The sequence below is a fragment of the Sylvia atricapilla genome, chromosome 14 (assembly GCF_009819655.1).
Source record: "Sylvia atricapilla isolate bSylAtr1 chromosome 14, bSylAtr1.pri, whole genome shotgun sequence".
Classification (NCBI taxonomy): Eukaryota; Metazoa; Chordata; class Aves; order Passeriformes; family Sylviidae; genus Sylvia; species Sylvia atricapilla.
The window spans coordinates 18,200,440-18,340,844 of NC_089153.1; the positions used below are offsets into that span (position 1 = coordinate 18,200,440).

The 140,405-nt window shown below is 56.9% G+C and overlaps 2 protein-coding genes across 4 annotated transcripts; one reads left to right on the top strand and one right to left on the bottom strand.

Moving 5' to 3' along the window:
- Positions 1-11,659: 11,659 nt before the first annotated feature.
- On the bottom strand, positions 11,660-18,961 carry YIPF5 (Yip1 domain family member 5). Of its 3 annotated transcripts, XM_066329446.1 has the most exons (6): positions 18,876-18,956; positions 18,565-18,673; positions 17,227-17,399; positions 16,180-16,325; positions 14,354-14,535; positions 11,660-12,699 (listed from the first exon to the last, which is right to left on the bottom strand). In XM_066329446.1, the coding sequence occupies exons 2-6, from the start codon at positions 18,663-18,665 to the stop codon at positions 12,537-12,539; spliced, it is 765 nt and encodes a 254-aa protein (XP_066185543.1). In that variant the 5' UTR covers positions 18,666-18,673; positions 18,876-18,956; the 3' UTR covers positions 11,660-12,536. The 3 variants fall into 3 exon arrangements, with proteins under 3 accessions (XP_066185543.1, XP_066185544.1, XP_066185545.1); XM_066329447.1 differs by lacking the exon at positions 18,565-18,673 and having other exon boundaries at positions 18,876-18,961; XM_066329448.1 differs by lacking the exons at positions 18,565-18,673; positions 18,876-18,956 and adding an exon at positions 18,161-18,378.
- A 7,626-nt stretch (positions 18,962-26,587) lies between these two features.
- Positions 26,588-83,976, top strand: KCTD16 (potassium channel tetramerization domain containing 16). Its single transcript, XM_066329440.1, is given in 8 exon segments — positions 26,588-26,884; positions 26,887-26,966; positions 26,968-27,031; positions 27,034-27,138; positions 27,141-27,311; positions 27,314-27,352; positions 27,355-27,510; positions 83,269-83,976. Coding segments are annotated over 8 exon segments (1,269 nt in total). The 5' UTR covers positions 26,588-26,682; the 3' UTR covers positions 83,721-83,976.
- Positions 83,977-140,405: the final 56,429 nt, after the last annotated feature.

Sequence of the window (140,405 nt, forward strand, 5' to 3'; positions counted from 1 at the left end):
GGTGGTACCCCTCTGCCAGAGACAGCTCGGGCCGGGTTTGCCGGGGGTTTGCCGGGGGTTTGCCGTGGGTTTGCCGTGGGTTTGCCGGGGTTTGCTGTGGTTTGCTGTGGGTTTGCCGTGGGTTTGCCGTGGGTTTGCCGGGGGTTTGCTGTGGGGTTTGCCGGGGGTTTGCCGTGGGTTTGCCGGGGGTTTGCTGTGGTTTGCTGTGGGTTTGCCGTGGGTTTGCCGTGGGTTTGCCGTGGGTTTGCCGGGGGTTTGCCGGGGGTTTGCCGTGGGTTTGCCGGGGGTTTGCCGGGGGTTTGCCGTGGGGTTTGCCGTGGGTTTGCCGGGGGTTTGCCGGGGGTTTGCCGGGGGTTTGCCGTGGGGTTTGCCGGGGGTTTGCCGTGGGGTTTGCCGGGGGTTTGCCGTGGGTTTGCCGGGGGTTTGCCGTGGGGTTTGCCGGGGGTTTGCCGTGGGTTTGCCGGGGGTTTGCCGGGGGTTTGCCGGGGGTTTGCCGGGGGTTTGCCAGGGGTTTGCTGTGGGGTTTGCTGTGGGGTTTGCCGTGGGTTTGCCGGGGGTTTGCCGTGGGTTTGCCGGGGGTTTGCCGGGGGTTTGCTGTGGTTTGCTGTGGGTTTGCCGTGGGTTTGCCGTGGGTTTGCCGTGGGTTTGCCGGGGGTTTGCCGGGGGTTTGCCGTGGGTTTGCCGTGGGTTTGCCGGGGGTTTTGCCGGGGGTTTGCCGTGGGTTTGCCGGGGGTTTGCCGGGGGTTTGCCGGGGGTTTGCCGTGGGTTTGCTGGGGGTTTGCTGTGGGGTTTGCTGTGGGGTTTGCCGGGGGTTTGCCGGGGGTTTGCCGGGTGTCTGTAGCTGTCCAGGAGAAGTGACAAGCAGCAGTGGGGCAGGGCTGTGTGACACCCCTGAGGGGCTTTGCCCTGTCACACACGGGCTCTGTGCGCTCAGCAGGGCAGGGATTCCCTGCAGAGCTGTCCCTCGGCCACAGGGCAGCATCCCAGCATTGCTGAGGCTGGAAAACAGCTCCAGGAGCACCCAACCCCCGTGCCCCATCCCCACCTCATCCCCAGCCCAGAGCCCCGAGTGCCACCTCCAGGTGCCACCTCCAGGGATGGACAGCCCAAACCTCCCTGGGCACTGCCAAGGCCTGAGCGCCCTTTCCATGGGGAAATTCCTGCTGCTGTCCCCCCTGAGCCTCCCCTGGGCCAGTTCCCTCTCCTCCTGCCCCTGTGGCCAAGACCCACCTGACTGCAACCAACTCAGGTTCCTTAATCCAGCAAATGGAGAAGCTCAGTGCGGGGTGGAGGGAATTTTATCTTTGTTTGGTTTTCATTTCTGCGTTTCCTTCTGGCTTTCTGCAGAACTCCAGTTCCCTTTCAGACACAAACCGTCCCGAGCAGCCCCGGGGGCAGGTGTCTGTCACCGACTCCTGGCGCCCTGCTCCTGCTGCCAGAGCTCAGCCGGCAGCCACAGAACCCCCCAAACTGGCCCGAGGATTAGCTGAGGTGACATTGAGCTCCAGCAGCACCTCAGCACCATCTGTCCCCTGCCAACCCCCGGGGAGCTCAGGGCCAGCTCTGCCCTTGGGGCTTCACTCCCACCTCCGCTGCTGGGGGGTCCCGAGCTGAGCCCTGGGGACCTCCGGCCTCCAGATGGGACCTGGGGCCTCCCAAAGGGGGAAGGAGAACCCTCAGCCGGGCTGCTGGGGCTGTGCCAGGGCTGCTGCTGCTCTTTGGGGCGTTGGGTGCCCATGAGCAGCGCTGGGGCTGGAGCAGAGAGGTGCCATTACCAGAATTTCAGTGATTAGCTGAGCTCAGGAGATGCAGCCACCTCTGAGTGACTATGAATATTCAGGTAAATATGTTTAGCTGAAATATTGAGTCAACAGCACACGCTACATGCACAAAATGTACTGCTGCCTATTTGTCCCTAATTTCAGCACCGTGCTGGCCAGCACTGCTGGCAGCTGCAGAGCTGCACCCACAGCCAGCCTGCCTTTCCCTGGCCTCCACAGGGCACCGGGGGGACCAGCTCCACACAGCACCTAAACCTGCCTCTCCAGAGAGATTTACAGCTCCAAAGTGGGGCTTGGGGCCCAAGGAAAGGAAGAAAGAGTCTCACAGAGGATGGTTCCATCCCAGGGGCACAACGTCACCCCAGGCTGTCCCTTCCCTGGATGCCCAGGGGCACAGCCCATCCCAGGGGCACAGCCCATCCCAGGGGGACAGCACATCCCAGGGGACAGCACATCCCAGGGGACAACTCCATCCCAGGGGACAACTCCATCCCAGGGGCACAACTCCATCCCAGGGCACAGCCCATCGCAGGGGAAAACTCCATCCCAGGGAACAGCACATCCCAGGCCATCCCTTCCCTGGATTCCCAGGGCCTCCTGCTAGGAGCAGCCTCTCTGCTCCGGATTTGGCATTTTTCACGCTGCTGCAATATAAACAGCCCCTGCTCTGGGTAAATGTTAGCTCTCCCTGCACATATAGATTGCATACAGTTTACTCTGCCTGTTTTGGTTAGAAGGTCACAGGAGTGCTCAAATATTTGGAAGAGGCACGAAATTTCTAGCAGCCGAGGAATTCCAGCACACGGTAAACACACCTCCACCTATTTATGTGTCCCTACCTACAGAGAGAAAGGGCTCAGGCCGGGCAGGGAGTTTGTTCCTGCTGGCAGCAGGAGCCAGGCAGGGAACTCCTGCTCCTTGGCAGCTCCTTCCCTCTGTGGCACACAGCGAGCCGATGCAGATTTCTATTTACATGATCTTTATTTAATTAAATGCTGCCTTTCATACACACAGCCCATGCAGCTGACGCTCACAGCTCTCCCTGTGGGCCGGGGAAAGTTTCCTCTCTGCGGCCCCTTCTCCAGATGTTTGTCCTTCAGAGGATGCAGGAGTGCCCCAGCTGTGCAGGGTGACAGGGCTGCCCTCGGTGTCCCCTGCGCTGCCCCAGGGACGGGCAGGGACAGCCCCGGGCACTGGGATGGGGAGGGCAGCCCGTCCTGCCCCGGGAATGGCACCGCTGGCAGCACCAGCCCAGGGCAGTGCCAGTCCAGCCCCAGCAGCTCCAGGAAACTCGCTATGATCCATGAAAGGATCCAGGGAACCCGGCTGTGATCCATGAAAGGATCCAGGGAACTCGCTGTGATCCATGAAAGGATCCAGGGAACCTGGCTGTGATCCATGAAAGGATCCAGGGAACCCAGCTGTGATCCATGAAAGGATCCAGGGAACTCGCTGTGATCCATGAAAGGATCAGGGAACCCGGCTGTGATCCATGAAAGGATCCAGGGAACTCGCTGTGATCCATGAAAGGATCCAGGGAACCCGGCTGTGATCCATGAAAGGATCCAGGAAACTTGGCTGTGATCCATGAAAGGATCCAGGGAACCCGGCTGTGATCCATGAAAGGATCCAGGAAACTTGGCTGTGATCCATGAAAGGATCCAGGGAACTCGCTGTGATCCATGAAAGGATCCAGGGAACTCGGCTGTGATCCATGAAAGGATCAGGGAACCCGGCTGTGATCCATGAAAGGATCCAGGGAACCCGGCTGTGATCCATGAAAGGATCCAGGGAACTCGCTGTGATCCATGAAAGGATCCAGGGAACTCGCTGTGATCCATGAAAGGATCCAGGGAACTCGCTGTGATCCATGAAAGGATGGCAGGGGGCTGGGCTCTGACACACAGCCCTCTCTGCCCGGTGTTCCAAGAGTGGCTGAAGGTCACTGTCCCAGTGACAGCCCCGGTGACACCCAGCACAGCCCCAGCAGCTGCCCCCGGGGAGTGCAGGAGCTGCGCTGGGTTGTTACTGCTGTTGGTGTTGGTATCAACAGAGTCCCTTTGGAGAATCGCCTTTCACACCACAGAACGAGTGGGAAAAGCAAAGGAGGCAAAGCTCCTGGCCTGGGTGACGAGGACAGCAGGGCAGCCAGGTCTGCACACCACAGCAGTGCAGATTCCCTGCAAAGCCACGGCTGTAGTGCCAAAATGGGATTAATTGTCACCCTTTGCCTGCACAAGCACCAGCCCACAGCCAAGTCCTGCCCCAGCACTTGCGGATCACAGAATCACGGAATGGTTTGGGTGGGGAGGGACCTTAAAGCCCACCCAGTGCCACCCCAGCAGTGGCAGGGACACCTCCCACTGCCCCAGGTGCTCCAGTCCCTGTCCAGCCTGGCCTTGGGCACTGCCAGGGATCCAGGGCAGCCACAGCTGCTCTGGGCAACAGAAACCAAAACCTGGGACAGCTTCTGCTGCTCTGCTTGGTCCCAGGGTTTGCTCAGGAAGATTTTTAACTTAACCCAAAAACGAAGTTTTTCCCTCAGATGGAGTTTAGGACTGGGACATCCAGTCTCTGAGCAGGAACCCCCAGAGTGAGCTTCTCCCCAGGTTCTGGAACTGCCTGGGGTTCTGGAATCATCCCTGCAGTGCCCGACCCTTCCAGGCTCACAGGTACAGACACAGCAAAACTCACACAGAAACTTTAGTTCACACAGAAAGCATTTGAAACCCCTCGTAATTAAAGTAAAACGTGGTCATTTTAATGTACATCATCTTTTTCTCCCCGGTCTATTTTTAGAATTTGAGTTGCCATAACAACATATTTTACCATATAGCAGGCCCTGAAGTGGGTCTGGTTCTCCTGGTGGTATGCAGCAGAGCCCTGAGCCCCCCACAGCCCGAGGGGCACAGCCCTGTCCCAGGGCACCCCAGAGCAGGGCCAGGAGCCCAGACACTGCCCCAGCACCCCAAAACAGGGGGAGCACAGCCAGGGAACGGCTCCAGCAGCACGGAGCCGCTCTGTCCTGCTCAGTGCCCTCTGCACTGCCCGAGGAGCCCCAGCACACCCCAACAGCCCCGAAAAGCCTCAGCCGCACCCAGCGCCCAAAGACACCCTCCGAGGGAAAGGCAGAGCCCTCCGGCTGCAGGGAGAAACAGCAAAGGGTGCGTGGGGACAGCGGGGTGTCACCTGTGGGCTGTCACCTGTGACACCTGTGGGCGTGGGGACATGGGTACAAGGGACATCTGTGGGCATGGGGACACCTGTGGGCATGGAGACATGGGAACAAGGAACACATGTGGGCATAGGGGACACCTGAGGGTGTGGGACGTGGGGACACCTGTGGGCATGGGGCAAGCGACCCCTGTGGGCATAGGGGACAAGGGCTCTCTGTGCCACCCAGCTCCAGGCCCTCAGCCCCATTTCCCTGGCACCTTTAGGCTGAAAACCTTCCCTGGTGAGCGCTGGTGCTGCTGGGGCACACTGGGGGGTGACCGAGGGGTGACCGAGGGGTGACCGAGGGGTGACTGAGGGGTGACCGAGGGGTGACTGGGGGGTGACTGGGGGGTGACTGGGGGGTGACTGAGGGGTGACCAAGGGGTGACTGGGGGGTGACTGAGGTGTGACCGAGGGGTGACCGAGGGGTGACTGGGGGGTGACTGGGGGGTGACCGAGGGGTGACCGAGGAGTGACTGAGGGGTGACTGCAGGGATGGGACAGCCTTGGAGCTCCTGCTGCCAGGCTGCAGCACCCCTGGGAGCCTCCTTGGAGCTCCTGTCCAGGGGCTGTTCGCTGCTTCACACGTGTGTGATCTGAAATGCTTTTCTTGTGCTCCAAGAGGACTCTGGTCCCCAGGAGCCGCCTGTCCCAGGGCACCGAGGGCAGGGAGCTCCAGGGCTGGGCCCAGCCATCACTGACACGGGCTTTGAACATTTCCAAGTGTTTCTTCTCTCCCGCACTCCCCTCTTTGCAGGGCAAAGGCAGTGCTCTCCTCCAACCAAGGCAGCCGGGGGCAGCAGGTGAGCCCCCTGCTCCCGGATCCCTGTGGAAAAGCTCTGCCCGGAGCAGCTCCTCAGCCCCTGGGGAAGGACGTGCTCAGACCAGCACAGGGCTGGGGGAAGCACGTTCCGTGTTTGAGCAGCTGAAGGGCTTTAATGAAAACCAGGGGAAAGAGTTTTAAGTATAGAAAACACTATTTTTTTTCCAAAATTATTTGCTCTGCTTGAAAGCTAATGCTGTGTTTAAAGTCTGGTTTTATATGTCTCTTGGACTTGAGCTACGGCACATTAATTATGGCCAGAGGCAATGAAGAAGTGTTATTTCTTTACAAAGGAGATGGAGAAATTCAGTTAAAAATAGATTATAAGGCAGTGCTGTCAGGCACAGGCGTTTTCCTGCTCCGCTGGATTTCTGCTTTCCATCGACCAAGGAGGAATCTGCTCACAGAATACAGGGAATTTTTCATATTACTCAGCATAATTAAGTGTAGCTGGTTAAATGACTGTGGAGGTCACTAGAACAGCCAGTAACTTTTCCCTGCTAAGGGAAGTGGCAGTTGGCCAGGACCCGTTCTCCTCTCCAGCCCTCTGTGGGATTTTAGCACTGTTTGCAGGGCTTTGGAGCCTCTGTCGGGAGGAGGAGGAGGAGCAGGGAGCACACACGGCCCGGGGTGGCACAGAGCTGCAATTTGGACTCTGTGTCAGATCCAAGGGATGCTCTGGGCTCCTGCAGGGCCTGGAGCCATCGCTGGCCTGGGGCAGCAGGCACAGAGCCTGGGGACAGAAATGCCCAGCACTTCTTCATTTCCTTTAAAAATGCAACCCCTGCATGGGGGAAACTTGGGGTAATTCACAGAGGAAAGGGGGAAACCTTGGATAACTCACGGATAAAAGGGGAAACTTGGGATAATTCACAGATCCAGGAGGGAAACCTTGGATAACTCACGGATCAAAGGGGAAACTTGGGATAATTCACAGATCCAAGAGGGAAACCTTGGATAACTCACAGAACAACGCCAGGGTTTCTGTGCTTGTGCTCTGACCTTCTGAGTGTCTCAAACACGGCCCCAGTGAGTGTCCAGAAGCAGCCCCAGCTCTGTGTTCGCTGGGCTGTGCCCCAGCCCTGTCTGCCTCTGTGCCCTGTCCCCTCCTGTCCCCTCCTGTCCCCTCCTGCGGCTCCCCGGCCCTGCCGGAGTCTGAGAGCAGGGATCGGATTCCGCTGGGAGCGAACGCAGCGAGGGCAAAGCAGAGCCGGGGGCTGCAGGACCAGCTCCGGGACCGGCTCCTGGGCCACCTCCGGGACCAGCTCCGGGATCAGCTCCAGGAGCAGCTCCGGGACCAGCTCCGGGACCAGCTCTGGGGCCGGCTCCGAGCCCCGGATCCTGTGCCAGCTCCTGCCCGACCCCGGGCGGCGCTGGCCGCGGGCACAGGGCACAGGGGACAGGGCACAGGGGACAGGGCACAGGGGACAGGCACAGGGCACAGGGGACAGGGGACAGGCACAGGGCACAGGGCACAGGGCACAGGGCACAGGGGACAGGCACAGGGCACAGGGGACAGGGCACAGGGGACAGGCACAGAACACAGGGGACAGGGCACAGGGCACAGGGCAGTGGTGGGCACAGGGCACAGGCACAGGCACAGGACACAGGGGACAGGGCACAGGGCACAGGGGACAGGGCAGGGCACAGGGCACAGGGCAGTGGCGGGCACAGGGCACGGGGCACAGGGCACAGGGCACAGGGCACAGGGCACAGGGGACAGGGCAGTGGCGGCAGCACGCCGCTCCCCGAGCGCTCCCGGAGCCGCTCCCCAATGGCAAGGCGCCGATTGCCATCTAGCGGCACAGAGCTGGGGACACGGGTCTGTGCCCGGCACGGCTGCCCTGAGCCCGGCCCTCGGAGAGGTGACCCCGCCACTGCAGGGGATGGACAGGGATGGACATGGGATGGGCAGGGGTGGACACGGGATGGACAGGGATGGACAGGGATGGGCAGGGATGGACAGGGATGGGCAGGGGTGGACTGGGATGGGCAGGGGTGGACTGGGATGGACAGGGATGGACAGGGATGGACAGGGGTGGACTGGGATGATCAGGGGTGGACAGGGATGGGCAGGGGATGGACAGGGTTTGGACAGGGGATGGACAGAGTTTGGACAGGGGTAGACAGGGGATGGACTGGGATGGACAGGGATGGACAGGGATGATCAGGGGTGGACAGGGATGGGCAGGGATGGGCAGGAAATGGACAGGGATGGACAGGGGATGGACAGGGATGGACAGGGATGGACAGGGATGGACAGGGATGGACATGGGATGGGCAGGGATGGACAGGGATGGACAGGGATCGGCAGGGTTCCAGCCCCTCCAGGCGCCCCTGGCCGGCTCTTTCCCCTCGGGACGGGCACACCCGGGCCCGGCTCCCTGCGGGGCTCCATCAGACGGCTCTGCAGAGAGAACGGGGCCATGGCAACCGAGCCAACAGAGCTGGGTGGGATCTAAACACGAGCCCGGCCGCGGCACAGAGCAGGGAGTTGTTTGGGGGATCACACTGCAGGTTTCCATGGAAAAAGCTCCCTTAGAACAGCCTTCCAGACAAATTACTGGGTAAACTGCAGAGGTTTCAGAGCTCCAGCCTGATGGTTTTAATGGGTGTTATCTCGCTGCTGCCAGCACTTTACAGGTCCAAAATTCAGCTTCGCTGCCTTTCCTCCGGGGTCCAGAACCGCGCCTGTGTTTGCTCTGAAAATAACGAAGGCTCAAGAAGGGGCCTCTGTGGTTGTTCCATCACCTGCTCAGCAATGCGGGGAGCAAACAGGGAACAGAGGCAGGGCAGAGCTGAAGGCAGTCCCTGCTGTCCCCCGCCAGGGGCCTGGCTCTGTGCTCCGGGTGACCCACAGCTCCCCGAGTTTGCTGCGGGCTCCCCCAGCCCCTGGACCAGCCCTGGGCTTTATTGCCCCCAGCGCCCCGGAGACAAAGCCTGTGTCCTGGAGCTGAGGAGCAGGGGGATGCGATCCCAGCCCATTCCAGCAGCTCCATCCCAGCACAGACACCCCACACCTCCCCAGCCCCGGGAATGGGGCCCTTGGTGCGAGCACCGACCGAGTGGGAAACCTAATCCCAGCTGATCAGCTTCAAACTCCAGCTCTACATCCAGCTCCGAAACAACACTAAGAATAGATTTGAGGCAGAATTAGGCCTTTTAAGCTCAATTAAAGCTCAGGCAGAACATGAAGATCATCAGCACATGAGCGAAGATCTCTTGATTGCTGCAAATTTATTCTGAATTAACAGTGGTGGGAAGGATTAATCCAATGATGTGGGCTTACAGTGATCAATCATCTGTAATTATTATCTTCTCTTTTGTCAATATGCACACTGGAAACTTAATTCTGCTGGTGTATCCAGCAGTGACAGGGAAACCACCAGGGATGAAGAAGTGAAATGAGGAGAGGCCCATGCAACAAAACCCCCACACAGACCTTGATATTTAAAGCAGATAATTAAACAAATGAACAGAAATAAACTAGCCCGTGGTGTCAGAATTGTCATCTTGGCTGTGCAGACGTGTGAATACATCGATGTGTTCTGACTGAAGATGCTGAAATCCCCTCAGAACTCATCCCTGACCCAAGGAACGAGACACAGCCAAGGTTCCCCATTCCCGGGAGGGATCCCGGGCGCTGCTGGAGGATCCATCACGGCTGGAGAGGATCCCTTCCCCTGCCGGGGACACAGACCCCGCTGGATCAGGGCTGTGACCACAGGGAACGTCGCTGCTGTGGCTGGGGGACCCCAGCAGGGAGGGCAGGAGGAGGGAAAGGTTTCCCAAGCCCTGCTCCAGCCCGGTGCAGCTCTGAGCGCAGCACTGAGACCGTGGCACTCAGGTGTTGTAGCACATCCCTGCACTGACGTGGGTCCAGCAGGAATTTCTGCCCGGAAAAGGTGGTTAAACACTGCCAGGGGCTGCCCGGGGACGTTGGGATCCCCAGCCCCGGAGGTGCCTGGGGAAGGGCTGCGGTGGCACTCGGTGCTGGGGACAAGGTGGGGCTGGGGCACAGCTGGGGTTTGGTGTGCTGGGGGGATTCACCCCTCAGCCAGAACGGGATTCCGTGCCCGACTCCCCGGGGCAATGGGAGTCCTGGGGAAGGATTCTGTGTCCAATTCCCCGGGGCAATGGGAGTCCTGGGGAAGGATTCTGTGCCCAATTCCCCGGGGCAGTGGGAGTCCTGGGGAAGGATTCTGTGCCCAATTCCCCGGGGCAATGGGAGTCCTGGGGAAGGATTCTGTGTCCAATTCCCCGGGGCAATGGAGTCCTGAGGGAGGATTCTGTGCCCAATTCCCCGGGGCAGTGGGAGTCCTGGGGAAGGATTCTGTGCCCAATTCCCCGGGGCAGTGGGAGTCCTGCAAACCCGGGATTCTGTGCCCAGCTCCCCGGGGCAATGGGAGTCCTGAGGGAGGATTCTGTGCCCGACTCCCCGGGGCAATGGGAGTCGTGCAGACCCACCCAGCGGAGGAGCCGCAAACAGCAGAGCGCGGCGGCAGCAGCACCAGGAGCAGCAGCAGCAGCAGCAGCAGGAGCAGGAGAGCAGCAGCAGCAGCAGGAGCAGGAGAGCAGCAGCAGCAGCAGGAGCAGCGCACCGGGGCATCCCGCACCGCCCGGAGCATCCCGCGGGCACGGGAAAACGGGACCATGGACAGACCGGGAAAGGTAAATTACCGCTCTGGCAGGGCAGGATGTGATCTCGAGACTGGGGGAAATAACAAAAGTGGGTTTGAAAAAGCACCTCCAGCATTGGTTTGAGTGCTTTAAGGCGAGCAGCACAAAAAGAGGCGAGGCAGGAGGAAGGAGTGGTGCTGGCACTGCCCTGACACCAGCGGAGAAGGGTGGGGAACAGCCTGTGGGGGAGTTCAGGTGTGGAAAGAAAAGTCCCACTGGTGCTGAAAGGCGAATGTGGGGGTACAGAACTACAGCCCCCGACTGACACTCCACGGGAGGGGGAGATGGAATCTGAAATGTAACCAAAACTGAGGCCAGAACTAGGACAAACCTTCAATACAGAAAATCGATGGGATTGATTTTGGCAAGGCAATAAAAAGTCAATGCAATCACATTAATTACTGTACCAGAAGTTTGGGATATTTCAGACAACCTCCCTAGACATAACACTGGTTTTTATCAAGTCCTCCACTGAAGTCAAGTGCTTGACCTCCTGCTCTCATCTGCTTCTCTCTGCTCCCCAGAGGCCACTTAGAAATTCCGTTACAAACTGCTAAACTCTGCACAAAATGCTCCTGGAAACTCCTGGGTCAACCCTCGGTGCTGGAGTAGAGCGTGCAGTGTCCTCCACTGCTGACTTTGTGAGCATTTCAATCTAAACACATCCTTTTTCCTACGGTTTCTCCAAACTCAGCAGCTCTGTTGCCAGGGCAGCCCTGAGTTGTTTTTCCTGTGCACTGAAGTTTGCTCATGCAGTGGTGAAAGAAAACGTTATTTAGACTTTAATATGCAGGGGATCACCCTGGAAGGTACCTGTGGAATCACTGCAAAGCTTTGAGAACTTCCCCCCAGGAATGAGTGCAGGATAAGCTGAATTAGCTGCTCCCAAAGTACAGGATTAGTGTTAGAACCTGACTGGCTCAGGCAGCTGAGGGAGCCCTTCTATGTCCCAGAACTGTTTAATTAGGCTCATTGGCAATCAGTGCCATTGATCTGCACAGACACAGGACAGGGGCTCCCTCCTGCTCCTCACTCACTGAAGCAACCCCCAAATCCACCCAATGAATTCAATTTTAAACGGGATTTTGTTTCAACACCAAAGTTTCTATTACAGTCAGTGAACATCAAAAATAAAAATCAGGAAAAAAAATCAAACACCTTTTTCAAAATTTAAGGAAAATTTAATCAATATGCCTTAAATTATTTTACAATAACTACAATACTGACAAGCATAACGTTTTCCAAATGGTGTTTTCCTTGGAAGTCCTGCGAGAGAGATTCCTCTTCCTCCAGCAGGGTGTGCACCACGAGGGAAGGAACCTCTGCTGACGTCCTTCAGAAAGCCCCGTGAAACATAAAGCTACAGACACCCCAATGTGGTCATGTTTCAAGTGTCACAGAATTACAGATCCCTTTCACTCTTAAGCATCTGTTTTCTACTTCATAGTTTAAGTATTTTAATCCTGGAATACTCTCACAGCAAACGAACAAATAATTGAGACTGGAGAGCTTAGGAGGATATTGGTTAAAATACAGGAAATACTCTAATTGCTTTTGTTCATCTGTGCATTTTTGGTGGGAGGGGTCAGGAAACAGGTTCCTCTTTCCTGCAGATTTATCCAAAATCTCCCAAATCCACAGCAGCTCCTTTAACTGTTTTGGATAAAAATCTACCAATTTATAACTGCAACCCTTCGCCCTCCCCTACAAAACAAAACAAAATGAACGAAAAATCACAACCCTCAAGTAAACAACCGAAAGTTACGTTTTCTAAAGATCTAGGAATGGGAAAGAAATCACAGGGACTTGATAAGCATGAACACGTATTAAAGCTCTGGACTCCCCAGGTCATTGAAAACAGTATCCAAAGTCCTAAAAAAGTGAACACGAGACGTTTTCCATTGTTCCGGGTGATTCAAACAGGTCTAAGTTTCATGATAGCAACACGAGACAGTTGTTTGAAGCTGTTTCTGGTCCAAGTCCATGTTCCACGCTGGGATTTTCCTTTTGGCCCCCTGGAGTCCCCCAGAGTCTGCTCAGAAGACGGAGATGAGGGCGAAGACTCCGTAGAGCAGGGCGCAGGGATAGGCCACCAGCAGCTGCTGGCCCTCCATGGCTAAGGCAGAGATAAAGATCTTGGAAGCAGAAAAGCTGCACCAGCCAATAATTCCAGCCGTGAGAATAATCCCCATCACCCCCCTGTGAAGGCAGAAAGAAGAGAATTCCTGTGAGACCTGTGTAAATCCATCTGTGGGAGTCACACCTGGACACATCCAACAGCTTGTGCACGGTCTGGGATTTCAGCACTTGGCATTAAATGAAATATTCCCATTAAAAGCACTGGGAAAGAGCAGCTGTGGCTGCCCCTGGATCCCTGGCAGTGTCCAAGGGCAGGATGGATGGGGTTTGGAGCAGCCTGGGGCAGGGGAAGGTGTCCCTGCCATGGCAGGGGTGGGGCTGGATGAGCTTTTCCAATCCAAACCATTCTGGGATGCCAGAATTTTAGAACACTCCCAGTCAATTATGGCAGTAGAAAGCCCCCTCCAAATGAACTCTGGGCATAAGAAATCTCAAAGCAGTGAGTAAAAGAACTGTGGCAAGCTGTTTCTTTTCAGTCCCTAAATTCGCAGAGCCAAGAGGAATGATTCTTATTTTCTTGTATTTGTAAAATCCTTATTTGCATATTCAATAATAATTACTTTCAGACTTTACTGGTGCTGAGAATTGTCAGAATCAGAGCTGGCTGAAAACAAACCTGAGACTGCTCTTGGAGTCTGTGTATCCAAAAGCTGTTAATTGCCTTAGAGGTAAAGCCAGGATTCACCCCCTTTCCCCCAGTAAAGCCCCAAAGCCATTGATAATTCATTCCTACCCTTACTAAAGATTCCTGTCAGATTCCAATCACACACAGCTCCAGCAACAAAGGTGAGAACTCCTCTCAACTCAGTGAGAATCCAGTGGTTCCCCTGCCCCAGCTCACTCCAACTCAGTGATTCCCCTGCCCCAAATTCACTCCAACTCAGTGATGCCCCTCTCCCAGTTCACTCCAGCTCAGTGATGTCCCTGCCCTAAATCACTCCAATCAGTGATGTCCCTGCCCTAAATCACTCCAATCAGTGATGTCCCTCCCCAGTTCACTCCAATCAGTGATGTCCCTGCCCCAAATCACTCCAATCAGTGATGTCCCTGCCCAGTTCACTCCAATCAGTGATGTCCCTCCCCAGTTCACTCCAACACAGTGATGCCCCTCTCCCAGTTCATTCCAGCTCAGTGATGTCCCTCCCCAGTTCACTCCAATCAGTGATGTCCCTCCCCAGTTCACTCCAATCAGTGATGTCCCTCTCCCAGTTCACTCCAATCAGTGATGTCCCTGCCCAGTTCACTCCAATCAGTGATGTCCCTCCCCAGTTCACTCCAATCAGTGATGTCCCTCCCCAGTTCACTCCAATCAGTGATGTCCCTCCCCAGTTCACTCCAATCAGTGATGTCCCTCTCCCAGTTCACTCCAGCTCAGTGATGTCCCTCTCCCAGTTCACTCCAATCAGTGATGTCCCTCCCCAGTTCACTCCAGCTCAGTGATGTCCCTCTCCCAGTTCACTCCAATCAGTGATGTCCCTCTCCCAGTTCACTCCAGCTCAGTGATGTCCCTCTCCCAGTTCACTCCAATCAGTGATGTCCCTCTCCCAGTTCACTCCAGCTCAGTGATGTCCCTCCCCAGTTCACTCCAATCAGTGAAGCCCCTCTCCCAGTTCACTCCAATCAGTGAAGCCCCTCTCCCAGTTCACTCCAATCAGTGATGTCCCTCCCCAGCTCCCGCCAGCGCAGTGGTGCCCAGGCGCGGGGCAGCACTCACTGCAGGGAGAAGACGATGGCGAAGGAGGAGAGCAGGATCATGGGCAGCAGGCAGTAGCCCAGCACGCTGGCCACGCAGCCGAAGGACACGCCGGTCATGCTCATCAGGTTGAGCAGGCAGAACATGCCCAGGCAGCCGATGGCGCTGATCCCGTACACGTACCCAAACTGGATCTTGCCGGCCTGCAGGGACACGGGACACGGCTGTCAGGGGACAGCACTGAGGGGACAGCACGGGATGGGCTCAGGGGACAGCATGGGATGGGCTCAGGGGACAGCACGGAGGGGACAGCACGGGATGGGCTCAGGGGACAGCACGGGATGGGCTCAGGGGGACAGCACTGAGGGGACAGCATGGGATGGGCTCAGGATGGAACCAGCATGGGATGGAACCAGCACACGATGGGGTCAGGATGGGGGTCAGGAGAGAACCAGCACAGGATAGGGGTCAGGATGGATCCAGCACAGGAGGGATCCAGAACAGGATGGGGTCAGGATGGGGGTCAGGACAGAACCAGCATGGGATATGGGATGGGGTCAGGATGGAAGAGAACAGGATGGGGGACAGGAGGGATCCAGCATAGGATGGAGTCAGGATGGAACCAGCATGGGATGGAACCAGCACACGATGGGGTCAGGATGGGGGTCAGGACAGAACCAGCACAGGATAGGGGTCAGGATGGAACAGAACAGGATGGGGTCAGGATGGATCCAGCACAGGAGGGATCCAGCACAGGATGGGGTCAGGATGGAACAGAAAAGGATGGGGCCAGGATGGAACAGCACGGGATGGGGTCAGGAGGGATCCAGCACAGGATGGAAGCAGCACAGGGAGCAGATCTAGCCACCCTGGAGCACAGCAGGGGTGGGCACAGCCATTGTCCCCCAGCTCCCCCACTCCCATCTCCCCCAGGGAGTGTTTCCCCTCCAGAGTCCCCCCAGGACACCTCATGCTCCAGGAGCCTGGGACTCCTCCTAACTCAGTGGATCTTAATGAACAGGTTCTGATCTGATTGTTGCTCTCTGATCTCAGCCCAGGAACTGTTTAGGGTGTCCCCTCTCCAACAACTCCCACAGTGGATGTGCTCAGACCCAGCTCCCTCCTTCCCAAGCAGCACAGGAAACAATCCCACCTGCTGCCACCTCTGTGCCAGGCTCAGCCCACCCCCTTTCACCACACTCCATGGCTCTTTTTAAAAAGCACACAGGAGAAATAAATTTTTAGGAAAAGAAAATCCAAAGGTGTCTATTACAAACATGCTCATTAATTTGACTGGCCTACTTTCCATAAATAAAAGTTACTTATTAAAGTAGGCTTGAAGTCCCCTTGGTACCAAAGTGTGTTTTAAGTGTCAGGGCAGCGTGAAATTTTAGGCAGAAATGAAAAGCAGTGCCTGAAGGATTTACAGCTAAAACAGATGAAAACTCCTGAAGCTTTCCACGCCAAGGAACCTGTTTGCTGTCATCTCATCACTGACACTCAGGAGTCATTAAAGCACAGTCTTATTCCAATTAAGCTCAATTAGAAAAAGTGACCAGGCTCCAGCAGTGCCAGGCCCATTGAGGATTACAAAGAGTGTGACAGCAGGTTTGCTGCAGTGAGCTGACACAGAGGAGTGATGTGGCACATCCATCCCACAGTGAGAGGCCCCAGTGCCTCCTCCACTCTCACACAAACCTCTGTCTGTGCAGCCTGAGGGACTCTGAGGATCCCTGGGGGTCCCTTCCCACTCCATGAAGTGATGAGCCCCCCCCGGGCTGCACACCCAGAGCTGCAGTGACCCTGCAGCCCTCCCGTGTCCCCAGCAGCCCCTGGCAGGGCCTCACCAGCAGCAGGGTGGCCCCAAAGGCCAGGCAGAACACCATGGGCCCGGCCAGGTCCGTCTCGTTCATGATGTTGCCGTCAGCCACCTTCAGGGGGTGCAGCACCGTTAGTGTTTTCTGCCAGATGTGGTCGAAATTGATCCCCAGCTCTGCAAGGGAACAGAACATGGATTTCAGGTCTTCCCTCCCTGCTCTGGCCTTTGTCTGCTCTACTGCTCCACCTCCCATCTCCCCCAGATCCCCCAGGGCACCAGGGAATTGAGCCCTCCCCCTTCCCTCCTGCTGCCTCCACACATCCCAGGGCTGGGGAGTGCCCAGGTGGCTCCTGAAGGACCAGGGAAGAGCCCAGGCACAGAGCTCTGGGTTCACAGAGGTCCCTTCGGCCAGTTCCCTGATCCTGGTTCATTTATGTAAATAAAGTGACATTTTTAATAAAACAGTCCAGGGAGTGGAAGGTATCAGGCCTGAGGACAGGTGACTGGTGTGACAGATGCCCATCTCTCCACCACTAACAGTGAGGGTTTATCCAGTTTGGAACTGAAAAATCACAGAAATAAGCTGGAAACTGATCCCAGGGAGCCAGACTTAGGTGAATCTCCAGCCTGGCACTCAGCACAGGCTGAACTCCACACAGGCATTTCTGCAGAGTTTAGCATTCCTGCTCAGCAATGAAACATTCCTGTTACAACCAAGAATCAACTCAAAGGACCTGCAGGCACTTATTTTACAAAAGTGGGCAGTCACAATTACTATTTGCAACAAGAGGAGTATTAAGTGTTTTGTCACAGAGGCAGGTCTCCCAGTTAACTGATTTAATCTGCCACAGAGCAGCTGGTGTGAAGCAAGAAAGCACAAATTTCCAACTGCAGAGGTTCACACAGGAACAAGGATTTCCCATGCCAAAACACAGGTTCAAAACAAAAACAAAAAAAAAATCAATGAGTATTTCAAACCCACTGAGCACTACCAGCAGCAGGGAATCCACACACTGCTACCAACTCATCCCCAAACTAGGAGGAGTTCTGGATTCAGGCCACAGCAAAGTTGTACCTTCTAATAGCGGAGGCTCATCCTCAAAGTTGCTTCCATAAAAAGACTGTGCTGAGGCTGGAGTGTAGCCCTGGGTGGGCTGGTAGATCTGCCCCGTGTAGGGCTGCTGCTGCTGCATCATGTCAGGGGGCACAAAGCCCCCCTGCTGGGGGTACTCGTAGCCTCCATAGGGCCTGCAAAGCACAACCCCCCGTTAGGGCACAGCCAGAGCTGCTGCTCAGACACCTCCTGCAAGGCAAAGCTGGTTCCAGTCACTGCATCACAGCAAACCCCTCCTTCTGTCTCCAAAAGTCTCACTGCGTGGTCCCACAGGTCCTCCACAAAAATCCCCAATCAAAGCCTCCCTCTGCTCTAGACAAACTCTTCAGGCATTGCTGCCACTAATCCATCCCAAGTCTAACCACAGAGATATCCAGCAGCTTTTCCAAAACCTTTAACTGTGGAAACAGAAGGAAGGAAAAGGCAGAACTCCTGGTGTGAGCAGAGTCCAGAGATCCTGTCCAGGGGCTGGCACTGACCTGCTCCATCCACCTCAGGGTCACACGGAGGGCCCAAAGCCCTCAGCCCGAGGCTGGATGTCCACCCCGGGCTGCCAGGGGCCCCCTGGCCCAGGAACACCCACCACACCTCCTGCTGCAGCCTGGGACTCAGCAGGACACTGCAGGCTCACTTAGGTGACACTGATTTCTAGTTCCCGAGTGAGTGACTGGAGGTGGAGCTGCATAAGAACAATATTTCTTCTCCCAAGAACATGCAGATCACTCATATAATTAAAATCATCCACACAACTTGTCCCTCAATCCTCTAACACTTGCTCTGAGATCTACCAGATATTCTATGTCATAAGGCATAGAATCCAACACAAAACTCCTTCGGATCTCCATTTACAGACAGTGAGTTCAGCTCTCCATCAAACAGAGCAACCAGGACTCACTTCCAGAAACCAGCAGCTGGCTGAAGCACCAAACCTTTCCTGGAGACACAGACTGTCCCACAAGTGTCCTAAGGCAGCCCAGAGGAGAGCTGCAGAGGGACTTTGAACAAGGGCCTGGTGTGCCAGGACAAGGGGAACGGCTTTCCCCTGCCAGAGGCAGGGCTGGCTGGGCTCTGGGGCAGGAATTGTTCCCTGGCAGGGTGGGCAGGGCTGGCACAGGGTGCCCAGAGCAGCTGTGGCTGTCCCTGGATCCCTGGCAGTGCCCAAGGCCAGGCTGGACACTGGGGTTTGGAGCAGCCTGGGGCAGAGGAAGGTGCCCTGCCATGGCAGGGGTGGGACGGGCTAAGATTGGGGTCCCCCCAGCCGAGTCCCGGGGTGTCGTGACCCCGGGCCGCACGAGTTACTTGCTGTACGGCCGCCCGCTGTAGTCGTAGGGCTGCGCCTGGTCCTCGATGCTGTAACTGGTCTGGAAGAACTCTGTGTTGAAGCCGTCGAACCCGGACATCGCCCCCTCTGCAAGAGAACAGCGAGGCGGGTCCCGACGGCTCCCGAACCTGCCCGCGGCCCCTCCCGCCGCTCGGCCCCGGGACCTCGCGCTGCGCCGGGAGCCCGGCCGCCGCTCCGCCCCGCTCCCCGGGCTCAGGCCGTCCGTGCCCCGCGCTGCCGGCCGCTCCGCTCCCCGAGATCCCGCTCCCTGCCCGGGCTCCGGCCCTACCTGCGGCCCCGGCCCGGCCCCGCTCCCGCCGCCGCGGCCCCTGCGACGTGTCACGGCCGCGCCTCCACTTCCGGGACAGCGCGCGCCGCTCTGCGCAAGCGCGGGACGGGACAGCCGCGGCCCCGCCCTCTGCCGGCCCCGCCCACCGCCTCAGCCCCGCCCTCTGCCGGCCCCGCCCCGGCTCCGGCCCCGCCCTCTGCCGGCCCCGCCCACCGCCTCAGCCCCGCCCTCTGCCAGGCCCGCCCCGGCTCCGGCCCCGCCCTCTGTCGGCCCCGCCCACCGGCCTCAGCCCCGCCCCGGCCCGGCCAGCCCCGCCCCGCCCTCTGTCGGCCCCGCCCACCGCCTCAGCCCCGCCCCGGCCCGGCCAGCCCCGCCCCAGCCCCGCCCTCTGCCGGCCCCGCCCACGGCCTCAGCCCCGCCCCGCCTTGGCACCACCCACGGCCCCACCCACGGCTCCGCCCACGGCCCCACCCACAGTCCCACCCACTGCTCCGCCCACTGCTCCGCCCACGGCCTCAGCCCCGCCCCGCCTTGGCCCCGCCCCGGCTCTCCCTTAGCCCGGCCCTCCTCCTTCCTCCTCAGTCCATCTTCAGCCCTGTCCCTCAATCAGTCCCCCCTCAGCCCTGTCCCCTCTCAGCGCTGTCCCTCCTCATCCCTGTCCCTCCTCAGCGCTGTCCCCCCTCAGCGCTGTCCCCCCTCAGCCCTGTCCCCTCTCAGCCCTGTCCCCCCTCAGCCCTGTCCCCCCTCAGCCCTGTCCCCCCTCAGCCCTGTCCCCCCTCAGCCCTGTCCCCTCAGCCCTCCCCCGAGGCCAGCCTTACCCACAGGAGGTCAGTGTGGCTCCGGTGCAGCCCGTTCACTCCCATTTCATATATCCACAAGAAATATTTCTCTGTGGCCACACGAAAGCTTTGCTGGAGCTGTGGATCTTGTCTCTATTACAGCCCGGCTGTTGGCCCACCCCTCCCGAATAAGCTGCAGGGGCTGGGAATTCGGGGGAATGGAGGAAAACATGACTGGTGCTGTCGACACACTCTCATGTGAAGAAGCGCCTTTTAGTGTCACTCACTGTTTATCCCCAGGGCTGGGGAAAAGGATTTTAGCAGCCTTTAGAAGCCTGTTAATTAGAATTTGCGTTCATTAACTCTCTCATGTCCCAGAGCTGAGCACAGGGAGCAGTGACCGTGCCTTTGAGGTGGCAGCCAGGGAAAATCCCAGCTGAGGAAATGCAGCTGGAACTTCCCAATGAGCTGGGGCAGAGCTGCTGCTTTATCCTCGTTTCACACCTCGCAGGAGGGGTGTGTGGTGGTGAGGTTCAGAAGCACAGCAGAAGCAGTTTCCACCCCGGGCATGGTGTGCTCTGAGCTCTGGCAGCCTCCCGGAGCCGAGCGCCAGCCGTGGGGCACACGAGAGTCCACAGGCCGTGTTCCTGGTTTAAGTTGGTGCACGTTTTTCCTTTTTTTAAAAAATTCATTTTGGCTCAGGACAATTACAGTCATTCTGTCACAGGTTTGTGCATGTAACATTCTGCTGGTGAAAGGACTGTATTTAAATTGCAGGTCTGGCGGTGCAGAGTCTGCGGTGGCGCCGAGAACAGGCTCCTGACAAATGTCACTTTGTAGAGCTGAATGGAGCACCAGTGGAGAATTACAGCCACGGATAACAGAGCTCAGTAACCGTGCCGTGAGCTGCTTCATGCAAATCTACACTCTGGGAAAATTAGCGTTTGAAGGCTGAGAAGGTGCCAGCTTTCAGGCAAGACCTGCACAGGGTGTGGGCTGCAGCTGATGGCTCAGTGCCCCTTGGCTGAGCTCTGTGACTCGCTGCAGCTCACTGGGCAGGGAAATGAGACCCAAATCCCAGGCACTGGGCTGTGTAATTGGGATCTGCTGGGGAAAGGCTCTTTGCTGAGAAATCTGTTTGGGTTTGCTTAGATTATTAGAATTCCCTGACGGCTTAGGTGGGGCTTTCCTCAGTGAGCTCTCCCTGCAGCAGGCGCCTCAGCACTGCTGTGGGATCACGTGTAGGATGGATTCCCAGCCCTCTGGGACAGGGTGCTCTGACACAGCCCGGGGGTCCAAGGGGAGGCCAGGCACTGCAGCTGCTCCTTCCTGATGGTTTGGGAAGGGCAGCCCATGGACTGCCTGGAGCTGCAGCCTGGGGAGGCCCCAAACACCGGGCACTGTCCCTTTGCCGAGGCCCCAGCTCCAGCTGCACTGGGGCGATCACACAGTGCCACACCCCAACACTGCTTTGGGGTGGGGAGGACCTTAAAACCCATCCCATCCATAGCCCAGATTGCTCCGGGTCCCACCTGGCCTTGAACACCACCTGGACAGGGGATTTGGCTCTGCAAGAGTCCCTGAAATGGCTCCAACCTGGAAAGAGTTAAAGTACTCATAAAAGTACCTGGGTTACACAGTGCTGGTGTCATGAGAATGCTACCAAAGCTTTGTTTTAGCTGAAATGTTAAAAAACACACTATAATTACACCAGTGTTAATAACAGGATAATTTGAATCAGACTGAGAATGAAAGCATTATCCAAAGAACTTTGGAGGAACGGGAGGATGGGGAAAGGAAGAGGAGGAAGATGTCTGCTGAAATAGGCCTTGTTTTGGCAGAACTTGAAGCAGAGGGAGGAAGGAAGCGCCTTGCAGAGGGGAGACTGAAAACAGTGATTTTTGTTTGATTTTAATCCTCGTTTCCCAGTGTGTCCATGAGGTCTCTGCCTGCCTGCACATGCTGGCTCTCTTGCAGGGTCAGGGCTGTTTGTGCAGCAGATTGCTTTGTTGAGCAGTGGCCATGGAATTCCAAAGGAATTGTCAGCACTCATATATCAGTTATTCTCCAGAATGTTCTCTGATGTGCAGTGATTGATCTGGAGATCAGTGGGATATGATTCCCTCGCACTGTCAGCTTTTGGAAGGCCCAGACCTTGTGCTGTGCCTGTGCTGTGGGTTTGGTGTTCTCCAGAAGGAGCAGAGGGTTTCCTGTGCAGGAGCTGTGACCGCTCTCTGTGTGACACACGATGGCAACAGCGATGTCATGTCTCCATCTGAGCTGCTCCCAGCCTGTGCTCTTCCCCTTCGCTTGTTTGGGAAGAAAATACATCATGCACTTGAGTTATGAATAAAAGATCAAGGGCAAATCTGTGTAATGCTTGACTCTGTGAATAAACCCGCCTTCACGGCACTCACGCTCTTTGCTGGAAGATCCTTTCTCAGGGACACTCAGCCATTTAGTGTTGCTTTATGCTTTTTCTTCAAAGCGAAAGATTTGTTAGGGCTTCCCGTTCGCACGTACTGCTGGATTTGAGCAGATGAGAATTTCACTGTGTGTAATTCACACTGCTGGATCAGGGGATAATCTCTGATTTAACTCGGCACCGCTTGTTCTTGCCTGGCTTCCCTTGCAGGGAGCTCAGTGTCTGGAGCTGCTGCTGAGAGGGGTACACCCATGATGGAGAGGTGGAACTGGCAGGAGTCTGGGGCTGGTCCCTCTGCTCTCTGCCGTGGCTTGGGGCTGGGTTGGCAGTCCTGTCTGGGAGCACCAGGGCAGGACACGGTTTCCCTCATGGTAGGCCCAGTGCAGACATTTCCTTATTCCTCTGCCATGCCACCGCTCTCAGCCACTGCCCTCTTCTCGCTGGCTTGATGGAGCTCTGCCTGGGAAACCTTGCCTGGGCTCAGTACTTGGGCATCAGCCTGCTCAGAAGCACAGAACGTTACAGGGAACAGGGCTCAAGGATCCTCAGGTGCACCTTGAAGGTGTCCCTGAATCAAAGTGCAAGCCTGGAACTGGAAGTGCTGTTCTTTCTTCCTTTCTTATTTTAACTATTGTGTGTAAAGATCACACAGAGCGATGAAAGTTCTCCTGCCTTTTTAGGTGGAATCTTGGATATGTTTTTTTCCTTTTAATTCCTACTTCAGTTTCTGCTACTTTCAATTGCTCCTTCTCCAGGAACCTCAGAGCTCTTGTGTTGTTGCTGATAAACATTTTCCACATTTCTCACTATGTGTGGGTGACTTGATTCGAATTTCCAGCCTGTGTTTCCTCTGGAGATGGGAGGTGATACACACACACACACACTGCTGCTCCACCCCAGGTGATGCTGCCCTTCCTTTCTAGCACTCATTGCTGCTGCTTTTCAGACACCTATTTTTAACACCCACCAAATTCAATAAAGTCAGTTGTTCCACGACTTCCTGAAATGCCAATTTAGCACTTTGTCACAAGGAATGACCTCAAACCTGCGAATGGTGTCACAGCGTTCATGGGTTGGCTTTCAGCACAGCTAGGCTGGGACTTTTGGAACATATACTTTAAGCTAAATTTTCCCTTGCCTGTGCTGAAAGTTATGAAGGCATCTGTCAGAAGTGAGAAGTGCTTCATCCTCCTCCCTTTGATGGATGCTGCTTTTCTCTTCCATCAGAACTGTAGTTGCCCCTCGGTGTGGTCCTGACACATATTTTACATTTAGGTCATCACGTATTTGGCCCAGATTTTAAAGTTTCACTCTCTCAGGCTGCATTTTGATGGATTTGGCCCATGGCTTGTATTTAGCTGGGGAGCATTACGTGATGCTTTTACTACTGAAGCCATTTCATCAAAGGAAATTGTGTTACAGTGAAATGATTGGAATGTCCCGTGTAAAGAAATAAAAGCAGGTGCTGAATTGCTTTCATTATTATTTGAAAAGTGCAGATGCATTTCTAAAGCTGTTGTGATTAAAATTCCAAGGTTTTTGTTCTTTTCAAAGGGCAATTCTGATGATAATGTTCCGAAAAGACTTGGAGCTGTCTGTACTGGCTAATCACGGAATCCGTGCCTGGTGCTCTGCAGAGCTTGTCAGGTGTGGATAACTCCTGTCCCTGAGCACCTGCACATCCCACTCTGTGGGGTCCTGGCCCCCAGAGCAGCGCCCAGCCAAGCTTCTCTCAGCCCCGGCCTTGGGGTTTTGTCACCGGGATGTCACAAACGTTTCTGTGCTGGTCTGAACAACCCCCAGCCCTGGCCTTGGGGTTTTGTCACCGGGACATCACAAACGTTTCTGTGCTGGTCTGAACACCCCCAGGCCTGGCCTTTGCTTGTTACTGGTGGGGCACCACAAACGTTTCTGTGCTGGTTTGAACCCATCAGTTCTTACTGGGGAGAGGGCATTGCTTCTTCCAGCCTGCCAATATGGGACCCCTGCCTTTATGGGAATGGATTTTAATTAGATTGCAGCACATGAACCAGCATGGGCAACTGAAATATTTGCACAAGCTGGTGCAATTCTCCCTGCTTTGAACAGGGACAGCACTGTCACTCCCAGAGGCAGCTGCCGTTCCCTCTGGCTGGTCATGCAGATGTTAAATCCTGTCTGCACAGACTGCACCAGGCTTTTAAAAAAGTAATGAAGACATTTAAGTGAACATGATCTCACATCCCACCTTTAAATCCTCCGTGCAGGGGTTATGGAGCACTTGACCTGCGCTGCTCCAGCTGCTCTGCACAGCCACAAGGGCAGGACACAGGAGCTGGGCTCTTCTCTGAGGCACAACCAGCACGCCCTGTAGTCACACCAGATCCTGCTGGTTTGAAAATAAGGATCCTGAAGTGAGAGACAGACTCTGTTCAGGAGTGCAGCAGTTGCTTCAGAATCAATGAATTAAGGTAAAAATCAAGGGTTTGATTAACTGTTCGGGTCTAAGATTTAATTTGAAAAGTCTGTAGGTACACAAATAATGATTTTCTGTCTTTGCCCTGAAAATTATTCTTTTTGGCTATTTTGTTTTAAATTATGGCCATGTTATCAGAAGAATTTCACTGAAATATCTGCAGCCTCAGCTGGTCAGAGCGTGGTGCTAATACACCAAGTCTGCGGATTCAATCCCCGTGTGGGCCATTCCTTCAGAGCTGGAATCCATGATCCTTGACCCTTCCAACTCAGAATGCTCCTGTGAATCTGTGAATTTAACTGCAGTCAGCAAATCCACCCCCTGCGTGGTGACTCCATCACACAGAGGCTTCACTCCAAAGCTTCTGGTCAACGTTTTGAGCAGAAGGCTGTCTTTTCTCATGTGTTTTTTCGTTCCGAGCAGGGTATTTTTGCCCAGGAGCGGTGCGAGCTGGCACAGGGCGGTGCTGCCCCGTTCCGGCCGATGCCCGGCGGTGCGGGGCGCTCCGGGGAGCCGCTCCCGCAGCTCCTCCGCTGCCTTTCGGCGCCCCGGCCCCGCTCTCAGCGGCCGCAGCGGCCGGCCCGAGCGGCGGGGACGGACACGAGGTGGCGGTGCCGGCGCGCCCGAGGCTCCCCCGCTCAGAGCTCCACAAGTAAAGCGAGTCCTCCGCACCGCCGGAGCCGCCCCCGGTCCCTCCTCCTCCTCCCTCCCGCGGCCCCGGCGGCTCCCCTCCCTGCCGGCTCCGGGGAGATGAGGAGCGGCGGCGGCGGATCCCGGTGCTGTCCCGGGAGCCCCGCGCCGCCCGGCCGCACCGCCGGCGGGGACCCCGCGGAGCCGGGACAGGCACGTTGGGGCGGGCCGGGGACGGGCGCTGCCGGCCGCGGGGACGGAGCGGGAGGGACCGCGCGGGAGCGGAGCGGTGACCGCCGCTGTCCGCGCTGCCGCCGCTGCCCGCCCGTGCCCAGCTGTGTCCAGCTGTGTCCAGCTGTGCCCAGCTGTGCCCGTGCCCGGCGCTGCCCGGTGCGGGTGCGGGACGCGGGCGCCCATCCCGGCCCGACTCCTTTAAGATGATGCAATCGGTGTCGCCGCCCGCGCCGCCGACCCCCCGGGCGCTGAGCGGGCCCGCGGCGCGGAGCGGAGGCGGCGGGCGGCCCCGGCCGGCCATGGGGGAGCCGCCGGAGCCCGCCGCTGCCTAGCGCCGGCTGCGGGCTTTCTGCAAGTCATCGGGGCTGGCGGACGAGCCCCCGCCGCTCCCCCCGGCCAGCGCGCCCGCTCGGGAATTATTTCATTTCTTTCTTCGTTTGTTGATTTATTATTTATTTTCCTCCGCCGTGCTGTATGTACTGGTTTCTCCTCGTCACCCGCCACGGTTAACTTCCCTGTGACTCGGTTTAACACTTGAGACCTCCGCGGATGCTACTAAGAGCGCTTCTCTTGCCTTTGCTGTCCCTTGCTGGGATCGGATTCACACTACCCCGGACCCTGTGTGCCTGTTTGTGTGTTCTGAGTGTCTTGACATTTGGTTTTCTTTACAAGAAGCTATGCGTTAATTGTAACCAAGGTAAGACTCCCCGTTCTTGTTCCCTCATGTGCATGTCTAATTTAGATGTTTCTTTAAAGACGAAGTATGCAGTTTCTTTTAAACAGTGGAGTCATATGTAGCCCTTTCATTGATGAATACTTGTGAAATAGAAGTGTAGAACTTGCCAAAAAAAAGAGACCTATTTAGCAGATTTAGCTTGGCTCTACAAACTGCTCTGCTTTTCTCTATTGCAGCAGCTGCGATGCTTAGAAGAGTAATTTGTGCCTTGTTTTGTTTTCCCTTTTCACAGACCTGTGAATGACCATAGGCTTGGCCTGACCTTGATTTTGACGGCTTTGTTGAAGATCTGATGATGTGATTGCATGTCATGAGGTGATAGCTCTCCAGCCTCCAGCCTCCGTGGCTCAGTGTATAAACCACTTCTGCCACACTGTCACCCATGGACAATTCAGATTTTTCTTTTCAACAGTCCTTTTGGTTATTTTTTATTTTATCACTTCTTCTTTCCCCCCTTGTTTCTCCTTAATATCGGGAGCCTTATTCTACCCTCCGATGTGATTGATAGTCCTGCTTCTCCGTGCTGCTGATTTCCAGTTTAAACTACCATGGCTCTAAGTGGCAACTGCAGGACTTACCTCCCTGGCCGGAGCAGGGCACGGGGCCTGCACTCCTTCCCCGAGGTGGTGGAGCTCAACGTGGGCGGCCAGGTTTACTTCACTCGCCACTCCACCCTGGTGGGCACCCCGCACTCCCTGCTCTGGAAAATGTTCACCCCAAAGAGAGACACGGCCAACGATCTGGCCAAGGACTCAAGGGAAGGTTCTTCATCGACAGAGACGGTTTCCTTTTCCGCTACATTCTGGACTATCTCAGGGACAAGCAGGTGGTTTCTGCCCGACCACTTCCCGGAGAAGGGGAGGCTCAGGAGGGAGGCTGAGTACTTCCAGCTCCCGGACTGGTCAAGCTCCTGACTCCCGACGACAGCAAGCAAAGCCCTGACGATTATTGCCACAGTGACTACGAGGAGGTGTCCCAGGGCAGCGACACCAGAATCTGTCCCCCTCGTCGCTGCTGCCGCCGGACCGCAAGTGGGGATTCATCACCATCGGCTACCGAGGCTCCTGCACTATCGGCAGGGAGAGCCAGGCAGACGCCAAATTCAGGAGGGTCCCGAGGATTTTGGTTTGTGGGAGGATTTCTTTGGTCAAGAGGTTTTTTGGAGAAAGTTTGAATGAAGCAGAGACCCGGACAGGGCTCCGGAAAGGTACACCTCCAGGTTTATCTCAAGTTCAAGCACCTGGAGAGGGCTTTTGACATGTTGTCCGAGTGTGGATTCCACATGGTGGCCTGTAACTCCTCGGTGACGGCTTCCTTCGTCAACCAGTACACGGACGACAAGGTGTGGTCCAGCTACACGGAATACGTCTTCTACCGTAAGTAGCCTCGGCGGCGGCGGCGCGGCGGGGCTGCGGCCGCTCCCTGCCCGGCCGGGCTCCGCACCTCGGCCCGCACACCCGGCCGCACTGTCCCCTCCCCGGCAGCCCGGGCGGAGCGGGGCCGGGCCTGCCTAGGTGGCAGCACAGACTGCCGAAAGCGCCGTGCCCGTGCCCGCAGGACGCGGTGCCGCTGTCGGGCAGCGGCCGGGTTCGGGCGCGTTTCCCGGGACACCGAACCGAGCGTGCGAGCGCTGCGGGGTTCCTGACAGAAAACCTTCCACCGGGCTTCGCTTTGCAAAGGTGATCGCTAGCGGCTCGGTGATCACCGCGGCGGGCAGCCCGGCCATCCGTCAGCAGCGCTGACACGGCTCCGCGCGGGGACGGGAGAACGCGGGGCCATCCCTCTGCCAGCGGGGCGCTCCCAGAGGCAGCTGCAGCGCCCTGGAATGAGGCTCGGAGCACACAGGGCAGGGCCCCGTTACACAACACGGCCCCGGAGAAGCGAGTGTCCTCTCCCGGGGCGCTGTGTGCCCTGCCTCCCGCAGCCACAGCGGAGCCGCCGCTGCGCTGAGCCGCCCCAGCGCTCACCAGCCCGGGAGCCGATCCCCGGTACGGGCTGGTTACCCGTGGGGACGCCGGGCTGGGCCGGGTCCTGCCGCTCTGTGCCAGCAAATCATTCCACGGCTGCCGGGCTGAGACATCCGCGGGGTTCGGGAGGCTGTTCGCCTCCATCTTCATCTGAGGAGGGGGAAGGATGGAACAGTTACCCCGTCCAGCAGTGTAACCAGGGGCTGCTTTGGCCAGTGGCCTTGGGAGAGGGACAGAGGGACAGAGGGACAGAGACAGAAGGACAGAGGGATAGAGGGATAGAGGGACAGAGGGACAGAAGTATGGAGGGACAGAGGGACAGAGGGACAGAGGGATAGAAGGATGGAGGGACAGAGGGACAGAGGGACAGAGGGACAGAGGGACAGAGGGACAGAGGGATAGAGGGATGGAGGGATAACGCAGAGCTGCTGCCCTGGGTGTGGTGCTCACAGTGAGCAGGCTCCTGGCGTGGGGAGCTGACAAAAGTTTCCGATGGAAGCTGCGTCAGGAAGGGAACAGTTCGGGTGTAATTCCGTGGATTCAGCACCATTTACTCTTGTGTGGGGCTCAACAGGCAGCCCTAATCTGCTTATGCAATGAAGCTTAAGTTAGCATCCTGAAAAGCCATCTGGGTTTTTGACATCTGTAGATTTACTTAAAATTAGTTTTCTAGCTGGATTTCTTAGCAAAATAGTTCTAAGGTCATGGATCCGCTTATATTCCAACAGGGATAGATTATTTGTGTTATTAAGAAGCTTCTGCTTGAAATTACAGTGTCTTGTACAAGTTCTAGGAGGAGAATTAATGTAGGTAAAGAACTGGATTAGAACAAATTGTGCTGGCATTTATATTTAAAGTAAGGAAAAATTGTGTTTTATAGGCACAATGGCCTCTGCTAATTGAAGAGAGGATGAACGTAGGTTTTCCCTGAATTAGCAAACACAGACTCCTGAATTTTATATATCTCAAATTTTACCTTCAAGGATTGCTCACTGCTCCCACCTCACTACAGCCAGGGCAGGGACCAAGAGGAGAGGTACCATAGAAATTCTGGAGAATCAAAGTCCATAGCAGGTGTCACAAAATCTTCTCTCGCCTGTTAAATCCAACTGAAGTTCCTGGAATGATTTCTATCCAGTTCAGCTTTGGATTTGGCTCTGATCAGTTTTGTGGGGTGTTGACACTGTTTCAGTTTCAGAGGTGGATTTTTCAGAGACAGTGGTGCCAGGTGAGCCTTTCTTGTCCCAGCCTGCTGGTTCAGTTCACCTGCTGCTGCTCCATGGAGCTCTGGCTGCAGATCTGCCCTGGCCCCACCCTCAGGGCTGCCTGCAGCTGAGGCACCTGCCAGCAGGCTCCAGAATTCACCGGGACCAAAAGAATTCCCTCTTCAAGTCTCCTGAATAATTTCATTCTACTTGTCCCAGAGCCGTTTCAGCTGAAACTTTGAGGAGCAATAAAATGGACATCTGGCTTTGCAGTGGAAGATGGCATCTCCTCTGCAGCTGCTCAGCCAGAATTATTTATTTAGGGGCTGCCAACTGTGGCTATGTAAGCATTAATCCATCAAGCTGCTGTGAGCAGGTTAATGGGCTGAAGCTGGGAGGTGTCTGGCACAGCTGGGGAGGCAGAGGCAGGGTGGCCTTTGCAGGGCTGCTCAGGAGCTCCTGGGAAAGGCCTCTTAGGGGAAATCTTCCGAGCTGGAGAAGGGTTATTAGTTCCAAAGAAGGGAGAATACAGGGAAGGATGGTGTTTCAATACACCAAGTACATTCTATGCTCCAAATACCACTGGGAAGGTAAATGCCTGTGCTTGGCACGAAGATAAAGAACATTTTCCATGTGCAAATGCATCTGCCAGTGGCTGAGATGGGCTGGAGGGGGTGTGAGCTGAGCAGCTCTCACCGGGTACGGCGTGTGCTGCCGAAGCACTGCACCATCAGTTCTGCACAGCCTTTCTTCCCCAGGGCCCAGCCCCGTGCTGCCAGGGCTGTGTGGAGTGCCTGAGTGCTCCCCGAGGGCAGCCTGTCCCCAAACGGGCCTGTCCCCAAACGGGCCTGTCCCCAAACGGGCCCTGCAGCATCTGCTGCCACAGCAGCCCGAGTGTTGGCTGAGGAGAGCCTGGCCAGGCGTGGGGACAGCAGGGACACAGCTGGGCTCCAGCCAGCTCCACACGGGCCAGGGCACGGCTGGGCTTGGGGACAGGCTGGGATGGGCCAGGGCAGCCACCCCGGACAGGTCTGTGACACACAGCTCCTGCAGGGGTGGGGACAGGGCACTGCTGAGCTTGGGGACAGGCTGAGATGGGCCAGGGGAGCCATCTCTGGGGAGTTCTGTGACACCCAGCTCCTGCAGGGGTGGGCACAGGGCACTGCTGGGCTTGGGGACAGGCTGGGATGGGCCAGGGGAGCCATCTCTGGGGAGTTCTGTGACACCCAGCTCCTGCAGGGGTGGGCACAGGGCACTGCTGGGCTTGGGGACAGGCTGGGATGGGGCAGGGCAGCCACCCCGGACAGGTCTGTGACACACAGCTCCTGCAGGGGTGGGGACAGGGCACTGCTGGGCTTGGGGACAGGCTGGGATGGGGCAATGGAGCCATCTCTGGGGAGTTCTGTGACACCCAGCTCCTGCAGGGGTGGGGACTGGGCACTTCTGGCCTCCTGCTCACAGGAGGTGAGGCAGGGTAAGAGCTGAGGGGCTGCTCCTGCCTTTCCTTTCCCTCCAGTTTCCACTATTGCAAAGACATTTCTACTGGCATTTAGAATAGAAGACATTTCTTTTATTAATTCTGAATTTTCTACTGGCTGTGGCTGGATTTCTGACCAGAACCATTTTGTGGGTTCCCTCCAACTCTTGCTTTAATGATCTTAAAGTAAAACCTCATTGCCAAACTCCCTCATTTCTGAGGAGGGCGAACAGCCTCTGCTTGGGTCTTCATTTTCCCCTGTCCTCAGCCCCTACCATGCGATGGACTGAACAGCACTTGAGCACCTGGTGACAGCGGTGCTGGGGGCAGTGGCAGCAGCTGGGCTGGCCCAGCCCTGCACAGCCTGGCCCCGTTCCTGGGCTGTGGCTGCTCTCCTGCAGAACCCACAAAGCAGCCCTCTGCCCCCTTCCAGCCCCCCAGCGCTGGCAGCAGTGGGTGACACGCTGCACGTGTCAGGAGAGCAGAGCAGCAGCGTGGGAAGGGAGAAGGCCTGAGCTGCTGCCAGCAGCACTGTGACACAGCAGGATGTGTGTGCCTGTGCCTGTGGGGCAGCTGTGACACGGGCTGGCCTGGCATGGCATGGCATGGCATGGCATGGCACCAAGCTGCCTGTCAGCCCCATGTCACGTGCCCAGTGCCCCAACACCCTGGAGCCGTGTCCCTTCTCTCTGGGAAGGGCTGAAAGGCTTGGTGTGACGTGGTGGAGCCTTCCCTGGCACAGCTGCACCCCGGCAGCAGCCCAGGCACCTGCAGATGTGCAGAGGGAATGGGAGACGTCCCTGGTGCTGCAGCTCTGGAGGCCACTCACGGGTGGGTGATGCTCCTGCAGCCCCGTGCTGGCTCTGCTCACCCCGGAGCCCTTTGGGTGCTGGGGCCTCACCTGCTCTGAGCAGAGCTGGCCAGGGGCACTGCAGCAGGCTGATGTGCAGGGGTGTGTGTGAGTGTTTGTGAGGCTTCACAGTGTCCTGGGGTGAAGAGCTGAATCCCCCCGGGTGGGGGTGTGCAGGAGGAAGGGAAAAGGCCAGGTGATATCCCCCTCTGCCTGTCCACTGGACACCATTCCCTGCGAGAATCCTGGGGGCTGTTTTCCAAGAGGATCCATTTGGGATTGCTGCAGCCAGCTGGGGCCTGTCAGTGTGTGTGTGACTGAGCTAAAGGATCCCATACTGATGTGCCTACCACTGACTCATAAATTCTTTGTGTGGCAGAAATTTGACTCACAAAACGGAGCAGTGACACCCACAGCTGTGCTGTCAAACGGGCAAGATGTGGGAGAGGAACATCACCCAGATCTCTTTAAACCAATAATGTCACATGATCCAGGGGCTGCTGCTGTCTGGTTTTAAATCAGTGGAGATCAAAATGACCCCAAAGCAAGCAAAATGAAGTCTAATCCCATGAATAATGCAAGCTTCTTCCCCGCTGACAGGAGATGTTTCTGTTTCCAGGTAATTATTGTCATCATCCATGCCTCTGGTTCCTCTTGCCAAAGCCAAGCCTCTCACCAGGGTGATCATCTGCAGGTGCTGGGGCTGCAGCCAGCCAGGTCTGTCAGTCTGTCCGTGGCTGCAGGACCTTGCTCCGAGCTTTTTGCTCTCCCCATTTGTCAGGGGAGACCAAAAAACCTGTCGAGTTGTTGATTGGAGTTACTCCATAGATGAGAAATGCTGTTATTTATTGGGAGCCAGTTGTGTCAAATCTGATTGTCACATTAGGCCGAGAATCTGCTGCTCAGTGAGTAAGCAAAGCAAACCTCGACTGAAGAGTTGGTTGGGTTTAGGGCTCAGGGGAGATGAACCAGCAGTGCCTGCAGAGGTGTTGAGCAGCTTGTGGCTGCAGTTTGTGTTTTCCCTCTCTCCCCAGGCTGCCAGGAGGGCAGGGCACTGTGCCAGGGGCACTGCAGACCCTCCCCTGGGGCCAGGTGGAGCCGTGGGCACCGCTGTGGGCACGTCCCCACTGTCCCCAGCCACCAGGGCTGCCGCAGGGCCAGCAGGCAGGGGCTGGAGACACGGCCTCCCCGGGGCACTCGCAGTGCTGCTGCTGCTCTGTGATCCAGAAAAAGACCGTAATGACTAAAGGATTAACCAAGGAGGGCTGGCATTTAGGGGGGGAAAAAATAAAAATCGATGTATTTGAAAGCTCAGCCTTGAGCTGGCTGTTTGCCAGGAGCAGCACACGAGGGCCCAGAGCCCCGTCTGGGCAGCGGGGCAGGGTTTGCTGTGCTGGCAGCACCGTGGGCCAGGGAGGGGACAGGGAGTGCCAGGGAGGGGACAGGGAATGGCAGGGAATGGCAGGGAGGGGACAGGGAATGCAGGGAGGGGACAGGGAGTGCCAGGGAGGGGACGGGGAATGGCAGGGAATGGCAGGGAGGGGACAGGGAATGGCAGGGAGGGGACAGGGAATGCAGAGAGGGGACAGGGAATGCCAAGAGGGGACAGGGAATGGCAGGGAGGGGACAGGGAATGGCAGTGAATGGCAGGGAGGGGACAGGGAATGGCAGGGAAGGGGACAGGGAATGGCTGGGACGGGACAGGGAATGGCAGGAAATGGCTGGGAGGGGACAGGGAATGCCAAGAGGGGACAGGGAATGCCAAGAGGGGACAGGGAGTGCCAGGGGATGCCAGCCCTGCTGCCCCGGGTGCCCAGTCCTGCCCCACGGCCCTGGGCTGTGCCCCTCTGTGCAGCTCCTGAGCCTGCCCGGGGCTGGCCTTTCCCAGGGTTTGCTGGAATGTAGCTGTGGGTCTGAGGAAAACAGAACCAGAGTGAAGGAGTGTAAATAAGAAAACACAACCCAAGATTTGCTGCTCAATAAGTACCGGCAACATATTGTGCACACAGACAAACACTTCCTTGCAGCAGGTTGGGTTTTTTCTGTCCAGCCATCCTGGATTTGTTTAATTTTGTAACCACGATATTTTCTCAGTTTCTCCTCTTTTTTTTTTTTCGGCTCTTCAAGTTCAAACCTAACGTACAATAAATATGGAGACACGAAGTAAAATCTAAATTACATCTTTGCACACAGAAAGAAAAACCATTTTTTTCTTTGAGCTTTCTTGCTCAGAATTGTATTTTTTGCGGAGGAAGAAGACAGACCACAGTGCTTTAGGCTGGTGGAATCACTTCAGTTGTCACCGAGGTGTAATGCAGCCTGAGCTGGCCAGACCAAGGATCCTGTGGCAGTGATTCCCCTGCTGCTTTCGGACGGGCTCCAGTTAATTCTGGTTTTGTCAGCCCTCCCAGTGCTGCTCCCGGGGCTTCAGGAGCAGTGGAGCTCGAGCTGCAGATGTGCTGGGGTGAGGGAGGGAGGTGTTCAGAGCGTTTGGGAAGTGCTGAACGCCTGGGACGGCTCCTGGGTCATGCAGGGCTGCTCTGAGGGCTCAGCTGTCATACAGGAGCTCAGGTGACATGTCCCTGCCTGGCTCAGGGCAGGAGCCTGCTGTTACCCCGACTCATGGACCTGACTGGGGCCTCTTTACCAGAGAGGGACTTTTTACCAGGGTGACAGGACTTCCCACCCAACCATTCCATGGTCCTACAATTCTGTGACTTCTGGAGGGAATGTCCCTTGGCAGGAATGTCCCTTGGAGTGATTGTCCCTTGTCTCTGCCAGCGGGGTGAATGAGGTGGAGAACGCCCAGCAGAGCCTGGGTGGGCTCTTCTCCTCAGTTTTCCCCAAGCAGCTTGCTAGGTCAGCTGTCTGGAGGTGTTTGAAGGAGAGCCAGGAGTCTGCAGCTGTTAGAATTGTTCTGCATTTCAGTAGCTGCTCCAAGCGGTGTGGGAATGTAAATTGGTCAGTTGGAGGGTGACCCTGGTGACCCCTCCCCATCCCGGAGCTGTTCATACATCACTCGCGTTACAGATTTCCCCGCGCTGCCTCTGAATCTCCTAACGACATGATGAACGATTTCCAGGGGCTCATTGATTAGCTGTTAGGGCAGCTGAAAGACTCCTCCAGCAGAAACAAAGTGAGAACTGTGGCCGTCCTGGTTTGCAATCCATCCTGGGAGTTCTGCTGCTGTGCTGTTGAAGAGTGAGCACAACACCCCCAGACACTGAATTGCAAGGAGGAGAACGATCCTGAGCCCTGGGGAGGGCTCCTGGAACGGTCTGGGGGCAGCAGCAGCCTGAGGGAGCTCCCACCACCCCGGAGCTGAGCAGGGGCTGCAGCTGGGAGCAGACCCAGCACTGCCCTCCTGCCTCCAGGCTTGGGCCAGGGCCTCAAAGTCAACTTTAGAGAAAAAAAAACAACCCTCTCTGCATATTTTGGAGGAGACTCATTTCAGGACTTCAGATTGAATTTCCATCAAACTGAATCAGAGTGTATTTTTACAGCGGAATTAAATCAGGCTGAAATAGAACCCAGTGGAACATGCTGATTTTGACTGAATTTTGCACTTTAAATATTTTCAAAGCCAAAAACTCCAAGCAAAGCTTGAGTGAGGAAAGACCACAGCAGCAGAGAGTTTGGGAAGGTGTTTGTGCTCCTCCAGAGGGAATGCCACTGGATTTCTCTCAGCTCAGAGCTTTCCTGGTGTGGGCAAACACACGCAGGTCCCACGGAGGATCTCAGAGGCTGATCCCCAGGCAGGAGGTGAACGTGCCTTATTGCCAAGCTGCCCTTTAATGCTGCCATAAAATGTGATTTTTGACCACCACTTACACTAACTCTGCCCCGAGGCTCTTTCATGGACAGCTGGAGGAGAATTTTCTCTCAGTGCCATGGCCTCGTGTGGCAGGTGAGTGGAGGGGAAACACTGAGGGGCCTCACTGAAGACCTCAAACCCCATTGATCTAACAGTATCAATAGCAAGGAATTTGAGGAGTTACTGCTTGTGCTAAAAGCGTGTTGGCTTTGGTTTCCTTTGGTTTCCTCTCCTGACCATCAGTCAGTGCAGGGAACTGGGCCCCCAGAGGCTCCTGCTGCTTTTTCCTTTGGTTTGATGCTGCAGCATAATTGTGGGGAAAATAAATGACCATTGTCCTCCCGTGGAATTGCAGAGGGAATTCTGTGTCTGAATTAATGGTCCAGCGGTGGTCAGTGGTAACATAATTTTTATGCATAAATAATTCTATTTATGACGTTATTGATGCCCTTTCTCGTTGCTGTTGTATTTATAGGCAGAGGAGCAGCTCTGGGGAGCTCGGGTTAGTGGCAGGAGCTGTGCTGAGCCCAGCAGAGCTGCCCCAGTGCAGAGCTTTGTGCAGCCCTGCCCTGGCAGTGTGTGCTCCCATGGGGGCTGTCTCTTTGGAGAGGCTGAAATCTCTCCCTGGGGCCCAGGGGATGGATTTAATCTGCTCTGCTCTAGTGCAGCTGCCCTTCCTTCAGAGGTCACTGCTGGAAAAATGCTGCTGAAAACTTCCTGGAGGTTGGGTTCCCTCTGTCTCAGGAGTTTGATGGTGGCACAGTGTCACAGTGCCGGAGTCCTGGGATCCCTGAGGCTGGAAAATCCCTCCCAGCCCATGGAGTCCCCGCTGTGCCCATCCCCACCTCGGCCCCAGCCCACTGTCACTGCACACGGTGACCTTGGCTCCATCCTGCCATCACCTCCTGAGCCACAGGCTCCTGCTCAGGGAGGTTTTGTCCCCAGGCCTGGGGAAGTTCCCTTGGGCACCGTTTGACCCAGCCCACGGGGCCCTTCACCCTCCCGGCACAGCCACAATCACCGGGATGCAAAACCTCTCCTTTCTGTGGGAGAGGAGCAGTTCCCAGGTATCCTTGATTTCATTAATTTGTGAGCATTCAGGAGAACAAACCCTCTCTTCTCTCAAGTCGATGCACTTGTATTGTGTGAGGATTAAATCCTTCCCTCAGAGCAGAGGCTGCAGACACAAACCTCTGTGGCTTCCCTCCTCTAGACAAAGAACATTTCAATAAGGATGCTGATAAAAATGCTTTCACTGGTAAAGGCTTGATTAAAGAATCTGCTGCTTTAGAGTCCTGGAGGTGAAGGCAGAAGTCAGGAGGTGCCATTTCGTGCAGAGGGATTGAAAAGTTCATTTAGGTTTGGTCTGTGGGAAGAGTTTTCACAACTCAGTGACATCCCCAGTGCTGGGGAGAGCCCAGCTCCCAGATCTAGTGGAGGTCAGTGGTGGGGAGGACCAAACCCTGCTCTATCCTATTTCCATTCCTAAATCTTCAAAATACTCGTTCCTAGGAAGACCAGTGTTCACTTGGCACTCGTTTTCTGGGTTTGAGAAGGCCAGATAATCTTTGCTGTGCTGAGGCTCGGGGGACTGGAGCTGATCCAGTGGAGAGTGTCAATAATTGCCTCCCTTGCCTGCAGCAGCCCACGAGTCCCAGCAGGCTGGAAGGAGGCAGGTGGCACGTTGGCAGCCAGGCCCTGCTGCTGTGGGAGGGTGACAGATCTGCCCACCTCTCCCTGAGCATCTCCACTGCCTCTCTGGTTGAGCAGGGAAACCAGGGGAGCCAGGGCTGCCTGAGGCTGCTCTGTTCCTGTCTTGGGATGGTTTCATCCCTGCTCTGCCTGTGGCAGGCCCACACAAATCCACTGCCGGAGCTCAGCAGCCTGTGGGACCAGCACAGCAGCTGTAGGATGCAGGCGAGGCTGGCAGTGAGCAGGCAGGAGCCCTGGCTCCCAGGGCAGAGCAGCCTGGCCTCCAGCTCAGCTTGGCTTTTCCTGCTTCTGCCATGGCTTTGGTACAAACACCAGCAGAGCTCCAGCCTGGGGCAGAAAAGCTCCAGCGAGACCCAAGGGTGCCCTTGCAGTCCCCGCCCATGGCAGGGGTGGCACTGGGTGGCTTTAAGGTCCCTTGCAGCCCAATCCATCCCCGGTTCTGTGACTCGTGATGCTGAAGTCTAAAAACATTCCCAGATTTCCTCTGCAAGAGGACAGCCAAGCCTCAGGCAGTGAGGGAAGAGCAAACCCTCCCCCAGAGCCCTTGGGCAGCCTCTGCTGATGGAAATGCAGCGGAACTGCAGCACTCTCCTGGGGAAAGCTAAAAGCTACACGGCAGATAGTAAATAAATAATTGCAGGGAAACATTGCACATGGATTTCTTGGGGAACAGAACTTAATTAAATTTTGTGAACATGCCTACATAGTTCCATTGATCAGGAAAAAATGGATATGGGCTACGTCTGTAAGATTTACTTGCTTGGTTGTGTTTTTGCCTCTCTTCCCTCCCTCAGCTTCACTCACTTTATATCCTGCAGTGGTGAGGGAGCACATTTCTGGTTTTCCTCCGTGAAGAAAATTGATTCTGAGCAGCACAGGACATGATGTATGGTTTGTAACGCTACAATATTGCTAAGCAAAAAAAAATTACTGAAGAAGGCCATGCAGATATATATTAATTTCCATTTTAAAATGGATTTCTTCCCACTAGGACCAATAAAAAATATGCAAAGACTTTCAACAGCCTCTCTAGTAATGATTAATTAAAAGACAGGATAAATCTTGCTGGGCTAATTTAGTGAAGTAGGGTTTTTTAGACACTTCACAGGACAATTTTTGCCACTGAATCCAAACTTATACCTGATTTCACAATACTCTGGCTCTGGCTGGGGTCTCAGCATCTCTTTGTCATCACAAGCAGAGTCAGGGAGGTGAGTGTGGCTGTGCCTGGCAGAGGAGCAGAGGGACAGAGCACAGGCTGGTGCCAGGGGACTGGACCTTCCCCACGGTGGTGATGGGTCTGCACTGCAAGGGCTGATCCCTCATGGAAGGGCTGATCTCTCCTGTGATCCCTCCTGGAAGGGCTGATCTCCCTTTGGAAGGGCTGATCCATCCTGGAAGGGCTGATCTCTCCTGTGATCCCTCCTGAAGGGCTGATTCCTCCTGAAGGGCTGATCCCTCCTGGAAGGGCTGATCCCTCCTGGAAGGGCTGACCTGTCCTCTGATCCCTCCTGAAGGGCTGATCCCACCTGAAGGGCTGGTCTCCCTTTGGAAGGTCTGATCTCCCTTTGGAAGGGCTGGTTTCCCTTTGGAAGGGCTGGTCTCCCTTTGGAAGGGCTGGTTTCCCTTTGGAAGGGCTGGTTTCCCTTTGGAAGGGCTGGTTTCCCTTTGGAAGGGCTGACCTGTCCTCTGATCTCTCCTGAAGGGCTGATCCCTCCTGAAAGGGCTGCACATGCCGCTGACTCTGCAGGACGGCAAATGGGTGCTGCTGTGGAGAACAAAATATATTCCATGAGAACCCCGAGGATTTTTTTTTTTCTGTTCACCTTTTACTGTTCAGACATCCTGCCCACATTTCCACTGGGGCTGTGAGGGCTCCTGGGGTGCTGCTGGTGCCTGGGGCTGCTCTCCCCACGCTGGGGAGAAGAAAGCCTGGTTTGCTGTGCCCTGAGCTGGCTCAGGCCGTTCCCCTCCAGCTCAGGGCAGCCCCAGCAGGAGGCTTGGGGAGTGAGGGGGCTGCTGTCCTTGCTGCAGCGCTGGGAACTGGCACATTGGTGAGGCATTCAAATTCCGATGGAACAGATGGTGTCAGGATTTTAACTTATGCTTATGAGATGCAGATGGTCCGAGGAGTGAACTTGTTCACCAGTTATTTTTATTTTGAACAGGTTAAGAACAAATTACTCTCTGACTATTGTTGTTACTGCTCCGCTTGTCATTTCTTCTTTCCCTGCGTGTGTTTGTGTCTGTGCACAGGAACAAGCCTCAGGATCTCTTTTCTGTGGAACAACAGACTGAAACAGCCCAATTTCTGCCCAAACCTTCCCTCTGTCTGTTTTATTTACTGCTCCCATGTGCTCAGCCCTTCCCTGGAAGGAGTGTCCCTGTGCCGGGGCAGGCAGGTCCTTTTTAATCCCAACCCTTGCCTTGCACAGCCCGGGGCTGAGGAGGGCAGGGCAGGTTCCTGCTCCTGGCTGCACTGGAACAAACCCAGGCTGACCCCCCTTTTACCCAGTAAGGATGGGATTATCTAACCCTGTCATGAAACACGGCGTTGTGTTTTTGTCATAATTTATGAGCTCGTTTCATTTTTTATAGAAGGAAAATACGTGTACTGCTACAAATTATTGATGTCCACCTGAATATTTTACAGCCACCACGCAGCACTAATTTTCAAGCAGAGGCCTGGGTGTTTGGCACAGAGCAGCTGTGTGCATTTCCCAGCCTGCTGCCCCTGTCCCCCGCTCAGGGAGGTCCCAGGAGCTCCCCGTCCCCCCCGTGCCAGCCTGGGCTGTGTTTTGGCTCTGTCCCTGCTGGGGCTGCGCCGGTGGCACCTCCTGGGAGGGCTGAGGTGTGACATGGCACACGGAGCTGCTCCTGCAGGAGCTGTGCTCTGTGCAGCTGCTCACGGGGAGCTGCTGCCAGCTGCTGTTGGTGTTTGATTTAGAGCCCAATGCAGAGAGCAGCAGAGCCCCAGAGCTTCCCGCAGCCGAAACAAGCTGGAGGTGTTTGAGACCTGCAGACTGGGGAAAACAACATTTCCCAGGGGTGGAAGCACTGGGGAAGTGTCTGCCCAGCTCACTCTACCAAGGAACACGTGGCTGAGGTCTGGCTGTGGCCGAGTGCCTGCGCCAGCAGAGAGAAATCTTGGTCTGTTCCCTGTCCTCGGTGCATTCCCCGTGTCCGTCCTGGAGCTGGGCTGCAGGGCAGGGGCCCACCAACCCCACAAACACATGGCCAAGGGCAAAGGCAGCAGGTGTGGGGGGATCAGGTTCAGCTATTCCTCCCTCGTGCCTGCTGCCAACACTCGTCCTCTCTCCTGCATGCAAATGTGCCAGCACAGCTCTCGCTGCCGAAGCCCACGGAGCTGTGGTGGCTCTGCTCCCACCCTTCAGAGGCAGCAGGGCTGGGAATGGGATGGAGGACCCGGGCTCTCCTGATCCCACCCCCTGCTCAGGGCCCTCAATTCCCGTTTTTTCTGCTCCCCGGGAAAGTGGTGCAGATGTGAAGGGGTTGGAGGGTGCAGGGGCTGCAGAGGAAGGCTCAGGGATGCTGGGCCACATCTCCAAAGGCTGGGAGACATCCCTGCAGGGCTGGAATGTCCCCTCTCACTGGGGCAGCCACGCTGATGGCTTGGGCTTTTGGGATCCCCTGGAGCACAACAAACCACCTCCCACCTACTTCTGGTAATTAGTGCTTTCCATAATTATCCTGGGGCAATGACCTTGACCCAGAAGGCTGGGCCATGGGCAGAGGTGGGCCTGGGCTGCTGCATCCTCCCCATCCATCCCTCATTCCCTGTGCACACAGCCCTGCCCACTGTGCCCGTGGGATCCCTGTCCCCTCAGCCCTTCCCACACATCCCTGCGTCTCCATCCCCGTGCCTTGGGATGCAGCCAGCCTGAAATCAGCGTCCATCCCTCTGCCAGAGAAAACAGAACTGAATTCCAGGTGTCCTCTGCGAATCTCCTGTACCCAAATTCCCTGCCCCTGACCCTGCCAGGAATAATCAGCAGGATGTTTTGGTGAGTCAAGTGAATGGAATAATAAGTGGAATATCAGAGACACGGGGAAGTGTTTGCTCAGCTGGAGTGACAGCCTCAGTCCCAGACTATTTTGTGTTTGCAGATGCAGCTTTTACCAGCCGTGGCTATAGGACAGATTAAATATTGTTTGAAAAAGTGATCAGAGATTTTGTTTGCAACGGTGCCGTAGCTCTTGCCCAAATATTGGAAGGGTTTTAAATTGGCTTGTATTGATAATGGCACTGTAATGCCTTTCCTTGCTTGTACAGATCATCAGTGGTTTAATGTGCTTATTCCCAAGGGATGCACTGACTGAAAAGAAGAGATTAAGATAAACCTTAAAGAATGTTTCGTGGGGGAAAATTGTATTTCCTCTGAAGAGGCCTTGTGTAAGGCTTGGCTTGTATTTGTCAGTGCTGCTGTGGGCAGTGGCCAGTGCCTGGTGATCCCTGTCGGCCACACTGAGCCCAGTGCGGAGAGGAGACCCAAGGCAGGGAGATTCCCAGAGCCCCTCAGAAAAGGGGGTTCCCCCTGGGTCCTGTTCCTGTCCCTGGGCTGGTGGGGAGTGTCCCTGTGTCCCTGTCCCTGTTCCTGTCCCTGGGCTGGTGGGGAGTGTCCCCATGTCCCTGTCCCTGTCCCTGTCCCTGGGCTGGTGGGGAGTGTCCCCATGTCCCTGTCCCTGTGTTCCAGCAGGCCCAGGAGGGAGCTGGGCTGGGGCTGCAGCTCCAACCCAAAGCTTCTCCTCCCAGCTGGGAATGCAAACGAGGAGGCCTGGGCAGTGTGTGCTGCAGGGCTGTGCTGCACTGCTGTGTGTGCTGCAGGGCTGTGCTGCACTGCTGTGTGTGCTGCAGGGCTGTGCTGCATTGCTGTATGCACTGCATGGCTGCACTGCTCTCAGTGGCTAGGCTGGCACAGCTGGTCCTGCCCTGCCCTGTCCTCTCTTGTCCTGCCCTGCCCTGTCCTGTCCTGTCCTCTCCTGCCCTGTCCTGCCCTGTCCTGTCCTGCCCTGTCCTGTCCTGCCCTGTCCTGTCCTGCCCTGTCCTGCCCTGTCCTCTCCTGTCCTGTCCTGCCCTGTCCTGTCCTGCCCTGTCCTGCCCTGTCCTCTCCTGTCCTGTCCTGTCCTGTCCTCTCCTGTCCTGTCCTGTCCTGTCCTCTCCTGTCCTGCCCTGCCCTGCCCTGCCCTGCCCTGCCCTGCCCTGTCCTGTCCTGCCCTGTCCTGTCCTGCCCTGTCCTGTCCTGTCCTCTCCTGCCCTGTCCTGCCCTGTCCTGTCCTGTCCTGCCCTGTCCTGCCCTGTCCTGTCCTGTCCTGTCCTGTCCTGCCCTGCCCTGCCCTGTCCTGTCCTGCCCTGTCCTGTCCTGTCCTGTCCTGTCCTCTCCTGCCCTGTCCTGTCCTCTCCTGCCCTGCCCTGTCCTGTCCTGCCCTGCCCTGTCCTCTCCTGCCCTGTCCTGCCCTGTCCTGTCCTGTCCTGTCCTGTTCTGTCCTGTCCTGCCCTGTCCTGCCCTGTCCTGTCCTGTCCTGTCCTGTCCTGTCCTGTCCTGTCCTGTCCTGCCCTGCCCTGTCCTGTCCTGTCCTGTCCTGTCCTGTCCTGTCCTGCCCTGCCCTGTCCTGTCCTGCCCTGCCCTGTCCTGTCCTGTCCTGTCCTGTCCTGTCCTGTCCTGTCCTGCCCTGTCCTGTCCTGCCCTGCCCTGTCCTGTCCTGTCCTGTCCTGTCCTGCCCTGCCCTGTCCTGTCCTGTCCTGTCCTGTCCGGTCCTGTCCTGCCCTGTCCTGTCCTGTCCTGTCCTGTCCTGCCCTGCCCTGCCCTGTCCTGCCCTGCCCTGTCCTGTCCTGTCCTGCCCTGCCCTGCCCTGCCCTGTCCTGCCCTGCCCTGTCCTGTCCTGCCCTGTCCTGTCCTGCCCTGCCCTGTCCTGTCCTGCCCTGTCCTGTCCTGTCCTGTCCTGTCCTGCTCAGTGCCACGTCGGGTCTCAGCCACTGCAGGCTCACCCACCTGACAAATGCAGAGTGACACCGTTTGCCAGAAGCAGTTTGGATGTACAGGAGTCACATCTTTACTGAGCTGTGCTGAACACGTCCACCTGGATCCAGCCTCCCACAGGACAGGTCCCTTCTGCAGGACAGGGACACGGCCCAGATGTCCCCAGAGCAGCTGGATCCATGTGACCAGCCCTCACTCCCAGCCCTGGAGCTGGTGTGCTCCAGCCACGAGGTCCTGAGGAGAAAGGGATGAATCTGTCTGTGGCAGCAGCACCGGGACTGCTGAGCCCATCCACCATCCATCAGAGGGGCTAAATTCATTTCAGTGAGACCCTGATGGGGTTTCCAGTGAGACCCTGATGGGGTTTTCAGTGAGAGCTTTGTGGGGTTTTCAGTGAGACCTTTGTGGGGTTTCCAGTGAGACCCTGATGGGGTTTCCAGTGAGACCCTGATGGGGTTTCCAGTGAGACCTTTGTGGGGTTTCCAGTGAGACCTTTGTCGGGTTTTCAGTGAGATCTTTATGGGGTTTTCAGTGAGACCTTTGTGGGGTTTTCAGTGAGACCTTTGTGGGGTTTTCAGTGAGACCCTGATGGGGTTTTCAGTGAGACCCTGATGGGGTTTTCAGTGAGACCTTTGTGGGGTTTTCAGTGAGACCCTGATGGGGTTTTCAGTGAGACCTTTGTGGGGTTTTCAGTGAGAGCCTGATGGGGTTTTCAGTGAGACCTTCGTGGGGTTTTCAGTGAGACATTTGTGGGGTTTCCATTGAGACCTTTGTGGGGTTTTCAGCCTTTGTAGCTGAAGTTTGGGTAGGTGTGCATTGCACACCTGACAACAACATGCCAAGTAACACTTGTGTCACTGTGGCCATCCCAGAACCACCAAGACCAGCTCTGCTTTCTACAGCAGGGGAATGTCCCCTTGGTTTTGGGCCTTGGTTAAACAGAGGGTGACACAGCCTTGTCCTGTCACTGTGCTTTCCCCTCCACGCCCTGGGCTTTGGGCGGCTGGATGGGGACAAAGCTCAGGGCAGGCTCAGGAGCAGCCCAGGAGCTGCCAGGGCCGTGTGGATGTGACACTGGCTTTGTTTATTGCAGGAAAAATACAACAAACCCCCACATAACCAATATTTCAGCTGATCAGAATTGGTTTATTTGTTGGTTTTTATTGATGCTCTGATCTCTGGTGAGAAAATAATTGGCTTAAGCAGCAGAAGCCTATTCCATCTAAAGCCCGTGACAGCTTTGTTCAGTGACAGCAGTAGGTGACCCTGCTCTGAGTAAACACACAAACACTCTCACTTATGTACCAATTATGTGTTATGGAATGGAAACTCTGAAGTAGCCGCTTTGCTTTCTCTAATTATGGTGCTGCCTCCCTGCCTATGGCTGTGTTTGATAATTGCAGCTTTTGCCTTTGGATTGCGCTGTGGGGTATGGGCTGCTCAGGGCTCTGCAGGAGGGTGGCTGGGCCTGGCAGCAGCTGGACATGTGGGACATATTTCCGTGTATTCATATAGATTTTATATGTCCACATTTGGCCCTGGTGTTGGCTCAGCTGGGCACAGCAAGGTGCTAGTGATGCCAAGGCTCTTGTGGGTGGGACATCCTCTCAAGGCTTGGACAGGATGATCCTTGTGGGTCACTTCCAGCTCGGAATATTCTGATTTCTGTGATTCAGCAAAGGTTGGCCTTGATGATGTTTCCAACCTTACTCTGATTGAACTTGCAGCCCGCCCTGGGGAGCACAGGGCAGGGCTGAGCTCTGTTTTGCCCAGGCTGGGGCAGGGAGGGTGCAGAGGCCAGCCCTGGGCACTGCAGTCCCTGCCCAGCTCCATGGCAGTGCCAGGGCTGGGGACAGCAGTGGCAGGGCTGGGGACAGCAGTGCCATTGCAGGTGGCAGCAGTGCCAGGGCAGCAGTGCCAGGGCTGGGGACAGCAGTGCCATTGCAGGTGGCAGCAGTGGCAGGGCAGCAGTGCCAGGGCAGGGGACAGCAGTGTCTCCCCAGTGCCAGCACCAGCAGGGACGTGGAGTCACAGCCCGAGTCACTGGGTACAGTGAAGTTATGTGAACTGAAGAGGGAAGGATTCATCCTCTAAAAATAACGGGCTTTGTTTCCCCAAGTCATTTATTTTTGATAGATGGCTCAGCCATGCGTTTGTTCAGCAGCAGGACAGAGCTCCTGCAGCCCCGGGGCTCTCAGAGCTGAGCTCAACCCCTCGGGAGCCTTCGGGTGCCTCCGGTCCTTCCCTGAGCTCAGCCTGCCCCATCTCTGGCTGGCAGCGGCCCCTGCTGACCCTGCAGCCCAGCCCAGCCCTCGGGGGGCACAGCCGGGGGTGCCAGCCCAGCCTAACCCAGCCCAGCCTTACCCAGCCCAGCCCAGCCCAGCCTAACCCAGTCCAGCCTAACCCAGCCCAGCCTAACCCAGTCCAGCCTAACCCAGCCCAGCCCATCCTAACCCAGTCCAGCCTTACCCAGCCCAGCCCAGCCCAGCCTAACCCAGTCCAGCCTAACCCAGCCCAGCCTAACCCAGCCCAGCCTAACCCAGCTCATCCTAACCCAGTCCAGCCTAACCCAGCCCAGTCCAGCCCAGCCTAACCCAGTCCAGCCTAACCCAGTCCAGCCTAACCCAGCCCAGTCCAGCCTAACCCAGCCCAGCCTAACGCAGCCCAGCCTAACCCAGCCCAGCCCAGCCCAGCCCAGCCCAGCCCAGCCCAGCCCAGCCCAGCCCAGCCTAACCCAGCCCAGCCTAACCCAGCCCAGCCCAGCCTAACCCAGCCCAGCCTAACCCAGCCCAGCCCAGCCTAACCCAGCCCAGCCTAACCCAGCCCAGCCCAGCCTAACCCAGCCCATCCTAACCCAGTCCAGCCTAACCCAGCACAGCCCAGCCCAGCCCAGCCTAACCCAGCCCAGCACAGCCCAGCCCATCCTAACCCAGCCCAGCCTAACCCAGCCCAGCCTAACCCAGCCCAGCCCAGCCTAACCCAGCCCAGCACAGCCCAGCCCAGCCTAACCCAGCCCAGCACAGCCCAGCCCAGCCCTGGGCCACGGGGCAGCTCTGCCCGAGGGGCACAGGAGGCTGCCTTGGAGGGCAGGTAGGGTTTGAACTGTGCTCCCAGCTGGAATGGCCCAAATCAGCTGCTTTGGGTATTTCTGTGTGGAGTTTTGACCTGGTTTACTTTCAGGATAAACCGAATTTGGAGGGGTTTTGTAGAGGGTAGGTCCAGTGCCTGTTCTCATAGTCTGGAAACACACAAGATCCAGTCCTGTGGTTGTCCTGTGCAGGGCCAGGAGATGGACTTTGATGATCCTTGTGGGTCCCTTCCAACTCAGGGTATTCTGTAACTTTAAGTAGTTTGCTGCTCAGCTGAGAACACAAAGAGCAGTGCAGCAGTTCAGTTTTCTGTCGGGATGATCTGCAGACACGCACAAACGCCCCCTGAGCAAGGCCAAGGTGAAGGGGCTGGAGCAGCCTGTCCCTCCCCTTGCAGGGCAGTGCCCGTGAGCCTTGGCACCAGCTGGGGGCTTGGCAGCTCCAGCCCGGCCCTGGGAGGGCTTTGTCCCCAGTGCAGGTCCCTCGGAGCGCCCGGAGCTGCCCCTCAGCCCCCAGCCCCTTGCAGCTCTCCCTTTAAGCAGCGAGAGGATTTCTCTCCCCAGCCCAGCGAGGCTGCGCTGTCTCACAGCGGCACTTTTGTCACACTTGCGCATCTCTCATTCCCCTCCATGTGAGCCTTCCTCAGATAACACAGCTCACATGAAAAGACTTCTTCAAATTCTTTAAGTGCGCATTAAAATGCAAATCGGCCTTCTTATTAAAGACTTCTGGAAGTTCTCTGACAACACATTTAAATGCAAATCAGTGAAACGTAGACTCAGTATTAAAATCCAAACAATTACTTGATCCACACGCCGAAATTAAAGTGGGACCACGCCGTCTGTGTGCAGGAGCGGTGGCCTTTCCAGCAGCACCCCGTGTGGGGACACTGGGCCGGGGGACACTGAGCCCTCCTGTCCCTGTGGGATGTCCCAGGGCGGAGCGGTGCTGGTGACAGAGCTCCCGATGTCCCAAAGCCTGGCCTGGCCTTTCTAACACACCTCCCGGGGGAGCAGGGGCTCCCGGTGGGCTCTGGATGTCACAATCCCCGGGGGAACCGAGGCAGAGCCCCGGAGCTGTGCCCTGCACGTGGGGACTCATCAGCCCCAGCAGATCCAGTGCCGCTGGGGAGGCACCAGCACAGGCCATTAAAATCCCCTTAATAAGTAAGAAGCCGTATCTGGAGTTTGAATTTTTCCTCCAATGATGCAGTCTGAGGTTAAAGCTCTACCCCCAGCCAAAGTGCTGGTAATTATTTGATGGAGTTTTAGCGGGCATGGGCTGAGGCCAGTTCTAAAAGCTCGGGGTGTCAGGGGAGGCAGCTCAGCTGAGCACATCGGATCTGCTGCTTTTTAAAGGGTGATGATCCATTAGGAACAACAGGCTTTCACTGTCTTTAAATCTGAACGAGACCCTTTTGCTTTGCAGGGCTGGTGAGGCTTTCCCACCACTCTTTGTTCCCCTCTCTGCATTTTTGGGGGCTGTCTCCCCTCGGGGTGGGCTGCCAGAGGTGGGTGGGTGAGCACTGGGGGTGTGCCAGGGCGGGCAGGGCTGGCACTGCCCACCATGCCACGGGGAGCGTTTCTGTTCCCTCCTGCTTCTCTCAGACCTTCCTTCTGGACTAGGACTGATTTCCCTGAAAGTACCGTGTCTTGTGTCTCGGCCAGTGTGGTTGGGGGGACAGTGGAGGTGTTGAGGTGCACCAGGAGTGTGTGCCCATGGGTTTGGGAAGAGCACTGCCTGCGGGCTCAGAGGAACAGCCCCTGTGCCACTCAGGCTGCTCGTTCACAGAAGCTGGAATAATTTCATTATCGTTTTCAGCAGCTGAGGGGCAGGGGACACTGCAGGGTCACTCCTCTCATTTGGCCATTCATGTTCTGTGTAGCCACATCTGAGGCTTCTCCAAGAGAAAAGGGGATTCTTTTTCTCGTGAATCGGAGATCCCACAAACAAGCTTTGCCAACACCGACACTTTATTTATTTGGGGTGTTTGAGGGATCTGAAGCTCTTCCTTTGTTTGGATCTTTTATGTCATTTCATGTGCTAATCAGGGCTTTTTAACTTGACTCTGTCACTCAAAAGCTTCTTGATGATGATGAGCAAAATTAAGCTGTTTCACTGCTGAGTATGTATCATCGGTGAATTTTAATTTTAAAGGAAAAAGTGAGAATTTTTCCATTTTTAAAAGTATGACTGTTTTAAAAAGGACTCGTGGTGGTTTTAGTTAATCTTCTAAGCAAAATGGAATCCAAAGTACAAAATGGATCTGGTTGTTCCCTCTCCTCCACAAACCATTACGGGAAAAGAAATGTCATGCCCAAGGAGATGTGAGTGATGCACAAGGTCAAGATGTCCTGGAGCTGAGGTCCATCAGGATTTGAAAAATGGAAACAGTGGGGAGTGTTTCAGCTGATGATGTTCATAGGCTCCTTGTCTCTGCCCCACCCCTGACTGCAAATATTTCGGTGCTGGGGAAAATTGAAGGTCAGGTCACGAACTGTAAATGAAAATGGACTTTACATGTGAGCAGGTGGGGCCCTGGGGGAAAAGCGGAGAACCACAGAGTCACTGAGGCTGGAAAAGACCTCCAAGGTCACCGAGTGCAGGCAGTGCCCAGTCCCCAGCCCAGAGCTGTGGGTGCAGCTCCAGCCCTTCCTTGGGCCCCTGCAGGGCTGGGATTCCCCGCCCTGGGCAGCCCTGGGAGAGGCCCCAGGGTGTGCAGAGACCCCGAGTGGGGACTGTGTGTAAACCACAGGCACAGACTCGGCTGGTGTGGTCCCAGCTGGGGGAGGAGGAGGAGCAGGGCTGGGGGAGGCAGGCCCGAGGGAGAGCTGTGGGATGCTCCTGGGCCAGGACTGAGGGTTTTGCTCCCTGAGAAGCAGCCAGGCACAATTTCTGCCCCTTGTCCCCTCGTGGGGACGGTCCCTCCTGTCCTGCCCTGCCCTGCTCTGTCCTGCCCTGTCCTGTCCTGCCCTGCCCTGCCCTGGTGGCCCTGAGAGCACGGAGCTGCTCCTGTGTCACCTCTGCAGGGATGTGGGTTGCAGGGGCTGGTGCTGCTCAGGTACAGGGCTCTGCCTTTCCCAGCTTCCGCAGCCAGGAGGAATCGCCTCTGCCGCTGCCTGCGGGCACCGAAATCCCTGACATGTGCTCTTTATTATGGGCTTAAGAAGCCTGGAAAATCAGTGCCTCGGCAATCCCTCGGCACAATGCACGTTCCTGCAGCCTACAGTGCAAATTAGACTGGAAAACCGCGTTATTCCTGAGCCGTTTGTCCACGGGCTTTGTTGCTAAGTCGGTGCTTTCTCATTCAGAAGGAGACAGAAATGCAAAGTCCCCGTTTTCCGTGGGTGCTGGGATCCGTGTGGAGAACATCTGCTTCCCACCACGAGCGCCTGGCTCAGCTCTGTTCCACTCCCTGCTCGGTTCTGCATCAGCGCTGGGAATGGTTTGGAATACGGGAATGTGCAGCAGCTCCCGGGAGAGCCCGGGTTTGGGGTGCTGGCACTGGCAGAGCTCGTCCATCCCACCCAACCATCCCCATCCATCCCACCTATCCCACCCAGCCACCCCCACCCAACCATCCCCATCCCACCTCTCCCATCCCATCCATCCCCACCTCTCCCACCCCACCCAGCTCCGGGATCGGGGGCTGTGCCTCGGCCATGGCCGCTGCTGCTCTGGGGGTTTAATCCCCATTCCCTCGGGCTCCTGGAGGAGGAGAAATCTCCTGGAGCCCTTTCAGAGGTGCTGTGACACCCGTGTCCCGGAGCTGTGGGGCACTGTCCGTGGGGCTCAGTCGTGCTGTGCCCACAGCGATGCCCGAGCTCCTCCCGGCGCTGTCCCAGGGGATCCCTGTCCCATCGGGGCCCCAGGGTGTGCTCCTGGCCTCCGTGCCCGACCCATTTCCCCTCCTCCGCTCTCCCTGGGACCTCTTTGTCCCCATGTCACCTCTCGGGCTCCCACTCCCCCTCGCCGTGCCCAGCGGCGCAGGGAAAGATCTTTCCATTTTCCCATTGAATTTCCCTGGGCCGAAGCCAGGCCAGGGCACGGCCTCGGCCCTCGGGGAGGTTTCTGAGGGGACAGAAACTCCTCGGAGCTGCCCAGACCCTCCTGCCCTGCCCAGCACCGCCCCAACACCTTCTCTGTAATGATCCCCGGGCGGCCGCCGCGATCCAACAGCGGCTCTCTGGGCTCCGAGCAGAATTCCTAAAGGAACAGATTGCAGGAAATGTATCGGAAAATGAACTTTGTGCTCATCAACACGTCGTTAGGGGCTCTGTCAGTGGAACAATCCAATGACCCCGGTTGTTCCCATCCCAGAGGAAGGTGAAGGTGAAGGTGAAGGTGAAGGTGAAGGTGAAGGTGAAGGTGAAGGTGAAGGTGAAGGCTGCCCCCGCCAATCTGTCCTGCCATCGTTTGCAGCGCTGTCCTGGGGGGCTGCAGCTTCCTAAGGGGGGACAGTGCAGGGAAAGGCGTCTGCTCTGCTCCTGAGCCTGTTTACAGCACCGAGGCCAGCATCTCTAGGGGTTGGAAGTGATGGATTTTTTTTTTAAAAAATTGTTTCTACAAGAAACAGGCATCATTCAGATTCCCTTTCGCCGTTCTCAGTTTTCCTTGCTTCTCCTTCCCAGTCTCCTCAGCCAGCCAGTGCAGCTTTTCATCTCCTCCTGTGTTTTCTGGCATCTCTTCATTCCGTGGCAGCCTCCTCTGCCGCATCAAGAACATAATTTTTTATTCTATTTGGTTTTGGATGCTGATCCCCAACTGTATGATTTGCTAAAGGAGCCAAAGTTTAGTTTTTCTTTTACTTGCATGGCATCGATGTGAATTCAAACCACCCCCACCGCCCCCAGACGGTTTTTTGAGTCATGAGTGAGTTGCCTTGGAGCTGTGGCTCCTCTCCACGGCTCCCGAGAACAGCGGCAGCCAGAGCTGGGCTAACTCGGCCGCTGTCCCCGGAGCCACCCTCCCGAGGGCTCCCAGGGCTGGGCTCCCTGCGCACACGGGCACTGCTGGGTGGGCCAGGAGGAGCCTCTTCCCCACAGATCCCACAGGGAACTGCCAGCGAGGCTCCAGCCCTGGCAGTGTCCAGGGGCAGCTGGAGCAGCCTGGGACGGTGGAAGGTGTCTGTGCCTCGGCAGGGCTGGAATGGGGTGAGTGCTCAGGCCCCTTCCAACCCAGCCCAGGCTGGGATCCTGTGAAAAGCCCATTCCAGGAGAGGGAAGGGGGTGAGGCAGTTACGGCTGTGGGGAGGAGGAGGCAGAGAAAGGCTTTGCAGGGACACACTGAGGTGACACCTGGGGCTGTGACCTTGCCCAGGTCTGGCAGTGGGTGAGTGGCAGGAAGGGGGAGCAGCCAAAGAGAATTCCATAACTATGGAGATGGGCTTTTGTTTAGCAGGGAACAGCAGAGAGGCCGTCCCCAATCCCTGGGCCAAAGGACTGGCGCCGTGGGGCTGCAGCCAGCCCACCGAGCTGAGCGGGATGCCAAACCACCTGAGTTAGTGGTGTGATTGGGGTGTCGGCCCCAGCCATGGGGGAACTCTGTGGGGAAGCTGGAAAGGGAGAGGGGCAGAGGCCCCACCCTGCAGGACAGACTTCCCTGGATTTGGGGCTTGAGCTGAAGGAGAGGTGTCTGGAGCTGAAAGATGTGAGTCATCAGCACAGAACTGTTAATTAAAGATGTGTTGAGGGATGAAATTACGCAGAAACGAATGAGGAGCAAAGACAAACAAGACACTTTGGGAACTGCACAGAGAGCTAAGGAAGCTGTGGGAGAGGATTCTCCCAAGGATGGATTCCAGCAGGGATTTCGTGTCAGGATGGGGGGTTTGGAGGAGAGGAGCTGTCTGCACCCCTGTGTCGTTGGAGGGTTGCCAGAGGTGTCTCCTCTCCCGTGGGCACAGCAGGGCCAGGAGAGGCTCCAGCAGCCTGTGGGGACCGGGGCTGGGACAGAGAGACTGAGCCAGGGGGAAAGAAAGGACATCTCCCAACTGAGACACCCTCTGTCCCTTTTAGTGACCTCGGAGAGAGCAGGGCCAGGGCAGCAGCAGAGGAGGCGTGGGGTGACAGGGACATTTGCCCGTGGGGCTGCTGGTGGCAGTGGGGCAGAGCAGCTGTGCTGGGACATGAGGAGCCAGAGGAACTGGGGAGGAGGGGCTCGGCCTGGCCACGGAGCTGGGGTGGGATTCCTGTCCCTGGCAGCAGCAGGAGCTGCCAGCCTGGTGCTCATTTCCATTTTAACTGCATTTTCCCTCGAGGGAGAGCACACCAGGTAATCTCCTGTTTTGCTTATTCTGACATTAAAAAGAGAATAACAATAGGGTAACAAAACAAAACAAAAAAAGGAGAGATTAATTTTCAAACGGTAATTGCCTTTCTGTTGATAGCGCTGACAACTCCCAGGCACTTTCCAATTACAGAGCTGTGTCTCCCCTTTCCCTCGGCTCCCGGGGCTGTGTGCCTGGGACAGGAGCCGCGGCATCATCTCCAGCTCGTCCCTCCCCGGTTCCCCTGCTCTGCTGGGGCACGGAGTGTCCAGCCGGGGCCGGGGGATCTCAGGCTGCAGCGGTGTGTCTGTGCCTGGAAACAGAGACCGCCCCGAGGGGCGATGCCGAGCTGGGGCAGGAGCGCTCTGTCCGGCCTTTACGGAGTTGTTGGCCAGCAGGAGCGGGGCTGGGCAGTGATTTATTTATTCCTGCTGTGAGGAGGCTGCAGTGGAGCACAGCCCGAGACAGCAGCCGTCCTTCCAGCCCCGAGCTGCCACTGTGCCCTGGGGAGGCGGGAGGGATGGGGACCGGGACCCGGGGAGATGTGCGGGACCTGGGGGGCTCTGAGTGACCAGGGGAGATGTGCGGGACCTGGGGGGCTCTGAGTGACCAGGGGAGATGTGCGGGACCTGGGGGGCTCTGAGTGACCAGGGGAGATGTGCGGGACCTGGGGGGCTCTGAGTGACCAGGGGAGCTCTGAGTGACCAGGAGAGATGTGCTGGACCAGGAGAGCTCTGAGTGACCAGGAGAGATGTGCGGGACCTGGGGGGCTCTGAGTGACCAGGGGAGCTCTGAGTGACCAGGAGAGATGTGCGGGACCTGGGGGGCTCTGAGTGACCAGGGGAGATGTGCTGGACCAGGGGAGATGAGTGGGACCCGGGAGCTGTGCGGGAGCTGTCCCCAGTTGCTTCCCCTTGGGTGCCCCGTGGGTTCCCCAGTTGGTTCTCTGGTTGATTCTCCAGTTGATTCCCTGGTTGGTTCCCCAGTGGGTTCCCCAGTGAGTGCCCCAGTGGGTGCCCAGCTGGTTCCTCAGTGGGTCCCTGGAGGGTCCCCCGTGGGTCCCCAGTGGGCTCTGTCCCGGGGGCAGCTCCCCGGCCCCCGAGCTCAGCTCTGCCCTCCACCCACCACGCCGCACTTTCTGTGCCGATTACACTGGAAATAACTATTTGACGACACAATTCTTCGCCAAGCGCTTTGTTCCCCATCCTGTCTTTGATTGCTCAGGAGCGTTCCGGGGTGAAATAATTGCATGTTCAGGGAATTTGCTTCGAAGCTGGTAATTATTAATTTCCTCATCAATTCGTGCTCCACGGGCGTTTGGTGCTGGGGGGACAGCGGGACCTCCGGGGAGGGGACCCAGGGCTGGGGCTGCTCTGCCTTTGGCTGGCCGCAGTGACATCAGCCTGGCCTCTGCTCGGGTTTCTCCGAGCCCCCGCGGCATTTTCTGTGCCTTTTCTGCAGCCGGGGGTTCTGTCATCCAGCTGCCGTGGCTCTTCTGGTTAATTCTGATCCGTCAGTATCAGAAATGTGTCTGTGAAAATTGCTTCGGATTGTGAGGGCATGGAACCATTAAGGTTGGAAAAACCTCCAAGATCATCCAGCCCAACCTTTGACCAACCATCTCCTCGTCAACCAGACCACAGTCCAGTGCTGAAGAAAGTTCAAGAAATTACTTTAAGTAGTTTAGAGTAGTCTGAAGTTGATGAATAATGTGTAGCTCATCTCAGGAGGCGTCATTAACCTGTGCTGCAGCCCAGGGAAGATTTAAACTGGATTAAATAGCCTGTTTCCTGAGCAGAGGTGGTGTCTAGGTGTGAGCAGTGTGACAAATCCTCATCTCCACCCCCCTCTAGGCTCTCCAGCAAGTGTCTAATTATTCTTTCCCACAATTAGGCCCATTCTGAACTTCCTAACGGTGAAATTAAAAAATCCAGTGTCTTATGTCCCTTACAATTATGGAGAGGAAGCTTTTGTGGATGCAGGATGTCAGGCTCCCTCCTGGCCCTGACACTGCCCCTAAAAGCAGAACTGGAGAAGCCACAGTCACCGTGTTTAAATTGAATTTCTGCTTGGCTCTTTAGTCAGCAACCACCGTGAGTTTCCATGACTCTTGGTGCAAATGTAAGTTTTAGAGCAGCACCATCGGGGTGGGAGCCCTCTGGAGGCAGAGATGCAGCTTTTGGAGGCAGAGATCCAGGGTTACTGCTGCGGGAAGTGCAGGGGAAGGTCCTGGGGCAGCAGCTCCATGGGACCTTGCAGGGCTTTGGAGGCAGATGCAAACCTTGTCCCTTCCACCTCTGGAATGGGCTGTGGACAGGGAGTGGCGTCTGTCAGAGACCCTTGAGGTGCTGAAACACAGAATTTTATGTGCTCCATTTATGCCCCTGGCTTGTGAAAGTTCCCAAATGCAGAGATGGTGAGATGTCCTTGCTGCCACTCCTGTCCCTACCAGCACCTGGGAAGGGAGATTCCCTGGAAAACTGCCTCAGTCTCCCCTGAACGTTCATTTTGTACTTCTGGGCCTTTTCCTTTTGACTTTTGCTCTTTTTCCTTTAAGCTGAGGTCAGTGTCTCAGCGTCTGAGGAGACCTGAGGGCGACACTTCAGCTCTCTCCTGTGTTCTGCAGGAGCTTGGGAAGCCTCAGCCCTGACACAGGAGGCAAGGCTGTGTAACTGCAGTGCTGGGGGGACACGCTCTCTGATGTGTTCTGTGACAAACAGCAAACAAATCATCATTTGGAAAGGATTTAATTAACCCAAATGAATTTAGTTAAGCAGCACTAAAAGTTTTGCCCAGAGTATTTGCTGCCTTATTTTTTCATTTCCATGTAAAAAGGTCCCTTGCTGGGTTTGGGCACGTTACCTTGAGGTTTTGATGAACTCCAGTGTTTTCATTAGCTGGCTGTAATTAAATATTTATGGTACAGTACACGCACGTTCCTGCACAGCCCCGACAGCAGAGAGGAGATGGGCTGAGGAGCTGCAGAGGGGCTGGAGCAGGGCTGTGCTGTGCTGGTGTTTGTCACTTCTCCTTCTCCAGCCCCTGCCCAGGCTCCGAGCCCCGGGAGCCGCTGGGGAGAGGAGCAGCAGAGATTTCTCTGCCCTGGTGCCTCCTCTGGGGCTGTGCACGGCTCATCAGGAGCAGGGGGACTCACCACCTCCTCCTAAATCACCTTGTCAGTGTTGGTAATTCGGGCTCGTAAAACCGGCAGGAATTACTCGTGTGGGAGACCTCGGGGGCCATAAAATCTGGGAGCTTTAGTTAGATTTAATTAGTGACAAAAAGTAGTTGTGTCAGACTCTTTGCTGGCAGAACCCTGGCTGGCAACTCCGCCATGGGCCTTGGGAAGAGACCCCTGGGCTCAGCCTCCACAGTTTGGGTGAAAAAGGGGCATCTTGACAAAGGCAAACCCCTCGGGCTGCCCCAGGGAGGTTCAGTTGGGATATGGGGAAAGTTCCCTCCCCGGAGGGCTGTAAATCCCTGCAGGGTTTGCTCAGGGCAGTGGTGCAGCCCCAGGAGGGTGGGTGGGTGCTGGATCAATGATCCACGAGCACAGGGGTCTTTTCCAGCCGTGAGGACTCTGAGTGCAGCTGGTCTGGACAAGGCAAAGCATTCACCCTCCAGTTTTGTCTCCTCGGGCTGAAAGCAGAAAAGGTGGGATTTCTTCAGGCCAGAAGCTCAGGAGCTGTTTCAGCGCAGCTCTGCCTTTCTCCCTTTAGACAAGGGATGTGTCCTGCTGCAGGCCAGGGAGCACAGAGCACTTGTTGCTGTTCAGCAGTCAGGGTGCTGTCAGCAGCTGTGGAAATTGCTTTAACTTCATTGACTTCTCTAGAAATGAGCCAATTCTTCTCCACTGCGACTCTGCTTCCATGGGACTGAACTGATTTCCAGGCTGACATTTTTACCAGGAATAACATTTAAAGTTCAGAAAATACTCATCAAGTATTTGCTGACTGGTGCCCCACCATCGTGCCTCAGTAAACAAGGTTACTGCACGTAGAGAAATCTGATGACGAGATGAACCCCTGGATATCACGTTCATAATTAACCAACAGAAGGGTGGGGAAGGTGAGGCTGCCTGAGGAGAGCTGTGATCACTGAGCTGCCAGCACAGCCTCAGGCCAGGGAACTGTGTCACTGTCACCTGAAGTGAGGTGGGGCCAGTTCCCAGCGTTGTGGGATGTCCCTCAAGGCCCCAGAAACTCAGGTCACTTCGGTGAACTCAAGCACCGAAGAGTCTCCAACCTTTAGCAGCGCAGAACCTCGAACATCCCTGTTTACATCATCTGTTAAATACTCACAAAGTGCCTGTTGCATCAGGTGACGGCTGCCAGGGCTGCTCTCCTCCTCTCCACCTCGGGCTGGGCTCTGAGCACCGCCAGGAGGGAGGAGAAGCCCCAGGGAGGGCCCAGTGCACAGCAGTGCTCACTGGCAGTGCTCAGCCCCCCACTGTAGGCACAGTGGCAGATGTCAAACACTGCCTCTGGCACCAGAAAATTGTTCCTGGAGTAATTGTCTTATGTACTTCAATGCCTCTTTGATAAGGAGCAGTTTTTGTGAGGAGTTGGCAAGTCGGTGATCCCAGGTTTTCCAAGGGGATTTTACTGGAGCAGGGCTGTGGAGGAGGCTGCTGATGGAATCTGGGGACAGAAAGGGGCTCCTTTCAAAGGGGGGATGTTACAGCTGAAGGAAGGTGAGCCTTGCTTTTAAAACCGGATCCACTCAAGTGCTTGGAATGGTCAGGGATTTTTGTCAGTGGGAGACTCTGAATCCCTGGCTCTGGTAGGATTTTTGACTCCACCATTTGCCTTGAGCTGAGCCACAGGAGCCGGGCAGGGCGTGTGCTGGGTGAGCCCATCCTCCCGAGTGCCCCCAGGGTGACTGCAGTGCCAAACACCCGCAGCTGGAAATGCTCCTCACAGTTCTGTTCATTGTGGCCAGCACAGGCAGGCCGAGGTGCCTCCAGGGCCGTGCTTGCTGTCACTGCGGGATCTTTGAGGTGTCACATGCAGAAAGAACAAACTCAGGCAAACACAGGTGATGTCAGGTATTGTTTTCCCTTTTATTCCTGCCCTATTAAATGCTGCTCCTCTAGAAACAAATGTGTTGTGCACTAATTTGGTGGAGCGCCAGGAACAGCATCTGCATTTGCATTCTGTGAATTAGAAAGCAATCTGTTGCTAGAGGGGAGCTGGTGTAGTCATTTCTAGCTCAGAGTGCTCCTGAGATATTTCACCAAAAATACTCTGTGTCTGAGGCTGCTGCTGCCTCCTGTCTCAGATAAAAATGGCCACACAGGTGCTCTCAGAAAAGAATCATTCATAGCTATTTGTGTCACTTACCTCACGGTGCTCCAGAGAAACAACCACCATGCTTCCAAGGAAGACAAAGCTATTTTTTTCTATGAAGCCTTTTTTTAGTCCAATGAAATGCTTGGGTTGCTTTACCTTTCTGTTCAGGAAGTGGCAGAATTCCACCTGCAGAATGGGGGGTGATGCTGGTACACAGCTCCTGTGTGATTACCTGGAAATGCCAGGAGCCTTCCCAATCACCTCTGGGATGTGCTCTAGCTTTGATGTCGTACAACAAGGTAAAATGGATGAGGTTCTCCTGGGTGGGAGGGTTTGCAGCGAGTGCAAGGAAAGCTTCACAAACAGACTTTTCAGGGCTGGGTTTGCCGGGGCTTGGGGCAGCCCGGGACAGTGGGAGGTGTCCCTGGGGCACTGGGAGGTGACCCTGGGACAGGGGTAGATGTCCCTGGGACAGTGGGAGGTGACCCTGGGGCACTGGGAGGTGTCCCTGGGGCAGTGGGAGGTGACCCTGGGGCACTGGGAGGTGACCCTGGGACAGTGGGAGGTGACCCTGGGGCACTGGGAGATGTCCCTGGGGCAGTGGGAGGTGTCGCTGGGGCAGTGGGAGGTGACCCTGGGACAGGGGTAGATGTCCCTGGGGCAGTGGGAGGTGACCCTGGGGCACTGGGAGGTGTCCCTGGGGCAGTGGGAGGTGACCCTGGGGCACTGGGAGGTGACCCTGGGACAGGGGGAGGTGACCCTGGGACAGGGGGAGGTGTCCCTGGGGCACTGGGAGGTGTCCCTGCCCATGGCAGTGGTGGCTCTGGATGGGCTGTAAGGTCCCTCCAGCCCAAACCAGTCTGGGATTCTGTGGTTCTGTGACCTGCAGGGGTCTGGAGGGACATGAGGGACATCCTGCTGTGCCACCTCTGCGTGTCCCCAGGGACCGGAGCCACCCAGCCCTGTGACCCCAGAGCCGGCAGGGCCCAGGGCTGAGCCCCCTGTCCCCTGGGGCTTCTCGGGGATGATGACGCCCTGAAAAGTGCCCAGCCTTTGCTGCCAGGGGCTCGGGCACTGCTGAGTGTTGGCCTGAGCCCCGTGGAAAGGACCCGGAGCCGTGGGGAGGAGCGGGGCTGGGACTGCCTCAGCGGGGCTTGTGAGGCTTTGTGATGCTTAGTGATGTTTCGTGATATTTTGTGATGCTTTGTGACGGCCCGAATCGGGAGCTGAACGAGGGGAACAAAGGCTGCGGGGCCGGAGAAAGGCAGCGCGGGCGATGGGCACCTCCCGAGGGCTCGCTGCTCCTCTCTGCTCTGCCCAGCCGTGGAAACTCTCCGTGTCTGCTAATTAGAGCGCTCGGCTGAGCCCAGCCCGCCTCGGCCCCTCCTCTGCCGTCACCCTCACCTCTACCTTCATCCTCACCTCCATCCTCACCTCCATCCCCACTCTGTCCCCATCCCCACTCTGTCCCCATCCCCACTCTGTCCCCATCCCCTCCTGTCTCCATCCCCACCTCTGCCTTCATCCTCACCTCTACCTTCATCCCCACCTCCATCCTCATCTCTGTCCCCATCCCCTCCTCTGTCCCCATCCCCTCCTCTGTCCCCATCCCCACTGTCCCCATCCCCACTCTGTCCCCATCCCCACTCTGTCCCATCCCCACTGTCCCCATCCCCTCCTCTGTCCCCATCCCCACTGTCCCCATCCCCACTCTGTCCCCATCCCCACTGTCCCCATCCCCACTCTGTCCCCATCCCCACTCTGTCCCATCCCCACTCTGTCCCATCCCCACTCTGTCCCATTCCCACTCTGTCCCATCCCCACTCTGTCCCCATCCCCACTGTCCCATCCCGTCCCGCTGCTCTCTCAGACCAAGGGGCCCCAGCGCGGTTTCAGAGCTCTGCCGTAGTGGCCTGTGTCTCTCTGGGAGCCGGGGCTCAGGGGCAGGCAGTGCTCCTGCTCCACAGAGCGCCCTGGGAGCCGCCGGAGCTTCCCCAAAGCTGGGGAGAGCAGGACCCCAAATCCTCCGTGCGGGGACACCGCGGGGGCAGGACTGGGACAGGGCTGGGACAGGGCCGGGTGTGCAGGGGACAGGGACACCATGGGACAACCCAGGCCCTGTGCCATGGAGAGGAACAAGGACACCACAGGACAACCCAGGCCCTGTGCCCGTCCTGTGCCATGGAGAGCAGCAGGGACACCATGAGGGACAATCCATGTCACTTCTCCTGTGCCGTGGAGAGCAGCAGGGCTGTCCCAGCCCCACCCAGGTGCTCCTGTTCCCCTCCTGTGCCAGCAGAGGCTGGGCCCAGGTCTCAGGGTGACCTTGGCCCTGGCAGAATTCTGCAGAGGGGCCCTGCTCCCTCTCTGGACCTTTGGGGGCCGTCAGAGCTGGTGGAAGGAGTTCAGAAAACTTTGAATCCTGCTGCAAGTGCCGGGCCCCTTTCCCCACGGAGGAGCAGCTCCTGCTTTCAGTGCCTGTTTTTGTCAGCATCTCTGGAGGTTTTGTTTCCTTGTGCTGCTCTCGCTGGTTCCTTTGGCTGAATCCTCGTCGAGGCGCTTGAGCTAAAAATGAAATGCAAATGTACAGGAGCTATTCCTGTTTTTTCCAGCTGTAGAAAGCAGGAATTGGAAAGATAAATTACCATAGTTCCCTTTAAGCACATATTGCTGGGAAGCAAACACTAAAACATCAAAATAAAGCCTTTTTTTCTTCTTCCCTCTTTTTAAAGCAAGAATATAATTATGCTGCACGGCTCTCAGCAGAGCACAGATCAAAGCCATTAAGTAGCTGCCCCTGGCTGTTTTACCGTGGCTCTGGGTGGCACATCCAGTGTTTGTTCGGGTGCCAGTGGCACTGCAGGAGCAGCCCCAGGAGGGCAGGTGGGCAAAGGGCAGCCCTGGCCCGTGCCGGGGCCACGAGGAGCAGCAGCCCCCAGGGAGGTGTTTGCAGCAGCCCCCAGGGAGGTGTTTGCAGCAGCCCCCAGGGAGGTGTTTGCAGCAGCCCCCAGGGAGGTGTGTGCAGCAGCCCCCAGGGAGGTGTTTGCAGCAGCCCCCAGGGAGGTGTTTGCAGCAGCCCCTGGGCGTGTTTGCCAAGGCAGAGGCTGCGCTGGGGAGATGCCCACAGCCTTGCTCGAGTCACTTGGAGCTTCAGTGTCTGCTTGGCTTATCCTCATTTAGGATCAAAACCTCCCTCTGAAGCTCAGGAATGCCTCAAGTGCAGCTCCCCTGAGTCCCCCTTTGCAGCAGGACAAATTGGATGCCCAGCACTGGCAGCCCTCAGTCTGGCAACGGGCACGGGGTCGTTTTCCCATCAGCCAGGAAATTGTGCACAGATAAGACCATCCATCATTTGAACACGGGCAGGCTTGGCAAAAAAAAAGAAAAAAAAAAAGACATTTCAAGACTGGAAGCAATTTATATTTCCCCACAGAAATGTCCCCCTATTTAAAAAATACAGCAGTTCCCTTCTTGCCTTTCCTCTTCCCGCACTCCCCTCCTCCAGGGCAGGTTCCAGCCCCCAGAAAATTTCCTGCTCCTCATCGGGCAAGGAGCAGCCCCAAGGGAAAATCAGCTCAGGAGAGGAGACGTGAGGGGAAAGGATGAGGGAGAATGGGGCTGATCCAAGGGAGGAAAAGGCGCTGTCCCTGCAGGAGGGGCGGCTGCAGCATCCCCAGGCCCTGGCCAGGCTCAGCTCAAGCCTCACACGGAGAGAAGCCCCCAGGTTAATGCCACAGCACGTTTGGCCAAGGCCCAGAGCAGCTCCCAGCTCCACGGGGACTCCCTTTGATCCATTTTTGGGTTGATCCCCACCCCTGGAGGCGTCACTCAGTGCCCTGGGCTGGGGACAAGGTGGGGATCAGGCACAGCCTGCACTGGATGGCCTGGGAGGGCTTTTCCAGCCTCAGTGATGCTGGGATTTCGTTCCCCATGTGCTTCAAAACTGAAAACCAGCTTCAAACACCCTCAGTGGCGTGTGGGGGGTGGTGGCAGGGCTGGCATCTGCTCAAGATGTCTTGGAAGAGTGACTTTGGAGAGTTGTCATGGTGACCTCCCCAAAAACTGCACATGGACACGTGTGACACTGCAGAAAAGGGGCCTTTGCATGAGGGGATGGGAATAGATCACTTGGTTTGGGCTAAATCCAGAGGGTTTCTTTGGAAAAGAAGTTTCCAGAAGAAAAGGACAATTTTCCTGAGCAATGTTCTTTCTCATTTGCCCTTTCCCCAGGCTGCCGGGGGAAAACTCTCCACCCGTGCCATGGCTGCTCTTGGGTCCCCAAAAAAGTCAACCTAGAGCCAGAGTTCCCCTGAAATGAACCAGGATATTAATTAAAATCTGTAATTGCAGAGCTCCTGAGCCAGTAATGATAGGATGTGCGAGTGTTTCTCTGTGATTCCTGTTAATCAAGAGGAGAGCCAAGGAAACAATGCATTAATCACAAAAGTGAGATTTCTGAGCACATACTGATTGCCGAGGACCCGGCTGCCACTGATTGTCCCCGGCACTGTCACACCCGCGGCCTCCTGTGCCTTTCTGAGTGTGCCAGGGACAGACCCCGGGGTGGCCACTGGGGAGGGGCTGTGTGCTGTGACTGCACAGCCCCGGCCTGGCCACCTGCACAGCTGGGCACCTGCACAGCTGGGTACCTGGGCACCTGGGCACCTGCACAGCTGGGAACCCCATCCCTGCTGGGACAGCCCTGCCACCTGGCTGGGAGCAGCCTCCCCTGGCCCAGGGCGGGTGTGCTCTGTGTGTGTGTGTGTTTTCTATCACATGTGTGTTGTGTGTCCTATCACAGGTGTGCTGTGAGTGCTTTGTCACAGGTGTGCTGTGTGTGTGTTCTATCACAGATGTGCTGTGTGTTCTATCACAGGTGTGTTGTGTGTTCTATCACAGGTGTGCTGTGTGTGTCTGTGTGTCCCATCCAGGTGTGCTGTGTCCCATCCAGGTGTGCTGTGTGTGTCTGTGTGTCCCATCCAGGTGTGCTGTGTCCCATCCAGGTGTGCTGTGTGTGTGTGTGTGTCCCATCCAGGTGTGCTGTGTGTCTGTGTGTCCCATCCAGGTGTGCTGTGTCCCATCCAGGTGTGCTGTGTGTCTGTGTGTCCCATCCAGGTGTGCTGTGTGTGTGTGTGTGTCCCATCCAGGTGTGCTGTGTGTCTGTGTGTCCCATCCAGGTGTGCTGTGTGTGTCCCATCCCAGGGGCACTGGCCCTGCTGTCGGCAGGGGATTGCCCTGTGCTGCCCGTGCCCGGTGCTCTATAACCGCTCCGTGCCCCCGGAGCCTTTCCCCAGGGCAGCTCTTCCCTCCCAGGGTGGGGCAGCAGAAGAAACCCTGTGAGCAGAGCCCGTGGAGCTCCTGGTGCCTGTGCAGGCTCCTCTCCTGGGTCATCCGAAGCTCTCCTCATCCCGATGTGAATTCTGTCACCCCGCTTGTGCTTCTGCTCGGAGATGCATTTGTCGAGCTCGCAGTAAATCTGTCACTCCAGCAGGCGCCTAATTGAGCTACTGAGCCCCGGGAAGTCTTTGTTTCCTTTCAGAAGACAAATAAACACCATCCAGCGCGGTGTTTCCTCTTCCCTCCGTGCCCCATCCATCCCCGTTCCCCGTTTCGATGGGGCCGGGCTGTCCCCTGGGTGCTGGGGGCAGCGCGGGGGTGGCCCAGCACATCCCCCTGCTGTCCCCACACCCCGGGGCTGCTCCGGGGACAAAGGAGCGGCCCTGGCCTGTCTGCGGGGAACACGGGGTGGGAACAAACCCCTGGCTCTCCTCCGGTCCCCCCACCTCGGTCCTGGCCTGCCTGGGCACTGTTACTGGGGCGGTTCCTGCAGGAGGGACCAGCCTGTGGCTGCAGGGGCAGCAGTGCAGCCAGGATGTCTGGCAGAGGCAGCAGTGCAGGAAGGAACACAGAGGCAGCAGTGCAGGGTGTCAGGCAGCAGTGCAGGGGGTCAGGCAGCAGTGAAGGAAGGCAGAGGCAGCAGTGCAGGGTGTCTGTCAGGCAGCAGTGCAGGGTGTCAGGCAGAGGCAGCAGTGCAGGGTGTCAGGCAGCAGTGCAGGGTGTCTGTCAGGCAGCAGTGCAGGGGGTCAGGCAGAGGCAGCAGTGCAGGGGGTCAGGCAGCATTGCAGGGTGTCAAGCAGCAGTGCAGGGTGTCAGGCAGCAGTGCAGGGTGTCAGGGCAGCAGTGCAGGGTGTCAGGCAGAGGCAGCAGTGCAGGGTGTCAGGCAGCAGTGCAGGAGCAGCTGGACTCTCTGGCAGCCCTGGCTGGGCTGGCAGCTCCTGCCCACGCAGGTTCTGTGGGTGCCCCGTGCCGGGGCAGAGGTGCAGGTGCTGCACGGCTGCACAGCTCCCTGCCCCAGGGGAAGGCTGTGCAGAGCCCAGAGCTGCCTGCCGGGCAGCAGGAGGGGCTGGTCCCCGTGTCCCTGCCCTGGGGCTGTGTGTGTGACCCGAGGGTGGCTGTCCCCGAGCTCCAGCCGGGCCCTGGCCCCGCTGTGATCCCCCGGCCCCACTGGGGACCGCTGCTCTTTGCTGTGACAGTGATTCCCAGTGTCAGACATTTTACTGTCGAGCTCACGAGACTGCCTCTAATGCTGGTTTGGGCCTTGAAACAAACTGCAGTTTCATCAGCTCCAGGATAAATCACTTAATGGAATTTCCCAGCCGCTTTAAAATGAAGTTTGTATTCTCCTAGAAGAATGTCAGCCCCGTTGCCGTGGTGGAGGAGCTCTCGCAGTTCACTGGGAAGTTCAACTCCTTTCTTTGTGGCTGGAGGTCCAGCTCCTGCTGCCTGGCTGCTGCCAGAGGGCTGAGCAGGGTCCTGGAGCCGAGGATGCTCCAGGATGTCCTCCAGCTGAGGATGTGGCAGCCCCAGGAGCTGTCTGACAGCACAGATCCCCCAGGATTTAATCCCAAAGCAGCACAAGCTGCCCGCAGGGGCTGGAGGGGTTAGGACACACTTTAAGGGTATTTTTTGCCCTGCTGAGGGACCTGTCTGGCCCCTCTGGTTTGAGGGGGGCTGCAATCTGCTGTTCTGCAGAACGAGGTCACTGCCCAGCGGCGGGGAAGGTCCCAGGGCTCTGAGCCACCTCTGGTGGCTGGAACATGACCCTGAGAGAGCAGGAGCTGGCTCCAGGGGAAAATCCCCATGGCCCAGCCAGCTGGAGGAATGGAAATCTGTGAAATCAAGGTCACTGGGGGCTGGTGCCGTGGGAGCCAGGGAGGCTCTGGGCTGGTTTGCTTTGGCAGGGATGAAGTGCCCGTGTGGGCAGTCTCTGGGAGCATGGGGGGACAGCAGCACGAGGGCAGGGGATCAGACACCAAAGAACAGACACCTGCTGTGGGCAGGGCAGGCCAGTGACTCCCCCAGGCTGTCCGTGAGCTCTGGAGCCTTTCCCTTCACCAGGAGGTTTTGAGCAGAGGCCCCCAAAGGAGGACTCCCAAAGGGACGGGAGGAGTGCACGGTGGGGTGAGCACTGCTCCCCCGAGCACACAGGACTCATGTGTGCTGGGAGCCCTCGGGGCTCTCTGGGGACACCTGGCCTATCCGGCCTTGGCCTTGGCTCAGGGACTGCCGGGGCCAGGGCTGCCGGGGGACCCTGTGCTGGGACACAAATGCCTTCTGCCACCCCTGGGTGCGCCTGTTCCCACTGCCACAGCACCTTCCCCTCACCCCGGGCTGCAGCTGACGGGTGTGGGGCTCCTTTGGGGTGTGGGGGTCCTTTGGGGCTTGTTTAGAGCTTTGGGGCTCCTTTGGGGTGTGGGGCTCCTTTGGGATGTGGGGGTCCTTTGGGGCATGTTTAGAGCTTTGGGGCTCCTTTGGGGTGTGGGGCTCCTTTGGGATGTGGGGCTCCTTTGGGGCGTGTTTAGGGCTTTGGGGCTCCTTTGGGATGTGGGGCTCCTTTGGGGTGTGGGGCTCCTTTGGGGTGTGTTTAGGGCTTTGGGGCTCCTTTGGGATGTGGGGGTCCTTTGGGATGTGGGGGTCCTTTAGGGTGTGGGGCTCCTTTGGGGCGTGTTTGGGGCTTTGGGGCTCCTTTGGGATGTGGGGCTCCTTTGGGGCGTGTTTGGGGCTTTGGGGCTCCTTTGGGATGTGGGGCTCCTTTGGGGCGTGTTTAGGGCTTTGGGGCTCCTTTGGGGCGGGCAGTGGTGCCGCTGGCAGCCCATCCCAGCCGGGATTCCTGCGTGCTCCTCTCCACGTGTTGGGGTTTTCCATCACTCCCAGCGCTCTCCCAGTGCTTTCATAACCGTTCCAGCCACGCCATCAATATTTAAAGAGGCTGCAAAAGCTCGTTGCCAGAGCTCCCTGATGCAGGCAGCAGCTCCAGCCCAGTGCAGCCCTGCATAGAAAACTTCGGCTGGGTTCCCCACCCTCCCTTTTCCTAGGGATGGATTGGACTTTTATTATGGATGTCCTGAAAGGAGGATCCCAGCAAACATACATTAGAGCAATAACTATATCATAAATATGTATTTGCACTGGAGCGGGCAAATTTATCTGCGGAATGATTTAAAACAAAATAAATTCGCGGGATAAATTATTCAGTGATTAATATTTGACCGGGCTCAGTGTATGCAGAGTTACCTTAATCTGTTTGGAGGCCTGGGTAATGCACAGCGTTGTGCAGGGTTTTTACAGCTGTTAAATATTAAGGGCCTCTTGGTCATGTGCACGGGGGCCCCATAAATCATTTTGTCTCTGTAAAGGGGCCTTGAAACACAAGTAAATCACTTTGCTGCTTGGTTTATGGCCCTTGTATGCAGCAAGAGAGATATAAAGAGGCTTAAGGTGTAAATGAGGATCTGACTCGGCTGCTTTGGGGTTTGTGAGACTTTCCCAGTGCCAAACTCCCTGTGGGCAGCGGGAGCGTGGCCAGAGGCAGCACACGCCGGGGTGGAGCTCCAGGGCCTGTCCCATGGGCTGGGGACCCTCAGCCCTGTCCTGTGGGCTGGCACAGGGTCCTGGGGACCCCCTGCCCTGTCCCATGGGCTGGCACAGGGTCCTGGGGACCCCCTGCCCTGTCCCATGGGCTGGCACAAGGTCTGGGGACACTCAGCCCTGTCCCATGGGCTGGCACAGGGTCCTGGGGACCCCCTGCCCTGTCCCATGGGCTGGCACAGTGTCCTGGGGACCCCCTGCCCTGTCCCGTGGGCTGGCACAGGGTCCTGGGGACCCCCTGCCCTGTCCCATGGGCTGGCACAGGGTCTGGGGACCCCCTGCCCTGTCCCGTGGGCTGGCACAGTGTCCTGGGGACCCCCTCACCTGTCCCATGGGCTGGCACAGAGTCCTGGGGACCCCCTGCCCTGTCCCGTGGGCTGGCACAGTGTCCTGGGGACCCCCTGCCCTGTCCCATGGGCTGGCACAGTGTCCTGGGGGCCCCCTGCCCTGTCCCGTGGGCTGGCACAGGGTCCTGGGGACCCTCAGCCCTGTCCCATGGGCTGGCACAGTGTCCTGGGGACCCCCTGCCCTGTCCCATGGGCTGGCACAGTGTCCTGGGGATCCCCTCACCTGTCCCATGGGCTGGCACAGGGTCCTGGGGACCCTCAGCCCTGTCCCATGGGCTGGCACAGTGTCCTGGGGACCCCCTGCCCTGTCCCATGGGCTGGCACAGGGTCCTGGGGACCCTCAGCCCTGTCCCATGGGCTGGCACAGGGTCCTGGGGACCCTCAGCCCTGTCCCATGGGCTGGCACAGTGTCCTGGGGACCCCCTGCCCTGCCCCATTCCCTGGCAGCCCCGGGCAGCACGGGGTGAGCGCAGTGCCAGGCGCTGTGCTGGGGGGACGGGGCAGCCCAGCTCAGCTCAGTTACTGCTCACCAAACCGGGACTGAACCCTGAGCAAGCAGCAGCCTCTGCCCCAGATACTGCTAATGCCGCTTTTAATGTGATTGTTGCTTCATATGTAAGAGAAATCTCCCAGAGTCAGTGAAATCCATCAGCTGGCAGGACGGGAGCTGCTGGAGCCAAGCTGTCACTGTGATATCATAACTAGAGCAAATGGCTTTTGATTTGGTGATGGCAACGAGACAGACCTTTAGCTGTAAATTATTCATGTACAGGACTAATACAGCAAACATTACAGACCATGCCAAAATGCTCCTTGGATATTTGTTATGCTCGACTGCGATGCAGACGAACGATTCCTTTGTCACTGGTGAATCCCTGATCTTCAGCTGCTGCTTATCGCAGCACAAATGCAAGTAGCCATGAAATGAAATTTCACTGTATTAATTAAATATTTTGTGTTACAGAATTAATCTCCCACGCCGAGGAAGAGTTTGTTCTGTTTTTTGAAGGCAATAGGTAGAATTTGGGAGTGAACTACAGTATCAAGCCCCAGTGAGTGGATAAATGCTGTTAAGCTCCATGAGCATCCCAGAGCCCAGGGGCCCGAGGCTCCCCGGGTGGAAAGGGTTCCTCCTGCCGGCACAAAGCTGCTGGGCTGCTCCCTCCTCGCTGTAAGGGCTCAGCTGTCCCCAGTGCCCCTCCTGGGCCAGTCCCTGCGTGTGGCACCGTGGGCAGGTCCCACAGCAGCTCGGGTGTCACAGCTCCTGCAGGAACCACTCTGCTGGAGCTGCAGCTGCTGCAGGGCACGGCTCTGGCTGGACTCAGCTGCCTGGGAGCAGCTGGACAAGGGTGTAAAGCCACCAGGGCCACCAGCACGTGCCCCTGGGGACTCAGGAGAGCAAAGCCACCAGGGCCACCAGCACGTGCCCCTGGGGACTCAGGGGCAGAGCCACCAGAGCCACCAGCACGTGCCCCTGGGGACTCAGGGGCAGAGCCACCAGAGCCACCAGCACGTGCCCCTGGGGACTCAGGCCTGGGCAGCTCTCAGGAAGCTGAGCATGGTGTGATCAGGAGCTGTTCTCTCTCACTCAGGTGTCGAGCTGAAGCTAGAACATTTCCACTCCTCTGGTGAGAGTTTGGCCCCTTTTGCCCTGGTTTCCCACCCCACCCGTGTGCTCACACCTGCAGTCACAGCTGGCTGGCTGTGGGTGTCCCAGAGCAGGGCTGCTGGGGCTGATGCAGCCCTTGGGGGCACCCCCAGGGCTCCCCCGTGGCCCAGCGTGTCCCCCCAAAGCTGCAGCTGGTTCTGAGAGCTCCAAGTGCCCGATCCAGCCCCCAGAGCTGGTCAATAAATAATGACCATAAACCACCACAATGAGCCTCTTGACCAGCAGGTCATACATGCATTTACAGCATCATTTGTCTTTCCTCAGCAAAGGAGCTGGGCTGCAGCCTTCGGCTTCCACCAGATAAAGCTGAAATGAAGCAATAGGTGAGATGTGAGCAGCTGCTCCCTGTGTCAGCATCCGGGAATTACTCCCCAAAACGAGTTCCAGACCATTTCCTCACGGCTGGGGCAGACATGAGGAGAGCTGAGGGCTTTTAAACCATGGGCTGGGGGAGTTTCCTCCCCTTCCCCAGCCCAGAAAGGCCCTTTGCCCTGCTGGGGTCAGCCCAGGACACGGGGTGGAAGGATCTGCTGGGTCCTGTGTTCTCTGGGCCGGGGAGCTGCCTGGCTCCTCAATGAGCTCCTTCCCTGCCCAAATGACTTGTTTCTGCAGCTGATTTGATGGCAGAAGGGCCCAGGAGGGTGCGGGAGAGAAGGGAAATATCTCAAGCAATTAGTGTGATCAGAGCGCTGACCGCTCCCTAATGCCTCCCGAAAGCTGCGCAGCTCCGGTGGAGCCGCCCCTGCCCCGGGCACCTCCCGGGATGGGGACCCAAACCTCCCCGGGCAGCCCCTGCCCCGCCTGGGCTCCCTTCGGGGGAAACTCCTCCTGAAACTCCTCCTGAGGACCCTGCGGTGGCCCCAGGTGCCAGGGCTGGTGGAGTGTGTGCGGGGCTGGGGGCCAGGGTCCTGTGTGCCCTGTGTGCCCTGTGCCAGGGCTGGGGGCCAGGGTCCTGTGTGCCCTGTGCCAGGGCTGGGGGTCCTGTGTGCCCTGTGTGCCCTGTGTGCCCTGTGTCAGGGCTGGGGGTCAGGGTCCTGTGTGCCCTGTGTGCCCTGTGTCAGGGCTGGGGGTCAGGGTCCTGTGTGCCCTGTGTGGGCAGTGCCAGGGCTCTGCACTTGCTCACTCCAGAAAGGATTCCGTGCCCTGCTGGGCAGACTGACAAGAGGAACAGGAATCGGGCAAACACAAACCGCATTTCCAGTTACCTTGACTGCACACTGCAGCAGCTGAAGGCAGCCCAAGCTGCTCCTCCAGGGCTGCTCTGGGAGCTCCATCCCGTGCCCCTGGTGCCAGGGGTGAACCATGAACCGGCTGTCCGCGGTGCTGTGTCCCCGGTGCTGTGTCCCCGGTGCTGTGTCCCTGGTCCTGCCCGTGTCCTGTTCCCTCTGCACCACCTGAAGTCCCTGCCGCAGCCCTCCTCAGCCCCCCAAAGCCTCCAGAGAAGGGAAAAGCTCCTGATCCCAGGGCATTTGGGATTGCCCGAGCACGGGTGACTTAATTGGTCTTGAAACCGGTGCTGAAAGTGTCTGGAATAAAGCAGTGTCTGGAGGGTCCCCCACTGCCTGCACTTGTTTGATGCAGAAGTGCTTTGCTCAAGATGCTAAATCAGATAAACCAAACCATTCATTTCTGAAAGTTCAATTCACCACTTAGAGGATAGAAAATAAACCGAGCTAAGCCCCAGCAGCACTGAACAGCGAGATACGGGGTTTAAGGCAAAGCCCCCTGTGCCTGGGAATGTTTCTCACATAAATCAAATTTATCTCTGTAGAGCAGAAGCCCAGTTTATGAGGTTCAGACAGGGAAAAAATAAGAAAACTTCCAGAGAGGGTGTCTTAAATAGCTCATAAAACCCGAGGCCCTATGGAAAGGGATATCTGATGGTCCCAGGGAAGTGCCGGCCCCGACCAGAGCTCAGCCTGCTGCCTGCAGAACCCCGGAATCCCAGCAGGGTTTGCGTTGGAAGGGTCCTTAAATGTCCCCTTGTTCCCAGCCCTGCCCGGGGCACGGACACTGCCACCATCCCAGCCCTGGCCTGGACACTCCCAGGGGCGGACACGGTGTTCCAACGCTTAACCAGTCTCCCGGTAAAGAAATCGTCCGTGGCCGTGTGATGGGAACGTCCCCTGGGCCCCTTGAGGCCATTTCCCCGTGTCCCAGCCCTCGCTGCCGGGTGAGGAGGCTGATGCTCCCGTCACAACCGCCTATAATTAGGAGATCAGTAATGGCTCTGAGCAGGAAAGAGGGAAGCAATTTCCAAAGTAATTGTTTTCATAAGCATCTTTTTCAGCTGGGTGTCTCAGCAGAGGCATTTGTGGCTGCTCCGCTGCCCTGGCCCCGTCCCCGTGCCCGGCCCAGGTGCAGCAGCCACGGTCCGTGTCCCCGCGTAATGGGGACATTCATCATGTCACTGTGGCCAGGCGGAGCAGCTGCTCGTGCTGCCTCTGCTGCTGCCAGCCCCGGGGCGGGGCACAAATCACCCGGGGCACAAATCGTGTGCCCCTGCAGCCCTGTCACCTGTGCGGGTGTGCTCCGCGCTGCTCCACACCGCCCCAACGGGGGACACCCCCTCCGGGCCCCGGGGGAGCACGGCGGAGCTGGGCTCCGTCTGTCCCCTCGGTGTGACACCCAGCATGGCACGGAGCTGGGCCAGCGGGGTGGGGGGCCAGGGATGGGCGAGCCTGGAGACCCCTCCTCAGGATTCCTGTGCCTGGAGACCCCTCCTCAGGGTTCCTGTGCCTGGAGACCCCTCCTGGGAGATTCCTGTGCCTGGAGACCCCTCCTCAGGGTTCCCGTGCCACGAGACCCCTCCTCAGGGTTCCTGTGCCAGGAGACCCCTCCTCAGGGATTCCCGTGCCTGGAGACCCCTCCTCAGGGTTCCTGTGCCAGGAGACCCCTCCTCAGGGTTCCTGTGCCAGGAGACCCCTCCTCAGGGTCCCTGTGCCTGGAGACCCCTCCTCAGGATTCCTGTGCCAGGAGACCCCTCCTCAGGGTTCCTGTGCCTGGAGACCCCTCCTCAGGGTTCCCGTGCCTGGAGACCCCTCCTCAGGGTTCGTGTGCCTGGAGACCCCTCCTCAGGGTTCCCGTGCCTGGAGACCCCTCCTCAGGGTTCCCGTGCCTGGAGACCACTCCTCAGAATTCCTGTGCCTGGAGACCCCTCCTCAGGGTTCCCGTGCCACGAGACCCCTCCTCAGGGATTCCTGTGCCAGGAGACCCCTCCTCAGGGTTCCTGTGCCTGGAGACCCCTCCTCAGGGTTCCCGTGCCTGGAGACCCCTCCTCAGGGTTTCCGTGCCAGGAGACCCCTCCTCAGGGTTCCCGTGCCTGGAGACCCCTCCTCAGGGTTCCTGTGCCTGGAGACCCCTCCTCAGGGATTCCTCTCCCAGGAGGCCCCTCCTCAGGGTTCCTGTGCCTGGAGACCCCTCCTCAGGGTTCCCGTGCCTGGAGACCCCTCCTCAGGATTCCTGTGCCTGGAGACCCCTCCTCAGGATTCCTGTGCCTGGAGACCCCTCTTCAGGGTTCCCGTGCCTGGAGACCCCTCCTGAGGATTCCCGTGCCTGGAGACCCCTCCTCAGGATTCCCGTGCCTGGAGACCCCTCCTCAGGATTCCTGTGCCTGGAGACCCCTCCTCAGGATTCCCGTGCCTGGAGACCCCTCCTCAGGGTTCCCGTGCCTGAAGACCCCTCCTCAGGGTTCCCGTGCCTGGAGACCCCTCCTCAGGGTTCCTGTGCCTGGAGACCCCTCCTCAGGGTTCCCGTGCCTGGAGACCCTCCTCAGGGTTCCCGTGCCTGGAGACCCCTCCTCAGGGTTCCCGTGCCTGGAGACCCCTCCTCAGGGTTCCTGTGCCAGGAGACCCCTCCTCAGGGTTCCCGTGCCTGGAGACCACTCCTCAGGGTTTCCGTGCCAGGAGACCCCTCCTCAGGGTTCCCGTGCCTGGAGACCCCTCCTCAGGGTTCCTGTGCCTGGAGACCCCTCCTCAGGGATTCCTCTCCCAGGAGGCCCCTCCTCAGGGTTCCTGTGCCTGGAGACCCCTCCTCAGGGTTCCCGTGCCTGGAGACCCCTCCTCAGGATTCCTGTGCCTGGAGACCCCTCCTCAGGATTCCTGTGCCTGGAGACCCCTCCTCAGGATTCCTGTGCCTGGAGACCCCTCCTGAGGATTCCCGTGCCTGGAGACCCCTCCTCAGGATTCCCGTGCCTGGAGACCCCTCCTCAGGATTCCTGTGCCTGGAGACCCCTCCTCAGGATTCCCGTGCCTGGAGACCCCTCCTCAGGGTTCCCGTGCCTGAAGACCCCTCCTCAGGGTTCCCGTGCCTGGAGACCCCTCCTCAGGGTTCCTGTGCCTGGAGACCCCTCCTCAGGGTTCCCGTGCCTGGAGACCCCTCCTCAGGGTTCCTGTGCCTGGAGACCACTCCTCAGGGATTCCCCTCCCAGGAGGCCCCTCCTCAGGGTTCCTGTGCCTGGAGACCCCTCCTCAGGGTTCCCGTGCCTGGAGACCCCTCCTCAGGATTCCCGTGCCTGGAGACCCCTCCTCAGGATTCCCGTGCCTGGAGACCCCTCCTCAGGATTCCTGTGCCTGGAGACCCCTCCTCAGGATTCCCGTGCCTGGAGACCCCTCCTCAGGGTTCCCGTGCCTGAAGACCCCTCCTCAGGGTTCCCGTGCCTGGAGACCCCTCCTCAGGGTTCCCGTGCCTGGAGACCCCTCCTGGGAGATTCCTGTGCCTGGAGACCACTCCTCAGGGATTCCCCTCCCAGAAGACCCCTCCTGGGGATTCCCTGTGCCAGGAGACAGCAGCCCTGGCAGCAGATCCCTCCTCCCCGGGACGCTGCCCAGGCTCAGCAGCAGGGCTGCGTTCCCTCACCTTTAGCAATATTTGCTTTCAATTCAAAGGATCTCCTCCCACCACCGCCCTTTTCCCACCGCCACTTCAGCTGTGCGCTGCACCAGCTCACCGCCCGCTATAAAGCCGAATTATTGATTGATGGCCCTGTTATACAGCGGGGTTATCGATCGGTAGCGTTGTAACCGCCGCTGTGCAGATGGCGAGTGAAGGGAGGGGACGGGGACAGCGGAGCCCGGAGCTGGGGACTCTGGGGAGGAGCAGAACGGGACTGCAGAGCCCCGAGGAGCCCCTGGGAACAGCTCCGAAGGGTGACTTTGGGGAACAGCACCGGAGCACAAAGGGACAACGGGAGGAGACTCCAAGAATAGCAAATCACTTGATACTGAGAGTAAAAGATGAGAGAGAGGAAACTGGAGCGACTGCGGAGACAGAACAAACGAGAGGTGAAAGGGGTGAAGTCTCCGTGTGATGGTGGCACACAGAGGCCACCAGCATCCGAGGAGACACGGATTGATGGATAGAGGAGACGGGGACCAGGTGGGAAATGAAAGGGAAGAGACTATGGGATTAAATCACGGGAGAAAAAAGTGAAACTCGGGTCTTTTAATAGGAGAGCTGGGTTTGTTCCAGCTGTGTCTGAAATCAGATGTCACCAAAAGACAGCAGAAGTGTAGCTGGATTGAAAACTACCTTCACTCGTTGGCTGTTAGCAGAAACTCTCATTTAAGGACCGGTTATCTCTCAGCCTGGGCATTTCCCTCCGTGCAGTGCTGGAATAGCCTGTCAAGCTGGAGCCCGTCCCGGGGTGACAGTGAGTGACAGAGTGGCTGTCCGCGGAGCTGTCCGTGCAGGGCTGCCCGCCCCGGCACTGCTCACTGCTCAGCACTGACGGAGTTAGGGGGTTTTTATCCCAGCACGGCTCTGCCAGGCTCTGGGGCCCCGCTGTAAGGGCAAAGCCAACTGCTGCCCCCGCTCCACCCTCTCCAGTGGGGTTTGCTGTCCCCAGGGCTGTCACGGGGCTCGGCTGCCGGGGCATCTCACAGAAACCGAGCTCCAGCTCATTCAGAGGGGATGTCAGAGCTGCCGTCCGGGCAGGGGCTGCAGCTGGAGCCCCAAGAACTGCCTGCAGACCCCTGGGGCAGCCCTCACCTCTTCCCTCCCCGGACTGCCGCTCCTGTGTCACTGTCCCTGCCGCTCCTGTGTCACTGTCCCTAACACTCCTGTGTCACTGTCCCTCCCGCTCCTGTGTCACTGTCCCTGCCGCTCCGGTGTCACTGTCCCTGCCGCTCCTGTGTCACTGTCCCTGCCGCTCCGGTGTCACTGTCCCTAACACTCCTGTGTCACTGTCCCTCCCGCTCCTGTGTCACTGTCCCTGCCGCTCCTGTGTCACTGTCCCTGCCGCTCCTGTGTCACTGTCCCTCCCGCTCCTGTGTCAGTGTCCCTAACACTCCTGTGTCACTGTCCCTGCCGCTCCTGTGTCACTGTCCCTAACACTCCTGTGTCACTGTCCCTCCCGCTCCTGTGTCACTGTCCCTGCCACTCCTGTGTCACTGTCCCTGCCGCTCCTGTGTCACTGTCCCTAACACTCCTGTGTCACTGTCCCTCCCGCTCCTGTGTCACTGTCCCTGCCGCTCCTGTGTCACTGTCCCTACCGCTCCTGTGTCACTGTCCCTGCCACTCCTGTGTCACTGTCCCTCCCGCTCCTGTGTCACTGTCCCTGCCGCTCCTGTGTCACTGTCCCTACCGCTCCTGTGTCACTGTCCCTGCCACTCCTGTGTCACTGTCCCTACCGCTCCTGTGTCACTGTCCCTGCCGCTCCTGTGTCACTGTCCCTACCGCTCCTGTGTCACTGTCCCTAACACTCCTGTGTCACTGTCCCTGCCGCTCCTGTGTCACTGTCCCTGCCGCTCCTGTGTCACTGTCCCTACCGCTCCTGTGTCACTGTCCCTAACACTCCTGTGTCACTGTCCCTACCGCTCCTGTGTCACTGTCCCTAACACTCCTGTGTCACTGTCCCTCCCGCTCCTGTGTCACTGTCCCTGCCGCTCCTGTGTCACTGTCCCTAACACTCCTGTGTCACTGTCCCTCCCGCTCCTGTGTCACTGTCCCTGCCGCTCCTGTGTCACTGTCCCTCCCGCTCCGGTGTCACTGTCCCTAACACTCCTGTGTCACTGTCCCTGCCGCTCCTGTGTCACTGTCCCTAACACTCCTGTGTCACTGTCCCTAATACTCCTGTGTCACTGTCCCTACCGCTCCTGTGTCACTGTCCCTGCCGCTCCTGTGTCACTGTCCCTCCCGCTCCTGTGTCACTGTCCCTAACACTCCTGTGTCACTGTCCCTGCCGCTCCTGTGTCACTGTCCCTGCCAGGGGACAGCAGGAAACCAGGAGCTGGGTCCCGCTCCTCTTTTCTCTGCTCCCTGAGATTTCTTTGCACGGATGTCATTTGTGGTGGGGGTAAAGGGGAACACGCAATTTATTCTCCATTATGTTCAGAGTAATGACAAGTCTTAAAATAGCTCTCAATTAGCGATTGATTGCAATTAATTGGAACAACATAGGCTGACATGATAGCTTCGGATCTCCAGAGCATTTTTGAGTTCATGAGCTCTAATTTCCAAAAAACTCAAGGATTCTGGCTCCCACATTACCACAACCATCTGTCAGCAGTTTCTCACACAGGTCTTGGAGAAGCAGGAGCAATAAACACTTTGGCTTTGCTAATTAAAGCGGGTGTCCAAAACCAGCTCGTTTACTGCAAACTGGAGGGTTCCATCTAGGCATGGAAATATCCATTTATTGCCCAGAGGGGCGGTGGGTGCCCAGCCCGGGGGTGAATGTGGCCAGGGCTCTGCTCACAGTGCCCAGAGTGACCTCACTGCCCAGAGTGACCACTCTGCCCTCACTGCCCACAGTGCCCAGAGTGACCTCACTGCCCAGAGTGACCACAGTGACCACAGTGCCCAGAGTGCCCACAGTGCCCAGAGTGACCTCACTGCCCAGAGTGACCTCACTGTGGTTGTCCCCGTGTTTTAATTACTGCAGCATTGGAGTATCATCCTTAATAAGAGGATATTATTAATACCCCAATCCACGATCCTGCCTCGCTGCCCTGGGCTGTGGCTGCTGCTCTGCTGGCTGAGCACAGCCTTGGTGTCTGTGGCTGCAGCTCAGCCTGGCCAGGGGTCACTCCTGGGATCATCCACACAGCACAGGGAAAAACCTGAGCCCAGGCTGCTTCCGTTCCATCAGACCTCACTTCCAGGGTCTTGAGCGTAAATTGAAATAACAGAGAGCAAAAGGAAAGGCTGTGTTAAGGTACTATGGTACTTAAGGTACAAACAAGGTACTGGGTTAATACGGCAGGGATAAATAAAAAAAAAATATTCGGATAAGTCTTAAATTTGAGGAGGCAAGGGTGAGCTGGAAGAGGGAAGATGCAAATCGTGGCAGCCGTGAGTTGTCTGAGCTCCAGACTTACCCCAGCTGGAGTTGTTTGGCAGAACAGAAAGAACAAATGCTGTGGGCAGAAGAAATCTCAAGTGTCAGGTTTTCATATCAACATCGTTTTCCCTGAGGAAAATCCACCGAAATGCCTCAGTCCTGATGATGGCCAAATACTGTTTCTGTTCACGGTGCTGGGAAAGGGGAGCACCAAGCCAGGGAGCTGCAGCACCGAGGTATTCCTTCAGGAGCACGACTCCTGTGGTACCGGACTGAGACCTCAGCTCTTCCCCCGGAGCAGCTCATCTGCTCCTGCCCCCCTTCGGGCAGCGTCCTGCTGAACCGACAGGGAAAGCCCCAGGGGAGCTGGGAGGGCTCAGCTCTGCCCCAGCCTGGCCAAGGGCTCACCTCAGGGTGGGCACTGGAGGGCAGGGGCACAGCTGGGGCTGGGGCTGCACCCTGGGGACCCCAGGGCTCACAGTTAGGGCTGGGGGTGCACCCTGAGGACCCCAGGGCTCACAGTTAGGGCTGGGGCTGCACCCTGGGGACCCCAGGGCTCACAGCTGGGGCTGGGGGTGCACCCTGGGGACCCAGAGCTCACAGTTAGGGCTAGGGGTGCACTCTGGGGACCCCAGGGCTCACAGTTAGGGCTGGGGGTGCACTCTGGGGACCCCAGGGCTCACAGTTAGGGCTGGGGCTGCACCCTGGGGACCCGGGGCTCACATCTGGGGCTGGGGCTGCACTCTGGGGACCCAGGCTCACAGTTAGGACTGGGGGTGGTCCCTGGGGACCCCAGGGCTCACAGTTAGGGCTGGGAGTGAAGCCCAGGGACCCCAGGGCTCACAGTTAGGGCTGAGGGTGGTCCCTGGGGACCCAGAGCTCACAGTTAGGACTGGGGGTGGTCCCTGGGGACCCCAGGGCTCACGGCTGGGGCTGGGGCTGCAGTTGTGGCCAGCACGGGGCCACCAGCAGAGCCCAGGCTGTTCCTTGCCCGGCTGGGCAGTGCCCAGGAGGGTGCAGTGGCCACAGGAGCAGTGTCCCTCTCTCGGTGCCCGGGGAGCAGCTCCAACCCACACTCCCGTGTCTCTCCAGCCTGCTGCTCACACTTCAGGCTGCTCCCTCCTCTCCAAGGTTTAGCTCCATCACATGTTACTTTGCGAAGATCCCGATATAAATATTTTGGCTCATTTAATATGCCTTCTGGTATTTTAGGGCTCATTTTCTCCACCATTTGGGGAACTTATTTTTATTTTCAAACAAATTTGATACTCTTACAGAAGTTCACTTCCAGAACCAAGTGTTTTCGGGAAGCTCGCAGGAGTGCTGGTAAAATGACAATGTGCTGGGAGGCTCCTGATGGGAGTGTGAGTGCTGCTGGGGACTGGCTGAAAATCGCTGTGCACAAACAAGACAGAGCAGGGAGCAGTTCTGGGGTTTATATTGGCTTGGCAAGTCCAGGATGTTTAAATGGACAGCACTTTGAACTAGAAGTTTTAAATTTAAGTCGAATTCAAATCAGATGGCAGCACTTAGGTGTCCCCAGACACCCCCAGAATGGAAAAATTTGTGTGAGCTTGCTAAGGGGGCTGGAACAGCCACGGGCTCTGCCTGTTCCCTCCTTCCTTCCTTGGTTCCCTTCTTCCCCCGATCCCTTTTCCTCCAGCTCCCTTCCTCCCCCCAGTTCCCTCCTCTCCTCAGATCCCTCTCGCTGCTGCCTTTGAGCATATGGGAGGGTTAAACCATGATGCTACTGCCAAGTCCTTCCCAGCTTTGTCTCTCACTGAAATTTTCCTGCAGATGCTTGATCCCAAAAGCGAATTAACCCCGGGACAGAGCCTGGAGCCCCTCAGCGCCTGCAATTCGCCATCGTTCCTCAGCTCCGCCTGGGCAATTTCCTTTGGACAGGGGCATTTTCTGCTGATAAATCCATCGAATACAAGTCAGAGTGTATTTACTAAAACACCAATTAGAGCTCGGTCTCTCACCAGTCCCAAGCCCCTCGATTCCCTCAGGGATGCAGAGCCCTGCGAGGAGCTGGGCAGTGCCTGGTCTCAATCAAACTGTCCCCTCGACCTGAGCCAGCGTCCCCCTGCCCTCAGCCCGGGGATCCAGCTGGGGCTGACCACAGCAACAACGGGGATATGTTTGGGAGCCTCATTCCTGGGAGCTGGGGAGAGCAGAGGGTGCCCGGGCTGGGAGCACAGCGCTGACAGGGCTCCGGGGGGCTGGGGGTGACAGGGAGGTGACATGGGACACCCCTGACCGGGGGACACCCCTGTCCCCTGCCTGCCCTGCCCACGGGGCCGCGCTGGTTCATTAATGCTCCAATTAGTGCTGAGCCCCAGAGAGGACAGACAGGGAGCAGGAGGCAGCAAAACCCACAGCAGAGGAGAGGTGAAAGTCGTGGGACAGGAAGGGGAAAAGGAGCGTGAAACAGAAATAAATCAAACCAACGATAAAGCCCTGCAGCAGAAGGAGCAGGGAAAGGAATAAAAGGCGAGGAGAATACACTAATGGACCAGAGCGGATTGAGAACAGCAGGAAAATGGCTCAAGTGATGATCGCAGGCTGGGAGTTGGTACAGCCACACACTGGAGGTAAATGAGAGTCTGGACACAGAAAATGTCCCTGTCTGCCTCAAAACCAGGCACCAGATGTGTCCCAGCTGCTGCCTGGGGATGTTGTCCCTTCCCAGCCGTGACACCACCCCCAGCCCGGCCACAGAGCTCAGGAAAAGGGCTGTGCCAACTGCAGAAACTGAGCAAAAGGAACATTATCCTGGGAAGGATCCTGAGAGGGCAGAGCTGGGAGAGCTCAGTGCCCACCCCGGTGAGTGCCCTGCCACCGCTGGGAATGTCAGCCCGGGTCCAGGAGGACTAAAAGTGACAATTCTAAGATTTCCCAGGGAAGGGACGTCTGTAACATTTGTTCTGAAATGTGCCAACATTGCATTCCTGGGCGCTCTTTGGGCACTTTTAGAGCCCTCAGAGGGTTTGTGCAGCCCCCTGGCTCTGGGGTGGCACTGCCAGCTGGGGACAGGGCATGGGATGGGGACAGGGCCCTGTGCCCCAGGGCTGTCTGCGCTGGGCTGTTCATCCCGGGCTCGGCATTTCCCGGCTCAAACTGGGATCAAACTGGTGTCTGAGCTGGGGGAGGGTCCCAGTGTCACCTCTCACCGTGGAAAATCCTCACTGGTTTTGTCACTGGTGGTTTCTGTCCCAGCTCCTCGCTCCTCCCCAGTTTTCCCACAGCAGCTGTCCTCCTGCTCAGGGATTTCCCGTCTCCTCCCCGCAGCCTGGGAAAGGGAGAGGAGAAGGGGAAAACTGGGTGGCTGCTGGTTTGTGTGTCAATTATACATCAGAGGCTTTGCTGCTGCTTCAGAAGCTTCTAATAATAATTATTATAATTAGGGCACTGGGAGAGAAATGCGCTGAGATCAGGGAGGCGAGCAGGAAAAGCCAGGCCAGAATTAATTAGCCACTTTTATCTAAGAATCTCAAAGCATTTAGACATTAATTAATGGGCTCTGTGGTTAAGTCGGCTCTGCTGCCGTTGTGCTCGGGGCTGCAGCTGCAGGACACGAGATGTTCTGGGATCCCTCCGCTCCTGCCCGGCCCCGGGATGGGCCACAGCTGGACAGATGTGCCGTGTTCTGCGGGGACAGCGGCTGCTGCTGCCCCAGCCCGGCCCAGGGACCCCCGGGAGCTGCCCCGGGGCTCGCACAGAGCTCTTCCCTCGGGGTAAATCCTCTCTGTCCCCGGCCCACCCGCCGTGTGCCCATTGTTGGTGAATATTCATGAAGCGAAATTAGCATCTAATAGGTCCTAATTGGCTTATAAAAGCCGTGTCTGGCGGTGATGAAGTGTGTTCTGTGCCCGAGGGCCGCTGGAGGGTCCCGGTGCCCCCGCCCGGCTCCATCCCTGCCGCCTTCTCCCCCGCGCTCCGTGGGACACGTCCCTGCCCCAGCCCCGAGCCCCAGGGGCAGCTCGGACAGCGCCGGTGCCCGGGAGGTGTCCCTGCGCACCCAGGGGGCTGCGGGGGCGTCAACACCCGGCCAAAGCCACCCTGGGACTGTGACACTGCCCCTGAGTCCCAGCCGGGCTCGGGTGTGGGCGGCCCGAGCACTTTGTGCCGGTTCGCGGAGCCCCACCGATGATCGCGGCTGTGCCCTGGGCCCGGCAGGGCGGCTGTGGGGTCGGGGGATGGCTTTGGGGTCGGGATTGGGTTTGGGGTCGGGGATGGGTTTGGGATCGGGGATGGGTTTGGGGTCGGGGATTGGCTTTGGGGTTGGAGATGGGTTTGGGGTCGGGGGGTGGCTTTGGGGTCAGGGGGCGGCTTTGGGGTCGGAGATGGGTTTGGGGTCGGGAATGGCTTTGGGGTCAGGGGGCGGGTTTGGGGTCAGGGATGGGTTTGGGGTCAGGGGGCGGGTTTGGGGTCGGGAATGGCTTTGGGGTCGGGGATGGGTTTGGGGTCGGGGATGGCTTTGGGGTCAGGGGGTGGGTTTGGGGTCGGGAGTGGGTTTGGGGTCAGGGAGTGGCTTTGGGGTCGGGGATGGCTTTGGGTGCTGGAGGCACCCTGAGCTTTGCTCCTTGGCTGGCTGAGCGCTGCCCTCTGGGTTTCACTGTCCCACTGCTGTGGGAGGTGGGGATCAGCTGCAGGAAGGAGCCGGGACCCACACAGCTCCTGGAAGTGCTCTCAGAGCGCGTGGGTCAGGGTTTTACAGGGGCTCAGTTCATAATGCCTTTATCCAAGCCAGAAATTGATAAAAACATTCCATTTAGCCGTTACTGACTGTTTTCAGACAAGACACAGGGCAGCTTTGAAGTGAGTCTGTAAATCAGAGTAGCCCTGGAGCTCCCAGACTGAGAGACTCCATCATTGACAAGGAAGAGGAAGGAGGAGATGAGGAGGTTTCCTCATTTCTGGTTTTCTGCCTGTTCCTGTAAATTGTGTGCACTGTGCTCCTGGGTAAGGATGGAGACACAGCAGTGGAGAGCAGGGCAGGACAGGGCAGGAGAGGACAGGACAGGGCAGGGATGGGCAGGGCAGGAGAGGACAGGACAGGGATGGGCAGGGCAGGGCAGGAGAGGACAGGGCAGCCGGGGGCTCTGTCAGTGCTCACTGCCCTTCCCCCGGCCTCGAGGGCTCTCCATTGGCACCTCCTGTTCCTCCTCCTCTTGCTTGTCCCCGTTTGTCAGTGGGGTCTGGAGTGGGGACAGAGCAGCAAAAAGTCACCTCAGTCCACGGTGTGAGGAGATTTCCCCAACTGGCCCTACAGGAGCTCTGGTGCAGCTGTGCCCTGTCACCGTGTGTCCCTGTCACCGTGTGCCCGGTCACCGCTGCCAGCCCAGGTCAGAGCTGCAGCTCCAACCAGACCATCCCTGTTCTCTGCCTCTCCTCCAGCCCCTGTCCTGCTGTGAGAGCCCCTCGTGTGACACTGGGGACAGGTCCGAGTGTGACACTGGGGACAGGGTGGCTCCCTCCAGGCTCAGACAGGGGCATTCCCTGTGGGTATGTCCGTGGCCATTCCATGCAGGGATGCTCCATGGCCATTCCATGCAGGGATGGATGCTCCCCCTGAGCCCTCTCTCCGTGCTGGTTGGGCTGGGCTGGGCACAGAGCTGTTGTTCCCGGTGCCAGCTGTCCCCTGGTCACGGATTGCTGCAGCTGGGCAGGGCTCCAGCTGGAAAACAAATCCTCCAGCCCCGCAGGATCGGGAATTGTCGCTGTCCTGGGCTTCCCATGGCGGGGCTCAGGCGGAGGAAGGGCCCAGTGTCCCCAGAGGCTCCGGTGTGGGTGTGAGCGGGCTCTGAGGGGGGCAGCACTGCTCTGGGGAGGGAGGGGGCTCTCGGGGGGCGATGCCTGCCAGGACAGAGGCTGCAGTGCTGCCTGCACCAGCTGGCTCTGCAGGGCAGCTCAGGGAGGAAACGTGTCTGGAGAAGCCAGGGCAGCTCCAGCCGTGGCTGCTCAGTCGGATACTCACGAGGTGGTTTCTCCCTGAGGGTCTCAGGAGAAGTTCCAGCCCACGCTGGATACTGGGCAGCACATGGAGTGGGATGGAGGAGCTCCAGGGCGATGGGAACCAGCCCGTGGGGCCCGGGGCCTTTGCTGGCGGTCAGTGGTGGTGTCCAGGGGAGGTCCCTGCAGGGTCCCCTGGCTGCCGGGGGGCTCAGCAGCCTGTGGGGGTGTGTGGGGGCGAGGAGCTGCAGTAACCCCGGGCTCTGTGTCCCCTGCAGGGGAACCCTCCCGCTGGTCCTCGTCCCACTGCGACTGCTGCTGCAAGAACGGCAAGGGCGACAAGGAGGGCGAGAGCGGCACCTCCTGCAACGAGCTGTCCACGTCGAGCTGCGACAGCCAGTCGGAGGCCAGCTCCCCTCAGGAGACCGTCATCTGCGGGCCTGTCACCCGGCAGCCCAACATCCAGACTCTGGACAGGCCGGCCAAGAAGGGGCCCGTGCAGCTGCTGCAGCAATCCGAGATCCGCAGGAAGAGCGACCTGCTCCGGACTCTCACCTCCGGCTCCCGAGAGTCCAACTCCAGCAAGAAAAAAGCCGTGAAGGAGAAGCTCTCCATCGAGGAGGAGCTGGAGAAGTGTATCCAGGATTTCCTCAAGATCAAAATCCCAGACAGGTTTCCCGAGAGGAAGCACGCCTGGCAATCGGAACTGCTGCGGAAGTATCACCTCTAGGCTTCGGGTGGGGAGAGCGCAGCCCCTTGTCCCCTTAGAGCCAGACCCCGCGTGATACAGCATCCCCAGCAGGAACCATTCCTTAGGTCACCAAAACCAAAACCCATCTCTAGTACTGCCTAAATTTGCCTATTTCACCTTAACATTTCTAGTGGTAGGGGAACGATATTTTTTGCAGTCCTGGAAGCACAATGACAAACGCTTTTGTTTGTAAACCCGGAGTCTTACACAAGCTGCAGACCTTAAGGGCACGGGCAGGCCCAGGCCGAGGGCACTGGCGTGGCCCCGAGCAGGCAGGGGCTGGAGAGGGCTCTGTGCCCCGAGAGGAGCCCAGCACAAAGGCCCAGCTCTGCCCCGGCCGTTTAAGCATGTGTATTTATATATGTGCATATATATATGTGTGTATATATATCTCTGTGTATATATATATATGTATATATATATCTATATACATTGCTTAAAGATTTTCTGGCTCTCTCCTTATCTAACTGCACTTTCTCAGAAAAGAGCATTTTTTTAGGCTGTGGATGTCCCGTTTCTTCCCCAGGCCTTGGAGGGCTGAACAGTAGAAATCCATCTCCCTGTCTCTCTCCTGCTCCCCCTGCCAGCCTCCCCTTCCCTGGGGCACTGGAGATGTCCCTCTGTGGGTTTGTGTCACCATCGCCCTGTCCTCCTGCTCTGGCACCCCGTGAGGACTGGGGAGCAGAGGCTGTCCTGTGGATTCCCAGGGCACGGGGTTCAGGACAGGTCACCTTGGCTCCCCGGCAGGAGACTGCAGCTAAACCCTCGTGCTTTCACTCCAGACCTTTCCCTGTCTCTCTTTAGCACCCTTTGGGCTGTAAGCTCTGTGTGCAGGGTGGATGTGTGTGTTCCAGGGACACGGGATTGCTCCATGATTAATAACTGGGGAAAATTAGACCAAATGAGATGCGCCCAAGTGGGCTTGATTTATGTGGCCTTCACGTCTCCAGTTTGAGATGAAACGGTTGTTGCTCTCCAGTGCCACAGAAATAAAGGTCTTAAAGGTCAGTAATGACAGGCAGGCCCAAGCTGCTGGGAAAGCCAGCCTGGGGCCAGGGCAGTGCCAGGGGCTGGTGCCTGTCTGTGTGTTGGTGTGGGTCCTGCTGCACCTCTGAGGGACCTGCTTCTGCTGTGGTCGCACGGACAGCTGTTGGGTGGGTGGTTTGTGCAGAGCTGGGGCTGGGCTGGCAGGTTTTGTGCTGCTCAGAGGGGCTGGGGGTGGGACACAGGGCTGGTGCTGGGCTCTCACAGCCCTGGAGGGGCAGCAGCTCTGCCCAGAGCTCCCCTTCTCCCCTCCTCACTTGCTGCTCTCTCTGCACCTCCAGTGCCCACAGCTCCCTGTGCCACTGCTGGGACACGGCTGGGACACTGGCAGTGGGGCAGAGAAACGCTGGGAGGCTGAGACAGAGCAGGAATTGGAAATGATGCTCCATGAGGGCCCCGCAGCTCAGCCCAGGGTGGTGCTGGGTCAGGAAGGAGTGACCAAAGTACTCACAGAGTACTTTGTTCTTTCTAAAGTATCTGGGGAGGAAAGTGGACTCTGAGCTACTTTCCACCAGTAACACACCAAGTTCTCTCCCAGCCAGTGTGAAATCTCACCTGGAGTGCAGTGGGACTGAGGCTCAGCTCCCAGAGGCAGAATTCCCAGTTTCCAGGGGCTTTGCCACCCCAACCCCCCCCGAGCCCTGAGCAGGACTCAGAGCACTGGGGGGACACAGAGGACACGTCATTTCCACAGACCCATGGGGCCCAAAGGGTTCGGTTTCCTCCCTGAACCATCTGCACACACAGCACAGAGGCTGTGCAGGGCTCTGGAGAACGTTTTGGGTTTACCTTGGGCGAGTCCATTTATTAATTTTATTTGCAAGTTGTGGGCTGAAGGAGGAGACAAGGTTGGGTTTATTGCAATGGCCAGCACACACCTGAGCGCTTCAGCCCTGTGCTGCCCTCCTGTCCCAGCCCTGGGGACATTGGGGGGAATTTCCCAGCCCTGGGGAGGTTGGGGGGAATTTCCCATCCTTTCCCAAAGCCCCCCACCACTGCGAGTTCAGACTTGACTTTCAGAGTACTTTATGCATAAGGCCCCATGTGTATCATGGTACAAAATAATTGTCCAGTCTTATGGATAGTTAACGCCCCAACGGGGTTTTGTAGATTAATAGTAAAAGAATAAAAAAATAAAAAAAAAAAAAAAAAAAGAAAAAAAAAGGAAGGAAAAAAAAAAAAAGAAAAAGCACTTTTAAATTATTTATATTATAAAAAGACATTCTTTATTTTTCTTGGCATTGATGTCACTTAGCTAAAAAAAATCCGTTTATAAGTAGGATATTGCAGATTTTAAACTATAGCAATGCTCGAGCAAACACGGATTCAGAGTTCCACAGAAAAGGAGCGAGGTGAAGCAGGAGGGTGGCAGGGCCCGGCTGGCTCCATGGGTGGCCTTGGAGATGATGTCCCTGCGTGGTCCCCTGGGGCTGTCCCCAGCTGGGGACGCAGGGCTGGACCCCAGGCCCTGGGGCTGTGCTGAGGTGCTGCAGTGCAATATTCCCCAGCCCACGGGGGTGCAGAGGGCCTTTGGGGTCTCTCGGGGCCTTGCCTTCGTTACATTTCCGGACCTCATTCAGCATTAATGACTTCGCCGAGGCTGAGTCAGTCTCTTGCACATTGATGTAGATAAAGTGGCACCCACTGAATTACCTCTCGACTCTCCAACGTGGTTCACTTGTACATAAGTGTAATGTCAAACTGTTTACAGGTTCTTTTGTGCGTAATCGTGGAAACAAAAAAACAAAACAAAAAAAAAGTTTTAACTACAAATTTAAAGGAATCGATTTTACTGGAAGGTGTTTAAAACAAAATGAATGTGCTTACTACAGTATAGACATCCTTGCTAATGGTCTCACCTGAATGCATGTATCCGTGTCGTCAGTCCCACCAGTGAGGTTATTGGCAATATTCTGCAGTCTGTGAATAGCAAATATGCATAAACTACTGTGACTCTGACAAATATAACTTGGTAACTGTTTCTGCTGTGCTATGTGAACAATCTCCTGCAGCTTTTAGCCTGCTGTATTGCCCTGGTGCAAAGAGCACAGGAAAGAGGGAGATCCGGGACGGGTGGAGTCACAGCTGTGCCCTGAGCAGGGGGGTCACCCCGCTGGCTGGCTGGCCTACAGGTGCTAGAAATGCCATTTTCAGGGCCTGGGGGTGGAGGGGAAGGTGCTGCTGCTGTCCCCTGCTCTGGTGTCACTGCTGGGGCAGGGCTGGCCCGGGCTGGGCTGGGCTGGGGGACCGTGCCCGGGGGAGCTGGGGGCTCACAGGTGATGTTTGCAGTCCCAGCGCTGCAGGGAACGCTCACAGACACGAACAGAGGAGCTGGTACCCTTCAGCTGCCACACACTGAGGGCACCAGGGACACATCCAGGGACCAGGGACACATCACATCCAGGCACATGGACACATCCAGGCACCATGGACACATCCAGGGACCAGGGACACATCCAGGCACCAGGGACACATCCAGGTACATGGACACATCCAGGCACCAGGGACACATCCAGGGACCAGGGACACATCAGGGACACATCCAAGCACCATGGACACATCCAGGCACATGGACGCATCCAGGAACCAGGGACACATCCAGGCACCAGGGACACATCCATGCACCACAGACACATCCAGGCTTTGTGCTCCCGGGATTCACACTGGCTCATGTGAGCACTGCTGCCTGGGCCTTACCCCCTGGAAAGCAGTGGGGTTTCCCCAGTTTATTGCTGGGTTTGTGGCTGTTATCATTTTCAATCTGCAGCACCTGGCTGTGGCTGAGAGGAAGCCCTTTGCAGTGGCCCCTCCTGGAGAAGGTGGATTGCCCCTGGCTGCAGCCTTTGCCCGTGTGCTGCTCTTGGATTTGGGGCTTGCAGTGCCTGACACGTGGGGGCTGAGGGCTGGGGCCCGTGTCCCTCTGTGGGGAGGGGGACGCTCGCTGAGCTCCCCTGTGGCACCAGCCCGGTGCTGGCAGTGCCACCAGGCAGGTGACACCAGGATCACTGTCGTGGCTCTGCCCCTGCAGGAGGCACCTGCCCTGGGCCAGCACCTGCAGAGGGGCCCCGTGTCCCTGGAGTGTCCTGCCAGCTCTGGGGTCAGCTTGTCCCCATCGGCCACCCTGCCTGGAGCCCAGGGCTGGGGACAGCCCGGGGGCTGAGGGGACAGCTCGGGAGCTGAGGGGACAGCCCAGGGGCTGAGGGGACAGTCCAGGGGGGCTGAGGGGACAGCCCAGGGGCTGAGGGGACAGCCCAGGGGGGCTGAGGGGACAGCCCAGGGGGCTGAGGGGACAGCTCAGGGGCTGAGGGGACAGCCCAGGGGGCTGAGGGGACAGCTCAGGGGCTGAGGGGACAGCCCAGGGGCTGAGGGGACAGCTCGGGGGCTGAGGGGACAGTCCAGGGGGCTAAGGGGACAGCCCAGGGGCTGAGGGGACAGCACAGGGGCTGAGGGGACAGTCCACGGGGCTGGGGACAGCTCGGGAGCTGAGGGGACAGCCCAGGGGCTGAGGGGACAGTCCAGGGGCTGAGGGGACAGCACAGGGGCTGAGGGGACAGTCCACGGGGCTGGGGACAGCTCGGGAGCTGAGGGGACAGCCCAGGGGCTGAGGGGACAGCACAGGGCTGGGGACAGTCCCGGGGGCTGAGGGGACAGCCCAGGGCTGGGGACAGCCCAGGGGCTGAGGGGACAGTCCAGGGGGCTGAGGGGACAGCTCTGGGGCTGAGGGGACAGTCCAGGGGGCTGAGGGGACAGCTCGGGGGCTGAGGGGACCCTCTGCTGCTGCCGCTAGGCACAGCTGGGGCTCACAGCCCCCTTGTGCCCGGGCTGTCCCTCAGCTCCATCCAGCCACATCCCAGGGCCCGCAGAGCTCCTGGCCAGGGGGACAGCTCTTCTCCTGGCCAGGACAGCCCCCGGTCCTGGGCAGGGCTGCCCACTCCCATGCCCGAGCAGGAGGCTGACTTTGGTTATTCTGACACTTCTGAGCACTGTCTTTTCTGCTTTTCACGTCAGGGCAGATGTGAAGGAGCAGTGGGAGCCGGGGTAGAACACCTGCACAATAATTACTGAGGATGTAATTACCTCCCCCACGCAGCTCTGGTGATGTGCACAGAAAGGAGAGATTCCCTTTGACACCAGGTGATAGCAGAAAATGATTTTAATCTGCCTTACAACTATATAATTAAGAGAGCTTATATATAGAAGCATCTATCCATCCACGTCCCCCAGGTGTATCCTGGCTGGGAGCCCCAGGCCGGGCTGGCCTCGCTCTGTGCCCCTGCTGCCAAGGTCCTGGGTGGGACAGACAAACCCAAAGCTGGTCCAAAGCCTTTCCAGAGGAGATTCCCCCGGCCCAGGGACAGCCCCGACCCCCAAAATGTGACGAGGTGTGTCTGGGGAGCCCGTGCCACCCCTGCTGCCCCCGAGCAGGCAGCTGAGGGTGACCCTGCAGGCACGGTGGGCCGCCCAGGATGGGACAGAATTCCTGCCGTGCCCCAAACCCGGGCACAGGAGGAGCTGGGCCACTGCCCCCAGGACAGGAAGGGTGAGACAGTGAGGCTGGGGTGCAGAGCCCGGCACCCTCCAGCCTTCCCTGTGCCTAGAGACAGGGCAGGGAGAGGAGCAGGGCAGGGCACAGGGGACAGGGGACTGGGGACAGGGGACAGCACAGGGGGCAGGGGACAGGGCACAGGGCACAGGGGACAGGGCAGGGCACAGGGCACAGGGCACAGGGCACAGGGCACAGGGCACAGGGCACAGGGGACAGGGGACAGGGGACAGGGAAGAGCACAGGGCACAGGGCAGGGCACAGGACACAGGGGACAGGGGACAGGGCAAAGGACACACAGCACAGGACAGGACACAGGACACAGGACACTCCCTCGCCGCTCACTCCAGCCCCTCTCGGTGCTGCCGGCCCGGCCCCGCTCCTTTGCCCCGGGCTCTGCAGGGAGAACTCTGTACATAAATACAGCAGGTTAAAATCTGGCACAGTTTCAGCGGGTCTGTATTTAATGCAGATGTTTCCCATGTTTTGTAGTATCGTTTTATTGATAAATAAAAACCAACCAAAGACCAGCGCGGCGTTTGTTGTGGTCTGTGTCAGCGGGACCGTGTGGCCCTGGGCATTCAGGGACACTGTCCCCAGCTCGGGGGGCTGCAGACCCTCAGCCCGTCCCTGCCAGCCCCTGGGAATGCCCCAAACAGGGACCAGCACCCACGGAAAGGGAGCGGAGCAGAAAACACCCCCTGAGCTCCGTGGGAAGAGGAGCCACGAGCTTGTCCCCGTGCCCACGTGTGCCCTGCACTGCCCCAGCCTGGGGGTGACACTGAGTCACCCAACAGGGCTGGGAGGACACAAATATCACTAATGGCTCCAAAATAAGACCAAAACGCTCAGGATTTTTAAAGCACGGCGAGAAAAACTCGCAGCAATTAAATGGCATCTTAATGAGCTGCCTCCCAAAGAAAAGCTGGAGAAAAATGAGTTCATCAGAGACTCGTTAAAAAAATCACTAAAACCATTAATACTAGAAGCATCCTCTCCATGGCATAAATTTTGCATCCTTCCAGATGTATTTTTTATTATTATGCCAAATTCACGGGAGGAGAAAACAAGGCCCAGCTCCTTGTGTTTGCTGTGTCCCAGAGATGCCAGCAGGCAGCAGCCAGGGGGCCCAAAGCCACCTCTGTGACCAACCTCCTGGGCACTGTGCCCGTGCCACAGCAGGCTGCCACACCCAAACCCTCCAGCACATTGCACTGGGTCTTTCCCAGGGCAAAACATTCCTGATTTGGGGACGTCGGGCTGGCTGAAGGGGGAAGGGATGTCTGTGATGGTGGGGCAGGGCAGGGAGGGGCAGGGTGGGGCAGGGTGGGGTGGGGTGGGGCAGGGTGGGGCAGGGTGGGGTGGGGCAGGGAGGGGCAGGGCGGGGCAGGGCGGGGCAGGGCGGGGCAGGGCAGGGAGGGGCAGGGTGGGGCAGGGTGGGGCAGGGCAGGGAGGGGCAGGGTGGGGCAGGGCGGGGCAGGGAGGGGTGGGGCAGGGAGGGGCAGGGCGGGGCAGGGCGGGGCAGGGCGGGGCAGGGCAGGGAGGGGCAGGGCGGGGCAGGGCGGGGCTGTCAGGAGATCTGGTGTTTGCTGGAATTTGGAGCACAGGACCAGGAGCAGGGCTGGGAGAGCCCCTGGCCCCCGAGCTGTGCTCCTCCAGCGCCCCTGGCAGCCGGGGACAAAGGGACACTGTCCCCCCTGCTCGAGCTGGGCCCAGCCCAGCATCCTCCCCGCCACTCCCCCCTGGGCTGATGCAAAGGCAGATAAAGCTGCAGCAGGGACAGCACAAGGGCTCCTGGTGCCTGAGGGTGCTGATGGCACCGGAGATGCCCTTGGCTGAAGCTCCAGGACAAATCCACGGTTCCTGCCCTCCCATTCACCCCCAGACAGCTCCCTGAGCTCCGTCCTGCTCTGGCCCAGCTGGACACCTGGGAGCCAAAACGTGAGTTCTGCCTTTTCCCTGGTCCTGCCTCTGCTATTGAAGTTGTTATTAAGCTCCCGTAATTATTTTTTAAATCCAATAAAGACATCTAATATGTGCAATTTTAACATAATGTGTTGGGAATAGCAGTTTAGTGCTATTACCAGTGCTAAAATCAATGGCTCTACTCATGGAGCTGTGAGCTTTTATTTTCATCATTAGGCCAAGGGAACAAGTCTGTATCTATATATCTATATCTATCCATATCCATGTATCTATATATCTATATATCTATATATGTATTTATGTATATATGTATATATCTATACCTCTGCATTATTATTATTGTGAACTAGAATAACCAAAATGTAATCATATGAAACATCGATAATTACTCATTAGGACCATTTCCCTGGCCCTCGTTCTGCTGGCCATGGGACACCCCCTGCCTCCCCGTGAGCCTGGAGGGTCCTGCCGTGGTGCTGGGGGGTGTGGGGGAGCAGGACAGGGGGGACAGGGGGGACAGGGGGGACAGGAGGGGACAGGAGGGGACGGGGGGCGACAGGGGGGACAGGGGGGACAGGGAGGACAGGGGGGACAGAGGGGACAGGAGGGGACAGGAGAGGACACGGGGGGGACAGCAGGGAAGCTGCTGGGTGGGTGGCACAGCCCAGGCTGCAGCTCCTGCCGAGACACAGACACAATGTCCCTGTTGTCACCAGAGCTGTCCTCGGCCTGTGCACGATGAACAGGCAGCCCAGGGTCTCCGAGGGGGCTGCAGCCCCTCAGCCCCTGCCCTGAGCTGGGTCACAGCTGGGCACACACCACAGCCACCCCAATGCTCCTCGGGTTTCTACAGCACTGAGCCCAAGCATAATGAAAAATTTGCCTTTTAGAATTCCTGTTGGGATCGATCCATCAGCTCTGAAGACCCTGCTGTCACTGTGGCACCTGCACCTCCAGGGCCCCTGAAGGTTTGTAGCTAATGAAGGACAAAGCGTTATACCCGGACGCTGAGCCCAACTTCAATAAATTAATCAGGAATTTCTCCTCTGGGTGGTCTCCTCAGCCAGTATTTTATCCCCCCTTGCCCAGAGGAAGGCTCTGGGGGCAGCAGGCTCATGCTCCATCCTGCAGCCACAGCTCAGGCCGGGGCACTGGAGTGGCCAAAGCCTGGGGATTCCTCCTCACCCTGGGCTGTGCCTGGGCCATGGATACTCCCTGGAGCGTGGATATTCCCTTGGGGCTGCCTGATGGCAGCACAAACGTTATCCAGCTCTTCACTAATACCCTAACACGGGATTGAAGTCCTCTCCAAAGGGACAAAGCAGGTGAGCTGTCTTCTCCAGAAGAGCAGATTTCCATCCTGCAGCTGGATTTTAACACCATTCTGAGTAATCATCTCCTCCAGGTTCAACCCGCAAAGACGTCCCAAATCACGGATTGAAATGATAGCAAAAAACTCCCTGAACTCCTTAAAGTTAATGACGATCTTCATTTTCATTTGCCACATATTCCTCTCCCGTAATGGCCATGTGCTAAATCTTCATGAGGTTTTTTATAGTTTCACCGAAGGAATATTTGCATAATTATTAGCGCATAATCTGCTTTAATGGGCCCGCAGATTTTACGGCACAGATAAATGTGTGTGGTGCCAGGCTGGAGCCCAGCCCGGGGCAGAGCTGTGTGTGTGCAGGGCAGTGCCCGGGGCTGTGCCCACCCCTGGGGACAGTGTTCCTGCCCGGGTGACACCGGCCTGGCCGGGCACTGGGGCAGCAAAAGGGGAACAGGAGCTGCTGTGTCCTCCCTGTGCCTCAGAACCACCAAACCCCTGCCCTAAAGCCCACCCAGGGCCACCCCTGCCATGGCAGGGACACCTCCCACTGTCCCAGGCTGCTCCAAACCCCAGTGTCCAGCCTGGCCTTGGGCACTGCCAGGGATCCAGGGGCTGCTCTGGGCACCTGTGCCAGCCCTGCCCACCCTCAAAACCAGACACAGCCCCCAAAATCCCTGCCCAGGGCCAGGGGACAGAGAGGAGCCGTGGCTCAGCACCCTGGGGCTCCTGCTCAGGCCCCTTGGGAACCTTCCCCTGCACTGACGTGGGGATTTATAAAAAGCAGCTCTTGAAGTAAGAGGAGTGAGGTGTGAGGAGGGTGTGATGACAGCAGCTATAAAAGGAGGCAGCACAGAATTCTTGAGGGAAAGCATCAAACTTCTGCTATTTTCCAACCAGATCATCCCCTCGCCATGAAATGTCATCTCTGGAATTTTTTTAGGCTGTTCTAATAGATACTGATAAATGCTCTTCTCCTCGGGGCTTGGCGGGAGCAGACGTGATTGATACTATCTTCAGACGGAGACAAAAACGTTCTGTGCAGGATCTGACACCGTGGCAGATCTCAAAAACAATGGTCTGAACTGAGCAGTCCAGAGCACTTCCAGAACAGTTAAAATTCCTACAGCAGCAGGTCGGGTTTGAATCCTGCCTCCTGGAGAAAGCCACAGTAAAGAGCCTTTCTAAATTGGGGAAAATAGTAATAAAAAAAAGCATCTCAAAATCTGTAGGCAACAGCAGAGCCTGAGTATGGTCTGGGACAAGCTGCATTTTCTGCACTCTCTTTGAAAGTGCCAAGGTTCAATTGATATTTTTTAATAAAATATTAACACATTTTAATGGAGAGATTCTGCAGGCCTGAGCCTGGAGGCAGGGAATGGCTCTGCTCTCCCAGATCCCAGCTCAAGCCCAAAATTAAGCTCTTAATGCCTTAATAAGGCAGAGAGTTGAGTGTACAATGACCTGTCCTTTAAGTGATATATTAAATTAACTTTTCTTATGTATTTTCAGTTGGAAGTTAAATATTTTCACATCGTTCTAGACGGCAAAAGACCATCAAAAGGGATTAGATGAGATTTTTTTCCCTATTAAATGAGAAATCCGTGTGGCAGCTGCAGCAGAGCCCAGCCCACACCCGCTCACTGCCCTCCTCTCCTCTCCTCTCCTCTCCTCTCCTCTCCTCTCCTCTCCTCTCCTCTCCTCTCCTCTCCTCTCCTCTCCTCTCCTCTCCTCTCCTCTCCTCTCCTCTCCTCTCCTCTCCTCTCCTCTCCTCTCCTCTCCTCTCCTCCTCTCCTCTCCTCTCCTCTCCTCTCCTCTCCTCTCCTCTCCTCTCCTCTCCTCTCCTCTCCTCTCCTCTCCTCTCCTCTCCTCTCCTCTCCTCTCCTCTCTGTCACCAAGTGTGGCTGTCACATCCCCAGTTGGGCTCCCATGCCCCTGCAGCACTTTGGATTTTGGGTCCTCATCTCCCTGAGTGTGGCTGCAGAGCCCTGGGCAGGAGCTGCGCTGCCCTGCAGGTTCTGCCCTGGGGTGCAGAGTCCTTTCCTGGCACCGGGGCATTTCCCCACGACTTCCAGCAACATTCCTTGTGTGGAAGAGAGAAACCCGCCCTGCCAAAGGAGCCCGACCTGCAGCTGGAAGGCCTCGGCTGCTGAGGGCTCTGGGGAGCAGAACAGACCCTGAGTGGAGCTCTGGGTGTCCTGGGTGAACCTCTGGGCATCCTGAGTGGAGCTCTGAGTGGAGCTCTGGGTGCCCTGAGTGGAGCTCTGGGGGTCCTGGGTGAAGCTCTGGGTGTCCTGAGTGGAGCTCTGAGTGGAGCTCTGAGTGTCCTGAGTGGAGCTCTGAGTGTCCTGGGTGAAGTTCTGAGTGCCCTGAGTGAAGCTCTGAGTGCCCTGAGTGGAGCTCTGGGGGTCCTGGGTGGAGCTCTAGGTGTTATGGGTGAGGCTCTGGGGGTCCTGGGTGAAGTTCTGAGTGCCCTGAGTGGAGCTCTGGGTGTTAAGGGTGAGGCTCTGAGTGCCCTGAGTGAAGTTCTGAGTGTCCTGAGTGAAGTTCTGAGTGCCCTGAGTGAAGCTCTGGGTGTCCTGGGTGAAGCTGGGTGTCCTGGGTGGAGCTCTGGGTGTCCTGAGTGGAGCTCTGGGTGTCCTGGGTGGAGCTCTGAGTGGAGCTCTGGGTGCCCTGAGTGAAGTTCTGAGTGTCCTGAGTGAAGCTCTGAGTGGAGCTCTGGGTGTCCTGGGTGGAGCTCTGGGTGTCCTGGGTGAAGCTCTGCATGCCCTGAGTGAAGTTCTGAGTGTCCTGGGTGGAGCTCTGGGTGCCCTGGGGCTCTCCTCCACCACGGGCTGTGCAAAACTCAGCCCTTTCCTCTCTTTGACAGACAAAGGACCAGAGTCCTCCTTTGTACGATATGCAGCTGGAAGAGATTAGGAAATAACTTCTGCATAAATGGATTTATTGGTGCAATTTGGTTTTACATGGCCAGAATGGCGTGTTTATAAAATATTTATGGAGTTTTCCTTTGCAGTGATGGAACAAGACCCAGTTTAACAATGCGTGGGGCTTCATTAGTGCTGCTCCACGGTCAGGTCTGCTCTGTCTCCTCTTGTCACTTCATTAAGTTGGTCCTGCTGATAGATCGGCCCAAATCACTAATTAATAATTACCTCTTCTGTATAAAATCAGATGCCTCGAGCTGGCACTGCTGGCCGTGAATTGGAGATTATGCACGAACCTGTGTGTGTTTCTCTGCTCCGTATTTAAGTCATCCCGCTATTCATCCCAAACCTCATCAGAACAGATAATAAAGCACTTCACGAACAGATGTGCCACTTATTCATCCAGTTCTATCATGATAATGACGAGAATTTAATCTGGAGTGTCTATGGAAGACGATGTGAAAGACAGACTGGTGTGAATAATAAGGAAGGGACAAGAAGGGAAGGCTGCGGTGGAGAGGGGCTCATTAATCCCCCGGGCTCATTAATCCCCCGCAGCTCTGGCAGCCCCACAGCGGCAGGAGCAGGCTCCCCCCGGCCAGGCCCCTCCGGAGCCTTTCTGCACATGGAGATGCTCTCAAGTGCCTCGCCTTTACAGGAGGATAAAAGGTAATTGCTCTTACAGCTGTGAGCAACATCTGACGCTGCAAACCGCTGAAAGCGCATGGAGGAGAGTCCAGAGACAGCCGGGGTGAGGGGGGTGGCGCGCAGAGCTGAGCATTTAGCCAAAACACGGAAAAACTGCAGAGACAAGTGGGAATTTATGAGGCCGGCTTGCTCTGAAGAGCCATTTGCCCCTCGTTATCCAGAGATACGTTTCTTTATCTGTCTCCTCATCCAGGCTCCATTGATCCTTGTCAATGGGAAACATCAGGAATGTGCTGCAGCGGGGAGCACACTGCAGGTGAATGTTTGCAACTGGAGCTGCACAGCTCTGGAAATTCTGTCAACAGGCAAAAAGATCATTCAACCCCCGAAGTGGCTTTGAAGAACAAAAGGCTGCTCACTGCAGGCTGGGGAGGTGGCCTGGAGTGACAACGCCAGCCCTGGGGAGGTGGCCAGGAGTGACAACGCCATCCCTGGGGAGGTGGCCTGGAGTGACAACCACATCCCTGGGGAGGTGGCCAGGAGTGACAACCCCATCCCGCGGTTCCCACAGCAGGGAAAGCCCAAACCCTGCAGGAAAACTGCATGGATGAGGGGGAATGGAGCAGGACACCGCCCTGACCCCCATGGAGTGGCACTGCTGGCCCTGTCCCCTCTGTGCCCAGAGCAGGGGACATCCCCTGAACGTCCCCAGGCAGCAGAGCCAAAGTTACTCCCTCTGGAAAATGACCCGGAGGGGAAGCAGCCTCACAGCAGCAAATCTTTCCTTTAACAGCATGTCAGCAGAGAAGTCCTGCTTTTCACACCAGAAATATTGTCAGCCTCCCTCAGCATCTGTCACAGCAGCAGCAGCAGCACAAATCTGGGTTAAAGAGAGGAGGAAGAAAAGGGGTTTGGGGCCGCTGTGGGAACGGGGACAGTTTGGGGCAGGGCCAGCAGGGGAAGGCTCCAGCTCCCTCCGGGCTGGGCTCCCTGTGGCTGCAGGGGCTGAGGTCTGCAGGGCAGACTTCTTCACTCCTTGTTAGTCCCTTGCCCAATTTATGGCCAAGTCTCAGATTGTGACTTTGCTCCAGTTTTCCCGTGGCTTTTGGTGGAATCAGGGTTTGCTCTCCTGCCCTGAGCCCTCCTGCAGCGGTGGGTCCCTAAACCAGGAGACCCCCGGGCAGCAGCCAGAGCTGGGGCCGGTTTGCTGGACACCCCAGGACCTGGGCAGGGAAGGACGCTGGGATTCCTGCCCCGGTTTGGGCAGGACGTGCCGGGGGTCACCTTTGCCACAGAGCTCACTGGGGGCTGAGGGGCCCCAAAGCCAGGAGAGAACCCCGAAATCAGAGCTGGGAGCCCTGGGCTGCCTGTCCTGCCCCAGCAGAGGAACAGGGCCCAGGCAGGAGCTCAGCCCTGGGGGATGTGAGCAGCCACCAGCAGGTCTCAGTTTCCTTGGTGATCGCTGTCAGATCTGAACACAAAGCTGAAAGGAAAATAGGAATGTATCAGAACTAATGATACACATTCATGTTAATTATACACCTTCTCTTGCAGCGTTTCATGGAGGCGATTTTAGGGCTTTCTGCCGGGTCTCTGCTTCTCAAGGACTGGCATGAAGTGGTCAAAAGGACAAGCATTTAATCTTCCAGTGGTAGACCAGACATTTTAATACCGAAGATTGTTTTATTCTTAGGGTGCCTTCAATACAGGATATGCATCTTCCCAAGGACAAATAATTACTGCAACAGCCTAGAGCAATCTGTCAGCAGAATGACCCTGAGAGTAGTTAAAGTTCATAAGGTACAACATGAGTCACCATTACAAAATAACAGAACTATTTCTCTCAATGACAAGAGGTGGAAATTCAATAGCAAAGGGCTGTGAAATATTAGGACCCCAACTAAATCAGGGATGAGTAGATGAGGGATTGCAGTCGGGGCTCATTTGGGAAGCAAATGTGAGACGATGTGTTTTGAGTGCTCGAGAGGAGATTTGGTATCTTTGGTAACACAGCTATAAAGGAAGAACCTCCAAATAGTTTTCATTTCTTACTGTAGTCATGGAACTCAAAACGGCGATGAATAATGAATGAGTAATCCCAGGAAGCATTTAAGGACTCCACATTCCCAGTGCTGGGGCCTCGGGGGCCAGGGCTGCTCCAGCAGGACACGGGGACAGCAGGACACGGGGACAGCAGGACACGGGGACACCCCAGGGACAGCAGGACACGGGGACAGCCCAGGGTTGGGGAGGAGGGAAGGTTTGGGAAGGGAAGGGAAGGTTTGGGAAGGTTTGGGAAGGGAAGGTTTGGGCAGGGCAGGGCAGGGCAGGGCAGGGCAGGGCAGGGCAGGGCAGGGCAGGGCAGGGCAGGGCAGGGCAGGGAAGGGAAGGGAAGGGAAGGGAAGGGAAGGGAAGGGAAGGGAAGGGAAGGGAAGGGAAGGGAAGGGAAGGGAAGGGAAGGGAAGGGAAGGGAAGGGAAGGGAAGGGAAGGGAAGGGAAGGGAAGGGAAGGGAAGGGAAGGGAAGGGAAGGGAAGGGAAGGGAAGGGAAGGGAAGGGGCAGCAGTGAGGTGAGCCCTGGGCTTTATCCAGCCCTGGGGCTGCACCCCGGGGCTCTGGGGCAGGACAGGGGTGCTGTGGCACTGCTCTCCCCATTCCCAGGGGCCGATCCCGTGCCAGGAGAGCCCCGGGCTCTGCCCCCAGAGCTGCCAGAGCTGGAGCAGGCAGAGGCCAGGGCTGGCAGTGCGGGGCCACAGGCAGCTCTGCCACTGCTGCACAGGGCTCTGATGGATTGCACACAATGGGAAATATTACAGCAGAGTGTATTTCATCCAGACAGGAAACTTTAAGCAGGACACAACAGACATTTTTCTTACAATATTAACAATTTACCATCTGAACTTTATCTTCTCCTTGGATAATAACCACCAGCCACTGGGCAAAGGAACAATTGATTTAAGATCTCAATCAAAGGAAAGCATCCCTCTTATCTGGATAGCCAAGCAAGGGAGCAACATTCAGCTGGGGTTACTGTACATTTGTCAGTCCATTAAAAGCACAGGCTCCAGATCTATAGAAGGGCTGTAAGACATTTGTGGAAATGACTCTTGCAAAAATCTTTAGTGGTTAAGTGCCTGCCATCCAAGCCTTCCCTTGATTTCCACAACGTTTACTCAAAAAGACAAGGGGGGGAAAAATTATATTCTCTGTACTCAGACTTCCTTCCCTTTCTCCACAGGATTTTCCTTGATGATTGAATTGCTCCATGATTTAATTGCTGCTCTGGCAAGGAGCAGTGTGATGCCCAGGGCACTCCCCCAGGGTCCCTGAGGTTGGAAAACACCCCCAAGCCCAGGGAGCCCCAGCTGTGCCAGGCCCCACCTTGTCCCCAGCCCCGACCCCCCAGTGCCAGCAGGAACCCCAACAGGGTGGGGGACCCTCTGCTGCCCACAGCCCCTGGAATTCCCCAGAGCTCAGAGCAATAAAAAACATTGAATCAAGATGGACTGGAAATCTTTTTACTCCAGCAATCTCCAGCAGGACGATTTCCCTCTGGCTCTCAATATCCTGCATCTGTGTGATGATTCCTGACACACAAAGGACTGAAAGAAAAGTCACGTCAAAAAATACCTGAGCTCCGCGGAGTCTGAATTCCCGGTGAATTGTGGGTTATCAATCAGGCCAAACAATTAACTGAATCATTAAATCCAAAAGTATTCCAGAACCAAAGGGACCTTGGTCAAATGTAGGGGAGTCCAAACAGGGTTTAGTCCAAACAGAGCAGTCCTGAGCCTGCCAAGAGATAAAAATCAGTAAGAATACCCGGGTGATTGCAGTTATCCATCATTCCCCAGGGAATTGGTGTGAATTGATGTGCAAAGCCATCAGTGTGTCCCCCTCTCACTGTCCTGTTGTCCTTGTGCCCACCCAGCCCATCTGTGACACAACCTGTGACACCGCCTGTGACACCACCTGTGACACCGCCTGTGACACCGCCTGTGACACAGAGTGCACGTGTGACACACACAGCCTTGCGGGAGCAGGTCACGCTGGGCTGGGGAGGGTTTATAAATGTTATATCTTATTTATAAATAATAACAACTCCTCTGGAGCAGCAGAGGGGCCGGGCCGTGCTGGTGACAGGGCTGGTGACAATGTCCCCGGTTTCCTTTCCTGCTCCTCCCCGGCGTCTCCTGTAATGGCCTCTCTGGGGTAAAGCGGAGCTCCTTCACCCCGGGCTGTTAAAGCTCCGCTGTCAGAGGGAGTGCGGCACATCCCGGTCTGAGAGGGGCTGGGGCTTTGGGGCTGGGAGGAGCCCCAGGAAGGGGACAGACAGCCCAGACCTGCGGGTGCCTCTGGCCACCTGAATCCTGCAGAGCTGGCAGCTCAGTGCCCTGCGGTGAGGACCCTCCCAGACCCAGGGCAGTGCAGCAAATATTGTATTTCTCAGCATCAACAGAGAATTTAGTGCCCCCTCACAGCCCTGATGGGGCCCGGGGGCTGCACAAGGATGGAGCTGGCTCCGAGCTCTTCCCAAAAGGTGCTCCCTGGAGCAGAGCAGTGACACTTTGAGTCGTGCTGCGTTCCCAGGCAGAGCACTCTGCCCTGCCCTCCCAAAACTCAGAGCTGGGCAGAGAAAGCTGCTCCCTCCTGGCCCCGCAGTGTGCCCTGCCCCGGGGAGTGTGGCTGTGCCCAGCCATGGAGGGGGAATCAGCCGGGATGGTCCCAGCACCCCCTGCCCCCTCCAGTGCCCTAGGACCCTAAACTTGACCAAAACCCTAACCCTAACCCCAGCTCTGAGCCTAATCCTAACCCTGGCCCAAACCTAAAGCCTAACCCAAACCCAAACCCTAACCCTAATCCCAACTCTAACCCTAAACCGAGCACAAAACCTAACCCAAAACCTAACCAGAACACTAACCCCAACCCTAATTCTAACCCAAACCATAACCCAAAACCTAACCCTAATCCTAACCCTGACCCTAATTCTAACCAAAACCATAACCCAAAACCTAACCTTAAACCTAACCCCAACGCTAATTCTAACCCCAACCCTAACCCCAACCCCCATCCCCAGCCCCTGCAGCCCCCAGGGCTGGCCTGGCACCATCTCCCCCAGCCCAGCTCTGGCTCTTCCCTCGGGTTCCCATAAACACCGATGGCACAGCTCAGCAGCTTCAATACAAAGGGAAGAAATAGAGGATGGCCACAAAACATTTACTGTCAAATCAGCTCAAAGTGCTTTTATAACTGTTCCTCACCTCATGAGATACTGCTGAGACATGGTGATAAACACTTCCAGCCATAAAAACATGATGGATCTGCTTTCTAAGTCACCTCCAAGTATTTCAGTGCAGAAAACTTTTTGACAAGGTCATTGCACGGAGCTGTGGGAGCACCTGCAGCTCCCCAGCACCACCCAGGGCTCTTGTGGGATGCTTGGACTCGTGATCCTGGAGGTCTTTCCCAGCCTTAAGGACTTCATGATGAGAGCAGGGTCCCATGAAGAGCCAAGGTCACCAGGCCAGGCTGACAGGATGGAAATATTCCCTAACTCCAGAGAAAACCCGAATTTGCAGGACCCATCTGCCAAGTGACAGGCTGATGTTGGTTAATATTCTCGTCCTCCTGCTTGTCCTCCTTCTCTCTCTCCATCCCTCCTTTTCAGCAGGGGCCACATGGACCAGGACAACTTAATGTGGTGGGTTTGGTACTTCAGGGCTTCAATCTGCTCCAGGGACACCTTGGGAACCAAATCCAGATGTTCTCACTCTCATTTCTCCCTTTTTGTCCCTGCCTCCCCGTCTCAGCCAGATGGACCTCGGCTCCTCATCCCTTCAAGCTGTGGGCAACGAGCCAAGGGGAAACTTCTGTTTTTCTTCTATCAGCAATTTTCTACAGTAAATAAGAAGAGAAAATGGAAAGCCTTGTAGGAAGTCCCAGGCTGCTGAGGCTGTTTAAATGGGTTCAGAGCTCAGGCGGGAGGCAGATTAATCACGAGGCAGAGCCGGTGAGCCAGCACAGGAGATGACATTCCAGGGCTGCTCAGGGGTGGAGGATTGACTGAGGGATGGGACTGGGAACAGACAGACCTGGGCAGGAACACCGGCTGCAGGAGGGCTGGGATGTGACAGCTCTGCCCCTGCCCAGCAAATAAAACTCTCTTCAATGCATGAGCACGGAGATCTCAGCCTAACGCGGCTGCAGGGAGGCCCAGGGCGTGAACTGCTTCATTCCCACACCCGGGAGTGGCCCCCAAGGGAAGGACACGGCTGCCTCACCCAGAGCCCGGGAGGGGACAGGGGCAGGACGGGGACGGAGCAGGGCGGGGGGTGATGAGGAAGGATGGTGGGATGATGAGGATGGAAGGGGGATGATGAGGAAGGACAGGGTGATGATGAGGGAGGACGGGGGGATGATGAGGAAGGACGGGGTGATGATGAGGAAGGACGGGAGGATGATGAGGAAGGACAGGGTGATGATGAGGAAGGATGCGGTGATGATGAGGAAGGATGGGGGAGTGATGAGGAAGGACAGGGTGATGATGAGGAAGGACGGGGTGCTGCACAGAGGTGCTGAAGGAGAAGCAGAGCAGGTGACAGCCCCTGGGCTCCCAGAGGCGGTCCCCTCGCTGGGGTTAAGGCTGTACAAAGCCCTCAGGGGACGTGTCCCGGGTCACCAGCTCCAGGAGCGGCGGCGGCACTTCCCGGGATCACGAGCGCTTTTCACGGGGCGTTAACGCCCCGGAATGGCCCGTCCTTGCTCAATGGCCCTTCTCCCTAAAAACACACCGAGGCGTGCCGTGCTCTCTGGCAGAAATCCATCTCCCGGGAGGAGGCACAGGGAGGGGTTTGCTCCCACCCAAAGCGGCTCCCGACAGCGCCGTGGTCGGGAGGGTTCACTGCTGGGGATGGAGAGCAGCTGTCCCGGGGGTTCACCTGGGGCTGAAAACCTGCAGTGGCCTTAAATAGCCCTAAATAACCTTAAACCGCCTGAAATGACCCTAAATACCTGGGGAGTGGCGGGCCCTCGGGGAGACACCGCTGAGCCCTGGAAGGATCCGGACACACCCGGGAAGGATCAGAGGTGAATCCCCAGAATCCTGACCCCAAAACGGGGGGTTCCATTTGTGTGTCTTCCCAAAGCCCTTCCAATCAATCCCTGCCTCTCAGTCTCCCAGCAGCACTAACTGGTTCTGCCATTGATTTACTGCCCAATTCCTGAGCGGTTTGAAGAGGCTTTTTTCCCCAGCCTAAACACGACTTATTTGAAGTAGAAATTGAATCTGATGGGAAAGATTCTTTTAATTTGCAAAACCAGAGAAGGTTAAGAGGGACAGAGAAAAAACAACCCCTACAAACAACCTGCTCACACCTCTGCCTGGCAGTCTTGGACGTGGCAATGGTACAAGAGCAGTTCCTGTGCTGGTTTAAAGAAAAGAAAACAGACCCAGAGCCAGGTCCCCAACCCCCCAGAGACCCTCCCAAAGCTCCAGGGCAGGCAGTGGGGCCTGGCTCGGGGCTCACAGGGCTCTCACTGACCGTGAGGGAGCTCTTCGGGGTCTGGGTGGCACCGTGGACCTGCAGCACAGGATCCCAAACACACCCTCGGACATTTCCTGCCGACAGGAGCAAAGCCAACCTGGCAGGAGCTCCCCTTCTGCTGGCCCGTGTGGATCCCGGACACAAACCCAGGACAGCTCCAGCCCCAAGGGGCAGGACACACACCCCCAGCTCCAGCAGCCCCGGGTGGACTCTAAACTGTGACCCCAACCCAGTGCCAGCATCATTTCCAGAGCAGGTCCCCTCTCCTGCCCTGCTGCTGTCCTCCGCGGGAGGATGGAGCGGGGATCCCAGGGCTCCAGGAGAGCCTGGAGCTGAGGGTTCCTGGGCTGGACAGACACCACCTGCAGAGCTCCTGGGCTCCTCACCTGCAGTGTGCAGACCCCTCAGGGGCTCAGAGCCCCCCACACCCCGTGTCCCTCTGATGAGTGATTGATCGATTGATTGATTGGCCATTTACCCTGACTCCCATTTTCCCTGCTGCCCTTTTCCCTGTGCATTTGCAGCCTTTGCTGCTGCCCTGGTGCTGGTGAGGAGCCTCATTTGCTGCTGGCGAGGGAAGGGCTGTCAGTCCCCACACAGACCCTGCCCCTGTTCCCTCAACTCCGAGGCAGAGACTCGCCTTGGAGAGCAAAGAAAGATGATGTTTGCAAAGATTGTTTTGTGCAGAATAATTCTAATTATTCTAATAGGATTATTATCTATTACCACTGTCTATTCAATTATCTATTAATAACAGATTATTCTAAAAGGAGAACAGAAAGAAAAGGATGGCATATAAAATTCAGCTTTCCTCCAGCTCCTGCCCAGGGTGTGCAGGCAGCAGCCAAGTGTTCCCTGCACTACAGAGGGAGGTGGAAAACCTTTCTAACACCGGGTATTTTATCACAGCTCTTCACCTGTTAGGCGCAGCTCAAGGCAGGGCTCTGACCTTCACAGCATTTGACTGAACGTTACAGCAAGAGACATTTCCAGGCAAAAAACGTGCAAATCCCCACAGCCCAGGAGAGCAGGAGGGGAGTTTGAGCTGGGGGGGGAATGAGGAGAGTCTGAGCTGGGGAGGGGATGAGGAGAGTCTGAGCTGGGGAGGAATGAGGGGAGTCTGTGCCAGAGGGGAATGAGGAGAGTCTGAGCTGGTGAGGGGATGAGGAGAGTCTGAGCTGGGGAGGAATGAGGGGAGTCTGTGCCAGGGGGGAATGAGGAGAGTCTGTGCCGGGGGGTACGAGGCAGCTCTGGACAGGGCTGGGGGAGCATCTCCCAGGAGCAGGGATGGTGTGAAGAGCTGAGAACACACCATCCCTGCCCGGGGAGCTGTTCCCACACCATCCCTGTCCCCCTGCCCCAGCCCCTCGCCCCCAGCACACCCACATGGCCGCGGATCCCCCGTGTTCTGTCCCCCCCGTGCACCCCGTGACAGCAGCCCCGTGTCAGCTGTCACAGCCCAGGGCTGGAACTGGGTTAGAGCCAATCTGGTGGAGCAGATTTTGGTCACCTCACAAACAGCCACAGCCCCCTTTCCCTCGCAGCCCTCCCACGCACACATCTGCCACGCTCAAAGTGGAAAATCAAATCACTTTTCCACTCCGCTGGCAGGAGGCAGCCCGTAACTCACAGAGCTCAACCCGGGTGTAACCAAATTAATTAACCCTTGGGCACAGCCGGGGCTCTGCAGGGTCTGTCCTGTACCGAATTAACCCTTGGGGCACAGCCGGGGCTCTGCAGGGTCTGTCCTGTACCGAATTAACCCTTGGGGCACAGCCGGGGCTCTGCAGGGTCTGTCCTGTGCCGAATTAACCCTTGGGGCACAGCCGGGGCTCTGCAGGGTCTGTCCCACACCGAATTAACCCTTGGGGCACAGCCGGGGCTCTGCAGGGTCTGTCCTGTGCCGAATTAACCCTTGGGCACAGCCGGGGCTCTGCAGGGTCTGTCCTGTACCGAATTAACCCTTGGGCACAGCCGGGGCTCTGCAGGGTCTGTCCCGTACCGAATTAACCCTTGGGGCACAGCCGGGGCTCTGCAGGGTCTGTCCTGTGCCGAATTAACCCTTGGGGCACAGCCGGGGCTCTGCAGGGTCTGTCCCACACCGAATTAACCCTTGGGGCACAGCCGGGGCTCTGCAGGGTCTGTCCTGTGCCGAATTAACCCTTGGGCACAGCCGGGGCTCTGCAGGGTCTGTCCTGTACCGAATTAACCCTTGGGCACAGCCGGGGCTCTGCAGGGTCTGTCCCACACCGAATTAACCCTTGGGGCACAGCCGGGGCTCTGCAGGGTCTGTCCTGTGCCGAATTAACCCTTGGGCACAGCCGGGGCTCTGCAGGGTCTGTCCCGTACCGAATTAACCCTTGGGCACAGCCGGGGCTCTGCAGGGTCTGTCCCACACCGAATTAACCCTTGGGCACAGCCGGGGCTCTGCAGGGTCTGTCCCACACCGAATTAACCCTTGGGGCACAGCCGGGGCTCTGCAGGGTCTGTCCTGTACCGAATTAACCCTTGGGGCACAGCCGGGGCTCTGCAGGGTCTGTCCTACACCGAATTAACCCTTGGGCACAGCCGGGGCTCTGCAGGGTCTGTCCTGTACCGAATTAACCCTTGGGGCACAGCCGGGGCTCTGCAGGGTCTGTCCTGTGCCGAATTAACCCTTGGGCACAGCCGGGGCTCTGCAGGGTCTGTCCCACACCGAATTAACCCTTGGGCACAGCCGGGGCTCTGCAGGGTCTGTCCTGTGCCGAATTAACCCTTGGGGCACAGCCGGGGCTCGGCAGGGTCTGTCCGGTACCGAATTAACCCTTGGGCACAGCCAGGGCTCTGCAGGGTCTGTCCTGTACCGAATTAACCCTTGGGCACAGCCGGGGCTCTGCAGGGTCTGTCCGGTACCGAATTAACCCTTGGGCACAGCCAGGGCTCTGCAGGGTCTGTCCTGTACCGAATTAACCCTTGGGGCACAGCCGGGGCTCTGCAGGGTCTGTCCTGTGCCGAATTAACCCTGGGGCACAGCCGGGGCTCTGCAGGGTCTGTCCTGTACCGAATTAACCCTCGGGCACAGCCGGGGCTCGGCAGGGTCTGTCCTGCACGGGGACAGCACAGGGCAGGGAGGGCTCCTGGCACAATGACACAAACCATGGGGACAAGGAACAGAGCCACGTCCCCAGCCGGACCAGGGGGGCTCCAGGATGGGCTGGGTCAGAGCTGGGAGGAGACAGGCACAGCCTGCCGCTCAAAGGCAAAACACCCCATCAGCTCCCATTTGGGATGCTCAGGGGCAGAGAGACGAAAGCCCTCCCAGGGAAGCGCACACAGCATCATTCCCCGCGCTCCAGAGCCTTTTCTCTGCCGCTCAGGAGCCAAAGGCTGCGGCACTCACCCACGAACAGCCTGGCCCTGGTGACCCATCCGTGTGCCAGCGGGGCCCGGGGGCCCTGAGCACAATGTCCTGTCACAGGAGGGGACCCTTTGCTTCTGGAGACAGAGGGGTAACATGGAAAAACCTGGAGTTATTCCAGTGTTTCGTTCCCCGTGCAGCCAAAGGCAAGCCCCAGAGCAGGGAACCTGAGCCCTGACCTCCGCTGGCCCACGCCGTGCCCAGGGCTGGGGCTGAGCCCTGCAGGGCTGGGGACTGTCCCCAGCACAGCAGAGCTGTTCCCATGGGCACAGACACACCAAAGAGCTCTGAAATGCCACCCTGGGGACAGTTCTGTGTGTCCCTTCTCCCCGGGGACTGTCCCCAGCACAGCAGAGCTGCTGCCAAGGGACACAGACACACCCAACAGCTCCGAAATGCCGCCCTGGGGACAGTTCTGTGTCCCTCTGGGGACAGTTCTGTGTCCCTCGTCGCTGGCAGCCCGCTGGCTGTCCCCAGCCCTGTGTGAGCATCGTCCTGCAGGCCCCGGCCCCTGGGTGTGAGCTGTGGGTGAGGATGTGGGTGTGAGCTGTGAGTGTGAGCTGTGGGTGTGAGCTGTGAGCTGTGGGTGTGAGCTGTGGGTGTGAGCTGTGAGTGTGAGTGTGGGTGTGAGTGTGGGTGTGAGTGTGGGTGTGAGCTGTGGGTGTGAGCTGTGGGTGTGGGTGTGAGCTGTGGATGTGAGTGTGAGCTGTGGGTGTGAGCTGTGGGTGTGAGCTGTGGGTGTGAGGGTGTGACCCTGGGTGTGAGCTGTGGGTGTGAGTGTGAGCTGTGGGTGTGAGCTGTGGGTGTGAGGGTGTGACCCTGGGTGTGAGCTGTGGGTGTGAGCTGTGAGTGTGAGCTGTGGGTGTGAGTGTGGGTGTGAGTGTGGGTGACCCTGTGGGTGTGAGCCCCTGGGTGTTCCCCAGCCGCCCCGGGGTGCTGCCCCTCACACCTCCACCACAGCCCGTGCATTATTCAGCAGAGCCTCTGCTGCCTTTCCATTTAATCTATGTGAAAATTGGATTTATGGCGCCGGAGTAAGAGCTATCTCAACACGGCCCATAAAACTGGAAGAATCATATTTTTCTCTTCAGCAAGCAACTTTTAACAGCTCCGCTGGGTGCTTATTTGCAGTCACCAGGCAGAATTTTCCTCTGTGCTGTTTACGAGCCGTTCCCTCCTCGCCGGGCCGTGGGGGCGGGCGAAGCGGGTCCCCGGGGCTCCGGTGTCCCCACGGGTGCTGATTGTCCCCCGGGGCTCGGGGGTCTGATGTCCCCACGGGTGCTGATTGTCCCCCGGGGCTCGGGGGTCTGATGTCCCCACGGGTCCTGATTGTCCCCCGGGGGCTCTGGGGGTCTCTGAAGCGGGGACTCTCCAGTGTCCCCACGGGTGCTGATGGTCCCCCCGGGCCGGCTGTGTCACCAAAGGCCTCTGCCATCCCCCTGCAGCTGAGATCTCTCGAACACCTGGCCCAAGGTGCTGTTCCCAAGGCACCAGGCGGCCTTTGAAGGCGCTCCCGTGTCTGTCGCTGTCACTGTCTGAGGTCTCTGTCGCTGTCACTGTGCTGTGCCCCTGTGGGCCCAGGGGCCACCCAGCCCCCTGCGCTCGGCAGGGAAGGGCAGAGCTGCCTCCAGAGAGACACAGAACAGAGACAGACGGGAGAATACACACACACCTGGAGAGACACACGGGAGATACACGAGAATACACACACCTGGAGACAGAGATACAGACAGGCGGATACACCTGTATATACATATAGATACATATGGATACACATGCATATACATCTAGATACATATAGATACATATGTGGATACATATAGATACATATAGATACACAGAAATATACATGTATACATATTTTTATATATATATATATATACACATGTATACACATATATACAGAAATACATATATATATAAACATATACATATATATACAAATACATATACACAAATACAAATATATCTATACATATATATGTATATATATACATATATATATACACACACATATATATGTATATATATGTATATATATGTATCTAAAATATATCTATATATATATGTATATAAATATAAAATATCCCAGTGAGAGGAGGGCTGGAAACCAAAGGGGTTTAACAGTCACAAAGCTTGCTGGAAGGCTGATTATAAAAAAAAATTTAAAAGTTTTTTTTAAAAAAAATATTATGTTAGAATTGGATACTGGCCAAAAATATTCATCAGCCCAAGTGTTTGTCCCTGCATTCTGGAAGGCTGAGCCGAAATGAATGGAGATTTGCAGGTGGGATTTCATACAATTCCTGTCTGTGGGTAGGGTGAAGTAATGAAGAGATTGGGTTGGTTGGTTGGTTGGTTGTTTCTCTGTGACACGATGCAGAAATTGGAATGGAAAAGTGAAAATGAGGAGCAGAAGGTCCTTGGGAGGGCTCTGAGGAGAGTCCCTTTGGAAAAGGGAGTTCCACCCTCTGCCACAAGCTCTGCCCCTCCCGGCTCTGTCACCTCCCGCTGTCCCGGGCAGCACAAAAGTGCATTAAACACCCAGCAGGGGAAGGAAAGGAACCTGGGAGTGTCCCTGGGTGTGATCACTGGGATCACTGGGATCACTGGGATCAATGGAAATCAGTGGGATCACTGGGATCAGTGGGATCAGTGGGATGAGATGGGAACTGGGATGGGATGGGATGGATGGATGGATGGATGGATGGGGAGCTGATGCAGTCCCAGGGGAGGAAAGGCTGCTCCTGCCTGCAGCTCCCGGGCTGTGGAGCTGTTTTTGTGCTTTGGCAGGATGCAGATAAGGAGGGCATCGAATTTGAATGTTATGCTAATAAGAACATCTGTGTACTTAAATCAGCACCGAGCAGCTGGTACATTTAAAACAGCCCCCAGCATGTCTAAACACTCTGTAAATACAGAGTTAATATCTCCTGAGATCAATTTATCATTAATAAGTTATAAAACCAGGATTTGATGCACGCTGAAATAAAAATAGCCCATCCTTTCCATTTTCCCCACCTCACCCTGGGGCTGTGAGGAACAGACAGACAGAGGGCTCGGGGCACCAGGCTGGACACCGGGCTTGGAGCAGCCTGGCCTGGTGGGAGGGGACCCTGCCCCTGGAACAGGAGGAGCTTTAAGGTCCCTTCCAGCCCAAACCAGTCTGGGACTGACTCTGTGCACACACCTCTAACATTTTCCAACATCGGCCTTTCCTCAGAGTTACTAAATCCCCTACAAGGACCTGCAGCTCCCCAAAATACTCCTGAGAGCACCTGAACTCGGGCTGAACACTTCAGAGCACCACCTCCTGAGCTGTACAGATTAAAGCTGGTGGCTCTGCTGAAATGAATCCCTTTCCCTCTGCTGTGAGCAGCTTTGGACATACACGTTCTGTGTTTCCCTTGTGAAGCCTCCCGGATCCACAGACAGAGCCTGCTTCATTAGAAGTGTGTTTTATGCATGCTGGGCTCAGGGGATCTGTGGATCAGGTACAGCCAGCGTGTGCAGGTGGCATTTTGATGGATGTGTGTGCAGCTGTAAAGCCAAGATACTCCCCTGCACCCTGGGAGGGGCTCTTGGCTCCTTCCTGGAACACTTTTATCTCGCTCCAGTAATTGTCAGCAAGGCTCCCGAGCAGTGAATCCACGAGTGAACCTTGTCAGCCACGTTTCCCAGGCAGGAGCCTCCTGCCCCAGCCAAGGGCACTCCCAGTGTCCCCACACCAGGGGCTGGGGGCACAGGGGACGTGTCTGCAAAGGCGCCCCGAGAGGGGACTGGGCTTTAGTTGTCATGTTCTTACAGCCCCAGCCGTGATCTGCTCCAGGAGACAAACACACCCCGATTTGTCACTTTGTCTGGATTCCCCCGTCTGGAGACACAGAGTGCCCCAAAGCCCACCTCAGTAACCTGGCTTCTGCTCTAAAGCAGGCTCGGGTGAGAAACTCCAGAGCAAGACTGAAAATACCCCAGATGAGGGGCAGCAAAACGCCAGCCCTGCCCTGCTGCGTCTGCCTGGGGCAGCCGTGAGCGCTGAAATCCTGCAGGAGCCTTTCTCGGGGCACTGGAAACCAAAGACCACTGCGGGAGAGCTTTGCGCTCCCCTGCCCCACAGGGACAGGGACAGCAGCTCCTGCGGGGCTGAGGGAGCTGCCCTGGGCCATTCCCTTCAGGGACCTGCAGGAATTCACTTTTGGAGAGGCTGCTCCTGCCAGCTGGCCCCTGGGGAACCTGAGGAGATTTGTTTGCTTGGTCGTAACCTCGTTGGGATTAGGGAGAATTGAAAGTTCTGGGCTGATTTGGTCCTTCACAGCCTCGTGTCAGATGTGAAAACTGTTAAATTTGACGTGGGAAGAGGGGAGGAGGTCCCTGCTGGAGCTGAGGGCAAGGGGACAGTCCTGGCACCCCCGGGCTGAGCCCCAGCACTGCTGGGAAGGAGCAGGAATTCTCCAGCAGACCCCGAGGGAAGGTGGGAAAGCCTTTCCCAGGAGCCGGGGGTGTAAATAACCATGAGCACCACAGTTATTTTTTCCAGGCAGTATGAATAGCAAAATGAATGACATTTTCCTGGCCAGAAACGAGCAACATTTCTTGATGTATTGGGATGCCATAAACTGAAATTTTGTTGGATAGTAAAGTGCATTTAACATTTACTCTCTCTCCTGCTCCATCGCTGCTACACTGTCAATAACTCCCCCACTTCACACACAATTTCTGCCGGGGATCTGAAAGTTTCTGCAACATTAGGAGAGACTTTACCTTGCCGGCAGATGGGAGGGAGTCCAAAGCCCCGAACAGTCACCTTGTCCTTGTCCCTTCTGTCCGTGGGATATTTCTGGAGCGCCTGGCAGCAGCGTGTGGCTGAACTGGTTTGCACACTTGTGGAGCAGGTCCAGGCTGGCCAAGACAAGGGGCAGCAGCTGCTGTGACTGAGGCACCTTCTGTACTGGCAGGGAAAGGGTTAATCCGGAGTCACACCCTGCCCTTTGACACAAATCATAATGAAAACCCACAAAAATATTCCTAATTCCTGTGAGTATGTTGTGGGTGTCCCTGCACAGCCCCAGGGATGGGATGTCCCTGCACAGCCCAAGAGTGTCCCCGCACAGCCCCAGGGGTGTCCCTGCACAGCCCCAGGGGTGTCCCTGCACAGCCCCAGGAGTGTCCCTGCACAGCCCCAGGGGTGGGATGTCCCTGCACAGCCCCAGGGATGTCCCTGCACAGCCCCAGGGATGTCCCTGCACAGCCCAAGAGTGTCCCCGCACAGCCCCAGGGGTGTCCCTGCACAGCCCCAGGGATGTCCCTGCACAGCCCCAGGGGTGTCCCTGCACAGCCCCAGGGATGGAGTGTCCCTGCACAGCCCCAGGGGTGGGATGTCCCTGCACAGCCCAAGAGTGTCCCCGCACAGCCCCAGGGGTGTCCCTGCACAGCCCCAGGGGTGTCCCTGCACAGCCCCAGGGATGGAGTGTCCCTGCACAGCCCCAGGGGTGGGATGTCCCTGCACAGCCCAAGAGTGTCCCCGCACAGCCCCAGGGGTGTCCCTGCACAGCCCCAGGGGTGTCCCTGCACAGCCCCAGGGATGGAGTGTCCCTGCACAGCCCCAGGGGTGGGATGTCCCTGCACAGCCCCAGGGATGTCCCTGCACAGCCCCAGGGATGGGATGTCCCTGCACAGCCCCAGGGATGTCCCTGCACAGCCCCAGGGGTGTCCCTGCACAGCTCCAGGGGTGTCCCTGCACAGCCCCAGGGGTGGGATGTCCCTGCACAGCTCCAGGGGTGGGATGTCCGTGCACAGCCCCAGGGGTGTCCCTGCACAGCCCCAGGGGTGTCCCTGCACAGCCCCAGGGGTGTCCCTGCACAAACCCCCGGTCCCCAGCCCCTCCTGGCCCTTCCCCAGCCCAGCCTCTTCCCAGCAGACCAAAGGACACTTGCAGGATTTCTCTGGCCCAGGCTGGGGGACAGCCCAGCCCTGCCTCCACCCTGATCCTGCCCCAGGCAGGGGCCCTCACTCCGTCCCCTGATAAAGTCCCTGCACTGATAAGGACCTCGAGATTTAACTCGGTCACATTCCCGGGGCTGGCAGGGGAGAGGAGAAATAAAGAAATCAATCACTCGATGAGAGGCAGGCTTGAACGGGCGCCAGGACCCGAATTCTGGGAAGGGAACCTTTCACTATTGATTGGAAAGGCGTGTTCTTGTCAGGTGTTTACAAGGCTGACCTCCCAGCGCTGCTCCAGCAGGGGCAGGGACCTGCTCCGGGTGTTGAGTGACCTGCCCCGGGTGCTCAGGGTCCTGCCCCGGGTGCAGAGTGACCTGCCCCGGGTGTAGAGTGACCTGCCCCAGGTGCTCAGGGACCTGCCCCGGGTGCTGTTCCTGTGCTGAGCTGGCTCCAGCAGCATCCCAGAAGAATTCCATCCCATCTGCAGTGAGAACATCCTCCACATCAGGGACACCCAGAGCCCCTGAGCCTCTCCATCAGGGACACCCAGAGCCCCTGAGCCTCTCCAGCCGCTGCTCACCCCTGTGGGTTTGGGGTCCCTCTGTGGGTTTGGGGTCCCTCTGTGGGTTTGGGGTCCCCCTGTGGGTTTGGGTCACCCCCTGTGGGTTTGGGGTCCCTCTGTGGGTTTGGGGTCCCCCTGTGGGTTTGGGGTTCCTCTGTGGGTTTGGGTCCCCCTCTGTGGGTTTGGGGTCTCCCTGTGGGTTTGGGTCACCCCCTGTGGGTTTGGGGTCCCTCTGTGGGTTTGGGGTCCCCCTGTGGGTTTGGGTCCCTCCGTGCTCAGCCCTGGGCTGCTCAGGGGGTACCTGATGGTGTCGGGGGCACAGGTGGCAGCTGCTGCCCCCCACGGGGACAGCCAGGCTGGAAAAGCCCCAGAGAGCCCCGAGTGCCACCATCCCCAGCACTGCCAGGGCCACCACTGCCCCGTGTCCCCAGGTGCCACCCCAGCCCTAAATCCCTGCGGGGTGGGGGCTCCCAGAGCAGCCTGGTTCAGGAACATTCCCAGCAGCACTCCGGGTTAATCCCTTTAGCGGTGAATCGCACAGGTCAGGCCTCAGCAGCATGACCAAAGGTGCGACAATTGCTTCTGCCCCTTCACCTCCTGCGCCAGCAACTCACTCAATTCACTCACAGCAGCGCTGAATAGAACTTAAAACACTCTATTGTTTATTTAATCTAGTATCTTCAATCCCCAGTTCCATTTTTAATCTTCACAATTACTCAAACAGGCAGTTCAGACTCACAGAAATTAATTTTCCCCTCCAATCTTAGTTGTATCTCGGAGAGGCCGTTTGCAGCCTTAATTAAAATCTATACACCAAAACTACCATTTCCCCACTAAAAGCAGCATCAGTGTAAATAAAACCAGCAGAAGCCCCTAGACCTTTCAGCACCTCATTGATTGTTTTACTCGAGACGATTTAGGAACAATTCAGTTCCCCCATCGGCGCGGGAGTGGCCATGGGATAAAGCCCTCTGAGCACAGGGTCAGCTCGGTCGCTTCCCTCTGACTCCCAGAGCAAAGCCCAAACGCTGCACGTTCCAGGCAAACACACCAGGGGAGAGGCAGGATCAATAGCTAAATAAGAAACAGGTCAGCTCATTACTTCTAATATTTTACTCATTGACAAAAGGTATTGACTTCCATTGATGTTCTACAATATGTGTTTAAGGAGCAGATGATGCTTTACAGAAATGTTTGGAGTGCACTGAGAAAAAGAACAATTACCCCCATGACAGAAAATCTATTTTTGTTTGCCATCGTTTTTCATTAGGAGGAGCATTCACAGCAAGAAATGATGCATCAAGAGGCAGAGGTCCTTCCCGAGCTCCCAATTTGTGTACTTAGAGAGCAGCTCCTGAGAATTTAATTGCAACTCCTGGATTTCTGCAGATTTATCGACCCCCTTTATGGGATTTAATCTGAAGTGACGTCTGTGCTACAGAACTCACAACCAGAGAGAGATGATGATTCTGAACTGGATGTTACAGGCTTCTGAAAAAACCTGCAAAACGTTTTTTTCAAAAGTTTCATTCCCAAATAAAGCCGGTGGTGCTGCTCCCAGCCCCACACCAACAGCTCTGCAGCAGCAGCAGCGCCCTGGAGCCCCAGGGGGAGAGACCCCAGCTCCTGCAGCCTCTGCCCCTGGGACCCCTGGGCCCTGCAGGTGACACTGCTCAGGGCACTCAGCCTTCGAAGGAGCCCCCAGGGCTTCACCCCCCTTTTCAGATTAATGCACAGAGAAAGTTTAAAAAGCTCTCCAATGCTCTGAGTGCCTGAGTTTTGCCAGTCACTGGTTATTAACTCTTACATGTAGGACACGGGGAGTGGTTCCCAGTGCCCAGGGCAGGGTGGATGGGATCTGGGGCAGGAATTGTCCCCTGGCAGGGTGGGCAGGGCTGGCACAGGGTGCCCAGAGCAGCTGTGGCTGCCCCTGGATCCCTGGCAGTGCCCAAGGCCAGGCTGGACACTGGGGCTGGAGCACCTGGGGCAATGGGAGGTGTCACTGGGGCAGCGGGAGGTGTCACTGGGACAGTGGGAGGTGTCACTGGGGCAGTGGGAGGTGTCACTGGGGCAATGGGAGGTGTCACTGGGGCAGCGGGAGGTGTCACTGGGGCAGCGGGAGGTGTCACTGGGGCAGTGGGACGTGTCACTGGGGCAGTGGGACGTGTCACTGGGGCAGTGGGAGGTGTCCCTGCCACGGCTGGGGTGGAACCAAATGATTTTTGAGGCTCTTCACTCCCTGCAGCCCTTCCCCTGCCAGGCTGCCCCAGACCAGGCTGCTCCAACCTATTCCATGAGGGGTTCCATGAAGTCCTGAGGAGCATTCTGCTGTCACATCACCTGGAATGATGGAAGGATTTACTGGAGCTCCCATGGCACAGCCAGGGCCTGGCTCACATTTGGTGTGAGGCCCCTCAGCCACTGAACTCATCATTCCAGGATTCCTCATTTCCCATGGGAGTCTTCCATCAGTCCATTTCACCACAAATGGGGGTTTAAGTGTCATCTTCCAAACAGATATTTTTGTTTAAAAGCTGGAAAGGAAAAGAAGACTCAAATTCAAATGCTAGCCCAAAATTAATTAAAACGTTTTCTCCAATGTGTGTTATGATTCCTTTCCATTCACAACACCGAAATTGGAGTTTCACTGCATATCAAAACAGCTTCTAAGTGCTGCCTTGGAGGAAAAACTCCCCTTGTAAACTGAGTCAGTGAAGACCCAATATTGAGGGTATTAAATCCATACAGGGGGGGCCATGAATGGTCTTCACTTGCTTGGCAGAGAAAAGACAAAACATAAGGACAAACAGAATTATCAGAGCACTGGTCTTTTTTAAGGGAGAAATTTCTATCCTACATTTTTCCCTCCCCAGAAAAAATGAAGTGAAACCAGTCCATAGCAGTAATTAAATCCTATTTCTTCCATTTCTTTCCCAACAGATGTGTTCCTCAAATGGAGCTTGCCTTTGTTTTGCCATGTCCTAATAGATTCCCGAGAAAATTTAATAATTTTCTTCTATCCTGAGTGACTCAGTGGTGCAAAATAGATGTTAAACAAGGAAAGAACAATTTATTTATCTGCTCTTGTGCTTCCTTTGCTTTCATTTGCATGTCAGCTGTTTGGCTAAATGGTGGGATGGGGAGGAGGTGAACACTGCTCTCGCCTCGTTCTGCTGATGTAATGACAATGGGAGGATTATTTCTTAATTTTCAGTGTGGTAAGTGGGTAATTATTGTCCAATTAGACTTGCTATTAACCTCTCTGCATCTCATTTTGCCATCCATAAAACAAGAATAACGGCACTTCCCACTCTCCCCGGGATTCTGTGGAGATTTACTGGTTAATGTACGGAGAGCACCATGGAAATGAAAAGCTCCGTGCGTTGGTGAGGGCAGGTTATTAATAAAGAATCATCATTAACGTGCCTGTAGCTTGGGGAGCAGCCCAAGGGATCTGCTGTGGGCCCTGGGGCTCGAGCAGCTGGAGGGGGAATGTGGGAAATGGGGTCGGATGGGATGCAAAGGCGGCTTTGATTGGTGCACTGAAAGTGCTTTTTCCTCAACTATTTCCCTGAACTGGGAAGGTAAAAACTCCTAAAAGAAAAACCGTAATAATTGGGATAAAAGTCTTCTTAAACTCCTCCTCCCTGAGCCCACAGTAGCTGAGCACGTTCCATGTGGCACATCTTCTCAGTGATGGGCTGGTTCTGCAGAGGGGGACCCAAGGGGACAAAGGGGACACTGCCCAGCTGGACACCTGCCCAGGACAGGACAGACACACTGCCCAGGACAGGACAGGACAGACACACTGCCCAGGACAGACACACTGCCCAGGACAGGACAGGACAGACACACTGCCCAGGACATACACACTGCCCAGCACAGACACACTGCCCAGGACAGGACAGGACAGACACACTGCCCAGGACAGGACAGACACACTGCCAGCACAGACACACTGCCCAGGACAGACACACTGCCCAGGACAGGACAGGACAGACACACTGCCCAGGACAGGACAGACACACTGCCAGCACAGACACACTGCCCAGGACAGACACACTGCCCAGGACAGGACAGGACAGACACACTGCCCAGGACAGGACACACTGCCCAGCCCATGAGTGCCAGGAGTCCTCTGTTCCAGCTGTGCAGTGCTGTTTGGGGGAGCTGCCCCTGTGCAGGCACAGCAAGGTGCCCAGTGCCTGTCCCGGCTCCTGCTGACAGCACCAGCCTCTGTCTGGGGCTGTCCTCTGTCTGGGGCTGTCCCTTTGTCCCTTTGATAATTCAGTTAAAGGCTGCACCAAGTGATGCATGGGAAGACCCCAGTGACGGCAGTGTTGGATCCACCAAGGAATAAAGACATTTGCAGAAACCTTCCTCCTGCAGCTCGGTTCTCATGTAAGAGCTTGGAAGGTTTCCAGTTGTCCCTGCTGCTCCTGCTCCCATCTGTCCCCACGAGCAACACCAAACGTTGTGCTGCTGGTGTGCACACACAGACACAGACATGGGGATACACACACAGAGACACAGACAGACACACAGACACACAGAGAGACACACAGACACACAGGGACACAGACAGACACACAGAGAGACACACAGACACACAGAGAGACACAGAGACAGACACGGGGATACACACAGACACAGAGACACACAGACACACAGACACACACAGACACGGGGATACACACAGACAGACAGACACACAGAGAGACACACAGACAGACATAGGGACACAGACAGACACAGGGATACACACAGACAGACACAGACAGACACACAGACACACACACAGACACACACAGACACACAGACATTCACACACACACAGACACACACACAGACACACACAGACACGGGGATACACACAGGCACACACAGACAGACACAGATAGACACACACACAGAGACAGACAGACACAGGGATACACACAGACAGACACACACACCGATGGACACACACACAGACACACACAGATGGACACAGACACAGAGACACACACACAGACACACAGACAGACATTCACACACACACAGACACAGACACACGGATACACACACACAGACACACACAGACAGACACACAGATGGACACAGACGGACACACGGCCATCCCCACGGCACAGGGCTCAGGGGTGGCAGAGCCCTCCCCAGGCCCTGGCACAGCCCCGTGGGGCACACTCGGAGCCCAGAGCAGCCCTGGCTGCCCCGGTACAAGGGCAGGAGGGGACACCTGGTCCCTGACACCCCGGGGTGCTGCTGGAGCTGCAGAACCGGGGCCCTCACTGCAGGTTTGGTTCCCTCCCGTTCCCCATGGGCTGAGCAGAGCTGGGATTTGTACAAACCCCGGGGGCTGTTGCCTCTGGGTAAAAACAAAGAACGAACACGACCAGGGTTCTTTCAGCCCTGCCTGACCCCCGGAGAAGTGGCCAAAATCTCCGAATAAAGAAAGAGGTGAGTCAATAACTCCTTCTCCTGGTTCCCCTGGCCGAGTGCCCGCAGCACAGCTCCTGCAGCTCAGGGATGAGCGTGCTGACACGTGGAGGTGCAGCGATAACCTGTCACCGGGTCATGGAGCCTTTGGATTACATCGCACTGCTGTCCCAGCTGCCCTCTGAAGGAAGGCGTCATTAAGGCAATTAACAGCACGCTGATGAGGGGAACTCACCCAAAGGCCAGGGGCACACCCAGGGTGGCACAGCTGGGCTGTGAGACACAGAGAGGAGAAAAGGAGGAGAGGAATTAAACAAGAGGAGGGGAAATGAGAAAAGGACCAGAATCCCAGCCCCGAGTGTGCCATGGAGGGGCCAGAGCCCAGGTAGAGCTGAGCTCAGCCAGAGGGGCCCAGAGCAGGGCAGAGCAGCCCTTTCCTGCTGCCCCAAAGGGCTCAGGGGGATTCGGGCTTCTCCCGATCCCTGCGGGCAGAGCCTGGCCCATTCCTGAGCACCGGAGTCCGGTGAGGACACCGCACCCCCATCTCCCCATCCTGCCCCTCAGAACCAGCAGTCACCTTCCCAGGGCACCGGAACGCAGGAATTTGATTCTCCTGCTGCTGCTCACTCCGGTCTGCAGAGCATCATCCTCCCGGAGCAGCAGGGAGCTCCTGCCCCGCTCCTGCCCCGCTCCTGCCCCGCTCCTGCCCTGCTCCTGCACACAGCCCCGGAGCAGCTCCACCCCTGCCACTGGCACAGGGCACATTCATTTACTGGAGTTCTAGCTCGGCTAATAATTGCTCAGGACAGAAAACACAGAGCAGCCATCTCAGCTGAGTCCTGGTGTTTTTAGCACGCCATAAAAACCCCTGAATGAAAGTCAATTGTTACATCCAGTGTAAGAAATAAGATAAAATAACAAATAAGAAAAGGGTGCAGAGCTGGGATCCTAATTACAGCCCAGCTCCTGAAACTGAGGAGACATTTTCTTGGCTGAAATAGAATGTTCAGGTAGAACTGGGGGTTTAAAGATAGTTTTTGGGGAGTTGTTGGTATTTTTTAAAAGATCACGTAATTTTCTGAGGAAGAAGGTCCATTGGAGCTTTCTCCCAGGGTTGGCAGTAGGGGTCCAGATCTGGTTATTGATCCCTTTGTCAAGACCCACCCTTCCAGAGGGTTTAACTGTACCTACCCGTCAGTCCCCAGCTCTTTTGGGTGCAGTGATCCTTGTGTCAGACGTGTCACAGTCAGGACTTCTGCGGCTTTCCCCAAACTCCCTTCTGAAGCTTCTACCCTGGAAGAAGAGTAAAAAAAGAAATTCTGAATTCTTCTGCTGTAACGCACAGATGGAAACGTCCCGGCTGGAGCCAGCGGCCCGGAGGTGCCCAGGGCAGGGCTGGGGGTGTCCCCTGAGCTGGGGACAAGGAGGGCTGGGCACAGCTGGCACCCCCCGGGCCGGGAGGGCTTTTCCAGGCTCAGTGAGCCCAGGACTGTGGGAACTGAGCCCTGGCAGGAGAACAACTCCCCGCCCCGTGTTCTCCTGGAGATGTGTCACCTGTCCCTGCTGTGTGACAGTCCTGCACTGCTGTGGCACTGCCGAGCCTGGGGACAGGGGACAGGGGACAGGCAAGTGAGGGCTTCGGGGTGACGACAGCCTAAAAAGGATTCTTAGGGCTGATACAAAACTCAGCCTAAAAGCTCTTTTATTTAAACAAGTTGCCTCTGCTAAGAACATTATGTCTTTCTCGGGGAAAAACAAAACTGTTGTCTCATTTTAAAACGAGTGCTTCCTTTAGGGCTAATTAAGCTGACAAATAACACTTGCAGAGATTGAGCAGTTTAACTGATGACGAGGCAGCGCTGCCGGAACCCTGGAGAGGAGCAATCGCTGCTGTGCACAGCTGGGAAAATTACTGTGTCCCCTCTGTATCACGACAGTGAATGAGGGAAAAATAATACCTCATTAATCTTCCTAATGAACCCCTTCCAAAGGAGACAATGCACAGTTTTACGGCACACACGGGGTTGCTGTGGAGATGTGCTGAGCTGCCTCCCAGGCTGCACCACAGGGTACAAAACCCCGCAGCAGCAGCCAGGACACAGCACCAGCCTGGGGACACCTCCTGCCAGCTCCAGCCCCAGAATCCCAGCGTGGGGGGACCTGAAAGTCCAGCCCATCCATCCCATTATCCCATCCCATTATCCCATCCCATTATGCCATCCCATCCTTCCCATCCCATGCCATCCCATTATCCCATCCCATCCCATGGATTCCATTCCATCCTATCCTGCCCCATCCCATCCATCCCACCCCATTATCCCATCCCACCCCATTATCCCATCCCATTATCCCATCCCACTATCCCATCCCCACCCCATCCCAGGCAGGGACAGGTCCCCCCATCCCAGGCTGTTCCCAGCCCCTCCATCCCGGCCAGGGGCAGTGCCAGGCCCGGGGCAGCCTCAGGAGCTGGGGCAGGAGGTGTGGGGCTGGGCCCTGGGCAGGGTTGGTTTGGCTGCTCTCACCATCCGAGGGGAGATGAGGCCAGAGCAGGGCGAGGTGACAGAGGGCACAAACGTGGGGTTTGGGGCAGCCCAGGAAAACCTTGCCAGCCCTCTGGGCACAGGACACAGCCTGGACAGCCCTGGCAGGGGCAGCTGGGGGGGCCCGAGGGGTCCTGCCCACACATCACAGCCCCGGAGACAGGGAGCGGCTGCCGGAGCCCCCGGGCAGGGGACAGGTTAATTACCGCTCATCTCCCACCGGGAATCTCCTGACAGTCCCAGCCGAAGACTGAGGTCCCGGCCTTTGCTGTTTGTGTGTTTAATACTGGCTCAGCAGGGCTCATCACTGCCTTTGGAGATTTGGGTTCTGGCAGCCCCGAACAGGGACGTGCCCCCACGGGAGCGCAGGGACCTCGGGAACCTTCTCCAGGTGTCAGTCCCAAAGCTGCAGGGTCCCAGGCTCCACGTGCCACTTTCCCTGTCTTTCCTTAGGGGCTTTGAGAAGAATTCTGATAAAAATCTCAGTTCTGCGCAGTGCAGCAGACCCTCAGGCATCCATGGAGCCCTCCGATTTCTGAATAAATAACATTATTTACGTAAACACCCTAAAGGAAGGGAATCCATCAGGGAACACCCGTGTGGGTATTTCCATCCTAGAGCAATTACAAACCGTCCCGAGGTGCGTGACGGGCGGGCTCTGGCAGGGCTCTTGGATCCCCAGGGGTGACAGGGGTGACAGGGGTGGCAGGGGTGGCAGGGGTGACAGGGGTGACAGGGGTGGCAGGGGTGGCAGGGGTGGCAGGGGTGACAGGGGTGACAGGGGTGACAGGGGTGGCAGGGGTGGCAGGGGTGGCAGGGGTGACAGGGGTGACAGGGGTGACAGGGGTGACGGGGTGACAGGGGTGGCAGGGGTGGCAGGGGTGACAGGGGTGACAGGGGTGGCAGGGGTGGCAGGGGTGACAGGGGTGGCAGGGTGACAGGGGGACACAGTCCCTGCGGCCCCGGGTGCAGCTGGCTCTCAGACCAGCACAGATGGTCTGAGAGCCCTCGGTGAGACTCCCATCCACTGCTCCTGAGCCCCTGGATCGTGCACAGACACATCTACATCTCAGCTGTGTACAGCCCGGGCAGCCTCCTGGGAATGAAAAAGGACAAAGCAGCCTCAAGTGATGGTTCTGTTTTCCAGGGTGGAAGCACAGATATTCTCACATCAAACGGCACTAACTAAATGCTGCCATTGCAAATAGCCACCATTTTCTGCAAGGTTTCAGTGCTGTGCCGTCACAGTTTCATACCCTGCTCTTTCTTCTCCAAGGCTGTTTCCCTCCGAGAGGGGCTCAGAGCCCAGGGCACGGCTCTCAGGGCTGGGGTGGCCTCTGGGTGTTGGGGTCCCCAAACCCACCTTTGTGTGGCTCCGGCATGCCCGGGAGAGGAGGGACTGCTGAGCCCATCCCACGAGGTCTCGGGCAGTTTTCAGAGAGTTCTGCCTGCAGCAGAGGTCCCAGAAACACTGACAGCCATTTCCCAGGGGCCCAGAGCTGTGGAAACTCCTGCAGAGCAGCCAGAACCTTTGTTCCGCACAGGAACCTCAGAACCATCAGCTCCCTCCCATAATCCTATTGAAGGGTTGGGACAATGAGCCCCGTGACCCTTTTCCTTGCTCTCCACACAGCTCTGAAAGCCCCGGCTCAGAGAAACATTTCAGGGGGAGTTGAGCAAGAAACAGGCTTCAACTTCAGACCTTCCACTGGTGTAAAAGTCCCTTCAGAGCAAGTTTTATCCCTTTCTCCAGCCCTAAACCCCTTGTCCCAGAGCCCCACAGAGCTGAGGGGGAATCCAGCTTTGGGAATTCAGCCCCCCGAGTGGCCCCACAGCCCCGATGGCCACGCTGGCCCTGGCACTGACAAATTCAGTGTGCCTTTGTTTGCTCCAGCAGTGCCACCCCCTCCCAGCCCTTCCCTAACACAATCTTGTTATCTTTGGGCCTGGCATGGCTTTTTAATGATCATTATTATTCATATAGCACGATGCACGCAGACAAATTTAATCATGTTGTTTACATGAGCAAACCTGATCGACTAATGGAGAAATTACACATTTTGTTCCCACTGTTGGCACAAATGCAATTTCTTTTCTCGCTCTCATTAACACAGTTAATGTTTATAAAAGTCTGGTGCTGCTGGAGATGAAAGTGTTTTCTCCAAAGAACAGGTAAACCATAAACAATACCAAGAGTTCCTCCCACCCCAATACTGCAATAAACGTGTTTCAGTCCCACGATGAAATGAGGGAGGAAAGTAGCCAAAGAATCAAGCCCAGATTAATCATATTTGATGAAGAGCTACTGGAAAGCGCAGGAAAAAATCCTACAGAAAGACAAAAAAAAAAAAAAAAATTTGCTGAAAAATGCCAACATTCAGCGAAAATCTGGACGCCAGTCCTTGTGGAACAGGGAGGAGCAAACACAGAGGTGATGGGCAGAGTCTGACTGGGACAGCCCAGGGAGGACAGGGACAGAAAACACAGAGGGAGCCAAGGATGGACCTGCATGGGCTGGGAAGGGACAGAACAAACCACACAGAACACACAGAACACACAGAACACACAGAACACACAGAACACACAGAACACACAGAACACACAACACAGAACACACACAACACACACAACACACACAACACAGAACACACACAACACACACAACACACACAGCACACACAACACACACAACACAGAACACACACAACACACACAACACACACAGCACACACAACACACACAACACAGAACACACAGAACACACACAGCACACAGAACACACACAACACACACAGAACACACAACACACACAACACAGAACACACACAACACACAGAACACACACAGCACACACAGAACACACACAGCACACAGAACACACAGAACACACACAACACACACAGCACACACAACACACACAACACAGAACATACAGAACACACAGAACAGAACAAATCACACACAACACACAGAACACACAGAGCAAACAGAACACACACAACACACACAACACAGACAACACAGAACACACACAACACAGAACACACAGAACACACAGAACACACAGAACAGAACAAATCACACAGAACACACAGAACACACACAATACACACAATACACACAACACACACAACACAGAACACACCAGCACCTCTCGCTGACTTCAGAGCCTCAGAAAGGGCCCTGCTGCTGGAGCAGATGGGGCTGAGATTGTTCTCTGCGGGCAGAGGCAGCTCTGCTCCCTGTGCCTGCAGGGGACGGCCGGGGGACACACGGCAGGGAGAGGGACAATGGCACAGGGGGAAATGGCACATGGGCAGTGGCACACGGGCAATGGCACACAGGGGGAATGGCACAGAGAGAATAGCAAACAGGGTTTGTGACACTGGGGAATGTCACACGGGGCAGTGCCACATGGGCAATGTCACACTGGGGAATGCCACATGGGATAATGCCACCCAGGACAATATCACATGGGATAATGCCACCCAGGACAATGTCACACAGGGCAATGTCACATAGGGCAATGTCACACAGGACAATGTCACACAGACAGTGCCACCAGGACCAGATGTGAGATGTGAGTGTGCCCCAGTGGTGGCCGCAGACCCCTCGCCCTGTCCCTGTCCCTGTCCCTGTCCCTGTCCCTGTCCCTGTCCCTGGGCAATTCCCAGCTCCTTCTGCTCCCGCACAGCTGGGAGAGAGGCACACGAATGAGGAGAACAAAGCCCCCTCCTGTGTCCCAGCTCGTGTCCCCAGGCCGGCTGATGATTTCCATGGAAGGGATGTGTGCCGTCACCAGGAGCGGAGGGACAGGATGTCCCCACCGGTGGCCACTGCCCGGGGGCTCCTCGGGGCAGCTCTGGAGGAGAAATTCGGCTCCGGCCCTGGGCATCTGCAGCTCTGTGCTCTGGACACGGACGTGAAGATGCCCTTGATAAGGAGCTGTGGTGCTCTGTATTTGCAGTTTCCTTGAAAGCCTTCCAAGGTTCAGTCAGCTCTGGGGCGGAACATCAAGACAAGGCTCTGCCTGATGCCGCTGCCTCCTAAAACTGAGCGCAGAAACACAGCCTGCCCCAGATTGCCCATGCAGAAAATCTCATTAGTGCACAGATTTCCAAAGGTACAAGGTACCTGCCTGCCTTCATCCCGTTATTATCCGTACAGCAGCGGAATAATTAAGCAGCTCCGGCGGCTCCCTGGAAAGAGGGGAAGTGTGCGGCTGCTCTGGCACAAATCAGGATGAGGAAGGAACTGCTGCCGCTGGAGAGCAATTACCCATCGGCAGCACCAATTCCCGCTCGGGTACTCCTCTAATCCGGTGTCATTAGTGCTGCTGTCACACACACAGGTCCTGAAGACCCTGAGAGGAGACACCTCGGCTCGGTGGATGCTGTCCCCGGCACATCGCTCCCCCTGCAGCCCTGAGGGCAGGGCTGGTGCCCCGGCTCTGCTCCATGCTCAGGGCTGAAGCCGTCTGCTCACGGTCAAACCAGTCTGGTTTTGCAGCCTCTGTCCGTGTTTTCCACCGTGTGTCCCTGCAGGTGCCTCCAGGAGTGTTTCCAAACCGCCTCGGGGACACGTCCCCATGGGAATCCCTCCTCGCCCTGCCCCAGCACGGACAGGAACAGCCACACTTCGCTTTGGAGCACCGAGCAAGGAGCTTTGCAGATGCTGTTCATGGAAATCCCTCCAGCAGGATCCCAGTGAAGAACCTACATGGAATTGGGATGCTGGTGACGTTTCAGATCAGCTTAATTTGGCAGAATTTGTACGTGATGCCGTAGTTTGGGAAAACAAAGCCAAATTCACAGTGGCCCTTTCAGAGCAGGGCTGGAGGCAGGATGGATGGATTAAAGATTGCTTTTCCTGCAGAGGCTCCAGCTCTTCCTCATAAGAATGCAATGGAAGTAGCAGCAGGATTCTAAACCAACAGAAATATTCCTTTGGTGACTGACAGGCCGAACTCTAAGTATTTCTTTTCATAAAAAGCAGGGGGAAAATTGTCCTTTTTGGTTTGTTTTATAAAAACAGCCCCTCTACCCCACAGCAGCGATGCACGAGGAGTCAGACCCCAGGCTGGAGAACAGGCAGTGGGGAACAAATCCCAGCTGAAGGCTCAGGTGTGACCCAGAACTGGCGAGGGATGGCTCAGCCTCTCCTCTCAGGGGTGTCTGGGCTGGGCAGCGTTAGAACACTGGCTGATGTGGCTGCTGGAGCAGAGGGAGAGGGGACAAAAGGCCCCTGGAGGGGCAGGGCTCACATTTCACTGCAGTGAGAGTGAGGAGCAGCTCCCCCGGCCAGGTGAGGGCACAGGGGCTGCAGGGGGACCTCGGCTGCTGGGCCAGCACCAGGACTGCCCTGGGGAGAGCTCTGCAGGGCTGGGGGAGCTGCTACACTTCAGTGTCTCACCCCTGCTGTCATCCATGCATCCATCCATGCATCCATCCATCCATCCATCCATCCATCCATCCATCCATCCATCCCTCCATTCATCCATCCATCCATCCATCCATCCATCCCTCCATCCATCCATCCCTCCATCCATCCCTCCATCCATCCATCCATCCATCCATCCATCCATCCATCCATCCATCCCTCCATTCATCCATCCATCCATCCATCCATCCATCCATCCATCCATCCATCCATTCCTCCATCCATCCCTCCATCCCTCCATCCCTCCCTCCATCCATCCATCCCTCCATCCCTCCATCCATCCATCCCTCCATTCATCCATCCCTCCATCCATCCCTCCCTCCATCCATCCATCCATCCATCCATCCATCCATCCATCCATCCATCCATCCCTCCATTCATCCATCCATCCATCCATCCATCCCTCCCTCCATCCCTCCCTCCATCCATCCCTCCCTCCATCCCTCCATCCCTCCATTCCTCCTAGACTGGGTTCTCCTGGAGACAAACCCATGTAAGACACATCCATGAAATATGACTTTATAATAAATTATGCAAGAACCATAAAGTCCACAAATGCTCGGCTCTCCCCAGAACTGATCTGACAAGATTAAACTCCTTGTGCTATTCCCCAGTTAACAGTCTACTTAATATTTGACTAAGCATTATTAAAATCAAAGACAACCAGAAAATAGCTCCTAATTCACTGCAGGAAGCACGAGAGCGTGCTCAGATCGACACACGCTTATTACAGAGCTGCTGTCCCCAGCTTCAGCAAAGGGATATTTCATCTCTTGGCCATCATTTATTCATGCTGATGGCACATGCAGGAAGCTGGAGCAGAGGAAGGAGCCACTGGCACACTCAGAGCTCAAGAGGGGATGGATGACTTTCAAATCCCATTACCAAGCGTGGGGCTCCAGCTACTCAGAGCACTCCCTTTGCTCTCAGGGTCTCCAAAACGCGGCTTCAAGCCAGTAAATAAGTGACAGCCACGCTCAACTCACTGTGAACACCCATAATTAGCAGAAGTTCTCACACAGAGGGAGCTCAGGTCCTCCATGCCCCCGGGAGCCGTGTGGGATGGGAGGGGGATGCTGGGCACAGCCCCTCGCCTTGGGAGGGTGACTGCAGAGCCCTGGGCAGTGCTGGGGCTCTGCCTGTGCCTGCTCCTCCTGCCAGGGCACAGGGAGCACCCCAAACCCAAACCCCAAACCCCCGAGCCCAGTGCTGCTCCCCAGGGAGATGCAGCTCACCCTCAAAGCTAACAAACTCCGCTTCCTGACATTTAAACTCCCCCAAATGAGTGTCTTTCTGTGCAGCTGCTGCTGCCGAGCAGCTCATTGCCTGAATTCTGCTCCGTTTGCCTTCAGCCTCCTTTATAGGCTTGGACCATAAACAAACCAATAAAACATCCCTCAGCCTCTGATTTAAGCAACTTTTTAATACTTGGAGATTCACTTTTGTGCCAATTCAGTACAAAATCATTTTTATTTCCCACCAAGCAGAAATAAAAAGGTGGTGCTGGCTGCTGGCAGCAGCATTTGGTGTTTCCTGGGTGAAACAAGGCCATCAGACACGAGCCCTCACCTTCCCCAGGGGCCAGGGCAGGGTGGGGTCCCTGAGGTGCCCTGGGCAATGCTGGAGCCTCACGGGGGCCTCCTGAAAAAAACAAATTTTCAGAACCTCCTTTCACACCACCAGCACATTCCAGGGGAATCAACCTTCCCCCAAAGTCCTGGGCCACGAGCAGAGCTGACCCGATGGGACAGGACAAACAAAATCACCAAATCAGAGCTGCATTTTCTGCACTGACTTTCTCTCTTCTATCGACTGCAGCACCAAGAACTGCTGAAGCACGGCTACGAGAAAGATCTAAACCTCGAGGAAGTTAAAAACTCCTTTGTTAAAGATCGGGTTCCAGACCCCAGCTGCCAGGTGTCACACTGTGGGGTTTTGGAAAAGTCATAAAATTAACCAAAATATTGAGTTTTGCAAATTTTTTTGCAGTGCAAGAACCTGCTTTCTGTTGTAGCACATTGTGTGCAGATATTCTATAATGATTAATGAAATTAAACTAAAAAACACTTCAGCAATTACGAATAGAGCATCCAAAACTCTGCACATTAGCCCAGTTTTGAGTCAAGCCTCGTTTGCAGGATTAGGTGATTTCAATGTTTGCCCACAGGAAACACCAGATTTTCAGTGACATTCAATTCAGTGGTTTACTGATACAAAGATCACCAATATTCCTGGAATCACCAGAGCACGTGTGGCTGGAGCTCTCCTGAACACCTCCTGTTCCACCCTCACACCAACCAGCAAAACCAAAGCTGGTAAAAGCCACCACAGGAACGTGCAGAGCAATCCTGGCAATCCTCAGCAGCACTTCCAGGAGCTGCAGTTGCACATCCTGGGCTGGATTTATTTCATCTTCCCTCACCATAATCACAGCTCCATGGCTGCAATCCACCACAGAAATGAGATTCCGGGCCGGGGAATGGGGATCTGCCAGTCCCATAATTGCCTTTTCATTGCCCCCCTGCAGTTAGAATTTGTGAACAAATTAATATGAACACCACGTTCATCAGGAACGTCGGCAGGGTGCAGGGAGCAGCCCTAGGGCAGGGCAGAGCAGCTCTGGGGCAGAGCAGCCCTGGGGCAGAGCAGAGCAGAGCAGCTCTGGGGCAGGGCAGAGCAGAGCAGAGCAGCTCTGGGGCAGAGCAGAGCAGCCCTGGGGCAGAGCAGCCCTGGGGCAGAGCAGAGCAGCTCTGGGGCAGGGCAGAGCAGCTCTGGGGCAGGGCAGAGCAGCCCTGGGGCAGAGCAGCCCTGGGGCAGAGCAGCCCTGGGGCAGGGCAGAGCAGCTCTGGGGCAGAGCAGAGCAGCCCTGGGGCAGGGCAGAGCAGCCCTGGGGCAGAGCAGAGCAGAGCAGAGCAGAGCAGAGCAGCCCTGGGGCAGAGCAGAGCAGAGCAGCCCTGGGGCAGAGCAGAGCAGCTCTGGGGCAGGGCAGAGCAGCTCTGGGGCAGGGCAGGGCAGTCCTGGGGCAGAGCAGAGCAGAGCAGCCCTGGGGCAGAGCAGAGCAGCTCTGGGGCAGGGCAGAGCAGCCCTGGCAGTGCCACAGCCCTCAGGCAGCACAGAGCCCGGGGCTGCCCCAGCCTGGGGTGAAGCTGCAGCTCCAGCCCTGCTCAGAAAATCCCTGTTCCCTCTGAGCTCTGTCCCTGCCAGCTGTGACCCTGCACCCACAGCATCCTGTGGGGCCCCTGCTGCTGGGACAAAGGCCACAAGCACTGATCCTTTCAGGGTGGAAAATCCCTCCCAGCCCAGGCTGTGCCCCATCCCACCTTGTCCCCAACCCAGAGCCCTGAGTGCCACCTCCAGGAATTCCCTGGGACACCTTAGGGATGGGGATCCAAACCTCCCCGGGCACTGCCAAGGCCTGAGCACCCTTTCCATGGGGAAATTCCTCCCGGTGTCCTCCCTGAGCCTGCCTGGCCCAGCCTGGGGCCGTTCGCTCTCTGTAAACCCCTGAGCACTGCTCTCCATCCCAGTGCACAGCTCCCATCCCGCACAAATCCACGGCAGTCCCTGCGCTCATCGGGCTCCCCTGGCCAGGAACCAAGGGCAGACATTCCCACCAGCAAAAGCCACCTCAAAAGAAGATCAGAGGAAACTTTCCATTGTGAGAACACTGGGAAATTCTGCTTTCCTCAAAGTGGAAACCTTCAAAGGGCTTCAAAACATTCAAAATGTGAGAGGCTGCACGGCAGAGCCAGGAGGCTCCAGAGCCTTTCTGCAGCTGGAAAGAGGAGAGGATGGAGAGGGATTGTCACAGGGACTGCAAACCTCTCCATGTCTTTTTACAGCTGGAAAGAGGAGAGGATGGAGAGGGATTGTCACAGGGACTGCAAACCTCTCCATGTCTTTTTACAGCTGGAAAGAGGAGGGGATGGAGAGGGATTGTCACAGGGACTGCAGACCCCTCGGTGCCTCTCCCGTGGCTGGCAGGGGAGCAGGGACACTCAGGTGCTGCCTGGCAGGTCAATCCCTGTCCTGTGACAGTCCCAGCCTTTGCCTTCGGGCTCCCAGACCTTTCTGGGACTGATAACAGCAGCTATTTGCAATTCCTCACTCATTTATTTCTGACCAGAACCGACCCCACCCCAAATGTCTTTTCCCAAGACTCTCAATATTTGTGCCAATTAATGCCGGAGCTGCAGCAGGTGAGCTGCTCCTCTCTCCTCTGGGAACGATACATTCAATTACTGAGGGAGATGGATGAAAGCAGGGCAGCAAAACACAAGTTCTTTTTATTTCTGCTCCACGCATCGCTGGGTATTTCCAACTCATTTTTATGCAGAGGGTTTGTGTGTTAGGAAAAAGCCCTACTCGCTCCCATCCTGTGCATTCCACTTGGCATTTTTAAAAACAATTTAAATGGCAGTGGCATTTTTGTGTCTCTGACAGGGTGGGCAATGCCAGCCTGACTCTGGACAGCTGTTCCTGGGATCCTGCCCAGGGATGGGGTGTTCCAATGCACAAGTGTTGGTCAAAACACAGGAGCACAGTTGGCACAAATGAGGATCCTTGGGAGTTCAGTGCCTGATCCAAGAGCAGCTGAACGATCACCAGAACATGACAGCCCCTCTGCAGAGCCCCAGCTCTTTGGGACCCATGGAAACCAGCCCCCAAGGTGGTCTGGGTTCTGAGGGAATCCCTTCCCAATGGAACAGCTGTGCCTGGGAGGGAGGATGTGCCCTTCTCTCCAAACCACTCCTTTTTACCCTGAGCACACCGAGTTGGGTGTGTGAAAGCTCTTGGGCAGCCTTGGACCTCGAGGACATCACACTCGTGTCCAATGTCACATTGAGTGTCAGGCTCCTGGCCCTGCCCCTCACCCCAGGGAACACTGAGAATCCCCAGGGACACAACACTGGAGAGCAGAGCAGGCTGTGAGCTTGGCATTGATGGGAAGATTGTCCCAATCCCATCTCTTGGTGGGCACAACACCACAGCATCCCTGGGCCAGGGGGGCTTTGGGGAGCCTCAGCCCAGGCTCCTGCTGCAGCAGGGGCTCTGCTGTGCTTGGGGCACTGAAAGCCAGCAGCAGCAGAGACTCCAGGAGGCCCTGGGCCAGCGCCCAGGTACCCCCACAGCCAAAGTTTGTTCCCCCAGAACCTCTCCTCTTCCCCTTCAGGGCTGCCATCCCTCCTTCTGTGCATCAGACACTCCTTGGCTTCTCCTCCCTGGCCTCCCCAGTCCCTGCAAGGCCTGTCCCAGTCCCCTGGGTGTTCCCTGCTCCCGGGGCTGAAAAAGCCCCTTTCCCTCAGTGTTCCCTGCCACCCCTGGGAGCTGTGCATGCACACAGCTTAGGACATCCCTGATTTGCTTCCCTCAGAGCCTGTGCCCAGCCAATTCCCCCTGCAGCTCCCGGCTCTGGCACTGCCTTCTCCCCCTTTTTGTTTTCAAAAACCAGCCAGGTCCCACTGTGGAGGCTGCACAAATTACAAATTCACGAGGGAGGTTTTGGGATTTGTTGGAAGCCCCCAGTTCTGGGCACTGCAGGAAGCTGCCCCATGGGTTTGGTCCTGGCCTGAGCAGGACGGTGCCAGTGCAGCTGGTGGGAAGAGCCACAGCCCTGCCACTCCCAAGGAATTCCAGCATTTCTCCCTCCAGCTGAGGATTAGCCCGACAGCTCCTCGTAGGAGGGAAGGCAGCATTTCAAATGACAGCCTTGTTATTTTGGCAGCTTATCTCCGCGTACAGAAAGCAATTATTGCTGGAATGCGTTCACTTTTTGTTCAGCTCCCTTTGGAAGGTTGAGCGTCCCCTCCTCCCCACTGCTGTTCCTGGATTGCTGAGACAACACCGTGGCAGAACCATCAGATGGGAACACACTGCGAAGGGAAAATGGTGCCCTTTTCATCGGAGCCCACAGAAACCCTGACAAATGCCCGAGGAGACACAAGTCCCGTGCTTTTGGTCACTGCACGAGAAAATCCCCTGTCCTCAACACAACCAACGGGAGCCAAGGGTGCAAAAGGCCTCCCAGAACACCAAAGTCCAGCAGATGATCCAGCACCACCACCGTGCTCAGCACTGCTCACACAGAATCTCCTGAGCTGGAGGGACCCCAGCATCCCCCAGTGCAGCCCCTGCCCTGCCCAGACCCCCAAAATCCCACCCTGGGCATCCCCCCAAAATCCCACCCTGGGCATCCCCCCAAATCCCACCCTGGGCATCCCTGGGGCGCTGTCCCAGCTCTCCTGGAGCTCTGGCAGCCTCATGCCCATTCCCTGGGGAGCCTGGGCAGTGCCAGCACCCTCTGGGGGAAGAACCTTCCCCAAAATCCAACCTGAACCTGCCCTGGCCCAGCTCCAGCCCTGCCCTGGGCCCTGCCCCTGCCCCTGTCCCAGAGACTGGAGCTGCAGCCCCAGGTGAGCTCTGACCTCAGGCTGCTCTGCTCCAGCTGAACAAAACAAATTATCCACATCATTTCCTCAAGTTCTCTTCTCCTGGAAGTGCCCAGTGCAGAGCTCTAGAAGCTGGAGGTACAAAGGGGCTGCCCTAAAGGAAAGGCTGGAGCAGCTCCCACAGGGGAGGGATTCCTGAGCCCCCTGAACCCCAGAGGCAGCCACAGGTGAAATAACCTGGGCTCCACTCGTGCTCAAGGTGCTGTGGAGTTCATTCCCTGAACTCTGGCAGGCAGAAATCACAGACATCGTGGCACAGAAACCCAATCCAACCTGAAGGAAAGGCTACCAGAGCTTAGGCTTTGTCCTCTCTCGTGATTCATTTTCACTTTTGGGAAAAGGAAGGCAAGGGCTAAACAGCATTTGCAAAAGTTTCATCCCTCTGATAATGTTATCAGCTGCTCTGCCATGTTCTTATAATAGAATTCCCTTTTTCCTTCCTGAAGCCTGAGCTCTCCCCCCCAGAGTGACTGCACAGGGGATTAACCACACCTGAGCCCAGAGGGTTCACTCACACACTCTCTTCCCTTACCAAGAAATTCATTTCTTCTGGAACTTTTCATTTTCAACTCAATCAGAGCTGAATCGAAGGCACAGAACGTTTTAACCCTTCTTGGGGAGAGAGTAAGGAAAATCCATGACACTCACAGACAGTGCTAATGCAGACCTCAGGGATGTTCAGGGGGAGTCAGGCAGGAGCTGTGGAGATGCAGATGTTCCTTACAGAGAGTTTGGGGTTACAGAAACCTGCCCCAGTGAAGAGCAGCATCGTCCTTCCTCCTCCACAAACAAGAAATGACACATTTGATTCTCAAGTCCTTCTCCCCCCTTCTCTTTTATATACGTGTGTGTATCTAGATGAGACAGAATTTCCTTGGAAAAGATTAAGCCTGCTTAGTTTGAAGTGGAAATGCTCTGACGAACCCTGGCCCGGGCTGGTTTGATGCCTGAGAGCTTTGATGTGTGCTTGGATCAGGGCAGTCCTGCAGTTCGGACCAGCTCTGCCAGGTTCTCTCTCCCTTTAGTGCCCTGTGTCAGAGGGGTGGCAGGACTGAGGGGTGCCCAGCCACGGCAGAGCCCAGAGGAGCAGACGCTGGGGTGTCAGTGCCCAGCCCAGGCAGAGCTGCAGGTGCTGGGAGAGCTCACCTGGGCCCAGGTGGGACAGAGGCGGGGCTGGGGAGTGGCCCTGGCACGGTGGGATAATGGGATAATGGGATAATGGGATAATGGGTTAATTGGATGGGCATTAGGGTCCCTCCAACCCAGCCCTGGAAATGTTTCATATCATCCACAATTAAATTAGTTAGCAGATGATTGACATCTCACTGCTGTGATTCGCAATGAAAACCCATAAACTCTCTGCTAAATACTCAGCTTACAGATAAAATATCAGTTTAAGCACAAACGATTTACAAGGAAAAGGAGATAATACGGCACAGAAGATGGATAACCACAGAGTTCAATCAAAAACCTGTTCAAAACGTATTTCAGGGCTGAGGCCTGAGGCAGTGAAGACCCAGCCCCAGCTCTGCCTGTCCTGCCACACAAAGCCAAAGCGCCCCGGGCTGGGGGGCAGAGCCCAGCCCCACCCGGCTGCTGCTGCTGCTGGAGAGTTCTCATTCCATCCCCAGCAGGCTCTGCAGGCTGCCCGAGCTGCAGCTAATTATCCAGGATTTATCTGTACCAAAACACGGGGATTAGGCAAGGCAGGAGAGCAGCTGAAATTTATTTGCAGGTTTTGTTTAATAAAAAGGTATAAAACCCAGGGTTTGTACAGAAGCAAATAATTTCTGAAACATGTATCCGAAGGCAAGAGGGAGGAGATCAGCATCCAGGTCCCTGCTGTTCTCTCACCCTTTCATCCTCTGCCGTGGGGAAGGCACAGGGAGGGGAGCTCGTGGTGCTGAGGCTCCAGTGCAGGGCTCCTGAAGCCCAGAGCCCCGGAGCTCGGGAATTCCCTCCCCAGCCGGGGCTTCACACCACCTTTGGGTCATGGGGAGGTCGGGCCCCACGGAGCAGGACCCAGCCCCGCGACCCAAACCACACAGGGGGTGAGGAGGGGTTTGGTGGCCGTCCCTGGGGGGCACGACAGGGACAGGGACAGGGACCGGGACAGGGGCAGGGGCAGGGACAGGGACAGGGACAGTGCAGGGACAGGGGCAGGGACAGGACAGGGACAGGGACAGGGACCGGGACAGGGACAGGGACAGTGCAGGGACAGGGATAGGGACAGGGACAGGGACAGGGACAGGGACAGGGGCAGGGACATGGACAGGGACAGAGACAGGGACAGTGCAGGGACAGGGGCAGGGACAGGACAGGGGCAGGGACAGGACAGGGGCAGGGCAGCACAGCTCCTGTCCCCACACCCAGGCTCAGCCCTGCGGGACAGCCCAGGAGCTCTCCCGTGAGCTGTTCCCTCCTCGGCTGCTCCTGCCCCGGGCTGGACGGGCTCCGGGCTCCCCCACCTCCGCAGGGATGGGAACACCACAGACCGTGTGATCTTCGCTTTCTTTTTATACCCCGTGTGAGAAAATCCTGCTAGAAACATTTCCAGTTGTTTATAACACAGCTTTTACTCCCGACCTTTTAGTTTACTGCCCTTAGTTTTGGCAAAGGATGCTCTTACTCTCATTTCTTTAAAATCCTCCCGAAACGCCTCTGGCGCAGCTTCTGTGACATTAATTGGCTGTTGGACATGGTCCTGCTCTGATACACCCCAGCAGAGCCCACAGCCCCTCAGCCCCGGTGTGGTGCCTCCTCCGCCTGTGGAGCTCTGGAATAAATCAGCCCGGGGACGGGAACTTTCTGCAGTTACACACACACACACACAATTCAATTCCTCACCAACTCCTCCGGCATATTTCCATCCCATCCCTGGGTTCAAGAGCTGTGTCCCACGGCAGGGCTGAGGCTCCTGGGGACGTGCAGGGTGATGCCCAGCAGGACCAGGAGCCCTGCCCAGGGAGCAGCTCTGCCCGGGGATGGGCAGTGGGGGACACAGGGGATGGACAGGGCCAGGAGAGCCACCAAAACCCTCTCCCTCCTGCAGCGCCCTCAGCACCCCAAGGAGCTGAACCTGGGAACAGGACAAGTGGCTGCTCTGCCGAGGGAACACGTTAACAGAGACTTTAAAGGCAACTGTTTTCCAAATGGTATCTTCAGGACACCGGAATTACCCTACAAACTCGTTTGTGGGAGGAGGGGTGACTCTCCTCTCCGTTTGGGCTGTGAGGACTGCCCGAAGCCCTTCTCAACCCCAGGCTCTCTGCTGCTCTGTGAATTCACAGTGGGACCCTCAGGTGGAGTTTGCCCTCAGCTGTCACCTCCCAGCACAGCACAGCCCCTTCTGCTCCCCACCCCACCCCACAGGACCACACAACGCTCTCCCTGTTTCACCTTCAGCTCCTGCCAGAGGCTGGTGAGGAGATTTTACAGGGAAAAGTTGCTTTCTCTTTGGTGTCTCTATTTTGTGCTGCCAAGATGGAATTATTGGGACTAGAGACGGCAGGAGGAAGGTGGAAGGAGCAGGAGCAGTCCCCAGGGAGTGCTGATCACAGCACTGCACACCAGCAGCATGAGCAACGGGAAAACAAGGAGAGAACAGAGAATTCTGGAGCAGATGGTGGGAGACAGGACAGGGACAGGCAGCAGCAGGCTCTGCACTGAGGCACCAAACAGAGCCCAGGGCTGTGTCCCAGGGGCTCAGAGGGGCTCTGAGCTGGTTTACAGCACGGGAATGTCACCCCGGGTGTCCCTCACCGCGGGCTCCACCAGCACGGGGACAGACACAGAGGGGACAATCTCCCTGGCTGAGTGTCACCTGCCCCCACAGCGGGGCTGTCGGTGATTTGAGAGAACTGAGGCTGGTTTGGGGTCGGGAAATGTGTGTTGTAAATAATGAAACACAGAGCCAGCAAAGAGGGGCCCGAGCTGAAGCTCAGTGACGCAGTAAAGACCTGAGAAGATACAGCTGCACAGTTGGCATGATAAAATTGTCAGTGCTGTGCTGGCATTTCTCAGCTCCCGGTAAAAATAGCACCACTGGGGTGGTACCGGGGATGGCAGAGCCTGGGAGAAAGTTCCAGCCTTGTACAGGCATTAAAAATAAAACAGCCCACTGGGAGTGGGGATTGAAAACCACAGGGACGGGAGCGAGGTTGGTGTGTGTGAGAACAGCAAGTAAATGCTGTGAAAAGCTCTGGGGGAGCGGGTCTGGAGCTGCTCATGCTGCCACAGCCAGGCCCAGGCCCCCATGGGGCTGTGGTGTGTGCAAGGGGACACTGCCAGCTCCCAGCACAGCCAGGGGCTGCAGCATGTCATCCAACAACAGCTCCTGACCTGGGTTACCCCATCACAGACCCAATGGCAGCTCCTGACCTGGGTTAGAGGATCACAGACCCAAGAGCAGCTCCTGACCCTGGGTTAACCCATCACAGACCCACCAGCAGCTCCTGACCTGGGTTAAAGGATCACAGACCCAAGAGCAGCTCCTGACCTGGGTTAGAGGATCACAGACCCAAGAGCAGCTCCTGACCTGGGTTAGAGGATCACTGACCCACCAGCAGCTCCTGGCCCTGGGTTACCCATCACAGACCCAAGAGCAGCTCCTGCCAGGGCAGCACAGATTCACTGAACTACAACTTTCCCCAGTGTAACAGAGGGACCTCGTGAAACTCATAATTGCACATTTTGGAAGCGTTGAGGCTGCAGACATGCCCTGGAGCGTCCCCAGAAGCCGTGTAGATCTGTCACTGCAGGGGAAGGTGTGGCAGAGGCCCCAGGAGGATCAGTGGGCAGCAGAAGCCCCCAGCTCCTGCTCCAGCAGCCACTGGTGGCTGACACTGCAGAGGCGGCTGTGGGCTGAGGTGGAGCTGAGCTGGTGTCCCCAGCCCCAGGAGCCTCCGTGCCCCAAGGGGCCGTGTCCTGGAGCCGCGGTGTGACACTGCAGGGCTCTGGGGGCCGGGGCACTGCTGGCCTCTGCTCTCTGGACCCGCAGTGTCACACCCAGCCCGGGCAGGTTCCAGAGCTGCTGTCCCCGCAGCGGGTTCAATGAGCCCTCCCCACATCCATCCCCTCGCTCCCCAACTCCGCAGCCGGGAGCAGCAGGTGCCTCCCTACGGAAACCTGCCCCGCCGAGGGCAAACAGAACAGCCCCGGGCAGGCACAGCCGATTCTCCTCCGGCCCTGCTCACAGTCCCCGTTACAACTCGCCTCTGAGATGGCAACCAGCTTCTGCCGAGCCGCGGGGCCGGGCGCTGCCACCGGGGGAGGGCAGCCTAGGGAGGGGGTGACACCCGGGCTGGGACCCCCAACATTGAGACCTCTGAGCCCCCTGAGCCCCCCTGAGCCCCCCTGAGCCCCCCTGAGTGTGACACCCGGGCTGGGACCCCCAACACTGAGCCCCCTGAGCCCCCTGAGCCCCCCTGAGCCCCCCTGAGTGTGACACCCGGGCTGGGACCCCCAACACTGAGCCCCCTGAGCCCCCTGAGCCCCCCTGAGCCCACCTGAGTGTGACACCCGGGCTGGGACCCTGGGCCACTGAGCCCACCTGAGCCCCCCTGAGCTCACCTGAGTATGAGACCCGAGCTGGGCTGTGTTTGAGACCCCCAGGACCCCGAGCCCCACTCCAGCAAGGGAAGGCCCATGCTGGACACAGCCCCGTTCCCCGGGCTGAGCGTGGTCCTCTGGAGTGTGCTGATCCCCCTCTGCACTGGGAAAACACCCGGCACAGGAACACCCCTGAGGAGAATCCAGCACAGGAACACCCCTGAGGAGAATCCAGCACAGGAACACCCCTGAGGAGCAGGACAGGAACATCCCTGAGGAGGATCCAGCACAGGAACATCCCTGAGGAGAATCCAGCATGGGAAACATCCCTGAGGAGGATCCAGCACAGGAACATCCCTGAGGAGCAGGACAGGAACATCCCTGAGGAGGATCCAGCACAGGAACATCCCTGAGGAGAATCCAGCATGGGAAACATCCCTGAGGAGGATCCAGCACAGGAACACCCCTGAGGAGCAGGACAGGAACATCCCTGAGGAGAGCCCAGCACAGGAACATCCCTGAGGAGCAGCCCAGCACAGGAACAGGAGCAGTGTCAGGGCACTGCAGGAAGGATCAAACACTGGTGCACCCACCCTCATGCCGTGCTCCCAGCTGGCCCTTTTCTCTAACAGCTGGAAAGATTAAAAGAAAAAAGTCTCCTCCACATCTCAGAGTTTATCCCACTTGTTCTAAATCCCTTTTAGAATTACGCTCTTGGCACTTGCACCCCTCACACGCCAGCAGCTGATTATCACAGCCACTGTTGCTGTTTATCCAATTTAAACATTTTGTTCTTTTAATCTTTCCCTCTAAGTTCCTGAAGCTCCTTAATCATTCCTGTTGTACGTCCCTGGCTCGTTGTCACCCACAGCTTGCTGGCATTTTGGTGCTCTTGATAATAACACTTGTAAGTTAATAGAGTCATGCCAAGAATGAATCTGCTCACATCTACAGAAGCATTTTAAAGAGGCCAAAAACCTGTAATCCATCTTCAAACAATATTGGAAAGGCTGCACCCGGGTTTCTGCATTCCATGCTGCATATCTAAATACTTAACGGAAATTAATGACTTAATTATCTCCAAATTAAGGGGAAGGGATTGGAAGACACCTCGCAGCCCATCCTGTTCCCCCCCGTGCCATGAGCAGGGACAGAGTCCAGCCTGGCCTTGGACACTGCCAGGGGCGGGGAGTCCACAGCTGCAGGGTTCTTTATTCCCACCTGCCCCATGGAACTCCGGCAGATCTTTTCCCCAGCAGTTTCCCAGGTGTCACCTCTGCCTGGTGCCCACAGCTGCAGGGGGACCCTGGGGGAACCTCCTCGTCCCCAGGAGGGGCCAGGCACCAGCTCTTGGCTCCACACGAGGTGGAACCCCTCAGAAAGAGCCT

Bases quoted from the DNA above. Each gene is read 5' to 3' on its own strand.
- YIPF5 (XM_066329446.1), bottom strand. From the start codon at position 18,665: ATGTCCGGGTTCGACGGCTTCAACACAGAGTTCTTCCAGACCAGTTAC. The intron at 17,400-18,564 runs GTAACTCGTGCG...TGTGCTTTGCAG, and splicing joins AGCGGGCGGCCGTACAGCAA to GCCCTATGGAGGCTACGAGT. The intron at 16,326-17,226 runs GTACAACTTTGC...GTTCCCTTGCAG, and splicing joins TGAGCCTCCGCTATTAGAAG to AGCTGGGGATCAATTTCGAC.